The sequence below is a fragment of the Argentina anserina genome, chromosome 4 (genome assembly GCF_933775445.1).
Source record: "Argentina anserina chromosome 4, drPotAnse1.1, whole genome shotgun sequence".
NCBI lineage: Eukaryota > Viridiplantae > Streptophyta > Magnoliopsida > Rosales > Rosaceae > Argentina > Argentina anserina.
This window is the reverse complement of record NC_065875.1, coordinates 23,207,155-23,327,739: the sequence shown is the minus strand read 5'-3', so window position 1 is coordinate 23,327,739 and position 120,585 is coordinate 23,207,155. Positions and strand designations below refer to the sequence as shown.

At 37.2% G+C, this 120,585-nt stretch overlaps 10 protein-coding genes, 2 long non-coding RNA genes, 1 other non-coding gene and 2 pseudogenes across 17 annotated transcripts; 9 read left to right on the top strand and 6 right to left on the bottom strand.

The window, feature by feature from the left end:
• The first annotated feature begins 8,858 nt into the window (after positions 1-8,858).
• LOC126790440 (tRNA(adenine(34)) deaminase, chloroplastic) lies at positions 8,859-14,246 on the top strand. Its single transcript, XM_050516673.1, has 4 exons — positions 8,859-12,849; positions 12,931-13,018; positions 13,501-13,628; positions 13,740-14,246. Exons 1-4 carry the CDS (start codon positions 8,978-8,980, stop codon positions 14,014-14,016), a joined length of 4,365 nt encoding a protein of 1,454 aa, XP_050372630.1. The 5' UTR covers positions 8,859-8,977; the 3' UTR covers positions 14,017-14,246.
• A 211-nt stretch (positions 14,247-14,457) lies between these two features.
• On the top strand, positions 14,458-15,671 carry LOC126790454 (lysine-rich arabinogalactan protein 19). The gene is made up of 2 exons (XM_050516690.1): positions 14,458-15,355; positions 15,523-15,671. The coding sequence occupies exons 1-2, from the start codon at positions 14,699-14,701 to the stop codon at positions 15,616-15,618; spliced, it is 753 nt and encodes a 250-aa protein (XP_050372647.1). The 5' UTR covers positions 14,458-14,698; the 3' UTR covers positions 15,619-15,671.
• Positions 15,672-15,794: 123 nt separating this feature from the next.
• LOC126790456 (uncharacterized protein C24H6.02c) lies at positions 15,795-16,748 on the bottom strand. 2 transcript variants are annotated; one of them, XM_050516693.1, is made up of 4 exons: positions 16,573-16,748; positions 16,338-16,467; positions 16,029-16,157; positions 15,795-15,937 (listed from the first exon to the last, which is right to left on the bottom strand). In XM_050516693.1, the coding sequence occupies exons 1-4, from the start codon at positions 16,743-16,745 to the stop codon at positions 15,830-15,832; spliced, it is 540 nt and encodes a 179-aa protein (XP_050372650.1). In that variant the 5' UTR covers positions 16,746-16,748; the 3' UTR covers positions 15,795-15,829. The 2 variants fall into 2 exon arrangements, with proteins under 2 accessions (XP_050372650.1, XP_050372651.1); XM_050516694.1 differs by having other exon boundaries at positions 16,606-16,748.
• A 567-nt stretch (positions 16,749-17,315) lies between these two features.
• LOC126790444 (phosphate transporter PHO1 homolog 1) lies at positions 17,316-22,677 on the bottom strand. Its single transcript, XM_050516679.1, has 14 exons — positions 22,090-22,677; positions 21,693-21,996; positions 21,001-21,412; positions 20,832-20,880; positions 20,668-20,739; positions 20,215-20,344; positions 19,547-19,667; positions 19,209-19,458; positions 19,019-19,123; positions 18,841-18,885; positions 18,601-18,753; positions 18,216-18,494; positions 17,710-17,846; positions 17,316-17,574 (listed from the first exon to the last, which is right to left on the bottom strand). Exons 1-14 carry the CDS (start codon positions 22,417-22,419, stop codon positions 17,484-17,486), a joined length of 2,478 nt encoding a protein of 825 aa, XP_050372636.1. The 5' UTR covers positions 22,420-22,677; the 3' UTR covers positions 17,316-17,483.
• Positions 22,678-29,996: 7,319 nt separating this feature from the next.
• On the bottom strand, positions 29,997-31,741 carry LOC126790464 (uncharacterized). 3 transcript variants are annotated; one of them, XR_007671730.1, is made up of 5 exons: positions 31,116-31,741; positions 30,853-30,941; positions 30,590-30,682; positions 30,415-30,499; positions 29,997-30,221 (listed from the first exon to the last, which is right to left on the bottom strand). It is a non-coding gene; the product is annotated as an uncharacterized LOC126790464 (long non-coding RNA). The 3 variants fall into 3 exon arrangements; XR_007671731.1 differs by having other exon boundaries at positions 30,447-30,499; XR_007671729.1 differs by having other exon boundaries at positions 29,997-30,499.
• An 8,252-nt stretch (positions 31,742-39,993) lies between these two features.
• LOC126790448 (probable isoprenylcysteine alpha-carbonyl methylesterase ICMEL2) lies at positions 39,994-44,986 on the top strand. Its single transcript, XM_050516684.1, has 11 exons — positions 39,994-40,600; positions 41,471-41,547; positions 41,757-41,826; positions 41,922-42,002; positions 42,257-42,331; positions 43,295-43,396; positions 43,482-43,622; positions 43,729-43,794; positions 43,879-44,022; positions 44,231-44,321; positions 44,648-44,986. Exons 1-11 carry the CDS (start codon positions 40,044-40,046, stop codon positions 44,786-44,788), a joined length of 1,545 nt encoding a protein of 514 aa, XP_050372641.1. The 5' UTR covers positions 39,994-40,043; the 3' UTR covers positions 44,789-44,986.
• Positions 44,987-47,144: 2,158 nt separating this feature from the next.
• On the bottom strand, positions 47,145-48,246 carry LOC126790463 (uncharacterized). The gene is made up of 2 exons (XR_007671728.1): positions 47,455-48,246; positions 47,145-47,351 (listed from the first exon to the last, which is right to left on the bottom strand). It is a non-coding gene; the product is annotated as an uncharacterized LOC126790463 (long non-coding RNA).
• A 3,362-nt stretch (positions 48,247-51,608) lies between these two features.
• LOC126790446 (ABC transporter G family member 21) lies at positions 51,609-55,299 on the bottom strand. The gene is made up of 5 exons (XM_050516681.1): positions 54,930-55,299; positions 53,985-54,786; positions 53,044-53,244; positions 52,766-52,947; positions 51,609-52,660 (listed from the first exon to the last, which is right to left on the bottom strand). Exons 1-5 carry the CDS (start codon positions 55,176-55,178, stop codon positions 52,010-52,012), a joined length of 2,085 nt encoding a protein of 694 aa, XP_050372638.1. The 5' UTR covers positions 55,179-55,299; the 3' UTR covers positions 51,609-52,009.
• Positions 55,300-66,174: 10,875 nt separating this feature from the next.
• LOC126790443 (phosphoenolpyruvate carboxylase 4) lies at positions 66,175-74,028 on the bottom strand. 2 transcript variants are annotated; one of them, XM_050516677.1, is made up of 20 exons: positions 73,661-74,028; positions 73,397-73,560; positions 73,067-73,202; positions 72,721-72,798; positions 72,559-72,627; positions 72,324-72,402; positions 72,142-72,218; positions 71,922-72,017; positions 71,286-71,427; positions 71,032-71,154; positions 70,441-70,517; positions 70,113-70,307; positions 69,760-69,885; positions 69,565-69,666; positions 69,318-69,464; positions 68,515-68,613; positions 68,286-68,374; positions 67,772-67,898; positions 67,502-67,708; positions 66,175-67,217 (listed from the first exon to the last, which is right to left on the bottom strand). In XM_050516677.1, the coding sequence occupies exons 1-20, from the start codon at positions 73,814-73,816 to the stop codon at positions 66,393-66,395; spliced, it is 3,114 nt and encodes a 1,037-aa protein (XP_050372634.1). In that variant the 5' UTR covers positions 73,817-74,028; the 3' UTR covers positions 66,175-66,392. The 2 variants fall into 2 exon arrangements, with proteins under 2 accessions (XP_050372634.1, XP_050372635.1); XM_050516678.1 differs by having other exon boundaries at positions 73,067-73,181.
• A 5,796-nt stretch (positions 74,029-79,824) lies between these two features.
• Positions 79,825-80,544, top strand: LOC126790460 (geranyl diphosphate phosphohydrolase-like). The gene is made up of 2 exons (XM_050516698.1): positions 79,825-80,006; positions 80,090-80,544. The coding sequence occupies exons 1-2, from the start codon at positions 79,862-79,864 to the stop codon at positions 80,398-80,400; spliced, it is 456 nt and encodes a 151-aa protein (XP_050372655.1). The 5' UTR covers positions 79,825-79,861; the 3' UTR covers positions 80,401-80,544.
• Positions 80,545-86,831: 6,287 nt separating this feature from the next.
• LOC126790459 (geranyl diphosphate phosphohydrolase) lies at positions 86,832-87,589 on the top strand. Its single transcript, XM_050516697.1, has 2 exons — positions 86,832-87,023; positions 87,217-87,589. Exons 1-2 carry the CDS (start codon positions 86,864-86,866, stop codon positions 87,522-87,524), a joined length of 468 nt encoding a protein of 155 aa, XP_050372654.1. The 5' UTR covers positions 86,832-86,863; the 3' UTR covers positions 87,525-87,589.
• A 2,471-nt stretch (positions 87,590-90,060) lies between these two features.
• On the top strand, positions 90,061-91,204 carry LOC126790461 (geranyl diphosphate phosphohydrolase-like; annotated as a pseudogene).
• A 2,895-nt stretch (positions 91,205-94,099) lies between these two features.
• On the top strand, positions 94,100-94,201 carry LOC126793037 (small nucleolar RNA Z103). Its single transcript, XR_007672020.1, has one exon. It is a non-coding gene; the product is annotated as a small nucleolar RNA Z103 (small nucleolar RNA).
• Positions 94,202-97,209: 3,008 nt separating this feature from the next.
• On the top strand, positions 97,210-99,064 carry LOC126792422 (geranyl diphosphate phosphohydrolase-like; annotated as a pseudogene).
• Positions 99,065-100,941: 1,877 nt separating this feature from the next.
• On the top strand, positions 100,942-102,145 carry LOC126790451 (protein MIZU-KUSSEI 1). Its single transcript, XM_050516687.1, has one exon. It carries the CDS (start codon positions 101,012-101,014, stop codon positions 101,813-101,815), a length of 804 nt encoding a protein of 267 aa, XP_050372644.1. The 5' UTR covers positions 100,942-101,011; the 3' UTR covers positions 101,816-102,145.
• Positions 102,146-120,585: the final 18,440 nt, after the last annotated feature.

Here is a 120,585-nt window from a genome sequence, read left to right as displayed (position 1 = left end):
TAGAAGTTTGATTTCATTGGTTGAAAAACAAAATAGAAAGAGAGGAGTTTAAGTTGTAGTTTGAGACAAAAATGAAACGTGGCGATTATATGGGGCATAAGGGACGGGTCAAACACTCTGTACAGAGCGACAGGAACCAATGGTCTCTTCCCATTTCACATGCAAGAACTATGCTTGTCTGTTCATTTGTTGCTTCATGATTTTACTGGCCTTTTTTTTTGCTCTTTTAGTTTCTGTAATGTTTATCTAGCTTATTCAAATTAAAGAACTCTTTATTCACTTTTTATAAAGCACATTTGTCTGAGTTAGTGATGTGATTTGATTTTTACTTAGTATGAAACTTTTAGTTTTACTAATTTTGTCTACCTTGGAAGGAATATATATCTAGTGCAATTGATACTGTGCTTTTGTTTGGAAAATGAATTGTGTGAAAAATTTAACGATTTAATTGGCTAGTATAGGTAGTTAAATTGTTGTGAAACAAAAAAGTAGTTGGATTCCTTCTACGCGTTTAAACGTGCAAATTTGTAATTAGAAACTTGTAGGGTGGATACAAATTAAACCGAGATAGAGAACCATAGTTAACATCATCTATCAAATGTAGAAATTTATGAATCGGAATTTTTTTTCTTTTTTGGCAATGTTTAGAACAGTATCTCTATATGTAGGAGAGTTTAGAGTTTTCCAACTTGATAGAGAAATCTATCATTAATCACGAGATAAAAAATACATTGAACTAGGATGTACATATTTAACATGCCATCAACTTGTCGTTACAATGATATCTCATTCATCTTCATGCATGCAGAGAAAGACCATATTTATGTTCACCTTTTTTTTTTGGACGAATAGATGATATATGTGTGTGTGTGTGTGTGTATATATACGTGTATTTCAGGAGGAGTTAATTAAATGATATGAGCACATGTACAATTACTAGAATATGAAGGAGGTAAGTGGCAAAGAAGCCGCCGAGCCCGTGAAAGAAACAAAGACGGAGATAGAGACCGTTTGGCCAGTATTGACGAGCATCACGTACATAATGTATCTCTGCCTACGTACTAGAACAAATTGCCGTCAGGTTATCACAGGTCACCATTCACCAACAGCTTTGTGGATTTACAGAATGTTTTTGCCGTACTTAAGATCGATAAGCTAGCTCTGCCGGCGATGGCTTTCACTAGTACTCGATCACTTCAGTTTCTTCGCCAGTCACTGCATGCATGCATGCCAGTTCATCAGTCATTAGAAACTGTAGCTGCCTGCATGTATGCCTTAACTATCGCAGTGTTCACTGGAACTCTCATTTTTATTAATATCGGTCGTCCATCCATGTTATAGCTAATTAGCTTATATATAAATGATTCATGTTAATTAATTGATTAATGTTTCGAGCTCAACTGGTGATGAAAGGAAATTAACTAACTGCAGATAGAGCTGAATATATCAATAATCTTAGCTAAATGTCATTCACCTGGTGCCTAATCGTTGCTTCGTTTTCATTTAGCAACATATATACCACGAAAGATCTGAGGTAGACATTTCCGATATGAAAGCAACATCAGTGTCAGTGCATATAACAAGAAAACCATGTGTGTATTGTTGGCATGGGTACATGAAAAAGAGCTAGCTTGTTCCATAAAACAGCAATAATGCATGAAAGATAAGACAGGTTGCTCCATACCTATTTAAAATGGTGACAACTGAAATCTTGGCTCCCCTAGAACTCAAAACCAAAACCTAGCTAATGCAGGAGTTAGTGTCATTAGGGTAGGTGTGATGAAGGAACTTAAGTCCTTAAGCTAGCTATACCATTTATTGGTGGACGCTCTAGTAACACTAAATTTTAACCTACAGCCAATATAACCAGTACGTTTACCACCATCCTCTAGCTATATATTCTCTACCCGACGTTAGGAAACTCAACTGCCAAACTAATAAATATAATTCAGGCACCACACTAGAGTACGTCTAATAAGGTCAATTTTTCCGGTAACTTTCAGTTTCATATGATAGATACTCTGTTTCAATCTCAAGTAGCATATATAGTTAGGTTCTAGCTCTTTCATTATATATAGTTTGACATTGAGCAAACTTATAACCCAAAAGATTAAAAATTAAATGATTGACTTCCAGAAGGAAGAATATCCATAGCTAGTTAGGTGTTAATCAAATGAATTAGTACGCTATATGCGTACCTTCATATTCAATAATTTGGACACGCTCACAGTAGGATACAAGACCAAAAGGTACGTGTTCGTTGTTAATCCGAGAAGATACATATATCCATCTATTTATCTGGCCCTCATGCATAGGATATTAACAAGATTAAACGTACTGGTGTCTGGTGGCGACCGTAGCCTGCGATCCCTATCCTGATGTTGATATGATTAATTCGATATTCGATATGTGCAGGAAACTTATTAAACTACCCAAAATTATAATCATGATACATGATAGATGCGTACAAGAAGTTGCATTATCTATATACTGAAATGGTCAGCTTCTAACAGCTATTTGTCTGAACTCTCCGAACCTTACAGAGGAATGTTATTTTAAGATCCAGATCACCCCTTTTGACTAACCAGACAAATAGCCACGATGGATATATGAAATGTGAAGGAAAAGTATATACAATTTTTAGGGTTTGTATCATTGCTTACATGACCTTGAGAAACATCTTCCGCAATTTTGTTAAGTTTCTATGAAAATCATCATTACCAGGAGTTCGTATCAAGTTTGTCTTGGTATTTTCTTTTGTTTATTATTTTGTCAACGGTATAGTAATCTACGTACGTATACAGTTTCTTTTTTGCAAATGAAAGCAGAGACCAAAGACTGGATTGTAATTCATATAATCAACCAGTTTTCCAATTAGTACCAACTCACGAGTTTGGCTGCTAATGACACCTTTTTGGCACGACGGGCAACAAGAAAGCCATCGCCTTCTGCTACAGACCGAGCCAAATTAAGTTATGGAAAATGAGAAAACCCTGGAAATAAATGTATATTCGTCGTGCAACGACAAACGCATACTACTCGATCTCTTTGATTCATCGAGTTCTATATTCCAAAGAATACCCGCGCACTCAACTAACCTTGTAGGCCTACAGTTTTATCACCCTATAGTATCGATCTGAAGTTTATCGATGATACAAGAAAATGAGAGCGAGATGAAGTACGTACGTACGTAACAACGTCGTTTAGAATGCTAATTATTATGAATCACCTTTTTCTCTCAAAAGTAAAATGTTCCTCATATTGAAGTTAATGTAAAGACTAAATACGTATACTGGCAATATACTAACAATGCTCATACGGGAGGTATTATTGTCTGAAACAAATTAACAAATGTAATACTATTCCGCACTTCCGCATACTCACATATATATACTACTATATAAATCCAACACTCTTTAAAAATCACAAAAAAGTATTATGTCTAAAATATTCTTTTTATCAAACACAATTACACAAAATGATTATGTGTTATAAAAAGCAAAACGAATATAACAACAAATAAAGTGTTGTTTTCATCTTTACACAATAACTCATGTGATAAATTAACATGTGTATCACATATGTACGAGTCTAGTATTGGTAAAATGAAAAGAGCTATACTGCACGTAATCGTGTATATATATATGTAACATGTATATATATAACGTATATATATATATATATATATATATATGTACATACATTAGTACATGTGCATGTTTGACAATTGAACATTGATTGATCTTCATGATCAGCACCAAACTTTATATTGTTCACAAATTCTTGACGTGGTAAAAGTGCTCAGAACTATATATATGTCCCAATGTCCCATATATAATGCTCTATACTGGTCCATCCAAGTTTAATTTACAAAATTAAGAAGCTTCTTCCGCAATTTTGTTAAGTTTCTATGAAAATCATCATTACTAGGAGTTCGTATCAAGTTTGTCTTGGTATTTTCTTTTGTTTATTGTTTTGTTAACGGTATAATTAATCTACGTACGTATACAGTTTCTTTTTTGCAAATGAAAGCAGAGACCAAAGACTGGATTGTAATTCATATAAGAGTTTCTTCATATAATCAACCAGTTTACCAATTAGTACCAACTCACGAGTTTGGCTGCTAATGCCCTAGTGGTGGCGAATAGATTAGCTTCATAATCATATGTAACGTGTAGAAGCTGGAGTTGAATAATTCAACCTACTCCTCAGTTATTAATCCATTTTATGGGCAATATTGTTGAGTGATGAGGTCCGCCATGGAGGACAGGAGGAAGCTAGGGCCACGTGTCCCTCGTGGCCGGGTTGGATCAGTTGGCAACTATTTCTGTTTATGTAAACCTGTCCGCAAGAACAAGCTAAGCTAATACTGATTAACACATGTGATCTGGGCATGTGTTAGATGAGTAGTTGCACTAGTAATCAAGAAATTAGATAAGCTGCCGGTGCCATATTTGATATTTCTGCAGTTTGTTTTATTGAGTTGATTCTGCAGAAGAGATTGATTGATGGAATTGCATGGGAGGAGCGGAGAAGGCTAGGCTATATGATGAACCAGGGTTTTGGTTTCAGATCGTGCTAATGGGTGGTAAGTTGTGATATTTTTGAAGGAACCGTCATTGGGACGCAAGCTAGCTATATATGCTCCATATTGCATATTTCACGGCACAACGAGACTTTTAGAATATGTGGTTTGGTGTGACAATGACATGGAAGAGACTGATGGAGAACTTACGATCAATGAGTCATGGGCTCCACAATTAGTAACCAGTTTTTTCAAATGTTGCTACTAATCAAATCCATATTTAGATGTTATTGTTATGTATAGCTAATGCAATGCATTTGACTTTTACATTTATATCCGCAGAGGACTATTCCTCAAGAGGTTATTAAGGAGTAAGCCCCTCGCTATAATTTCCACAGTGAGAGCATGGAGGGATATTCGAATGAAAAGTTAGGGTCTTAAAAGGTAATTATGAGATGAGTAGTCCCTTCTATAAGTATGTAAATAACGAGTAATCCTCTCAAACGATAACCTAATGGAGATTAAGAGCTTGAAGAGATATCAAAATGAAGAGTAATTAAAGGCATCGATGGACATCTGCGTGGGGGACATTACAAAAAAACTTAGCAAAAGTGTCACATTCCGGAAGAGAAAATGACGGTATTAGAGTTAAAAAAAATTGGATTAACAAGCGAACAAACTAACATAATCCGTTTGAACACTCGCTAACTTGAAAACTTGTACAAATTTTTTACTAAACAACAAACTGAGTTTTACAAATATAACTTAAAAATAGAAACTCAAATTGCGACTTTGGAAACACACGTGAAATAATTATGCGAGCTTTACAATTTGAAACAACGGAATGTGATCAAAGAGTCACCGGCCCAAAACAAATACAACTATGACAACCCAAAATATACAACAAAGGTGACATGGTTTATAATACAACCTCAGAACTTATATTTAAATAAGAATAAGATACAAGAGAGAGCTAATAGAATAAAAATGACTTCAAACGGCCCAAAGGATGTGTACTCCTAAACTTCACATTTCTTAAACTCTTGCTGGCTTTTAACCTGCACATAAACTATAGTAGGGGTGAGCTTCGTCCTCACTCACCCAGTAGGGGTCAGCCCACCAATGTGGTTTGAAAGTGAGGTATGCTAACTTTTATGAAAACTTAAATAGTTTTAGATGTGAGCTCGAGCTATAAAGCTTTTTATTACAAAAGGGATCAGTTATCTTTTAGGGAAATCAATGCGAACATATATGATGACCATCAATAATATCCAGTCAGTGGTGACCAATCCTAACGACTTGTAGCAGAACTATCAAGTCGAGACCAACTGACTTTGTTACAATAACAAAGGAGTGAGAGTGTCCATTTAATGAAATGCCCTAAATAATACTGTAAGGTATGGATCCAATAATAAACAGGGCATTGCCCTTCCGGAGATTTACGGTTTTCGACACCGAGGGGTTACCGGATTACCAGGCCCCATACACTCAGGTATACTCACTCACAAAGTATTCGTCTATCCTCGGGTTTTAGCATTTCTAAAACAATAATGCATTTCATTCAACATTTTAATAAATCAATCGAGGCATCGACAATGAATTTAAGGGCACGAAGTACACAAAGGGGGTTAGCTCACCCTACCTAGATTGAAGTGCATAATCCACGTTGTTCATCCAAGTCCAAAGTAATGTTTCTATTGTTGCTCCAGCTTTGTACGATCTCAATGTATCAACTTTGAATCCATTTATCAAAGAGTCAATACTAATTTACGAGTGACTCGATTCAGTATTCCTAGTTTGACCAAGGAAGTCAAAAGGTTGACTTTATGTTGACCAAGTATTCCTGGATTGACCAGGAATTGACCATGTTGACCAATTATTGACTAAATCTCGGAAAACCCGAAAATAGTCTAACTTTTAAATGTTGAGTGATAAAAAGCATGCTTTAATGATATTAAAGTTACTTAGAATCGAATCGACGACTTTATTATTTACCAACACATTTCTAAGTTATTCGGTTCTCGAGTTCCGAACCGGACGAAAATCAGAACTAACATTATTTGTAACTAAGCGTTATGTTAATCGTCGTCATTTTAAGTAAATCAGGTTTTCACTAAGTTACTATAGGTAAAAGTAAACCCGTAAAAATCACTTGGTAAATAGTAAAGAGGTAACTTAAGATAAACTGTCAAACGGTCAAACAATAACTTCTTGTCACAGGCAATTTAGTAATTTCACCTTACGGTAAAACAGTAAAAAGGTTAAACTGTAATAGTAAAAATTCATCTTTTTATCCTAGTCTACTTCGACTCTGTTTCCAGCCTCCAAAACTGACTCCGATCAAGCCTAAACTAACATACAAATCATTTCCAATCTTCCCAACAATACAACAAAGCACAGAAGTATAGGAATTTAAGAAATTAGGGTATAATTGCTACATCCACAAGTTCAAAACGCAGAGCCGAGGTTGCTGCTGCACTCCTCACCACGTCCTGCCATTTACAAAGGTCTTTGGGTCTCCCCCAAGCTTGCCTCGTCGTTCAGACAGAGAGAAAACTCTCCGGAGATGATGGTTTGCGTCGGAGGGAAACAGAGTAAGAGGAAAGTTCAGATTCAGAACTTAAATCAAGGAATTGATGATAGAACTAAGTTGGAGATTGAAAACAGAAATTGATAATTACCTTAGTAGAGAAATTGAGTCTCTGTAGTCCCAAACATCGCCACAAAGAGGCGGATTTCCACAGTGGTGCGGCGGAGAGGAAACCCAGAAAAAGGGAAGATAAATCAGCTTCTGATTTGAAGAAATTGAAAACGAATTCAATCTAGAATTAAAAGGAGATAATTAGCTCATCAAATCGTGGCCAAGAAGCTTGTTGAAGCTACTTGATCTCGCCGGAAACCATAGAAGGCTCGGCTACTGTTCGAACTTCAATCTAATTGGAAATTGAACAGTATAGATGATCGATGAACATCATCAGGTAGGGGAAGAAGAGGACGACTTGATGGTGGTGGTGCATGTCGCCGGAGTTATGTGGCAACGGTGGCACAAGGTCGAGAAGGTGGCGGTGGTGTTCGGTTCAGTGAGGGAACATAGAGGGAGAGTGTTGGAGAGAGAGAGAGAGAGAGAGAGAGAGAGAGAGGGAAAATGATCTTGGGCTCGGGCTTTGGATCAAATAATTGGGCTTCTTTAAAGCCTAAAACTAAAAGTCCAAACTGAAGAATTTATTTTTCAGAAAATCATTTAAAAGAAAATTAAATTTTAGAAAATTGTAAAACCAAAACTGAGCGTTAAAAAATATTCCGAAGATATTTCCGAACTCGTGGCGACGTGTAGTTTAATATCGACATATTAAATTATGTTTTCGACATTTAAGATAAATATCGATTAATTAATCCTAATGTGTCACTAATCGAGATTAGAAATCTCGAATATTACAAAATGCGCATTAAAGCCACATTTAAATATGCATGTACACGAAGTATTGCGGTGACCTAGATCGACCTACCTATGGACCAAATACATTAAACACAAAGTCATTGAGGATAAAATCTGCACTACACGTCCATCGATCTCCACCGACCATTGGAAGAAGAAAATTGGTATTATAAACGTTTGAAAAAGAAAAATTTGATAAACAAGCATACATAGTTGAATAAATAGATTGACAAAAAAAAAGATTGATTAAACTGTTTGTAAGAAGAAGTTGACCAGGATGAAAAGCTAGCGAACTCCCTAATCAATCGTCACTTGCCTATTATATGCTTTTCTTGGACCATACATTATGCATACATTTATGCATGAGTTTAGTCAAAGCAGCAAGTCCAAAGTTGCTTTCATAACAATGTTAAATCATCTGAATGTTTTATTTGTTTATCATATATTATATTTAATGATTGATGGTTATTTGAAGTCTACACAGTTATAGATATAGGGAGCTAAAATTTACGCTTATTTTTACAATTCACGCTCCATGTTTCTTTTTGAAGTAACTTAAACTTGTAGCTGTTCAAATTCTTGGATTCTTCAATAGCAATCTTCTTAGACCTAGGTTTTGTCTCTTTATAAAATTTTTGACCAAATGATAAAAATAGTGTGGATTACAAATTTAGGAGTGTAAATTATAGCTCCCTCCCTAGATACATAGATTTTCCCTACATTGTTTATGGACGATTGAGTTGGGTTTGGCTGTAATTTAAAAGCCCAACCCCTAATCCACATCGAAGCCCAAAATGACAAAACTCGGGTGGAGTTGAAGCTCCTCCTAACTCGACCCGACCGTTCTTAGCTGTTAGCTTTTGTTCTTTCCTATTTCTCAGTTTAACCAATCTGATCTACACAAAGACCCAATCTTTCTTCACTCCAAAGCTTCACTGCCACTACCTCTGCAACACCCGCTTCTCGATTTCAGAGGTAAAAAGTCTCTTCTTTTATGTCTCTCGGTCATTATTACTATGCAGAACGCATATGTTAGCTCAACTATTTACTCTTTCAGAACCAAAGCTTCAATCTTTAATGACTACTCTTACTTGTTGAATGAGAGATTTGATAGAAACCCAATTCACTCATTGATAATATCAACACCAACACCGTGTTGTTGTGATTGTTGTGCATTTTTGACTCCAAGAGTGCCCATAAACCCATGTTACTTATATGGATTGAGGCAGTCGTCTCTGCTTCAATGGTCAGGTTCTAGAAGGTTGTTATTTGGTGGGAGGGACCGGGTTTGTTACCGGGTTCAGGAATGTGAACCGGGTCCGGGTTGTTGTGAGGTGTCTTGGGGAGTAAGGAGTGGTTATAGAAGGGATGGGAGGAGAGGGAAGGGGAAATGTGGTTGTGTGGTAGAGGAGGAAGGGGAGAGTGAAGCTTGCGATTCGGAGGGGCTTAGTGATGTTGATGCTGTGTTGAGTTTGTTGAGTGAGGAAGTGGGGGAGGAGTGTTTCGGAACGGGGAGGAATAGGTTTAAGAGAGTGGAAGTTGAGGGGAGGAGTAGGAGGAGGGGAAATGTGGGTTTGTCGAAGAGGGTGGAAGAGGAGAGTAGGAGGATTTTGAGTGGTAGTAAGAGAAATGTGAGTTTGTCGAGAGTGGAGGAAAAGAGTAGGAGGAGATTGGGGGCTGGGAAGAGAAATTTGAGTTTTGCGAAGAGAGTAGAAGAGGAGAGTAGGAGTTTGAGGGGTAGAGAGAAAGGTGAGAGTTCTGGTAAGGGAAGAGAAAATATTGAGAGTGTATCAAAGGGAGTGCAAGTAGATTTGGAAGAAAGTAACAGGAGTGAGTGTAGCAGTTGGGAGAAGAAAAGTAATGGTAGGTACTCATCTACAGAGAGTAATTCAAAGAAATGGTTGGAATCTACCAGAGTCGGGTTTAGTGAAAAGGATTACAGACACAGAGAACAAACAGGAATGCTTTTAAGAGCTGAAAATCATAGGGGAAGGAAAGAGGGTTCCAGTTGTTCATCTTATTACTCCTTGTCATCAGGAGATTTTGGAAATGAGGCAGACGCCAGGGATAAGCATGGCATTTTGGAGGAACCAGGTTCAAGTGTGTATGATCATTCACAATATGATAGAGGTAGATATGATGGAGAAATCAGTGAAGAGTTTAGGAATCGTATAGATGATGCTGAGGCTAGTAATGAAATATCAAAGCGGAGAATTAATATAGTTGAGGGGGGTGGTATGTGGGATTGGAGGAAGAAGTCAGAAAAAAAGCTTACAGACGTAGTGATTGAAGAAACAAATGCATCAAATAAATCCTCTGAAATGCATTCAAGAGTAATGAAGACCAATAAAAGTGATCTAGCAAAGGCCTCTGGGTCACAAAAGCAGTTTGATGATGAGAGGGAGAATTCCTATTGGACACCAGGAACAAAAGAACAGTATAGTCAAAGAGGAACGCGAGTTGTTATTGAGAACGAATCTAGAAGTAAATTTCAAGAAGGCAAAGATACACTAGAAGTCCATATAAAAGATGCTGAAACAACATCCCAGTCGCAAAGGAGACATAGTGACAGGGAACAAAACCTGGCTGTGGCTACGAACTTGGTACAGGAGGCAAGAGATGAGAATTACAAGACAACTAGCCATATCAGTCAAAGGGAAGATTTGAAACTCTCAAGAGTGCCACAAGTTCAAGTTGTTGATACTGAAAGGACCTCCAATAGGCGGAGACAGTCTGAGACAAGGACTAACCAGGAAGAAAACAAATATATGGGGCTGATTCCAGTTGTCCAGACAGAAGAGCAATGCCGCCATATAGGGCATCAAGTCGATCAAAATGCTACTTATATAGTTCAATCCAGAAAAGGCACCAATGATATTGCTGGAGTGTCATTGGTTCCTGCAAGTGATACGGCAACAAATACCAATTCGCAAAGAACCTTTGACAAGAGATCTACCAATCAAGAAAGTGGTAAGGTATTGGCAGCATCAGTTAAGGAAACAATACAGAGATATAAACAAGCTGATGAGAAACTCATGCGAGTTAAATCAAGAAAAGGGGCTGAAAGTTCATCAAAAGCATCAAGTATTGAGGAAAAAGACTCAGAAGAACATTTTAGTTTCCAAGCATCTTTGAGTACGGTTTTCCAAGCTAGAATGCAACAGGAGGATTTTGAGGGGCATAAAAAAAGTCCACAGGCACCATTGTTACCTCCCCCTTCTCAATTGATTGCTAGAGGGGCACGTTTTGGGTTGTTGAGGGAGACTGCAACTCAGGAAGGATCTCCAGAAACTTCAGAGGGTAATTCAGCTGTGAACTATGAATCTTGTGGTGGAAACAGTAACACTGAGACTCCAGCAGAGATTTTATACCTCAATAATCCTGAGGATGCTTTGGATTCAGCTCATCGGTCAGATGAATCATCTTCTCAGTTTGTTGATGAATTCTTTGATAAAATTCAATATGGAGTCTCAACTTCTGAAAACCAGACTGCAAAGAGAGTTTCTAGAGCAGAGTTGGTATATGGAAGTGAGAAGTATGGGCAAGTGACTCTGACTTCATCATGCAGCAGAAATGGAAGTGATGAGACCCAAGGGGAGACCACCGACCTCATTACTCCTCAAGATGCTTTGGGTTCAGCTCAGCGTTTTGAGAAATCAACTTCACAGTTTGTTGGGGAGTTCTCTGAGAAGGTAAGGCATGAAGCCTCAACTTCTGAAGAATATGGCTCAGAGACAGTTTCTGAAGCACAATGTATGCCTGGAGGTGAGAAAAATGGGCAAAGAACTTCAGATCAATGTGGGTCTGAACAGTCTCAGCCAAGGGGGAATGAGTCAAGGCGTTCATCTGGAGGTTCTGGAACCAAGGGGCCTTCAATTGAAATGTGGGATGTGACCGACACTGGCAACACATCAAGTCTTAAAAGCTCCGAGGAAGAAAAACCAGAGGCTACTAAAACTAGTGAAAAATCAGAGGCTACTTCAGCAAGTGAAAAATCAGAGGCTACTCTAGCAAGTGAAAAATTAGAGGCTGGGACAACAAGTGGGAATGTCGTTGCCAAGAGAACTGGCCGCTCCATATGGAATCTTGTTGCGGATTTAGTTAAGCTGAGGTGGAATTCTCATGCTGAGACCCATCCTTCTGCTGTAAGGTCAGGTGAAAAGATTTCATCAACTGAATCTGCAAGTAGTGAGGGATGGCTTTCTGGCCGTGAGACTGAGGAGAGCAGTGAAGTGAATGTGAAGCGGGAAAAAGGCATGCAGCCAGAGACCACCATCAATCAGCTACAACCAGTGATATCATTTTCTCAAAGTGAAGAAGTGTCTAACACTGGTAAGTCGAAGGACAAAGTCAGATATCTTGAAACAGGTATGACATCTTCTCCAAATAGAGAGGAAAGTAGGTTGACATCAAAATCCATTTCTTTGTCTTCTGGTGAGGAGACTTTGAGTCCAAAAGATTATCAAAAGAATTTTCGAGGTACTTCTTCTGGCATTCAAATAGTTGAATCATCACAACCACAAATCACTACTGGCATTAAGTCCCATCTTATCGAAGAAATTTCAAATGCTGGTTACACCATCTCTGGAAGTGGTTCAAAGGAGAACATGGACCAATTTGGTCGTCAGAAGTTGGGTGAAGAGTCTGACAATGTACTAAAGGGTGCAGAAATGAAACTAAGTAAGCTTAAAAGGAATAAGCAAGTCCTGAAAGACAAATTTGATGAATGGGAAGAAGCTCATACTCGTGAAAGTGAACAGAGAAAAAATGATGAATTTTTTATGAGAGAAGCACTGCTGGAAGCAAAGAAAGCTGCTGATACTTGGGAGGTTCCTGTTGGTGCTGTACTGGTGCAACAGGGGAGAGTCATTGCACGTGGATTTAACCTGTGAGTTTAATGACCTTATATGTTTGTTTTATAGTTGGCAAATACTATAGTTCTGGATATTTATACTATTCTGTTTATTAGAGTGGAAGAATTACGAGATTCAACAGCCCATGCTGAAATGATATGCATAAGGGAGGCTTCAAGTGTTCTTCGGACTTGGAGGCTTGCGGTAATTTCTCTTTAATATCCGTACTTATTTAAAGTTCACATTACAATATTGATAGTATCTAGGTATATAGTCCTTTTGAGTTTCAATTTTGGCCTTCTGTTCTTTGTTGTTTTGGTCAACTAATTACTTGTTCTGAATTATGAAAGTTTTGGTTTTTGCCCACTTTTTGAACAATTACTTCTTTCTTAGCCTGCATGATGTCATTTCAAAGTTCAAGAACACCCTTTTCCTTTCATTGAACTAGAAAAGTTCCATTTTTTTTGATAATTTGAAAACTCCTGAGCTGAGAGTAGTTTGTGAGGTGAATGGAAACTGAAATTTTGAATGAACCATTTGCCACAAATTTGGGTTAATTATGATGACATTTTAATAAACCATGAAAATGCCTGTGATGAAAGCGATTTGTCTACTTCTCAAGTTAATGCTTAATGATCAATGAATTAACTCTTGTTTCGACCTAAATCTTGTCTCCGAAATATTAGGATTGTACACTTTATGTAACACTTGAACCCTGCCCTATGTGTGCTGGAGCAATTTATCAAGCAAGAGTTGACACTGTTGTATGGGGAGCTCCTAATAAGCTTCTTGGAGCTGATGGCAGCTGGATAAGGTATGATAACATAATCTTTCATTTACCGAGGTTGCATTGAACTACTGTCATATTCTACATCTTGTTATACTCCATACCTTAAATTGACATACTTATCGTGTCACCTTTCAGGCTTTTTCCTGATGGTAGCCAAGGGAGTGAATCGGAACAGTCAAACAAGCCAGCTGCGCCAGTCCACCCATTCCACCCGAACATAACCATCCGACGAGGCGTGTTGGCATCAGAGTGCGCAGATATAATGCAGCAATTCTTCCAACTGAGAAGGAGAAAGAAGGAAAAGAGGCAATCGACTCCACCAGCTCCACCCTCGACCCGTGCTGTTTCTCACCATCCACGGAAGATACTTAACAAGCTGCACGACGTCTTCCACATAATGTTCTGTTTATGAGGAATGGTACAAAGCCCTGATTCCTTCTACAAGACATCTGTGTTAAAATATTGCTTCCGTAGAGATATTATGATTCAATGTTCTGTACATGTTATCAGCATTGACTAGTTAACCTTGTGGTAAGTAGTGAGTTGGTCCTTACTCCTTAAGTATCATAGTACCAACACTTCTTAAGATTCAATGAATTATATCTTCAGAGCCACCAGATGGTGGTTTCTTACTTTCATCAAGTGAAGGATCCTCAATTAAATGGTTCTTATGAATAAATGCCTCTAAAAGAAACTGTGCTTGACCGTGATAGGTACTTCTTACCAGAGTTAAGGTTTGCTGTTAAGATCAGCAAACAGCAGTAGGTAGGTATCATTGTTTTTTTTCTTTCTAATCGGATCTAGCTACTTGCACAAGTCTTTTTCTTTACATCTGTGATGTGATAAATTTGTGACAGTTGTGTGTGCAATTTAAGGGGCATAAGTTCAATCTCAGAATCTAGGGGTTCTGCCCATCTTCATTATTAACAACCTTACAGGCCACATGATTAGAAGGGAAGTACCTATCACACGAAAATTACATCTCTCCCTTCTGCTTCACCAAACCTTTATTTTACTTTCTAGCTTTCTGCATATTTCTCTTCAAAATCCATATATAAATTTGAATTCTTCTCAATACTACCCATCTGAATAATATGGCTTCCACTCTTTTGGTCGTGGTTCTAACCTGTCTCACCTTTCAACTAGTCCTCACCAATGCACAAGCACCAGCAGCTGCACCCACTACGGCCACAACACCGCCACCTTCTACCACACCTGTTGCCCCAGCTGCACAACCACCAACCTCTGTAACACCACCCCCTGTAACTCCAGCAGCAACCCCACCCACAACTCCACCAACATCACCAGCCCCTAAAGTCGCACCAGCCACAAGCCCAACAGTTCCACCCCCAAAAACTCCACCAACACAACCGCCAAAGATTTCACCAATCTCAACTCCAACTCAGCCACCACCACTCCCACCTCCAACATTACCACCACAGGTGCCCCCAACACCAGCACCAGCTAAGGGAGCACCAGTGCCCTCACCATCACAAGCACCACCAGTCCCAGCGCCAACACCATTAAAAGCATCACCAGCTCCTGCACCAGCTGTTGCAGAACCAGCTCCGGCACCTGTGGAAGTGCCATCACCTGCACCAGCTCCACATAAACACAAGAAAAGAAAGCACAAACACAGGAGGCATCATCATGCACCAGCACCAGCGCCAACCGTCCAAAGTCCTCCAGCCCCACCTATAGTGACAGATGCAGAGGATACAACACCAGCCCCATCACCAAGCTTGGATTTGGTATAAGATCTAAGTCATCTAACTAGCCTTTGTGTTAATATTTATCTTGCTGAATTATCTTGACCAAAGATCATAACATTTTCATGAATTGAGAACTCAAAATTATATATATACTGCTTGACAACAACAAAATCCATCAAGTGACCATTCTGCTTTTTGTCTCATAGAGTGGAGGAAATGCACTGCACCAGAAAGGAGCAAAGTCTGCTATATGGATTACAACTGGATTAGCTATGGCTATACTGCTAGCAATTACAAACTAATCTCTTAGATGATGAACTATGAATTCATTGGTGTTGCATGGAGACAATTATTTCATATGTAAATTTGAGATGTAGGAAACGAATAATGCAAGAGACGAACCAGCAACTTAGCATTTTTTGTATCGGCACATGTTCAATATATTGAGGGAGCTGAATTTTGGGTTTCAACAACATCAAGTAACTCGAATACCACAACGAATTCAAATGCACACTAAACTTCATCTGCATTTGAGTCCAAATCCATATCCCCTCTTAAGTCATACTCAACGACAAGGCCGAGATTATCAACTAACTTATGATACTTCAGGCACCCTGCACACTGATTAAAAGTAATGAAATTAGTCAGATACAACACTGGAAAAATAAACACACCACGCCAACTAATACATCAATCAGCTAAAAGAAATTACCTGCACATAAATAAGCCCCTTTTCATAGGCCAATCGGTTCACTAGTTTGCTTGTTCTTTCATTACACAAATCACATGTAAACTTCACAAGCAGGCTTCTTCTTGGGAGTTGTAAATCAATGGTGGCATCCTGTATACCAAACCAAACCAGAAACCAAGTACATTAAGAAAAAGTAAGCACTCAAGCAATAGTAAAAACAAGAACATTGCCACATTGGTTCCAAACTTTCGAAGACCAATTCAAGCCATTAAACCCCTAATCATCACCTATGACAATACATCTCATATGAACAACATATCAATATAATACCTTATTCAGATTGTTCTGTTCCAATTCCGCGTCTGTTTCAAAATCGCTGCCACCACTCATCAACCCAGAACCAGCCAAACCTTTGTGGGCAAGCTTTGGTGCTACAGCTCTCACATTAGAAATTCTTGAGCTGAAAACCAAATTACAAGTGTTATATGATTGACACACACACAAAAAAAAACCCAGTACTATCATAAAAATCAAAACTTGGAAGAAACCCAGATAAGGAAACAACCCAAAGTAAAGGTTCTGCCTTTGAGTTACAGACCTGCAAAGGCTGATGGGGTTTCTCTTGAGAGCAGAACAGGGTCTGAAAAAGTTGGGATATTGAAGGGTTTTGTTGGGTTTATGAGGGTTAGTTGTGGGAGGCGAGAAAAATGGAAGGGTAGCAGTTGATGTTGCCGCCATGAGTCTGTGAGACTGTAAATTTTGAAGAACAAATGTGAACCTATTTAGCTCTGGCCCGATTTTAATATATACCTAAACTACCCCCAAATGTGTTGCTATTGAATTTTACCTTAAAACTTTTCATCTCGTCTCTCTTCACATACGAGATATGAAGTGGTTGCTGGAATGCTGGGTTTTCTGGAACATGGCAATTGGGAATTTTCTCTTTTCCACAAGTCTTAATCAGGTAATTAACTCCGATGACAATCTAAAACTGGCTTCTCTAATTTTTCATGTTGATATTTCAGCTTTTATTGAACTTGATGGTTTCTTAGGTTTTGGTCATTTGATTACTTGGTGCAACACGAGGATTTCTTGGCACTTGTTCTGCTGTTTGGTGATGCCTCTCAGGGTGTTTGTTATGCTCAAAGGCTCAATGAGAAGGTGAGTATCATACAACAAAGCGTCAAAGCATCTGCTGTATTTTATCAATGAATTTGCACTTTAGGTCATTTCCTTTTCCATTTATTGATGAAGAGATTTGTAAATTTGTTGTATACTTGTATGAACAAATGTTCCCACAATCCATCGAACAAAAACGAGAGACGTTGATGATGTCTTGTTGCATCAATTTAAAAATGAGCTTTACAAGCTTAAGGTTCCTCTTCGGAAACATTTTGTTCTGAAAATGAAGTACACCAGTTCATGATACCCTAGAAACTGAATCCAATTCTATACGCAACTGTTGCCAATGGGGCATCAGTCTTCTTCATCCACTTCATGAAAAGGAAGTGGTACTGTTTTAACTGCTCTAAACTTCCCTGCATTATTTAGATGCTCATTCTCCAACCTGACCAATTGAAACAAATTGATCATTAGATCCAGCAATGAAAAAGATTACTACATTTTTGCTGCACATTTAAGACTGATACATATAAAAATCGTAGGGATATAGGGATCTGAATGAAGAGAAAACTTAGTTTACCTGTAAAAGTTCCATAATCCTCTTCTAATAACTTCTAGGGCTGCTAAAAATAGCCCTGTTACTCTGTAGTCCACATGTCCGAAACTTGAATGAAGAACAGTTTGCAACCAGGCAAGCCTGAGAACAAGGTTCAATCCCTGCACAACATACAAAATATTCTTCAGAATAGATTAGGAAGATGTCAAACTGATAAGATTCAAACTCTTGCATCTATGATGTCATCTGTGTGGTCATATTGTCATATCTGAACTAGACCGGAAATCCTCTTTGATAATGACATTACCTGGATTTATTTCTAGAATATGTTCATTGTCTACTTGCTTATCTCAGACAAGATGAACTTCATTATCCAATTTATGACTCGCTATGTTGATCATATGCAAGATGCTAAATTGGTTCCCCTAGTTTTCTTAATGACTGGTAAGGTACCAATTGTATGCCAATGGTCCATAGACTCCTAAAACTTTGATGAAATGAAATTAGAAAGAGAGGGCCATGACATATACCATTGAGAAGTAGTAAATGATCTTTCGTCGAAGCATTAGTTCATTCCTAAGCAAAGGATTCTTGGAATTCATTTGAAGCAAACCCCAATCCTTTACAAAGTCCCAATACAATTGGTACACTGTTGCAAAAGTTGACATGACCACAACCAGACATAGCCATCCAACACTCTTTTCCTTCTCATAAGCCACTTTAGTTCCTGCTGCTAGCATTGCAGACACATATTTGCCCAGATTGACCAGGTGGCTCGTCTCTCCCTCATCAAACCACCTCCTAGCACACTGCAATTGAGCCAAAATAAATAAAAAATCTTCATTACTTATTTATTATTCAATCAAAAAGATAATACAAAAGGACTAAAGGAGCAACATAGCCTAGCAGCATTACCTGCATTGCTCTCCAGTAATAGGGCAGGAAGGACACAGCATAAGCAAGATCACGGTAATGCGTGGCCCTCATGCAATAGCCATAGTCTTGAGTTTTGTAGCTTCCAGTAATGTAGTAGCATGCCACATACTCGAGGTTCCTAAGCATTGGAACCTATGAAAAGAAAGAAAGCTAATTTTATGATAAATCTGAACAATTTTAAAGACAATGTAAACTTCTTTAGTTAGTGCTCAGTAGTACCTGACTACAAAGTTGGTCTGCCATGAAGAAGTCTAGCATGACAACCTGTAGAGAGCAATCAGAAATCAATTAGAAACATGATTTGATTGCGTTTAAGTTGGCATACACACGGTCGATTAGCCCAGTCACAGAACCTAATTCAGTAAGATATCTAGTGGATCGATGCTGTATGCAGTACCTTGTACAGAGGTGACAAAATGATATTTCTTATCACACGAAGAAGACGACAACGGCTTGATTTGTAGATGATGTTGAAGGGGCACACAAGTAGTAGCAGAAACATCTGCATATCATAACAAAGTTACATACTCGATGAAACACTTGTTGAAATTTTCTAGACTTTCATATCATGAGTTTTAAGGAATTACCAGCAGTAGAAGACCGGGGATTGCTTGAACTTGGGTGTATGAATATCCTTTTGTTAGCAAAAACAAATGAAGAAACATGACCCCAACCACGACACTCATTGATGTGGTACATATCAAGAACACATCTCTGTACTTCAGCTCAATTGTTGGGGACAACTCAAAGATGAAGCTGTAATTTATACGAGCCTTTCTCCACGCAAATATGTTACAACCATATAGAAAGAAGTGTAGAAACAATAGGCTGAACATGCTGCAAAACATTTCTGTTTTGTTAGCTTCCTTGTTTTCATGTTCATCTTAAGATGCCAAAGAATTTAATTGCATGCAGAAATACTTGCCTGAGTATAGGGTAGGCAGTTTCCATGTAAATCGAATTTGGTTGCCTTCTGTACAACCCAGTAATATGAGCCATAATGACATATCCAGCAAACAGTGCAATGAAACACCCAGTGAACAGACCTGTTCATCAGAAAAGAAGATTAGTCACTGGTAATGTGATCTAGGTATTGTTGTGAAGACTGTGAAGTTGCACTAAGTGACATAATAATCTACAATATTAAAGTAGGCGACTCGCTATTAATATCACAACCGCTGTCTTAGGAGATAAAATCAGCATTTAGAGTTGTGCAGGTGATTAAGTTATCAACAATATGTCAAACATTTAGAAGTGTCCATGCTGCTAGTCTGGTAAGTGGTAACAACTGAGGAAACAAGACATTGCTACCCTATAGGTGCTGATGGATCTTTTATGGTTCAACCTTTGTACGATAAAAAAATTGTCTGAAAGATTACAATAGGGTAGATTTGGATCCATGGGACCTGTGCTTTATTAGTCCACCCAGAAAAGGGAGACTAATCAGTGCCCTATAATTCAAGACTAAGTGAGTGGCGTAATGGGTCCATATGTTTCTTAAATCTTTTATATGGCCACAAACTGAGCAAATTTTTAAGTACTTCTCCCTTAATTATTGTGTTAAGATAATCCCACTGAGCATATTTAACTCACCAATGAAGAATGTTACAGAGTGTGATTCTTTTCGGTGATGTGGTTTAAGATATTTCATGGCCTTTCTCCGGTCTTCTTCAGCAAAGTGTTTGATGAACAGCTCCTCAACTTCATCTCCTAGATTCATAACCTGTCATTTCTAAAGTGATTAGCAAAAACTATACTGGCTCACAAAATTTGTTTACATGTCAGACAAGCATATATAAGTTCGATTTCTGTGTATGTTAAATTGTTAATGGCATCCATTGTGCAGTCATGAACTATGGAATCAATATCCACTTTACGTTGTCGGAAAATATTTTCTATCACATTAAATCTAAACATGGTAGCTGTGGCCAACATTACGTCTGAACATGAACCAATCATATATACAAATATAATGCAGAAATGTTCTTTTGCACAAGAGTTAGATATTTGCTTATTGGTGGTCTAGAATTCGATATGGTAAAGAACCTTATCTGAGCTGTTGAAATAGGAACTCTCAACAACTTTTAGATAGATTGGAAGAACTTGTTTTCCAGTCGCCTGAAAACAACCAAGAAAGAAAGTATGGTCTTATTACGTAAGAAAACCAAAATGCAATGCTTACAAAGATGTTAAAGCATACATTTACTTACCTTGTCAAACTTCTTTAAAATCTTTATAAAGGCAAGCATGTTCAAGTTCCTGAAAATCAATGGTATTGTAAACAACACGTAAGCTTCAAAATTCAAATACGTCACAACTTTAAATTTTTAAGGAAATTTTCCATAGAATTTGAGCTTCAATTAGGATGATTGATGATACCTGTAAGTTTTGAGATATCCCAAGCCTTTGTACAGCTCAACAAAAGCTCCTCTGATCATCTTATCTGCATGATGCAACTTAGTTTTGTTGATGTGCAGCTTGCTCATACCTTCTGCAGTGCATTTCTTTGAGGACTGATTAACTACATCTTCCCAAACTAAATAACTGATTGCTGAGAAGGTGCGCGACGGTGTAGTCAGTGGAATGTTAATCTTTAAGTTTTTCCCCTGGCAATTGAAAGAACGGCTTGAGACACTCCTCAGTTGTTTTCCAATATCCTCACTTTTCATTCTCATTGGTTTCACCAATTCGCCTGATGACGGGACTTCTGTGTAGGTTACTTCATTTTTCTCAAACTCATCTGTTTCTTGCAGCTGTTCAAGGTCTGTTCTGTCCTTCACAGAGTCCTCCTCTGTTTCCAAGAAAAATTACAAGACACCATCAAGTTTCAGTTCCATTAGTATAAAATGTAGGACTAGCTACTCTAAGAGTAACCCAAGCGTCAAACATGTTGTTAAGTACAGAACCGAAGGGAAGTAGGTAAATAACACAACGGAAGAAGCATATGTTCTAAAGAAAAAAATGTGCCACTTATGAATAACATCCTACAAAGCTTATATTTAACTATATTGAAGTGCATTTTCTTGCTCATTTTGATTGGAAATGGATACGAATTTAAGAATAAGTAATACCAGATGAGAAGGTGCAGGGGATAGAGGCTTCCTCCTTGGAGTCCTGAGCAGATGCTCCACCTTTGGCACGCTGCTGCTTGAAAGCGGTTTTGAGCTCAATGAGTATATCCATCTGCTTCTTCAAGGACACCCCTCTCTCCATGAACTCTTTCTCCTTTTTCTGGTAGAACTGATTCACCTTGTTCAGTTGAAGGTCCAAGCATGCAAAAAACTCTTTCGCGGCATCAGTATCAGCGAGTTGCTCAAACAGTTCAGTCTCGTACATGTCTCCCTTGCTTGATGATGAGGCAAGCTTCTTGTGAACCTGGTGAGTAAGAGTCAAGACCGCAGCATTAATTCATCATCGCATATTGTGTAATAGTAACAAGGAGATAAATCAAGAGAGATTGAGTAGTACGTGAATGAGTTCATGTTCTCTATGTTGATGGCCAAATAAAGAGAACTTCTTTATAGATGTGAAGATAGTGTTAGATAAAGAGCTGTTATGAGTAGGTGTATTGTTGTTGCTCTTAATATTAAGGAGATGGATTTTTTTGAGATCCTTCTTCAGTTGCCAGTAGTCTACGAATGCATCTTTCCATTCGGGGACTAGTTGTGCCTCGAACTGCTTAGAGAACTTCACCATCTTCTCTCTTTGCTTCTGAAGTTGATGAGCTGATGAGAGAAAAGAATGAAGAGGTTCTTCTTCTGTCACTTGTGAGTGTTCCATGGAAGCCCTCGATGACATTATATATGGTTGGGGTTGGGAAAAGAAGTGTCTGATTGATGTGCTCGTACTGATGCTCTTAGCACATTCTCAAATATCCCTGCACTTATACCATACTATTCCTCCTCCACTTGGAGAGGTATAATAGCCATGTTTTTGCCGGAGACTTTACCAAACTGCCGCCGGATATGCTGTGACTTCCCAGCCAGTTTGTGCTCATGAAGATTTTGAGAGTAGAAAATTGAAAGTGGTACCAAGCCAAACTCAAATTTATATGAAAACATGACCCTAATTTTGAGGAGGGCATAATTTGTCATTTAAGAGAATTAGCAAAGTGATTACCTCCTAATTTACCACAAATCCCTTTGTTTTACAACTAGTATGCATATGGATCAAAGGCCATGCAAAGGGAAATTTAAAAACTTGGCCAGTGCCCCATAAGTTAGTGAAGAGCTGCTTGATTATGTGCATGTCAAAAGTGAAGCTCATTGGCTAAAAATTGACAAGCACACATAGATCATCTCTAATTAGACCAGCCTAAATTCCACTAAGTGAAGATAAACTAAAATGTTTAAGTTATCTTTCTTTCACTAAGAAATCAATACTTTTGTATTATGCAATGTACATGGTAGAGATCATATAAATATATGATGCATTTTAGCCATGCAAGCTAGATCGATGATTACCAAGATATATCAGAACAGTAGATATAACATTCAATGTTAAGTAAACTTCCTCGTACATTAGGCCAAACTTCTTGCTCGATCTTCAAATGTATGACTTTTTCAATTTAAAGTTAGATGAAATGATAAATTGACCCAGGGCCAGTCCTGATAATTTTGGTGCCTATTTTGTAAACCGCGTACAATTAATGTTCATTTTTTAAATTCTATATTCTCATTTAGAAATCTTTTTTTTTTTTGCTAGAACGGGGATTGGAAAGAGACTCCAATCCCAATGTATTAAGAAAAGAAAATGGTTACAACCAAATTGACAGACTGATTAACTTAGAACACTAATTTTGAAGCTAATTTTAATTAAATAAAGTATATGACTTATGCATCGATTTTGGGTTGCGCATTAGCGTTTCTACTTGCATTTGTCAACTGCGTCGTACAAGACGTTAAAATGCATATCATAATAATCATATATACATAAAATATAAGGAGAAAACGATTTTTTTTAGAGACTCGTTAACTTGAATGAATTGACATTTGTGTGATGACAAATAATTAGAATGAATTGACTGGTTGAATAATTATTTCATGAGGAGACTGGTAAAATTTATTTGTTACGATTACACATATTGTTTAATTGATTCAGGAGCGCTATAACATAGATTTTTTTTAATTATGTGTGAAAAAATATGTGAAGAAAAAAATCAAACACACATAATATATATATAATTTGTGGATTGGATTGAAGTGTGAAAAAATTGTGTGGATTCCATAACTTTAAATTTGTGGACAACTCCCCTTACGAAAATGAATTAAATCTCATGTGTTAATAAACATTGAAAACATAGAAACTTGTGTGTGCCCTCATGAAGTTGATGCCCTGTGCGGTCGCCCTGCTCGCCTTAGGGCAGGGCCTGGCCTGATTAGATCATTATTGCCAGCCAACCTAAATATGGTTCATTAGACTATTCTAAATATGGTTTTGGATACACTATGAATTATGAAATGCATGTGCTAAGAATAGTAGTGTTCATGATCCATAAAGAAAAGCCAAAGAGAATAGTGAGATCCTATATATGCATATTGTATATATCAGCGAGGCTAATTGCGAGTAGTTCTAGTAGGGCAATAGTAGTGGTTGTAATGCAGAGGTTCCATAACTGATTAATATTATGTTCTATTCGTTTGTTCTAAATCCATGGGCAACTTGTCAACATGAATATCAGAGCTTCCACAAAATCAAAACAGAAAGAAGAAGAAAAAAAAATAACGAAGGAGAAGAAGAAGATCCTGCAACCCTGCCTACAGTTCCCGGCAGGGCCCTATCTAGTTATCATCTTTTTATCGTTTTTCTTCAAGGACATAGATAATGGATTGCACCTTCTAACACTATAAATTGTGGAAAATTGACAGCGTAAGATACCCTACCTCCCTACATATATTGTTTTCTCTTTCATCCGTCCTCACACTCTAACCCTCACTCTTGTTTCCTATTCATTTTGTTGCACAAATCCAATTAATATAGTTCGTTTTCAAAAACGAAATATATAATCTACGTGCATGTAAAAATGGTATTTATAATCATACGTGTTTGGCATATACTGAAGGTGAATAACATCACCCTTAACCTAGCTATTTGACCCAACAGTATCTGTATATCATATTATCATATATATACTATACATTACGTTCAACCATACACATAGGATTTTGTCAAAAAAGAAAAACCATACACATAAGATCTTCATACAAGATATCAGAACACATGGAATCAAGGGTCAAGTCAAGTACATGCAATTGTTAAAGCAGCTAAATAGACATTTTTAAATCTTCATTTACATGTTTAACCACAAAAATCTCTAGTCTTTAGGTTTATATATAAAGCCAATGAGAAGCTATGGAAATGGTGATCGATTCGGATGCCACATTTGAGTGCTCTCTCTCTCTCTCTCTCTCTCTCTCTCTCTCTCTCACATCCATTTCTTTTAATTCTTTACACTATCCCCTGTTTCTACTACGCATGATTAATCTATTTACCAATTTAGAAGTGAAATTTATAATAACTCCACATAGATGTAGCTATATATTTCCACCATTTCTCCTCGATTCGACGCGGACGACGCTGTTTCTTCTCGCTAGAGTGACACCACACCTTCTTAGACGTTGTTCCGATGAAAAAGAAGGCGAAAAAGATCGAGATCGGAGGTCTGTGTGCAGCAACCTCACTCAGAACTTCACCACCGATCATGGTGAACCTCAGATCCTGATCTATTTCGCCTTCTTTTTCATCAGAGCAATGTCTAGGAAGATGTGGTGTCACTCCAGCGAGAAGAAACGGCGTCGCCGGCATCAGATCGAGGAAAAACGGCGGAAATCCAAACGAAAAAACTGTTCGCACGTCCGCAGCCGAGAAACACTATATATATATATATATATAATGATGTATTTGAAGGAGATGAGAGTAATCAGAGTACGTTTAGAACTTGAGATCTCTTAGAACTTTGCTGTTTTTCAGGTACCCATTATAAATTTTCATATCTGAAATTATTGTACCAAGATCAGTCCATATCATGTCGTAGACGTACGTGGCTAGATAATATTATATATATATATATGCTTCTTCGAGAATGAGATGCGACTCTTCAATTACACACCCTCTCTATATCGCCAAATTCAACTATTTTCCCAACTCGATCATAATTCTGTGTGACAAGGAAAAATCGGATTTTAATAGTACTCGATCATATGAGTAAAATGATTCTAGGGCATACGATTCTTGGTTTGTACGTTCTCATTCAAACAATACCCTGAAAGTTTTGTCAAGTCAGAATTTCCACAATTTAATGCAATTTTTTCCATGTTGTCTCCTATAATATTATCCTTTTGCAAGGTTGGTGATTTCACGTGGCGCATATACCTCAATTAATTCGTACGTCATACATAATAATGGTTCTATCATCTGATATTTCTTTCGAGGAGGGCCATAATTATACTACATAAAACCATATCCACCATGAATTTTAATTTTGTGCTGGCTAGCATATTACGTATATGCTCAACTTTGCATCTACGTACACATAAGCGTTATCATCCTTTGGTACGTTTAGAAATGGAAGGCAATGGATTGATTCTCTTAACGTGTTATCAGAACCATGCACATGATTTTCGACCTACTCTAAATGGAGAAAGTTTTAGGGAAAGGAGGGGGATCATGAAAAGTCTGATGTTGAAGTGTCAAATAAAATCATATGCAGTGAATTATATATGTGTGTGTGTGTGTGTGTGTCAGTGTGTGTGTGTGTGTGAAAACGATAACTGCGAACTTGTATTCATAAATCGGTTAACTGTTTTTGTTCATATATGAAAGTGTTGAAATATATAGTAGACAAAATTATTTTGACAAGGAGATAGTTGAAACATTTACATATTTAACAGTGTTATAGAAACGTTTATTACTACCCAGTACACTCAAATATTAGATATATATAATATATGTTAAATCTCCACAAATTGTTATGCTACTCGATATTATATGGGATATTTGCTGGAATAATAAAAACAGTAACTAACAGTGCAAGACATGGAGAACCCTAAATGTTTCAGACAAAAAAGCATTAATTGTCTGGTACACATGCATGGAGGCCTAGTCGATCGATTGGTTATGAGTTGCTTCAATGTCAATGCTTGGAGATGATCGATCACTTGGATTATATTCTCATTGATGATGATCAGGATCAATGGATCATTATCTTCCAGAGTGTTGGAAAGGATGGTATATAATGGTCGAAAAGGCCGGTCAATTAATCAGATTCGGGCAACAGCAATCCAATGAATTAGTATCACTTATATATATGTCGCCCTAGTTTTTTTTTTTCGATCACCTGTGGCATGCGTAATCATATTTTGAAAACAGAAAATGCTGTGGTATATATGTTGGAATTTGGTGAAATGTCAAAACAAAATTGCGCGCGTTTTATCCCCAGAAGCAGCTTATACTTATATACCTAGTATAATTCGATCAGATGTATAGTAAAGTAAATAATGCAGATCAGTCAGTGGATTGCGCGCAGATTCTGAACGTACGTACTAGATAAGAGATGGCTCTTTAATAACGGAATATTTCTATATATGCTTCTTTTCAATTAATTAAGGAGATACATATGATGACTATACTATATCTAATTATCAATATTTGGTCCCAATAACACAATCTAGACCGATCGAGCACCCCAAAAACAGAAAAAGAAAAAGAATCTTCCGGCTGCCTCATGTGAACACCCAATTAATATGGTTTTTGAGTGGGTATGAATTAGTATAATTTGAAGCCATACGAGAGTGATATGACATAACTAATAAATAATCATATGGTTTACTAGATCATTATTCGAGATAAGACTCATAAGAGACATAGTGGACACAAAGGAAGACAGGCACTGGTGGAGATTGCATGCATTGCACTCAGGATATACTTCGTGCATATGTACTTTTATTTTCAAATATTTATGCATGTAGATAAATAATTTGTATATATTTAGCTAGCTAAGTGACTAGCTAGGGTCATGAATTTTCCATTCGGCATGGTTCAATCATACCTATTCTCTATTCTGAAGTCCTTTCGAATTCCCAATTCAAATACGATGTTACCCTCTGGATAGCCTGATTAGGCTCGTCGTAATATGCATATATAAAACAGAAACAAAACATTAGCATAATCCTCACACTGACCAGCCATATTTCTGACTCTGATCTCCATATGTCCGAGTAATTCTATTGAGAAGACATCGATCAAGAGTGTTCTTGACTATTTTAGATATATATGCTTAGTACGTACACGGTTCAACAAACAGAACACGATCGATAGCTGCTTTCTAATGTTCCGTCACAAAATGGTAGTTGCTTAATAATTAGCTTCGCAAATGCAGTTTAACTGGTAAATGTCAACTCATCTATAATATTAATAACTTAAACACATTTGTCAATCAAAAATAATATAAAAGACATAAAAATCCTCAGACTATATTTTATTTTTGATAAACTTTTAATATATGAATGTTGTATATGTAAATAACAAAATATAGAAAATAAATACAAAATATAATGAATAATTATCTACAACTCTGCATACTATCTTCACAAATAACTTCTAAACTGCTATTTTTACATGTGGATAACTTCTTCCTCTCCATACGCATATGTGCCAAGGCTAGTGGTAAATTAAAATAATAATTAAAGATAACAAACGATTGATGCAGATTTGTTTTTGACAATGATATCGTTGCCTTGATGAAGATGAGATTGAGATGTTAACGTATCAATCTACTCTCTTTTGTGCTCTCATTTCACTACTAATTAATTTCAGATAATTATGTCGACCTAATCTAGTAAGAATTTCAAATCAACAACTTAATTAGTTAATTATGTCCCAACGAGTTTGTATAATTAGACGAGTTAATTTGTTTCTTCGCACCTTATTTTATATAAAGGTTAAAAGATGAGAAAAAAGTTGGGATTTCTTGACAAAGGTGGCTAGCTACTAGATAGGAATGCCTTTAGGGCAACTAAATCACGACTGTGTTCGACTCAAAAGTTCATCGGCTTATTATTTGTTCATATCACGACAACAAGAAAAGGTCTTGCACTATACTAGAAAACAAAATGCATGCCCTAGGTTAAATTATTAGAGTCGTCTTCCGGTCTTCGTGACAAAAATTAACGTGTATAAAGAAAATCATCCATAAAATATCTTCATATTGCATCATTCAAATCAGCATGAGAAGTTATTAATCAGTTCATATATCTAGTTATTCTACCTTAGATTTCTCCATTGGACAGAAATGAAAAATATGCTAATCCAACGCTGGAAGAAGCCAGATTATATATACGACTGATCTAAGTAGCTCTTCAGCTGTACGTAGTTGCTTCAATATAAATCAATACGGATAATAATATGATATATTTAGGTGTACTCTAGCTTGAATTGTCAGAATTGATCTTCGAATACACCGTCAACAACATACCTGCTAGATAACTAGTACGTACATGTTCAACGCTAAAGTTAACAAAACAAAGGTAAAGTAACTAGAAAATTACACAGATCGATAGTAAGATGATGCAAATCTTTCCCCTCATAAAAGGTGGCAACAAATTATAGCCCTAAGGATAAAAAAACACTTGGGATAGCTTAACAAAGCATGCTATCCCTACCGATGTACGAATTCATTTTATAACACACACACACAAATTTCTGGAGGCTGGAGCTGTATTCAGATGTTTATCATCTTATATATCTATCCCAAGTGTTTTTTGATCCTTAGGGCTATATATATTCACACAGACGTACATACACGGCCCTCTTCTAGTGAGGAATCACTTAAAAAAAAAAAATAGGTCACTTAACCAACTTTTCAATTACATTTCAACATCTCTACAGTTCAATGTGTATATCACCATCTCCACGGTCAAATCTCCACCGTTTAATGTCTAATGTGTATATCACTTTTGTAAAATTTCAACAAAATTAGAGGTTTTTAAGGTATTTCAAACTGAGATTTAAACTTAAAAGTATGAATGATTCAAGTTTGATAGATTTGACCCGTCCACTATTTTCACTAAGTTTGATACCATAACGATCACCATTTTTGCTGAAATATTACAGAGATCACTACTAAAAAGGTCCCCAATGCACACTGATGCAAATTAGTATCTATTGGGAGCAAAGGATACTGATATCAGTGTGTAATGGCAATAGCACCTGTGAAGCCACTAAAAAACTATCAGTGCCCTCTATAAGAGGTGCTAATGGGCAAATTCACACTAATAAAACATCAGTGTGATAACTTCAACCAAGGCATATTCATGTCAGACTGATATCACACTGATATCAGTGGCTTTTGAACATACTGATATCAGTGGCAAACTCATTAAACTGGATTAAAAAAAAGGCAATTACTAGTATTAGTATTTGCACCCCTTCATTCACATTCAGTATCTAAACTTTATTCTACAATACACAACAAATTAAGCTACTGAAAGTTCCTATTACATCCATAAAAATACATGTGGAAATAAAACTGTGCCTTCCCAGATGCTATCCTTCTTTGATATGGACAAACTCTTTCAAAGCAAATAGCAACATATTCAGAATACCTGAAGTTCAATGAAGAAAAAGTTAAACTCTTTTTTCAAATTATCTAGCAACAGATAAGAATTACATATAATGAAACTGTAGAATATCTACATTACCACTGGGCCAAACGATTCTACAAAACCCATTCAATGGCAAAATAAGAAAATTATATAGAAGCATCTACTGCTAACTACAACATGGAACAGCCCATACCACTGCATCCATGACTCCTACTCTTTTCTTACATTTAAAGGACAAGGATCCTTCAGAATTTCCATTTTACCCAACTAGGAATCCCCTGCACCAGAAACATGAACCCGAAATAAACGAAAATAAGACAAATGCCACTTCATGTGACCAAAGGCAAGTCATTGGGTCAGCTAGTTACCAGTTGATTTACAGAAAGACTACGAGCTCGCACATATCCAGTGAGGAGAAGGGTACATGTTCCTAGATTCATATCATCTGCTACCATTTCAACCTACATACAATCAAGGAAATTTGTGATTACATAGGTGCTTGTTTGTAAATGATAGATCCAAATTCTAGCACCTTCTGAGCCATCAAGATTCTCATATTCCCCAGCCATCAGTATACACCATTAATATCAAACTTGAAAACTTCAATCAAATTAAATGATCAGATATCTACCTGAAAGAATTTGGCATTTCTTAGAGGAGAGGGGTTTGGAAGTGGGTTTGTAGAAGCAAGTTCTCCATTAGTAGTCATTTGACAATCTCCTGCACGCGCGAGAATAACAACCTCAATATCTCAGATCAAATTCACAACCCGTATTATTATAAATACGTATAAAAACACACAATCTCACATTTAACAACAAATCTAAAACTCAAGACAGAAAGTTTAAATGCCATGAACTCATATTTTAAAAACAGAGAAGAGAAGGGTCAAACCAAGAAGTCAAAGTAACATATCCCTGCTCTGCCCTCCCATTTCCCAACGACTGCTGCATCCAATCCGATGACGAATAGTCTGCCGAACGGCAAAATCGGCACCGCCATTCCATCAAAGCTATCCTTCGCTGAGATGCCGCCGTACCATTCGAAACACTGTTGGGATCGGTCTTCTACCGGTGGCGCAAAGCTACGATTCCCACCGCTCACCCACCAACCCTCTAGATCGGAGACAAAATCAAGTGAAAACCTTGGCATCTGAACTTGCCCGTGAGCCTCTCCGTTGAACTACCAACGCCAAGCCGAACACCGATCACCGTGGGGCTTCACACCATTTTCGTAGCAAACCCAGCTCCGATCTATCATCCTACAATGCCAATTCCTTCGATGTAGAAACCATCTAAAGTGGAGGAGGAAAAAACTGAAGATCTAATCTACGATTTGAAACTAAGGACCACAAATACATCCACAACAACACTAGAGCATTCCCGTCCGACCACGCAAATCGTACATCGGCTTGGCCGCGGGCCAATATCGACGACGCAGCGCAGTTGGACGAGAGGAGAAGAGCACTAGAGATAATTTGAGTTAGGCGCGTGGGGAGCGTTCTAGAAAAAAGAGGCGTGTCTGGGCAATTTGACACCACTAACACTATCTAAGGAATAAACAATCTTGTTTGAGTCTGAATATAGAGAGAGAAGAGGAAAGGGGGATTGTGTCTAAAGCGTTGGATCAACTTTTCATTGATCCGACGGCTAGAAGATATCAACAAAGCTAATAAAAGCATGTGTGTCGGTCCACAACATGCATAATTTACAAGTTTATAACCCTTAACACTGTTTTAGGGATTAAGATAGTATTATTTTTCATCTAGTGTGTGTCATACACACCGATCATCAGTGGCATGCAAAAAAAACCCACTGATAATTAATATCAGTGTAGAATGGTAGTATATTGGCACTGATGGCACATTGGTTGCAAGTCAAGGGGTGCTATTGGGGAGATTTGTAGTAGTGGATGATATACGTATTAGACCCTAAAAATTGAATGGTGGAAATATATAAATGCAATCGAAAAGTTAATTAATGAACTATCCATTTTTTAAACAAAAAAATGGATTCCTTATAGTGGAGGAGCCCTATATATATATATATATATATATATATATATATATATATATATATATATATATATATAGGAAATTTGGTTCATGGATGCTCCTCTAGTCACCATGATTTCGTCTCTTACAAAAACATGCAAGTACAAAATATTATTAACAAATAATATTAGTAATTATTAAGTCAAAATTATTAGAAAATAACACAATATGAATATTTATCTTTGATCAATGAGGCTTGTAATTAACACTTGGATGAATAAATATTTAAGGTTGAGACATGTAAACACTGTCCGTAAAAGTAGATTTCACCCCTCGGAAACAATGTCTCAGTTTAGTAGGTTTATGGGGTCTACCCTCCAGGATACAGCAAACCGTTGATTCTCGTAAGCGTACACTCACATACTCAGATCCTAGAATTACTTGGTTCTTCATTTGACATTACAGGAAAACAACTAAGAAAACTTTAACTATAGAGAATATAATGTGTTTATAGTGTGTATGTATATATTGAAATGAAAGAGATGTCAAGATTATATAGGAGTAGAAGTCTGAAAATTTGTAACACATAAAGATACAAGAAATGTTACAAATAAATAAATGCAATAACTCTTATATATATTATGAACATGAGAAATATATATATGAGTAATTTATTAGCTTGTAACACCAACTAAATGCTTTAAAAATAAAACGGATGTTCAATTTTAGAATTTAAGATTATTCAAAATAATATTATATTTTAAAATTCTACAAAAATTCCAATAATATATATATGCGCAGAAATTATACAAAGTGAAGTTGACTGTGCGTTGGCTGTGCATAGAAATTACATGATCGTAATGAGCCATAACAACTGTCTAATTATCGTAATAATTAACAGTTGTTAGGCTCATTACTAGAGGTGGCAAATGAGTTGGTCCGGTCTATTTTAAACGGGCCAAAACCGTGCTCGTGTTGTGTTCGGGCCGGGCCATTTGTTTAAATAATAATCTCGGCCCAAACCCATGTCGGGCCGAGCCCGGCCCATTAGCATTATATGACACAATTAAAATAAAAAATATTATGTCTTTTAAACATTTGTTTTATATAATTATTTAGAGTAGTAAAATAAATAAAATACTACAACACATTTCATAATCTTATTTTTAAAACGTTACGTATCTTAAAATAGTGACGTTTTATTCAGTATTTTGATAATATTTGAGAAATATTGTAATTAAAGTAATGAAATAATCAATATATTTTGATTTAAAAAGTATAATATTCAAGTTTAAATATTGATATAAATAATATAAAATTATGTGTTTAACGGGCCGACCCATGAATTAATCGTGCCGGGCTAAAAACGGGCTCGGGCCGTACCGGGCCCATGAGCCAAAATATCTCGGCACAGTTCATTACAATAACGAATTCGGGCCGGACCGGCCTGCTAACGGACTCAGACCGTACCCGGTTGATTTTTAACGTACCAGATCCGGACCGAACCGAACTCAGACTTTTAGGCTAATTTGCCCCCTCTAGTCATTACGATCATGTAATTTCTAGCTAGCTCGACCACAATTAGTTAATCATGCGACCTACATGGCTAGCTGCATGCATGTATATTAATTAATAACAACAGGAATATGTTAAATTGTTAATGTAGTTAATTATTTCGTTATGGACTCAATTCTATGTTCTCTATCACCACGGAGAGTGCATACAACTATTGTTTTTAAAATGGGATGTGCATCATTAGAGTCTTCTAGTCGATCTTACTTTAAAAACCTACCATACATATGCCTCACGTCCTCACCAATAATTACTCTCCCTTTGAGTATTGGTTGTTATAATATTGATTATGAAGTGTGTTGATCAAATGAGCCCAGATGCTATGCTTGATCACTTACTTTTGAATTCTTGTAAGGCAAAAAATTATATGATTTACGAATCCAACCATTGCAACTTGCGACACAGATAAGCTTCATTCTCCAATAGAGTATACTAATTATGGTTTGACCAGTTAGCTAATAGCTAGCTATCAGTACAATTACAGTTGATCTGATTGTTGTTATATGTTAAGACAACACATCACCAATCAGGCGTTGTATAACATTATCTATCAGTAGTACAATTTGTAATCGAAACGTGACATGTTGGTAGATCGCTAGATGCATCAATGCATCATATTAAACATCTCTCTCCAGTACACTGACGGAAGCTAGTAAAAGAAAATTCAACGAACTCAATTACAAGCTGCATAGAGCCTTTCGTGAACAATCTTCGATACTTTGACGACAAAGTGGACAGCGCGTAGATTCATTCAAACACATATGGAGACACATATGGTGGTATGTGTGTCCACATTTATCTAGCAGCGCACACTCGTCTCTTTCTTTGCAGTCCATCAAGCAAATGGAACACTCGTCGCTGCAGAACCCCATTTCTTCGTCCCTCTGGTAACTAAAAATCAGATAGCCTTTGGACCTCCTGGCACCGATTCTCACCAGAAAAAAGGTCGCATTTTTTTGTAGATGTTGCATCCCTGTGATCATCTTATTCCCTGAACAGTACAGTCTTACCATGAGTATTAAGTCGTATACCAAAAGGAACACAGGGAAACCGAACGCAATGCGGAGGATTGTAGTGATGGTTAGTGCCAATGGGATGATGATGATGATCAAACGGAATGGAAAGAAGAACAATGCTGTATGTTATCAAGACTAGTATATTGAGTATACAGATGGGAGTTCACGTTTAATCCTTGCGATGTTGAGGACTATTAGATTGAGATATATAAATATATATATATAAATATATATATATATATAATTTATTAACATCACAGCAGAAACTAGGTGAGCCATGACAGCGTACGTTGCTAGCCAGCTCCCAGCAAATTTCGAAATTATGGATTACTAGCCTTGTTATCCTTTGATTTATATTATAAGGACTCGTCTAGCTAGAGTAATCCCAGTGAGCCAAGAAGATCAAATATCGATCAAATTGGGAGTATAAGGGGGTTTTTTTTTCTTCTAATAATCCAGTTCCACTACAGAGAGGTAAAAGAATGTTTAATAAATCATCAATATGAAAATGGATTCTACCAACCAAACAGGTTTTGGGTCAAGTTCGATGAGATGAATAATTGAGTGCAATTTGCTATAAAACGTCTAATATCACTAATTCTATACTCACACCATTGTGAAGAATCCGAGCATATAACTCATCATTCAATTTAAACACTTAACAACATTTCTTTGTTCATCACTCTGATGTATCCTTTCAGCTTCCACAATTTTTTCAGGCGGAGACAACGTCAACAAGAATAAGATGACGATATGGAGCAATCATTCGTCAATCAGGTGGTCATAACGGAAGCACAACACGATGATGAATCAACTTGACCAAGTGGTTCACGTCGCAGTAAAAACCAAATAAGCTACGACAAAGGCTATCTAGGGGACGCAATCTCATGGAAGATTACTTCATCGAACGTCCAATCTTCGACGCTCAAGACTTTCGCCGGAGGTACAGGATGAGCAGAGACCGATTCAACATTATCATGACGGACCTCTACAACCACGACTTGTCTTGGCATCAAAGAGAAGACGCCACTGGTTTGCTAGGGCTACTTCCCCAACAAAAGATGACCGGGGCTCTACGAATTCTAGCGTACGGGTCAGCCGCATATCAATGTACTGAAATTACAAGGATGGGGAATCGACTACCCTGGAATGTATGAAGGAGTTTTGCAGCCAAGTGGTTCATCTCTATGGTCCAAGATACCTTCGCAGTCCAACACCGGAAGACCTCACGCGACTACTAGCTAAAGGCGAACGCCGAGGTTTTCCAGGTATGATTGGAAGCATCAACTGCATGCACTGATAGTGGAAGAACTGCCCAACTGCCTATCAAGGGACATACTCGAGGCGAAAGGGTCGCCCAACGGTTATCCTAGAAGCGGTGTACTCGTATGATACGTAGATATGGCACAGTTGTTTTGGGTGTCCTGGAGCTAAAAATGACATTAATGTGCTCCACCTATCGAATGTGTTCTCAGAGATCCTTGCCGGAAGATGCCCAACTGTCGTCTACAAAGTCCCAGACAGAGGTACACCACAACTTATTATATGGCTGACGGAATATATCCAAGGTACTCTACATTTGTCAAAACAATTTCCAATCCCCAGACGCCGCAAGATAAGCTCTTCGCAAATAAACAAGAGGCATACCGAAAAGATGTGGAGAGGGCATTTGACATCTTGCAATCTCGATGGGCAATTATACATCATAGTTTTACATTGCACCACAAATCGGTAATGACTATCATTATGTTAGCTTGCATTATATTGCATAACATGATTGTTGAGGAAGAGTACGTGGATGATGAGGATGATGAAGAAGAAGAAGACTTGCAAAACCCATCGAGGGCTTTCCAGGTTTATGATGGGTGGGTGAATGCATAAGGGAATCGAGTTCTTTTTTGAGCCAATTAGTAGAGACGGAGCTAATATACAACGGTGTTGCCGATCTCGAATCCGCTTACATCTATCAAGAGCTCGAGAGAGACTTGGTGAAACACATTTGGAGGGTGGAAACCGGTGAAATACTTTAAATATGTTTTATTGTGTGTTTTCATGATGCTTGTGTTTAATTATTAAACTTGTGTTTAATTTAAATATGTGATTTAATTTAATGTGTATTTTAATTTCAACTTAATAAATAAATTACATTTTATTTCTCAAAATTTAAATTACATAAAATGACGAGCCAAGTACAGATTTATTCTTAGTATAATACTATAACTACTATGGAAATAATACGCGACTTATGTGATAACAATCAGAATATGTTTCATCGATAGGTTGATCTTGACTAGCTTCTCATTCATTAAGGATTACTAGTTTCCTCTTGGTAAAGTACCTTTTTGAGATTGGGGTCATAGCCTCCAAATCCATTGTCATGATCCTTGTGTCATTATCTTATTTCTTCAATCGTAACTCTTCTTCCACCCTTACTTCTTTCCACTTTTGAATGTCTATGTACTCCGCGTAATAATTAAGCTCACTTTCATTATGGGCTAACCTCTTGGTATGCCATGATGCTTGGTCACTTGTAATGGTATGCAAAACCTCAACTCATTGCTCAATAGGAGTCTTACCTTGTTTCTTTTGGCGCCTAGCTTCCTTTGCCGCCTTGGTTCTCATTGGTCTAGGTGGACTCGATGTAGCTGTTGTGTTGCTTTGAGGTGTCTTATTCAATTGGTCGTCATCCAAATTGATGGTTGGAGATGATTTAGTTGCGGAAGGAGTACCATGGTAACTACTTGCATATGGAGATGGAGTAATAAGTAGCACCGCAACGAAAGATGAATGATCTTTAACTACTTCCAAACATTCAAAGTGTGTAAACTTTTTCTTCTTAGCATTATAATAACATGATTGAGTTTGTCGTTCCTGATGTGAAAAACTTATATTAGGTATATATTTAATTACATAATTTAAATAAATTAGATAAAATAATTAATGTAAACAAATTAGATATATTAAAACAAATAATGTAAACAATGCTACATATTTAAATAAATTAGATAAAACAAATAATGTAAAAAAATTAGATATATTAAAATAAATAATGTAAATAATGCTACATATTTAAACAAATTAGATATAAAATACATAATTTAATTCATATAATCAAATAAAAATTATAATATATGATAAAACAATGTAAACTTACTTCATCCATTAGCGAAGTGCCGCTAGCTATACGTTGCCGTGACGCCGCCAAACATTTGCCCCATTTTTACAAGAGTAGCTTGAACTTGTTGTAGTGAGAAGCGAGCGTGATTCGGGTCCTCGGCTCCTTCGGAGGTTTCTCACCCGGTGCTAGCACCCAATTTTGCATACAATCGGCATGAATTGTCTCCCACAATTTGTGCCTCTTTTGTTTATTACAGTCATATTCATCAATGCTATGACGGACAAAAGAGATGCACATTTGTAAATCTTTGAAAGGAAGCCAATGGGTGCCCATTATTTTGGAAAAAAATGCTAAACGAAATGAGAGAGGAGGTGGAGGAAGATGTGAAATTTGTTGTGCACAAATTAGTGTGAGTTGATCAAATATTGTAGTATTTATAGGCAAATTTTTGTGAGAGTTTTCAAATTTTTGAGATTTTTAACTATTTTTTGAGTTTATATCTGTTCTGATCAAATAGTAACCGTTGTCTATTAATTCTGACCGTTTGATCGAAATTTCTGATTCAAAATGGAATGCCCAAATCTATTAAACCGTTGACCCATTCGCCTAACAGAAAAAAAAAAAAGTAAAACGCGCCTGACGTCAACCACGTTTTGTGGAATTCGTTAGGGGGTCGAGCAATCGCCGTAGCAAACTTTGCTCGAGCGGAGAGGCAAGCAAACCTTCCCAGTTGACTGGGCGAGCAACTCTCGTCCGGTGCGAGATCGGAAATGGGTTTGCTCAAGCAAACCTCCCGGTCTCAATCGGTGCTCGAGCACTACCTCCTCCTTTGCTCGCCGGTGCGGGTGCGGGTGCGGGTGCTGGTGCTCTAATAGGATATTTGCTTCTCACCCCTATTAGGGTTTTCTTTGACTCAGCCAACGATAGTTGAATAGCATCCAGAAAGCCACACAAAGATCAAGGTAAAACAAAGGCTCGATCTACTAAACCGATTTGAACTATCCGCAACATATCCTTTCATCAATCAATTTCTACAACCCCATCCACCTTATTCCTAATCTGCTCTACAAGTTTAGAAGTATATATACAAGAGTTTTGAGATTGCGCCAATCAAGTCCTTACGGGGAACTCTTGTATATGATTCATCTTGGATTTACTAATTGAATTGGGTAATCCTCATCTACATCAGCGGAGTCTACAATTTACCCAAAAGTAATCGGATATTTTGTAAACTAAGATTCAGCGTTGGTTGGTGGAGATTGAAATGAGTGGACGAGCTCATATCTCGTTGACTAAAAGTACATCAATAGTAAGAGACAACTACAATAGAGATAGATATAATTAGAGGGCAATGGCGTTTTAGTAGGCCAAAAGAGGTCTACTTAGAGTTTTAGGGAGTTAAAAAGTAATATGGAGGTGAAATTAGCAATGGAGGTACACTTAGTCATTTTGGAAGTGCAAATAGAACCCCTATAAGAATGCAGCAATCTTCTTTCTTTTCTGCTAAAAAAAATGCAGCAATCATATATTGAGTGAACACCTAGGGAATATCTGGTTGTCCATGTTTATCTACCGAACCATCCCTTCCTTCAAAAGTTTTAGTTACAAATAGGTAACCCTCACTCTATAGTTGATAGTTATATCACAATTTTGTTGGATTTTACCGTTCAATTTAGAGTCGATGATTTTTTTTTTCACAATCTTGTTGGGTTTTACCGCTCAATCTATGTGAATGTTACGGCTCCACCAACGATCATATCATCATTAAAAAACGGCAAACTTAGAGTTAAAGATATCCCATTTTTCATCAATGGACGATAGCTTGCAAGTGAAACAAAACGATTTAAAAACGCTAGGATTCATCACAGGAGAGCTCTTTTTTTTTTTTTTGAAAATGATCATAGGAGAGCCATTAACAACAACCCATAAGACAAACAAAACTATAGAACGAGGTAGCAGACGACGACCAATTCCAACTCCAACATATTATACCACGCCCACGTGTCACACCATAACTGGCCCTGCACAACCCCCCACTTTCCTACACTGGTTTTGACAAAACACAGACCAATGCTTCCTTCTTGTTCTTGTTCTTGTTCTTGTTCCTCTTCATCTTGCTCTTGATGTTCCGAACCCCAATCTCCAGATTCTCCACCCTTTTCAGAAACCCAAATCCCCATAACCTCTTAATCACAAACCCAATTCCCATCATCACCAAAAAAGCTCGAATCTTTGGCGCCAAACAAAGCCTTAAAATGCCATCCCAGCAAATTCTACCAATCACATACCACCCTCCATCTTCAAACCCCTCCACAACTGAAAAGCTTCTTCTCAAATCTGAGGAGGACCCATCAGCAAGGCTCCTCCTTTTCTCACATTTCGAAGATGAAGAAAAGGCCGCGCCTTTGAGACCCCTTCTCCCCAAGTCCGCCAGTTACACCTTCAACACCACCACCACCACCACCAACGGCGCCACCGCCGCCGCACCAAACGGTTCTGCCAATAACAATCAGAAGCGGCGGCGGAGGACGGCCAGCGACAACTCGCTGTATTCATCATCGTCTGGCTCATCGTCGGAGGAGGGCGCCGATCGCCAGTCCATCGCCGGCGATGTGGAGCACGCTGCCGCCGAGACGTACTTGGTCACCCGGCTGAGCTTGAAGCTTTTGAGCTATCTTGGGTATATAAAGTTTCTTCCTTTTTTGGTTCTTGGTGTGTTTTTGGATTGTGTTTTGAATACCCAAAACCTTGTAATGTTTGGATGGTTTTTGAAGATGGATTGGAAATGATGCAGTTTATATATATATATACATACAGTCCATATCCAGCTGAAATTTCAGAGTGAAGTTCCAATTTTGGCACATTTTCCGGTCAAATTTTTTCACCATAAACGATTCAATATTTAGGTATGTTATTCAAAATCATCTCTAAAAAGTTTCATCCAATTTGACAATGGTTTGAGATTTCAAAATTGCGATTTACACGAACGGTTCACGTTTAACAGTTTTAATTCATTAATTGATTTAATCTAATTTCAATACCTTAACGATATCCGAATTATGTGAAATTTTGTAGAGATGATCTTGAATAACATACCTAAATATTGAATCGTTTATGGTGAAAAAATTTAACCGAAAAGTGTGCCAAAATTGGAACTTCACTCTGAAATTTCAGAATGAAGCTTCACTCTGGATAGGGACTATATATATATATAGTGTATGTCTGGATTGGAATCACTTAATTAAGGCCTTAGCTTACTTAATCATAGAGTTAGAATATTTAGAAGTGACATTGTTAAGTATTAGTGTTTTGAACTATTGTAACTCAATCTGTTATGGTGTTCTCCTAAGATGACTTTAAATGAGGAACAAATTGTAGGAACAAAATTGGTGAGACTTATGCAACTAGTTTTGAACCTGGGGCAATGGAAGATTTAAGTTAGCATTTTGATGTAACTATGAACTATTGTGTGGTCGATTTTGGATTTACTGCTTCTTTTATCGAACCTATCCTGATGTTAGATGCTTCCTGATTGTATGTTTTTATTCAGGGTAGGCTACAGATGGATTACAAGATTTATGGCCCTCGGTTGTTATTCGTTTTTACTTATGCCAGGTTTTATTCAAGGTTCGTAACAGTTGTATGAATCATCTCAATTTTTGCGTCATATATGCATAAGTTGTTATACATAATTACAGATATTCTAGTTGCTTTTCTGTTTAGACATTAAACATTGTTGACATGGTGATGGACTCATTTGCTCATGGCATTGTCAGTAAACATTACCATCCGGGGGTTATAGTTATAAAAAACTAGTGTGTCTGTTTCTTTTGCAGTTGGATATTACTATTTTTTCTCCAAGCAGGTCCGTAGAGGTATAGTTTACGGCGATCAACCAAGAAATAGGTAGAATGAGTTAACTGTCCATTTTTATATATAGAGCAATACTTATTTTATGATTCAACAGTTTCTGTAGTAATAGCTGAAATTTTGTTCTACAGGCTAGATCTGTATCTCCCAAAAAATTCTGATGGGCCAAAACCAGTCATTGCATTTATAACTGGTGGAGCCTGGATTATTGGGTGAGTGATTGATCCTTGTCTGTTTATTTTGGAAGAGTTCCTCAATGGTGCAGTTTGCATTTCTGTTGGTTTTGGACTGCAAAACTATTGAGATCACTATCTTTGGGACCATAAATCCAGTTCTTGAATTGTACATTTAACGTGATAGTTTTGCTCCTTTACTTTTGGTTTCACATATGACTTTTTCTTCGAGCAACTTGTGCCCTCTTTTCTTTTTCTTAGTACTTCTTTCGTTGCCATTTTTGTTGATGCAGTTACAAAGCATGGGGTTCTCTTTTAGGACAACAGTTAGCAGAACGAGACATCATAGTGGCATGCATAGATTACAGGTGATTTGTTTTAACCTCAAGCAAGTACATGCTACAAATCCTACAATAGTAGATACCATGTAGCTGAATGAATACTAGGAGATCCAATCTTTCTGAGTAATATGATCTTTGAATTATATTTTGAAAATTTTAACCAAAATTTAGTTCTTGCTGCTGTCAGACATATTCTCATGGTACTCTGCACATGTAATACTATTTCATGGTTCGTGACTCTAAAAGTGTGTAGCTTTTCACTTAATCTAGGACCAGATCCTTGTTTAATTTTTCCTCACCTTGAGAAAAATTTTGCAGATTAAATTTTCTGATCCTCCTATTATCCTATACTGAAGTTGAAATATTCTGTTGTTGTACATTTGTTGGCCGCTGAAACGCAATAAGCTAACTTAGACAATCATCCCTTGGCTGCCGTATATACTTGTAACCCTTTTTTATTTCCAAAAATGGTATTTTCTTCTATGGAGAAAAAGCCACTCGTCTTATCATCACTTCAGTTTCTCTCTTTTCTGAAATATGATGTTTGCGGAACCTGGCTTAGTATCATTTCCGTGATCATGTAGGGATACTGTCTGTAAAGTTCATTCTAGCAGTAGTTAGTCATTTGGGAGTTATTACTGCATTAGTCTAAAGGAAAAGCTTGTAGGCTGGAAGTATCCACAAAAATATGATGGACTGATCTCATCTAGAACTGCCTGGATGGTCAAAGCACCCCACTTTTCACTTTGTGTTATGCTTCTCCTTTTCAAGCATACAAGGTACTATTAAATCCTTTATATGGATTTGAGAATATAGTAAGCAGATGTGCTTTTATTATCATACATGCGGCATCCTACAAAAGAATCACAGTTTTAGTATTTGGTAACTGGAGGTTGTTGCTTTTAAAGCGGCATCGGTATTTTCAATTTATATATACTGCTTGAACTACCTGCCCGTCTGTAATCATTGCCTTGTTATGCTTTCATGTAGAAATTTTCCTCAGGGTACTATCAGCAGTATGGTACAGGATGCATCTCAAGGCATCTCATTTGTTTGTAATCATATTGCTGAATATGGAGGCGATCCTAATAGGTAATAGTATCATTTTATGCTTTATCTGTATAATTTTTCTAAAAATATATAGGTGATAACGTTGGTGTTGGTAATGTTATGCCAGGGTTTATGTGATGGGACAATCAGCTGGTGCACATATTGGTGCGTGCGCAATTGTTGACCAGGCAATCAAGGAGCTTGGTGAAGGAGAGAGTACTTCTTGGAGTGTCTCTCAGATAAATGCTTACTTTGGTCTTTCTGGAGGGTAATAATGTTATGCGGTTCTATCGTTCATTTAACTTTTGTAAATTGCATCTTTAGCTTCTCGTAGATGCTTTCACTTATGGATTCTCATTGCCATGCTCACACAGGTACAATTTGTTTACTTTAGTAGATCACTTCCACAGTCGAGGCCTATACCGTTCAATATTTTTAGGGTATGAACATTATCTTGCAATGCCACAATGTTTGCTAGAAGTGCACTCTGTTTGAATATTTAATGACTCCCAAATTTATTACAGCATAATGGAAGGGGAGCAATCATTGCAACGTTTCTCCCCTGAAGTCATGATTCAGGGTGCCAATGTTAGAAGTGCAGCTTCTCTTTTACCTCCTATTATCTTATTTCATGGAACTGCAGATTATTCCATACCATCAGATGCCAGGTATAAGTCGTGTCTAGATTTATATCTTTGATTAGCTATAGGTTATTCTTAACATAAATGGTGTGAATTCAGTGAAATAGCTCTTCAGAGATGGTTAATATAGCCTGATTTTTCAATCTAGCATAACTGAACATATGGTTCTCCACCAGATCTTATGAACGTATAATTTTAAGTCCACAGGCTTTGACAAACATGGTGTCTTGTGCAGTAAGAATTTTGCAGAAACTCTTCGCAGTCTTGGAGTGAAATCTGAATCAATTCTCTATGAAGGGAAAACCCACACAGATTTGTTTCTTCAGGTAAGAGAGCACTAATGATAGTCCTTTCTGATTTAGTTAAGTAGCATATCTCTTGCAGTAAACACAACCATAGCCATTTGTGCAGTTTAGAGCTAGGAAGTCGTTGACTTATGTACTGTATTTCTCGATTGTCGCACTTTGGCATCCGATCAGTAATCATTATATGGCAACGCCGTTTTTTCCATTGAATGGCTCCAATACTTGATCCTTAAAACTGTTTTCGTTTGCCTGTTCCATAATTTTCTCCAAAAAGATAAATGAGTTAAACAGAAAAAAAAAGAAAACAAAAATTGTGTTAAAATCTGTATGGTGTATGTGCTACTCAGGATCCGATGCGAGGTGGAAGAGATGCTATCATTCACGAAGGTGATTCAGATGCCCTTGCCAAAGATGCAGTGGCTCCACCAAGAAGGCGACTTGTGCCTGAGTTCATGTTGAAGTTGGCTCACAAAGTCAGCCCATTTTAATGATTTTTGTTGGTCATTTTATGTAATCTATTCTTTTTTGTACATATCATTAATGAAATGCAACTGTTTACCACGATTTCATGGGTAAATCTTCAGAACTCCCCTATTCTCATCAATCATCATATAGGTCAAAGTTCTTTGTTTCATCTGAACTGTTGAAAGCTTCTGAAAATCTTACGATTTATGGCTACAATTACTCCAGACGGGATACTAATGATAAATCTTCCTTTTATTTTTATTTTTAATTTTCTTTCCTTATCCCCCAGATTTGATCTATTTCTTTCATGTGAGTCATGTCATTAAAATTAAATCAACCATTCGGAATTTCGGATAACCTTTCACAGATGAGAAATTTCAGATGACCCATTTTCATTTTTTCCCTGGACTGACCGGTTGATGTGCCAAGGACTTCAAAGGCATGTTTGATCAGTTCCCTAACAAGGTCAAGCCAACCAATCATGAAACTGATGAAAGTCATTAACTGAGCTTAATATCTGCATAATTTTCTGAAGGATCATATTCAATGCTGGAGGGTGTGCATTTACAATGATTGTAGAGAAGTAGCAGATTTGCAGTTCCTGGTAGTAGCTGAAAAGGTATAATTTATTTCAATGGGATTGCTTACATGGATGACATAGAGTTCCCATGCTTGCACTCATCGATTACAAAGTACAATATCATGAGACAATAAGAAATGAAACATTTTTTTTCCCCTATATGCTTTTGTCTCTTCAGCATTTATCAGCACTAGCTTTCATCAGTTCTTGGATGCAGCTTTGCCACCTTTACCCTGTAAAATAATCGGTTACTAGTTTATTAATGGAAAAAAAATTACCAGCAGTCCCTAAGACACACCTATAGCTATGTACATCATAACTAATTTGTCTATGTAGATTATTCTGGCTGTACCTTCTTCTTGGGTGCAGGAGCTGGCTTGGCTGCAGCCTTCTTTGGTGCTGCTTTAGATGTTGGAATTTTGGCTGCACCATCCTTGGCGACAGCCGGTTCTTTCTTGGCCTGCCCAAACAGTTGAGTCCCAACTACTCTCTCAGCCTTCATTGATGCCATACTTGTAGAAACTTGGAAACTGTTAACAACGATATGAAATATATGCGTTGTCTACCTTGATTGCATTGACTACTTGTTTCTTCTGAGCCTCTTCTTTTTATAGGCTATAGCTTTCTCTGCTGTGAAATAAGAATTGGAATAATCGCGCTTGCAAGTTACTATAGATGATAGAGGATCGATGGTGGTGATTTCGGAGAATGGAATATGAAATATTGGCAGAGCTCTATGCACTTGAAGGTACAGGTTATAGCATCAGATGCTCATGCTTGATTACTGCTTTCTGGTATGGACCGAGACTGTTTGAGATCTTCTAGGCATATATTGTCATATGGTGATGGGCGTAAACGAAATTTTAAAGAACAAAAATAAGTGATCATGATTTCTTTTGGACTTAAGTGTATGATTCTTCTACTTTGGGGTCTTCTGAATTTCAGTCTTTATGGAAGTGGATGTGCTAGTGAATATATGATATTTAAAAGATTTAGTTCTATAGAACTTCAAATTACATTTGATTGGGATTGGAGATGTAATGCTATAATTTTGTTGCTTTAACCATACTTGATGAGCTAAACTGCTAAAGATTGAGAGACTAAAGCTTTCTGTAACTGAGTATAATATTAGTTGAATCCTTTCTGCTTATGAACACATTTGACAGGAGAAGGGTCTTCTTCTTTGAGAATCAAATTTACAGAATCTACATCCATAATTGTGGTCATGTCATCTCTTCTGGCTAAGTAAATAAGAAAACCAAAGGTCAGGTCTCATATAGGTCATGTTTTAAACTTTTAATTAGAATATATGAGCTGATGACATGATCATATTAAGCTGTAGCATTTAGATTAAAGAACAATAGGCACCACTGCACCAGGACAATCTTTCCCAAGGAGCTTGAGAATAAGAACTTTGAATATCCAAGTATATCCTCTGTAGGCTTTACAGAACACTCTATACAGACAAGCCCTTGACAGTTTCTGCTATAAATTTCCCTTTTATAAAACTCTGCTTAAACTTTATATCTTGGTAAATCATATAATAACTGGTTTTACTTCCCAATCCTGATCAAAGTTGATTCACGCTTCTTAAATTAAGTTTGTCTTGTGAAAATAAATATTTTTTGTGGTGGTGCTTTTCTGAAGCTATGGAATTTGCAGCATTTTAGTTAAACCATTTGCATAATGCTTTAGTTTGTCCTTGTCTTGTACCTTGAATGATCAAAATATGAGAATTGAGTCAACTAAGTTTGTAGTATTGATTCTGCATCTAGTTTAAACAGACAAGAAACAAGGACTTCTTTAGAACATAGATACTTTATTCAAAAGGGCAAACTACAAAGAGAAACATGGACATAAATCACAACCAAGTACAGTACTACTAGTTATGATTTTATTAGTTATGGAGGAGGACGATGTTTTAGCGTCTTCATGCACTCCACAGCTCGCTTCCTTCATCCTCGTTCTTCTTAGTTCTTGGCTGCAGATGGTTTGCTTCCAGTTGTCTAGCAAAACATTCACAAAACGAAATATATGTCAGCACATACTGCAAACTGAATTCAATATCTGTATAAGAACAAACTGAATTTCATTTATATGTAGGATTACCCTCTTCCTAGGCTCCTTAGGCTTAGTCTCAGCCTTCTTAGGGGCGGGTTTGGAGGCCGGGGCTTTGGGCGTGGTAGCACTGGCTTTTGGAGCTGCTGGCTCTTTCTTAAGTTGTAGAACAGGTTTCTCAGCCTTCAATGATGCCATTTCAGTTTTAAATTTTGTGATTACTTCCTTCCTATCTCTGGCCTCAAGTGTTTTCTCTAGTGCAATACAACTATTATATAGTGAAGCAGTTGGGGCTCATAAAATTGACCTGGAATCAGAATTCCTGTTTACAGTAGATATATAGAATGGATGGAGAGGGATGTGGTGGCCTGATGGGTACATGAGCTATGGGAATGGAATAATACAATGTAAATGGAGTGGTGGCCTCTTGACAGACGCTGGTGAATCTGATGCTCAGACAACATATATCTAAAATGACATCATTCGATGCGTATTCTAGTGACTGCAATTGCAGTTTGGACTAGGATTATGTTCAGCTTCCTCTAAAACCCTCACATTATTAGAGCTTTTCATCCTAATATCATTGGAACATTGGTAATGACTACGGATCGTCTGTACCAAAGCCAGGAGTGAAGGAATTTTCAGTCATATCTAAAATATAACAAGATTTTCAAACAAGAAAAACTGGACTAGCATTTATATGACTCAATTGGCAAAACCATGATGAAGTTCTATAGCTCTTACTCCTCTTAGGTTGCAATCACGACAGTTTCTGAGCCTTAGACAAGCCACTAGAGAGACATTGATTGGAATTATTATAAGGATATTGGCAAATATGGTGATGGGAGCCAGTACGATCTTAAGTAAGCCACAAATGCCAACTTTCAGACAATGGATTGAAGACACTACATGCTTTCATATGTAATTCTGAACAAAAATTTTACGTTGTAGTGACCCTTTCTGAATGATGTAAGGCCTCCGCCAGATGTTGATCTATATCATCTCCAAAAACATTGCTGAACAACTCATAAATTCAACATCCACCCGTCACAGGAAGAAAATGGTATCGCAAACTGCAGACATTCAAACAATTTATACAGATGAGAAACTAATAAAAGGATCATGCTTGTGCACAGATTTGAGTTCACATATACTGATTATTAGCTTTTCTGTATTAATATATTTAACAATTACTACGCTTAAAGTCCTGATGTGATGAAGTGCAGTATTGAGTATTGAGTCTATTGACATATTGACTTAACCAGAGTTATGATCCATCTGAAAATTATTTTTGAAATGGCATGGAATAGATCATAAGATCATTAAGATGTCAAGAAAAGAGGAAAATTTACCAGGAATTAATCTCTTTGTTGAAATTTTTACTCCATTTCTTCTCTGTCTTGTTTATGGATAGGGTTTCCAGAGATGGTGCCATCCAATTCAATGAGTCCCTCATGAAAGAATCTGTCACTGTCATTGGTAAGGAGTCAAAGAATCTGTTAAGGAATCTGTTATTGGGTTCCTTCTCCATTATTTTTACATCCAAATGCTTCAGACTAGGCAGTGGTGCACAACAGGTCTGCCTTGTATCTTCTGAAAAGAAGATATCCTACGACATTTCCGACAACAATTCAGAAGTAAGAAATATAGAACTATCACATACATTAGCTGAAAGCTAAAAGGACCTAAGCATTTTGCATACCCGTGAACCAAAAGCATAGATGGTTAATTTTCCAGAGCAGTCAAAATTTGCAAGGAAATCTCTGAGGGTAGTGTGATATGTGCGCCATCTTTTCCTCTTGTCAAGTATGATTGTAGCCTCGGATAAATTTGGAGCGAACATACGAAAGTTGATTCTCTTAGAACCAATGAACCGAAAATATTGGAGATTTGGAGTATCAACTTCAACATTCATTTCGTGATCACATCCACCCATTACAAAATGTCTCAGGTTGTCACTAAACACGTTGAGATCTCCTCCCCCTCTGATGCCACATTTATATAAGATCAAGTTCACAAGGAGTGGGAATTTTGAACTCAAGTTTTCAAACCATGCACCTACAAACCATGCCCGAAAAAAAGCTAGATTTGTAAGTGCTTCACAAGAAGAGAACTGGATGTTGCATAACAACGACCAGTCAGTTTGACCAAATCGAAACGATTCTAGATTTATAGCTTCAACTTGGAGTTGATCACCCGAGTTGAAAACTTCCAAGGATTTGAGGCTCGAACTTTAAACTATTATTCTTTCTCCGAAGCCTATACACTTCACTACTGATAAATTCTCTAGGGAAGGACACCCCATTATAAGGTGAAGGAATCCCAAGTCACCGAAACTTATAGAGATTAGGGACAAGGATTTCAAAGACGGAAGAGTTACAGCATCGTCATCCCTTATTTGAATTGAATCTAAACTTAAAACAGTTAAACATGCAGCATTAAGAACCTGATGTGATAAGAAGTAGCCTGATTTAGCTATATGCAACTCTTTAACATTTCTGTCAAGAGCAAACGTCAAACACTTATCGACGAGCGCTCCACAGTCTTTGCAGTAGTAACAGTACGCCATGCGAAGGCGAAATTTATGTAGGAACTTATCATCAAGCACATTGTCACAAACTCCATGAACTTTCTATGTAGCCGAGGGCTGGTATTGTGACCATTCACAACACTCGTCCTCGTCCAAATCTAATACAGGGACTAAGGGCCAAACACGTTCCCATTGCTTTGAAAGAATGCTGGCCCGGACTGCAAACTTAGTAGAAAGAGAATGAAGGTTTTGGCAGATTGCAATGTCCGGTAACTCACCTGTATTAGCCATCTTCTTTGGTTTACCACAAATCTTCTGCGACTTTGGAGAGAATTGAAGCGGACAAGGCAGTAGATATATAATGAGAATCAAAGAAGTCTCTACCTTGTTCGTTTAAACCAAAAGACCAATGTCCAAAGCCAAACGACTAAACTGAGGTCTGTAACATAGGAAGTGACATTAAACAAATGTTGACAAGGTGTGAATAATAATGCAGGCCAGTAAGCATATGCCTCTGCCGTCCATGTATACATCAACTATAACAGATTCAATATTACATTTTGTGTCACAGCAATTAATGTAACTGAGGCTGGAACTTAAACAACTGAAGTCTAGCTCAAAATGAATTTATATTCTCGAAGCATACAGAGTTCTGTAGGAACATACTATTCTCAAAGAATAATAATAGCCATGGTTGGACGTAGTAAGTTGAATTTCTTTCCCAAGGCTCCAATTCCGGGTTTAAGGCTAAATTCTTAGATAGACACATATACAGAAGGTTCTTGGATAATAGGCTGTACCTGAGGGCTGAGGATCAGGCAAAGGCCCTTGCAACAAGTTCTGTTAGTCTCGGCTTTCACTTTTCAGCAATGGTCTAAATATCGTTTTCGGCATCGTATCGGTCGAGAGGTAAAACGATATATCGGGGGATATATCGGTTTTATCGGATTTACTTATTTTCAATAAAATTTATAAAATTATACTTCAATATGTACCAAATAAACAAAAAAAACGGTACTAAGTAAACTAAAGAAAATAAATACTTGATTTAATGAAAATTAAAGTACACAAACGACATCTAATAATAAAAATAGGTATTTAAGAATGATTATTTAGACTTGAAATTCATCATATATATTTAAAATTTATATAAATTAAAAATATATATGAAAAAATGAAAAAAAAATATAAGTTTTCAAAAAAAAGAGGAAATAAATATTAAAAAATTAAACAAAAATTGAAAAAATAATAAAAATTTTAAAGTTTGACTGATATTTAACCGTTGACCATCATTTTTACGTTGACCGATAAATTTTGACCGATATACTCTTATCGTATCGGATTCGAAATATCGACGATATGGGCGATATATCGGGGATATTTCGAACAGAGCTTTTCAGCAATCTATTTATAAAATAGGGCTAGACCAACCCTTCTGTTGATTTATAGTAATTACTAATTAGGGTGTAATATAATCCTTTACTGTACTTCATATGATGTGGTTGCTTTCTTTCTTTTACAGTTTAGGGCAGCTTAATGAGGCAAGTTAAAAAATTTAAGGGCAGACCTCGATCCATGGATCCTGGTACTCTGCGGCACTTGAAGGCTTGTCAGTTGTCACAATTAATAAAGACTCGTACGAGTTTTGCTTCAAGTCTTACACAGAAGTACTATGAACACAAATCACCAGATACATACTTATGATTTTATACAAATCAAATAAACTAGCCTAGGGTCATTCAAATTACAGTTCTACACTTCTACCGTGCATTTTCTAGTGGAAGGTGTTGATAATCAGTAACTGAAGTACTGAACTGCAATTTCCCTTACAAACCTAGGTACAATTAATTATAATATCACATGAAATTTCATGTGAAAGGATTACAATGTAAGATTTCTCCAGCTAGCTATCAGCATTAATTAAAACTTCATTCACAATTTCTCAGTTTGAAACCTTGATTATTTGATAAAATTGGAGATTGGAATCATCATCTTACTCTGTAGCTTTTGGCAGCCGCAAAATGTCAGTTTCAATTCTGATCTATAAATCATCGTCATCGATCAAGAAGTAGCTAATCAGTGAGGTTGTCCCATCCTTAAACAAACATAAGCCAGAACCCTATATCCCACCAGCATTACACCCAGTGCAGCAACATCAGACCATAAACCATCAAGACCAACAAACTTAACAGCAGGATAGTCTATTACCCTGCAACGCACCCCCAAGTCACACTCGTAGACTTCCTTCATCGAGTACTGAACTCCCAGAAGAAGCTTATAACAGTAATGACTGAATGAAATATACTTCAACCAACCTATGAAACCTGGAATGTGCTGAATGTAGTATCCTCCTACTAGCAAAAATACTAACATGGTCACTGAAGCCAGAGTTGTACCCTGCTTCACATCCATTAGAATTGCACCTAGTGCCAATCCAAGGCCTTGTGAGACTAGCACATTGTAAAGAACTATGAAAAGGGTTAGTGCATATGTGACAAGCGAAGGCTTAAGACCCCCCATCCAATAAGCAACTGTCACAAACACAGTGGGGAGCACAAGCTCCATTGGCAAATCACCAACCGTTCTGGCAAAGTAATAGGAAGACAGACGGTACATGCCAGAGGAACGTTCCTTTCGTAGCATTGGTAGTTCCATAGGGAAGGCAAATATGGCATTGAATAGTGGGAAGAAGCCCCAGAATATAGAGAAGAAAAACAGAAGTCCAACCTGTTCATTTCAAGTAAAAACTTATCAGATTAATTGATTGTTACATTACATACTACTAATGTGAACTGTACCTGCTACTAATTGTAGGACGTAAAATTACTATACCTGATCTTGCAAATGTGAAGTGTCTGAGTGCCACCAACAAAGACCTGAGAGAATTGCAACTGACATGACTTGGAAAATCCTTAAACCCGAGAAAGATTCATGCTTTCTCTCTTTCAATCCCCTCTGAAGCAAAACTACGAATTGCTCCCACCAGCTGGTAGTCCATTCGTAATCTCGACTACCTACAAGCATGCACTGCTTATTATCAGTACACATTGTACAAAGTATGGTAATTTACAAATGAAGCTTAACTGGAATTTCAAATAAGACTAATTTACCTCTAGATGACGATATTTTTGAAGAAGAAGAAAGAACAGCAGAGTCCTTTTGATTTTGCTGAATCTCTGCCTTCAGTGCAGGGTATAGGTTCTTCTTATATGATGCTACCAGAAACTGCTTAGTACTGTTTTGTTCTTCGTGGTGATCTAATCTGCCATTATACTCTAGTTGATCATCTTCTTTAGCATCAGGTGCTATACCTGTTCGTCATTAACAGTTCAAACTAATTAATTAACAGTTTCTACTACCAACAAACTACTAAAGTAATTGATTAATAAGACGGTATTCCCTTTGCCCTTTCTGGTCCAGTGAAAGTTGAAATCCCTTTTTGGACCACTTACACCCAGCACTAACATTTTTATTATGAAATGGACTATTACCTAGTTAACGGCAACTCTGCGAGTAATTAGCCACAAAGAAAATATCTCAAACTTAAATATATTACATGGTCATGGTACTACTTGTGTCTGGGTGGCCAGTGAGGTTGACATGTTAAAAACTTGCGTCATCGATCATATCCTTAACTTTCTAAGTATATATGTGAAAAAAATAAGTGATACTGGTCTAACCATTATCAAAATCAGGCAATTAGCTTATTTGATCAAAAGGTTCCACGACAAATGCTCTTATATATCACTTCACTTTATATACAGATCAGTATTAATTTAAGCAATGATGCTCGATCATATTAGAAATTTAGATACTCTACCACATTCTGGGACTAGTCCTGTTTTAAAATGCACAAAGGGTTATTAATAATCATGTTCTTTATATAATGGGTCAAAGTGGGACTTATTATATTGTCAAGCACCTCGTGAATTTTAATAGTTATGTTCCATAATGGGTTAAGGTGCTGAGAATCCTTTAGTTCTAATGTAGGGAAAATTAAAGAAAAAGAAATGGAGGGGTAATGATGAAAGGAATTGAAGAAATTGCTCACCATTAGCAAGATCAAGCAAGAAATCAGCTGGGTTGATGTAATTGAACCCCACCTCATACCCAATGGACCCGAAATACTCCATGACCCGACCCGCATGCCCGCTATAAATCGGGTACCCGTCCGACAACACCACCACCTTATCAAACATTCTGTACAGCCTGCTAGAGGGCTGGTGAATGGTGGTGATCACCGTCCTCCCACCCCTAGCCAAGCGACGTAGCGTGGCAACTATACGCTGTGCCGTAGTTGAGTCGAGCCCCGATGTGGGTTCGTCCAGAAACAAGAGACTTGGGTTCACCAGCATCTCCTGCCCGATACTGACCCGTTTCCTCTCCCCACCCGAGACTCCACGTAACAAAGGGCCGCCAATAACATTATCACGGCACCGGGTCAACCCGAGCTCCACCATAACCGCCTCGGCTTGTTCTTTCTTCTCTTCCCTGCTCAGCTGCTTTGGAAGCCTCAAAAGGGCAGTGTACGTTAGGGTTTCGAGCACAGTGAGATGAGAATATAGAACGTCATCTTGCGTCACAAAGCCAGTGTTGTGCTTCATGGAGCTTGAGAAATGCTGGCCGTTGTAGGTCACTTTTCCGGAGATTTTTCCCGGCAAGCGGCCACCGAGTGCTGTCAAGAGAGTGGTTTTGCCACTGCCGGAGGGTCCAAGCATTGCGAGCAGCTCACCCGGTCGCACAATCCCACTCACCCCATTCAATAGATTTCGTGTTTGCTTTGGCTCATTATATGAACTGACGAAACTACCCTTTGTCGGCTCAAGCTTAATATTGTAAGTAACGTCTTCGAACTGCAAACATAAACCAAAAATATGAGTTTACAGTTAGCTGCAGCGTTATGAAAGCTCTGACAAAACACTAATCCACCGTAACCGACCTAGCTGATTACATAACATGTTAGGCTCTCTGGCGACAAAGAATGAAATTCGGTTACCTTGAGTGTCACGGGGCGCAGGGACTCGCGCAGGACGGAAGCTCTATGCGGGGTAGCCGGACGTGGTTGTTCCGGCATGTCATCCGGTGCCAGACGCGGGCTTGCGTTAGTAATTATTCCGGCAGACGGTTCGGCATGAACCCAGCCGTTCTGGTAATTATCAGACCGGCTTACATTAGAGAGCATGCTAGACTTGTTAGGGGGAGTAGTACTCTTTGTCATGGTGTTCTCCTGTTCCGGCGGTATCATTACTCTCAGAGCTATGAAATGTAGACGGCCGGAAAGATAAAGAGACGAGAAGAGAAGTGAATTAAGTAACAGAAAGGATGGGGATGAAGGGATCGAAAGAGATTGCTTAGAGATCGATCAATCACATGCAATGGAAGTCATGTGAGGACTCTTTATAAAGTGAGGGGGGAGGGCACACGAGAAATAGACCACTTGGGATTTTAAGTGGGTCATAAACTCATAATATATGGTGGGGGGCCTATATGGGTGGTGCCCTTGAAGCTTAAAGACTATTTTGCTCACTTTAGGGTTGCCACTTGGTTTTATGAAGGTGATGAATGCATACATGTGTAATATATTCATGAATAATAGTAGTGCGTGGGTACATACGTGTACGTCAACTCGGACGATAGGCATTTGTTAAGTTCGAGCTTCTGCCACAGCATACACAGCACAAATTAAGCTTTATACTACTATATACTGTGCGCCTTAGCTGCTCGCCATTTATGAATGACTATCTAATATTCCCGATCCCATGCAATTCTTGTAGACCATCTTTTTTATATTTTAGACAATAATTTCATCAATTTGACAAATATTCCGTGATAAACCTTTAATTTGGCAAAGGTGGTAATGAAAATGATTAGAGAGGGGGTGCATGAACATAGGCTAGGGTTTATCTTTAAAATATATACTTTCAGTGAAAAGACAGAACAGGAAAAACAGATCCTATTAGCACTCTAACTAGTAAATTCGTATCCCAATTATATTTTTCATATAAACTTGCACGATTTGACGTCAATGATGAATGAAATACAGTGATTCACATGTCATTAAGATGCATGGTATATATTTAGTGTATGCCCTAATTTCCTAGGTACCGCACAAATAATGTAAATGTATAGTTGACACATTGACTCATATATTCTATTATAACATTGATGAACTAGCTAGATAGCTTAGTTAATTGTTGTGTTTGAGAATTGAAGCTAAAGGAGATAATAATTCATATCCCACTCTCGTAGAGCTTTTCTGAAGATAGAATTGAAGCACCTGCAGATAGAAATTAGTGCTTCTTAGCTTTAGTTTGCTAAGCTTATTCCAAATTTCGAATACAAAACGTACCATGTGCCTTTAGAATTTGATATACTACGAGTATGGATCATGGATTATAAAAATATGATCATAGTCATCTCTAAATTTAGTACATTAATTTCATGTATGCTAGCTAGTGCAAATGAAGAGAGAAGAGAAATTAACTAGCTATATGCTCATGGGGTCAGACCGGAACACTAATATATATTTGATTAATATTAATGAAGTAAGACCGAGTAGCTAGCTAATGATGAAAAGCATAGCGTATGTCTATCGTCATCATCATCCACTTATGTATACAGTATACAATATATGCATAGAAATTTAATTCAAAGTCCAATCAGAGGGGCCATATTTTTCTTTCTAATATCTAATTTCATTCGCTTTAGGATTTTTTATGTAAGGTATATCAATTCAATCGACCTCGATCCTTTATTTGGTGGTATGCTGGGGAGAATTGAAAAAGAGGGAGAAGGGGTACTTATGGCTATGGTGGGTTCTTAGCTCGTGCCTTTTCTAGGTGTCAAATGCTTATTCACAATGAGAGATAGTGGCTGAGACCCTGTCGTCTTTCCTATAAAAGGAGGGCTTAATTCGGTCCCTCCCAAAGGTGGTGCATATGTCACCGTCGATCTAAAGGTACCCAAATTAAAGCTTCTTTTCTTTTTTTTCTTCTAAATTTTGTTAGATCGGAATCGCAAAGCAGTCACTCATTGGTTGGTGGCGTAGTTATGCTAATTACTCTCACTAATGACGTGTTGTATGCAAAAACAGCCAAGCATCTCTTTAATTGGTTGAATTTGGTCAGGAATATGTTGTAAAATTGAAATTCCATGAAGATATGAGCATGGAATAGGACTCAAATTTAAGCATTGAGAAAATTTGCTTCAGTAATCCAAGATTGTGATATATGGCATTCACCATATATATTATGTCAAGTATACACAAATTACTATTTTTAGTTGTTAAATAGATGATATGGCCGTGTAGTTAACATAATCGTGAGACCCTTTGTCAAAAAAAAAATCGTGAGACCTACTATTGAAGCCGTATATCTTAATGATATATATGATTTGAAGAGTTGAAGCTAACAATGATTTTCCTTTTATGACCAACAATGATTTTCCTTTTATGACCAACAATGATTTTCCTTTTATGTTATATATGCTTTGAAGAGTTGAAGCTAAAACCTGGAACCCAACTTATATAGGTCGAAATAGTAATGTTACTTTGTTTGTGTCGTAGTTTCTCGTTTCATTCATATCTAATTTTCATCTGCTGCAATTAATTTTTAGGCACTCCACCAATTTCTAGTTTTCTACATTACAATACCGGTCAGTTAGCTAGGCTCCCTCAAATTCTCAAAAAATTCCATAGAGAAAGGACTTGACTGAAGAGAAATAGACCTTGAAAAGAATAAGCATGTTTTTTTTTAATAATAGAATAAGCATGTTTAGTGTTTAATTTACAACACTTTCTCGTTTAACTGTATAGGTACAGTAAATTTGATTCGGAGAGTACGTTATGTTCCATTCTTATCATGCAACGAAGCTCTGTAAGTGTGCCAGGTGTTATGCTTTGTTCACTTTGAACTTTAAACGTCGGAAGGTCCCTCTTCGAGATCAAGACGCACTCTTTTTTCCAGTTTTTCCACAGTGCCATATATATAAGGAGTGGATCATAATCGGATAATCCATACATCTTTTAAGTTCAATTTTACACGTTGCGGTTGCCTGACGTTGTTTCTGGCTAGTGTCTTTTCCATAATCTTCCCTTAATCTTTCTTTAGCTTAACTAATATTTCTTTCCAATAGATTGATGTGAGTGCTCGTTTAATTACATCTAAATCTGACAAAGGACAGATTTCTGCTTAAGTTAAATACAATTAAGAAAAAGCTGTGAATTTAAGTAATCTGAGATATGCGAATTGAGGGCAGGCTGCACAGCAATCCTCTAACTTATTGCTCGAAATGACCTCACTGATGAAGTCAATATTGTTCACTCTCCATTTGGGAACCAACAAAGACTTTGTCAAAAGCTTGCATACATACATTACATTTGAAGGATGGAAAAGTCTATTGCTATATTTCGAACACAAGTTTGGTGACAAAGCACATCCATCCTGGATCGAGTTTATAGCTGCACTTTGGAAAATCCGTAGGGTCCCCTATAAATTTACTCTATGGTGTCTGGATTTAGGAAATCCGTATTATAATCTATAAAGGAGCTGCGGGTTGGGCATAGCAATTATAATGCAAAGAAATGAGAGAAAAAAAGAATAACCAAGAGACATTTATTAATTATGTATATACTGTGATCATCTTCAGTAGCATAAGTTTTATTCTTAGTATACAATTGTGAAGATTTTCATCAATATTGTGGAGGAAGATGCTGGCTATTATACTAGCTAATAGTTAATTAGTTAATTAAAAAAAGCTTTACATTAGTACTTAAAATGAGTCGCTCGACTTGAATATACTTCTTATGCTAGGAGCAAGACAAAGAACAAGAGTCGTTCGTGGACTCGATCTATTGTGGAAGTAGTTACATATTACTAGAGAGGATTAATTAGAGAGTTGAGCATGAAGTTTAAGTAGATAATAAGCGCAAAGATTATTTTCTAGGTGATGGAAGTTTCTCTCAAACTCTGGAATCATGTCATCTAACAAATGCATATGTAATTTGGTTTGGGGACTAGGAGAGTGATCGATCAACGATCAAGGATACATATATTCGGGTAGGAACTAATAAGGTGGTTTATATATAGAGAGAAAAACATGCAAGCTGAATATTTTGAGTCTTCGATTGAAAACAAATTCAATTACGCGCATGCACACAATACGTCGTATACTGATGCATTGTGCCAATCACTACAATAAATTATCTGACTTCCAATTAATAAGGATAAAAATAAGCCTGTATATGATCACTGAAAGTGACCAACGATAATTATCAGATTGAGTGATGGACAACCATGGTTCTAAAAATCCCCGCCTATGCCCGATTAATCCCCACCTAGGTACTAGGCGGTGTCTCATCGTTCCGATTATGACTAGTCCTCAAAACTAGGCGCTAGGCTGAAAATCAGCTGATTAATCCGTCTAATCAACCAACTAGTCCGCCTAATTGACATCTAGGCGGTCGGCCGATTATGCAATGTCTTTAATGTTTATTTTTTCTAACTTCAAAGATCTAAGAACTCATTGACTCATTGTTGTTAAGCATTTTATTCATATTTGAGTAAAAAAATTCAAAAATACTCCTTTTGAACATTATAATTCACTCTAATAATTTCCAGTGTATATAATTATATGTAATAAATATTTTAAAAGATAAAACCACCTAGTCGACGGCTTTCTGCCTGATTAGCGCCTAACGGTTTTTAGAACTTTGTGGACAACACTCGTACTCATTTCTCAATGGATGTGAATTGATTCGTATTAATTGTCCCAGATATTCACCTATATATAAACATATAATAATTAACGTACTTACTCATCAGTTCTTTGTAATTTGAATCAATTGTTCATCATCTAATTAAATTAATACAATAGATTCAACTGGAATATTTTTCTTAACCTTTTTATACAATTAGATAAATTAAACGGAATGTACAATTGATTGATTGATTGTTTTTTTTTCTCTTAGCACAACCTTTAATTAAGAGGATGCTTGACTTAAAAGAATCATATATAGACGACTCTGATTATGAGTTTACTCATGTCCAAAGAAAAACGAAATGCACTATGAGATCGCATTATATGATGGAAAATAAATCATCGAGTTTGCATGAGCTAGCTCGTATAAACTAGTTCAGATAAGAAATAATTATATTCGTTGATGAACCCGCTTATATATCCATATATAGGTGCGCAGCTGTGTCTCACGCACTCGCCATTGAATCAAATTAAACTAATTGATCAGTAGTTGAATAAACTGAATCCTGAGCACGTACATATTCAGATAAGAGCCAGCTAGCTAGCAAATCGATCGTCTTGTCCATCTCAAGTGCTTTAGGAACACATTTAATCATGGATAAAGAAGCTTCGCTTGCAGAATGAATAGCGTTAGTGGCCTTCCGCAGCAAGTGCATGAATGTTAGAAATGCTCTCCATCTTTTGGTGAACGTCGATCAAATTATTAGACGTCAGTGCTGCTATCTTAGCTCGTCTGCTACGCTAAAGTGAAGCATGCACCTATACATGTTGAGGATGAAGCTTACAATATCTCAGTGCCGCCTCAGCCAGCTTTGCATGTAGTAGTTGTAGTAGTAATCTATCCCCACGATCTCTAGATCTATTGGCTCTTAATCTGTTCATGCTAACTGAAAATTTGGAAGGCTTGTCCATCATTTCCGCTCAAATTGGTACGTACAAAGGTGTTGGTTTTCCTAGCTACCTAGGGTTATCGTCCTTATATTGGTCGATCTAAAAGTGAATGCCGTAAATAATTGTTCTCCATTCGAGTGATAGTGGGGTTTCAAATCAGTTTAATTACTTTTTTTTCTATATGCATGCATGTATGTCAAAATTTAGATTCCCTATTAGGATTCATCTTAAGTTATGAATCGGTGGCTTCGCGACTTTCATATTTCAAATTAGAATTATAGAACAATGTATTCTTCTTAAACAATGTATTCCTTATTAGGATTCATAACAGCCAAACTGGCTCTACATCATTTTAAACAATTTCAAACTAGCTCTACATCGACCATTTTCAATCGTGTGTTTATATGGAATGGCTGCAAAAATAGTTAAACGTAAAAATATGCATGCACGGAGTTTAGCTTGGGGGCATGATCAAGCGAGCAATGTCTCATTTCCCCTCCTTATATGTTCTCGGCGTATTCTGCACGGGTGCTGAATTTTCAAATCATACAAGTTCTCATTTTATCGTATAGCCTGACTTTGTTGTCACTATAAAGTAATATGTGGTTTTACATCAAAAAATAATGACTTATATGGAGTGACCCAATCTTTTATTAACCCGAAGTATGTCTCATGCATTTTTCCCATGTGGAATACTAGGATGTGTATATTCTCAACTGGTACGTTGTATTGATTAAGTTGCACGTGGTAATTTCGATTGATTTTTCTTATGTGAGCCTCAATCAGTAGCAGTTACTAGTGTTGGATACAAATTAGATCAGGAACGAGATCAATATCAATTACGGCGCGCTAAAGAATGAAAAATGGAATGATCGTTCCAAATTTTGTAGTGGAACGCGCACAAGTTTGCTATCCAACTAATAGTGCCAGTAAATACAATTATTTAAAGAGGGCTGAGAATGACTTCCATTATATTCTTTTCAATTCCGTATATATAATGAAGCCCGAACCGCCATGGCCGGCCTTGGGCAAGGCGAAACAGGCCTGCGTCTGGGGCCTCTAAAAATAAGGGTCTCCAGTTTTGAAAGGACAAAAATCGGCTCAAATCTCACATACAATGACCGGGTTATGTAGAGCTCGTCAATGGGAGGGGGGAGAATGGTGGTGGTGACAATCCCTGACTTGATCGGATTGTGGCGGCGCGGCCGGTCAAATGTCGCAGTCTCTAGGTTTCTCTGTTTTAAACAGAGAGAACAAAGAGAGTGACGCGTGAGGTAGAAAGAAGAAGAAATAAAAGAGAGAATGAAAAGAAAAAGAAATTGAGAGACAGGTGTGGGTGTGGGTGTGTGTGTGTGGGAGAGCCCAACATAGGCTCTCATTTTACTTTAAATTCAACAGTAAAGATCAAATGATGAAGATTAAGGGCTGAGATTTAAAAATGTAAAAAGTGTAATTTCTGAAAATGCGACTTAAGTAATCGTAAAGTTCGTAATTGCATATAAAATTAACCTAAGCATCGGAAAAATATTTCGCGAATAAATTCACGCTCGTGACGACAAATAGTTTAACATAAAAAAGATAAACAAAAAATTTGATATCTTGGAAAAATGTCGGTTAATGTGACACCAATGCCGAAAAAAAAATTACAGGGGCTCACACTCTACCCCCTTAAAAAAATTTTGTCCTCGAAATTAATTGAGTGTCAGAAGAGGTGTGGATATGCTTCCAGCATAAGTGGCCTCATTACGGCTATGTCGTCTCCACTGCACATTCAGCACGGACACCTCGCGATTCCATGGTTTTAAATATGGGCTAAAAAAGACAAATTTAGAGAACTACATCTTAGAGACCTCCAATTCTTTTCCGCCTTGAGGTATTTTTGACACATAACCGGCCTTGCCGAACCCTCGATCACTATCTTGAATGTTAGTAAAGGCTCCACTAGCAAGCTAGTCAATACTTTATGGCTAGCTCGAACCCTCGATCACTATCTTGTTAATTTACTGCAGCCATGCACTTCATGCAAGCGATCGAAAATATATTATCGATATTCAAATCAAGTCCAAACTGGCCGGCGCATATAAATCATCAATTATATCCTAAGTTCAATCAGTTTCTCATACTACATTTTCAAGGTTGACCAATACGATTTCCGACACTTAGAAGCTAACTTCTCTAGTTTGGCCGAAAGGGCATGCATGCATGCTTTAAACGAGTTGAGTATAATGGTATTAGTTAGCACAACACATGTCATTAGCCCGATTTGTTGGTATTTGACCAGTTTAAGGATATCAATATTTTGCAATTGATGTTGGCCTTAAGTCTACGTTAATATTGTTTAAAATTTTAGCTTTTTAAAAACAACCAAATGAACTTTGCCATTCCTACTACAAAACTAAACACGTACTTATCCTAGTTATACTATTTTTTGTAATCTAAAGCTTGATACAGATTACATGTTGAGGGGGAACAAATCTGCTTCTGATCCAGTTACCTCTTATATATTCTTAATTTACGTACAAATATTTTATACTTAAAAACACTATGATAAAACTGCCACTACTCGATCTGCTAATTGAAATAGGGTAATTGATTAAAAGGAGGTACTAGAGGATAAATGTAGTTTCTTAATTAATTAACTATAAAGCACCTAATGGATGCCAATTTGACTATATAATTAATATTAATGAAATTGCTTGTTTGATGATCAGATGATTACGTGTTTACAGTGCGACTTGAATTGGGTAATTTAACATGTCTAGTGCTGTTATTGTTATTTGATTTTAATTTACTTATTCTTCTTGGAACAAGGAGGTGTACAATTCATCAGGTGGTTTATGCTTGCATGTCGCCTGAGGCCATCTCTTATCGTAATCGTAATAAGTATTTTGATTTAGATGTGCTTAAATTGGGTTATCAATGACATCCAGGGTTTCTAGGGTTTGGGTCGACGACAAATGAACGTTGCGGTTTATATAACCTGAAATTCTAACCGGGGTATATTGGGAGTTGGGACTACGCACAAATTTAGAGCTTATAAACATCAATGAAACTTTCCTCAAAATGATGGTTATAATGAGCAAATTAGTATACTGTTAAGATAATTAAATAATAACAAGTAACACATCTAGAATTACACGTACCCATTTGCATTTGGTGGCCGGCCGTCCAAACAAATATCACTGTCTGTCTGGAATCTAAGATTAAACAAAAACACTCAAATATAATGGGAGAAAAGTGATATTCAAGGTTGACACGGATGTCACTTGCAAGGAAAAAATATGAGATCAATTACTAATACTCTCAGAGTAGCTAGGGAATACAGAATCTGCTATAAACAATCCTCGTAACGGATCAGGCCAGCAGCCCTAAAATTTTCACTATATTTACTTCCAACAAATGTAAAGCATACGTAGTAAAATATGAATATATATATATATATATGTGTGTGTGTGAGAATTATTTTTTCTGATAATTCAATATGGAACTTTATATAACAATAAATCAAAACATGCATAACTACAAGAATCACTGTCATTTCTGATACATCAACTTGCGTTAGGGAATCGAAGCATTATATGGACCTCTCAAGATCGCACTATAGGAGTAGTTGTTCAACAGGTCGTTGGCATATAGCATTCACTAAGCGGCAGCAGACAGAACATTTTATTTTTACTTCAATCAATTAATCCAGTCTTAACTTTAGGAGATATAATATATATGGCGTACGTCTCCATGATCGATCAAATTGGCAATGTGGTGGTAGTAGTGGAAAAGGGCTTCATTACTACTGCATTGTCAAAAAAAGAGGGTCAATGCATATCAATCATTGTCAATAGTGGTTTGGAGCCATAATTTTCAAAACATGGAGTTAATATGTATGAAGTGAACGGATTTGATTGCATGTATTATGGCACTCGCATGGGGTTCGTTAGCAAGCCATTACGAGCCGGCCTAGATATGTAGGGGACATTATTTATGCTTAATCTTGGTAGCATTTTTCTGTATGTGCCTTTGAAAACGGTACAATTTCATTTCAAATATGGACAAGCACAGTGAACTACATTATATAAGTTTTATCATACCGAAAATGTCATTCTACGCGGACTGCGATCATTGTCTACATGGCAATATATAAATAATTCTTGCTGATATTTCGTCCTCAAAAATCTAACTAGTATACAACAAAAAAATCTCAAAATCACTCCTTAATTAATCGACTGAATTGTTTTTTTTTAAGGCAGAACACCTATGTTTTTTTTTCTTAGAATCACTATGAATTCAATATTTGATATGAGTTCCGATTCTTGAAGAATGAAGCATGATGTAACAAATATCGATCGTTAGGACGTAAATTTACGTCACCATTGGGGTTTTGAAAACTTAAAATAATCCATCAGTCGTATCATGATCACGGCCTGTAATTATTCTCGCAAAATGATTACATTGATATGAGCTATCAAACTATGGACCTAGATAGAGGTGTCACCTCAAAGTTTTGGACCTTACTTAGCTTAGCTAGCCAGTTTAATCGATCTAGTACGGTGTGATTAGCTAACCCAACTGTAAGGAGCTGAATAATTTGACACAACATTCTCATGACTCGATCACTTTACTGATTATGTTCCTCCGTAGACATGACTGGATCGTAATAGAAAGCTATATGTTCAAATAAGAAACTGTTCTCCTATCATAGCTAGCTGGAGAGAACAGATTCCTCAAATTGTATATCATATTTTCAACGATATCGATGCCTGCATTCGATCTGATATGCGTTCATGTCGGTAGCATTTCAAGCAAATAGAACCTTGCTAGTTATGTCTACAAGTTAGGCGCGAACACCGCTCCAATTAAATTACGCAAAATTACGTCAATCATTCCTTTTTACGTACCAAGTCGAACGATCAGAACAAGTCTTGCATGATAACATATAATGGAGATAAGAATCAGAGGAAAGAAAAGGAAATGAAGTGAAATGAAACGACTAGTTCCCACCCAGAACAGGAATGGAAGACAGGAGAGAGCTTGCTGCGCGCTGGTGGTGCATGCAGTGCCGTACTACCACTAAGAGCCAGATAGCTAGCCTTGCATGAGATCACCTATTTATCTAGATATACATAAGACTAATTATTGGGTGCTGTAAACCACTATGAACTGAAGCACGACGCTTTACACTGAGATTGACTAGGGCATCACTTCCATCAGTTCACTTAAAACTGCATGGTGCCTTCTTTACAGAACATTTCGCATCTCTTCTACACTTAAAAGATGGCGGTCTGCAAGTAAAGAAGGGAAGGAGAGAAGAGGATCTTGTAGATTTTGGAAATCGGGTTCTAAATTTAGTGGAGAAGTACAACTAAATCTTACTTCCCACTAGCTAGATTTTAACTCGATTCACCTATTTTTACTGGCATATGTACATTACGTTCAGCTTTTCATATAAGCGTCCAATTCCATGTAAGGTCCGGTGATCTCATCTGAGTTTTTTTGGTCTGCGAAGTGTGTTGTTGTAATTTTAATGAACAATTCTAAGATAAACAAGAAACTCTAAAGATAAACAAGAGTTACAAGACTATACATGGCAAGATGTCTTTGTTAGCATAGACTACTCTGAACATTTACAGTTGCAATAGAGCAGTCGTTTTTGTACTCTGAACATTTACAGTTAATAATCTTGGAAGATGTCTCTTCCAATTTGCCCATGAATCCGGGCTGTGTTTGTTTATATATACCAGCTTGTATTTTTACTTAAAAAAAATACAAGACTACGAAAATTCAATGTGCAAATTGGAATGTTCCGGTAAACAAGCACTTAGCCTGTATTCCTCATCCCTGCAGCAATCCCATTGATTGTGATTAGCAATGTATCTCTGAGTTCTTTGTTATCATCATCACTTCTCAATCTCTTGAGTACCTCAACCTGCAACAAGTTCATGGGATTAAGATAGGGAAGCCTGCTCTCAATCAGCCTCCTCAAGATCCGATTATTGGCAGATAGTTTCTCATGTCCACTAACCACCAACACCAATTTTTCTGTCGCTAGGAGCTCCATTCTCAGTTCATCACCAAGATGGCGCCTGCTTTCTGAGACGAGGACTTCATCGTAATGTTTGGATATAGGAGTGTCTGCCTTCCCTAATATCATCTCAATGAGGTCAATGGTAGACTGGAAGAAAGGCCATTCTTTGTACATAGCTTGCAACTCTTCAGTGTGTCCCTTGTCACAAACCCCCCTTAAACCTGCCCCAACTCCAAGCCATGCTGGAAGAACAAATCTGGTTTGAGTCCATGCAAACACCCATGGAATTGCCCGAAGATGTCCAATTCCTGTAGAGGTCTTTCTTCTTGTGGGGCGGCTCCCTATGTTGAGGTAGCCAAGCTCACCCTGTGGTGTGGCCTCCTGGAAGTAGGTAAGGAATTCTGGATTTTCGTAGACTACATTTCTGTAATTCTGACAACTGATCTTGGATATCTCCTCCATGAGGTTACGCCACTTTTGTTCTCGAGGAGGTTGTGGAGGACGCAATGTTGCAAGCAGCACAGCTGTTGTATATATCTCTAGCTGTCTGACAGCAATCTGAGGCAGCCCAAATTTTGCCTGAATCATCTCTCCTTGCTCAGTAGTTCGTAGAGTACCCTGAAAGTATTTACAAGAGTTTAGGTTGCTAAGCACAAAACCTAGCTTTTTTTGTTTAACCATGAAATGTCAAGCTAAACAGATTGAGAAACTACAGAAAGAATGTCACTACAAAATTTAACTAAGACACAATTTAACAAGCATATCAGTAATGTCCTACTTCAAGACATGTGTAAACTATATGTGAACTCGTGAGCTGTCAACTTGCAAATTGGTAAATTCAAAACCACGAGGACAATCAAATTAGTTGGAGCAGGTTGATGAGCACAAAACAAAAAGATTACCATCACAGAGCCAGGCGGCTGGGATTGAATGGCAAGATATGTAGGGCCTCCTCCACGACCAATACTTCCCCCTCTCCCATGAAACAGGGTGACTTTGATATCGTACTCATTACATGCAGCTACGACATCCTCTTGAGCTTTGTAAAGTTCCCATGCAGCAGTAAAACGCCCTGCATCTTTCCCAGAATCAGAGTATCCGACCATCACCTGTTCAATATAACTTTGTAAGCTCCATAATATTCAACGGAATTCAAGAACTTCTGTAGCTACCTCTTGGTGCCCATTATGGTTCTTGATGACGTGGTCCCGGTACCAATCAACAGACAATAACTTCCTGATCACTGAGCCAGCTCCTCTCAAGTCCTTAACAGTTTCAAACAAAGGAACCACACGCAGCCTGTTCCAAGATGTATGAAATTTAGTCTGTAAAGTAATTGATCTATTCAGCCAACAAAAGTACATCATCCTATAGAGCAATGACTACATATGTATGAGGTGATTTCATAACCAGTAACAGAGATCTACCTGGAGAAGAAACCACCTTCGATTACCAATCCTATCTCTTTTCTACGCAATCACAAGGTGCCTAAGAACTACAGGCCTACAGCCTAATTTAATGTACACACAGACTAACAAAATGATAGTATACTACATCATTTTCGGTATAGCCAGAGAAATAATCCAATAAATTCAATGAAGTGCAAACGTTTGATGCCCTAGGAATGAATGTAAGTAAAGAAGTTCCATTTAATCCAGCAATACCAATATAAGATACTATACTTACGTTCCACCAGGACATGGCTTTCCTATCTCTCCACTAACAGCAAGTCGTGCATCTTTTTGCAGAAGCTCCACAGCAAGGACATCACTTGCCTGCCATTTACAACGTACAAGGCAGCATATATACCGATTGTAAAAAAAATTCATGTATTGAAACTTTGTGATTGAATAGTCAAGTTCCTTAGCCTTTAAATGCAAAGCTGGAAATCAATAATGAAAGTAGTATGGCATACGTTAGAAGCCATAGAAATCACATATGCTCCAAGTGAATCACTCCCTAGCTCAGCAGCCATGCGGAAGGTATCCAGTACTTCTCTAACATCAGAAGCAACCTGAAATGTCATGAGGAGATGCATGAGCCTCAGACATGAACTCGGCCTCGTAATCAACAGGAAGGCTCTCTAACATATTAATAATTCTCTCATTTCTGAGTTCCTTTTCCTGTTTCAATTACTTTTTCTTGCCCCTGTCAGCGACGACATAATTTAATATGAAAGCCCCTGTTTTGATTACTCATAACCTTAGCACTGACCTAATATCCATTTAGGAGTGAATTCCAAATTCACCAAGCTATGGATTATAAATTTGGGTTCAGCAGAACTACATTTCCAAAGTTCTACACCAAGTACTTCATAATTCTATTTTCAAATCTCTTCTCTTTGAATTTTTTAGGTACAAACATTTCTCGAACCACACCATCATAGTTTAAGACTTGGTCAATACTGAATAGTGGGAAAGTTACCAATTAAGTTGAACACAAGCTATGAAGTGATTCTGAGAGTATAAATAGTGTTGACCACAATCCTAACAGCTTAACTTGTAGGAATAGTCACAATTCCATCATCATGCTAGATACATTGTTTTGCTTATTAAAAGTTAATTTTATGTAGGCAAATAATGACTACCTGTAATTTCTTATATCTGTTGTAATGAAGAGACACATTACATATAGCAAATAATTCTAGTCAGTAACTTTCGGATAGAAGTAACTTGTTCTGAACTTTGGAGCATATTAATCCCAACACTATGACTTTACCTCCATGCTAAGGGGGATTAGCGGTCTTTTTCCTTTGAGCTCTCTTATTAGAAATTCCAGTTTCTTTTCTTCATCCCACTCACTGTATGTACCCATATCCAAATATTCGGTAATTGCATCAAGTGTTTCAGCATGTCTACCAGATTCCTGTCCCACATATTTGGTAATCTTCAGTTAAAATGTGTTTCAACATATAGCAAGCAACTTCTTCTGCAATAAAAAATAATAATAACAAAACAAAACACACCTGACGCAAGTCGAGCTTCATTAGTACCATCCCAAAGGTAGCAACTCTTCGGATCAGATCAGCAAGCCGACCATCAGCTAGGACCCCACATCCACATTCATGCTGCAAATAATGATGGTAATAACTTGTCATCTGAAATTGCAAAAATGCGTCTGCGCAGAGAGAGAGAGAGAGAGAGAGAGAGAGAGAGATTACCAAAGATTCATGGCATTTGATCAGTGGTTCTAAAAGTTGTTCTGATGTCTGATAAAAATCCAATGGATCAGAATCGCAAGGAAGATCCTCCAGAAGAAGCTCCAACCGTCTTTGTGTCTTTATAAGCTGTACCGGTGGCACATACACAGGCATAAGTAACTAACAAAAACAAATGACCTTGTAATCTATTCCTTTTAAAACAATCTTCTAAAAAAAGCAACACAGTCAGAATGGACAAGCAGTTCTAGAAAGAGGGTGGTATCCCAAAGCAGCATCATGAAAAAGTAATTAATAAAGCATAGCTATGTCTCCAGTAACAACAGACTTGACATATTCAAAGCAGATAAACATACCTTATCTTTTATATTACCGAGAACAATTCTATAAGGACCAATGCCAGATCTCTGAGTGGGCTTTGGCTCCAGAAGCTTTTGGAAACTAGACCTTCCAACCTGGGACTCAGCAAACATTTTCCTTTTGGCAATGAGACCAGCATTACGAAGAGAGTTCTGGGATGGAGACTTTGGCATTGAAGATTCTGGCTCATCCTACCAGATGAAATAGTATAAATATGACAACATATTGAGTTAATGCTAACTCTTGCAAAACTTGTATGTTAAACCACAGAATAATTCAAAATAGTGGTAGAAGCAAATCTCAGCATCCAGGAAAAACCGCTACCTGCTGACTTAGTTTCCCAGGCCGCCCAGTTCGAGGAAATTCACTTCTGGGGTAGTGAGATTGACCAACATTGCATTCTGCATGAAGAGGCAAGTTTTAAAGGATTCAGAAACCATGAGTAACATTGATCATAGAATACACCAGGTGCTGGTAAATAAAGACAACAGGAACACAATAATCAAAGAGAAAAGACAAATTGCTAAATGTAGATTATAGGTGGAAATAAAGCTCTAGCTCACTATATATTGTACAGGAAAAGTAAAAGTTTCTCTATGAGAATTGATTCCCTCTGTATCTGAAAAGGAAATAACTTCAAGAGCTCATATGATACACATTTCCTTTCTTGGAGCTGATATCAGGTTTGTTTGTAAAATACTTGACCAAGTTCTCATTTATTCGATTCGTATTTATGAAACAGATGGCACTCACGAAGCATATAAAATTAATAAAGTAACACAAGCTTTTGATTATAAATATTCATTTTTTTTCTTTTTTTTTCTATAATCTCTCTCTCTCTCTCTCTCTCTCTCTCTATATATATATATATATATATATAAGTAAGTAGATTTAAGAAGATAATCAGATATTCACCGGTGCAAGAGGGTTGATCAGCTCTAGCTGGAAGTTGCGTTGGAAGTGCGGCAGCTTGTTGCTTTACCTGATTTCTATTATAACAATGATGATTCCAACTTTGGTGAACGTCACACTCAGATTCTGATGAGACAATTTTAACAACGTTAACATAGCACATTGATAAACAATTGAAGCTATGGTTTCTATCGTCTCCACTTGATACTATGCAGCCAATACTAATGTCCAGTGAAAAGAACTGCAAATTGCCATACCTAGCTCTAGAATTTCGTGAGCCAATTTTGACAAGCTATCACTGCACTTATTCATGGATAGTTCAAAATTCAGGCTATCAACTTCTCGAATATAGAGATCAATAGTCATCCACCTAGATAAAAGTGAGACATCTTTCGTGACCTGCAGCAATAGAAAGAGACAAGTTGATATGGTTGGGCATAAGAGCTAGACAGTCTGACAGCATTTTAATTTGTATACAAACAATAAGTTTGGAATGTAATCATGATATCGTGGCAGCAAACTTGAATCCTTACAGTTGAAACCCCGTCTCTAATAATTAAATGAAGAGAACAATGGATATAAGAAGTGAGCAGTAAACTGATGGTTTAAAACTTTACAGAACTAACACATTCATGTCTTCCTGAAAGTTTACCAAGTAATTCTAAGCCACCAGGGCTTGCTTTATTATATACCCTCAAAACATAACTTACTTCCCAATGCAATATTAAAGTAAACTAATATATGAATAACAGAGATCTAATATAAGCCAAACTTGTGATTAGTCCATTCCTCAGGTCTTCTGTTGACATGAAGGGCCTCTCTAGATTTAATAGAGTAACTAATACCATCCGGAGAAGATTTACGAATAAAATATCAATAAGAACCACGAATACCTTTGCTGTCACATTGGGATTTCCATCTCTATCACCCCCCATCCAAGACCCAAACCTGATTGGTGTGCAAGTCAGTGGAAGTGGTTTTCCAGTGTGCTGATAAATAAATTAGAAAAAATAATAATGAGAAATTGTATAGAAGGACAGAGGGTAGCATATAAATATAAAGAATTAGAAACACAACAGTCCCACTGTCCCAGGAAAGAATTTGAAGACGAACTTTCTTTAGAGCATTGCTGACACAACGTAAATAACGAGGTACGGCTTTCCAAAGGGACTGCTCCACAATGTTCAAACCTGTGTTAAACACCATATACAAGTTTATTTTGTCTGCAAAGATGCAAAATTTCAAAGTGCCAGAGCATGTATGTATTAATTGACTCTAATGTTGAAGTGGTTTACCTGCCCTAGCTTCATCAACTGGTGTGGGTTTATGGCGCCTAAGCTCATCTGTCTGCCATATAGAAGTTATTTCTCGTACCTATAAAGCAAAAGTAAAATTTAAATCAGTAGTATTAGAGAATATACAAATCTATTAAGATGCAATCCCCCTTCACCCAACAAAATGGTTCTGGACATTTTTCTCAAAAAACAAACTGGTTCTTGGAAAAAGACAATAATGTTGGAAAAACCATACCAGATCTTCAATCACCATATCTCTGTCTTCGCTAGTAAGATCCTGTCGGTCTCTATAATCTAAAAGATGCTGCAAGTAATTTGATATTAAGTCCAAAGAAAATTTCCACATGTCTTTTACTCATAATGTTCACCATAAAAAAGAATTGCTAAAGCCACTCACAGAAACTCTAAGATGTTTGTATTGTAAGGTTCGGCGATTAATTTGTGTTGGATGTGCAGTGAGAACAATCTCGACCTCCTGCAGTAAGATGAATTATAAGTCGAGAAGACAGCTAAGTGAGCTGAGTAACTCAACAACAGCAGATATGCAGACATTGATCATACAGCAACCTAGTACCACAAGGCCACATCAATAAAGCAAGAACCTGAGCTCATTAATGTGATTTCCTTAATTACAGAGATCTAAACGATACTAGTGATATCTTATCCCCCACGAAAATCTCTCTAGGCATACAAATCAAGACGAAGAATAGAAAGCAAAGAAAAAAAGAAAGAAAGAAAAAAACCTGATTGCAAACAGTATGGTAAAGCTGGTCTGGAGATACACCACCCTGCCGAAGCTGATTAAAAATATCATCACAAGATTTTGTTAAAGTTGCCACCTTCTTCTGTCTTCGAACCCTGCACAGATCAACAATCTCCCTATATTCAATAAAATGCTTATAACAATCTCGAAGCTAAAATGTAGTCACAAACGTATAACACCAACCTCTTAAACTTCATATTTTCATTTCCAAGCAAATCATATATGAAATTCAACTTCTTCTTTTTTAAACAACATATTTAGTATAAAAATGGACATTATTTAGTGATCAAGAGCTTAATAGAGTGACTACCTGTGGTGAACTTCAGCAATGCCCATGAGATTGAGGTAATGGCTGAACGCACGAGCGAGGGTGAGCGCCTCGGCTAAGCTCATGTCCGACATCTCCGAGATTAGCTGCTTCTCCAGCTTCTCCGCCGTGTCATCTATCCCCGCCATTCTCATATTACAAGCACTCTGCAAGCGCCAAAACGCAGTCGTTTTTATCATCATTTAGTTCCTTGCAGAATTACAAACGAACTCGGGAAAATAATGCAAAATGCAAAAGCAGCGGAACCTGAGCGAGGATTCTGTTGCGATCGACTTTGTCCCTCATGTGAGCGCCGACTTCTCGCTGGAGAACCTCGAGGAGGAGATTGCCGAGCATTTTGCAGTCGTCTTCGTAGCTCTGGAACGAGATTTCCTGGGCGATGTCGTCCGTCGTGTCCGTCATTGTTGTTGCAAGAAGCAGAGAGAGAGAGAGAGAGAGAGAGAGAGAAAGCGAATAGTCTCTTACAGTAGGAAGGAAGGAGATGTTCGGGGGAGGGTGAATGTGAATGTGGGAGCTAGTTATAGAGAAGGGAAAGCCCAAGGGATAGTTCACAAGTGGTAGTCTCGCCGGGTATTGGGGGCAGCTATTTTGGTCGGAAACTTGTGTGACTCTCTGACCCCTCGGAGACCAGGTGACTCGGAGAACACTCGATTTCCTTTGTTTTTAAATGACAAGTTTAGTAAATTTATAATTATTTTGAATGCATTTTCGATTTTCTTTTTCTTTTTGTATTATCGTAGTGTCTCTGTCATTGTGATCATGTTAAAGTAACTTGGATCATGTAATTCAGATGATAATTTAAGAGTGCCTCACGCGGCGTTTAGAGCTCTTGTATTTGATATTATTAACTATGAATGTCTTCGGGATCCTTTATTTAATTTATTTATTTCCATAAAAAAATTCAGATGATAATTTTAATTTCTTGCTCTGAAATGATGAAGTTGTACACAACATGACATTTCTATCCAAAGAGATTGACGATGTTGCCCGGTCTAACGTTATTTATACACTAGATTGATTACGAGCAAAAATTAAGATGTTATAATACGCTTGTTATCGTGTCATCTTTTGCTAAAAGAATTGTCTTTATTGGATATTTCTTTCAATTAAAAAAGTTTATATTTCACTTGAATTAAGTGATTAATTATACGTTAACAACTATCGCAAATCTACTCATGATTCCGGGCACTAGTGAATAAGCACATCCTCCTACAAAAGGGAATTGAAATTGCAAGAGCATAGAACAAGTAACATTACTTTGGACCAACATGAATGAGTCTCAGATGAATGATATGCTTCGTGACTGTTGAGAAATTGTGACCATATGAAGAACATTGAGTTCTTATTGTAATCGTAGAACCATCATGTGAGACGATTTCAATGCTTTAATCATGACGTTATTGTTAATATATGCCTTGAATCATCCAATCTGTTCTGGCGGCTTATCTGTTTATCGGGTTATACTAGGTTATGGTTTCCTATTAGCACTAGTATATCGGGTTATACTAGGTTATGGTTTCCTATTAGGACTAGTATATCGGGTTTAGGGTTGTATATAAACAACCTATTGTGTGTTGTATACAAGCCGTTCTGTATTTTTCCTCAACATAATAAAACTGTTCTTCTTCTGTCCGTGGACGTAGCTAACACATCGTTAGTGAACCACGTAAATCTGTGTTCTTTCTTGCACTAGTTATAACAAATTGGTATCAGAGCCAGATTTATCTGGCCTGGTTGTGATTTCCGCCAAGAAATATGTCTGGTTTGAATGTGAAGATTGATAAATTCACAGGGAGGAACAGCTTCAGTTTATGGCAGATCAAGATGCGAGCCTTGTTAAAACAACAATGGATGTGGGCGCCGCTGGTTAAGAAGTCAGAGGATCAAGAAATCGCTGAGATGGCCAGTCTGGAGGAGAAGGCACACTCGACAATTATGTTGTGCCTTGCAGATGATATAATCACCGAAGTCGCAGAGGAGGAATCTGCGGCTGGTCTGTGGTTGAAGCTTGAGAGTCTATACATGACGAAGTCTTTAACCAACAAGTTGCTTCTAAAGCGACGTCTGTTCGGTCTGCGTATGGAAGAAGGTACATCTCTAAGAGATCACTTAGATCAGTTAAACACTGTTCTATTAGAGTTGCGTAATATCGATGTTAAAGTTGATGATGAGGATGCTGCTCTAATTCTGTTGGTATCTCTACCTTCGTCGTATGAGAATTTTGTGGATTTTTTTATTGGTGGGAGAGATACTCTGACTCTGGAGGATGTTAGATCATCTTTACATACTAGAGATATGCGCCATAAGGCGACCGGTACTAGTTCAGACAATCAGGCTGCAGGGTTGGTAGCCAGTGGAAGTTTGGGACAGAAAGGTTCGGGGAAGAAGAAATATAAGAATCCAGTTTCAAAGGGTTCAAAATCCAATGATGTCTATAACTACTGTAAAGAGAAGGGACATTGGAAAAACGAATGTCCAAAGAAGAAGAAGCAGTCTGAGAAAGCATCAGGTACTGCTGTTGTAGCAGAAGTTGACACCACTTCGGAAGAAGATCTGGCCTTGGTTGCAGATGCACACATACATCACAGGGATGTGTGGATTTTGGATACCGGGGCGTCTTATCATATATGTCCACGCAGAGAGTGGTTTTCAACCTATGAGCAGATAGATGGAGGCAATATTTCTATGGCAAACAGTTCTGCAAGTAAGGTGGTTGGAATTGGCTCAATAAAAATACGGACACATGATGGTAAATTCTGTACATTGAATGATGTTAGGCATGCTCCACACATGACGAAAAACCTGATTTCTTTGGGTCTTCTAGATAGCAAAGGTTTCAAGTACAAAGGCTCATGTGGAATTTTAAATGTCTACAAAGGTACCAATGTGGTTCTGAAAGGTGTCAAGCGAGGTACTTTATATATTCTGCAAGGTTCAACGCTGTCAGGCTCGGCTGCTGTTGCATCATCATAGGTTCACAAGGATGATATGACCAAGCTATGGCACATGAGGCTTGGTCATATGAGTGAAAGAGGGATGCAAATTCTGTCAAAGAATGATCTTCTTGGTGGCCACAAGGTCAAGGATTTTAGTTTCTGTGAACATTGTATCTTTGGGAAGCTACATCGCAGAAAATTTCCTAAAGCGATTCATAGAACTAAAGGCACGCTTGATTATATCCATTCTGATTGTTGGGGTCCCTCTCGCGTTGACTCTTTGGGAGGTCACAGATATTTTGTGTCTATGATTGATGACTACTCAAGAATGACTTCGGTGTTCATGATGAAGCATAAAAGTGACGCTTTCAAGAATTTCAAGCAGTGGAAGGCATTAGTTGAAAATCAAACAGGGAAGAAGATCAAGAGGCTGCGAACTGATAATGGTCTGGAATTCTGTTCTGCTGAATTTGATGATTTCTGCAAGACTGAAGGTATTGCAAGGCACCATACAGTCCGGAATACACCACAGCAAAATGGTGTAGCAGAACGTATGAATCAGACACTTCTGGAGAGAGCTAGGTGCATGCTCTCTAATGCTGGATTAGAAAGAAGGTTCTGGGCAGAAGCGGTGAATATTGCTTGTTATCTGATAAATCGTGGACCACACACAGGTATACATCTCAAAACACCTTATGAGATGTGGTCTGGTAAGTCTGCTGATTACTCCAATCTGAGGGGTTTTGGGTGCTCTGCTTACTATCATGTAAGTGAGGGTAAGTTAGAACCAAGAGCTAAAAAAGGAGTGTTTGTAGGCTATGGAGATGGGGTTAAAGGTTTCAGAATCTGGTCTCCATCTGAAATGAGGGTTATACTGAGTAGGAATGTAGTATTTGATGAAAATTCTATGTTTAACCCTACTATGAAGTCTGTGGTTGTATCAGAAAATTGTAGTGTTGAGAAACAGGTGGAGCAACAAGTCACTGAAGATGTGAGTGAACCACAACAAGAAGATCAGCACCTACATTCAGAATCAGAACAAATGGTTGCTAATCAGCATAGTTTGACTCATGAGCGATCTAGGAGACCAAACTTTGGGAAACCACCTACAAGGTATGGTTTTGAGGACATGGTGGCTTATGCACTACAGGTTGCTGAAGAGGTGGATCCTCATGAGCCGTCCACCTACAAGGAAGCAGTTACAAGTACAGAGTCAGCTCAATGGCTTGCTGCAATGGGAGATGAAATGGAATCACTTCAGAAAAATCAGACTTGGGAATTGACCAAACGACCTGATCAGGGGAGAAAGGTTATTACTTGCAAATGGATTTTCAAGAAAAAGGAAGGGTTGTCACCTGCTGAGGGCATCAAGTATAAAGCTCGAGTAGTTGCAAGAGGGTTCCATCAGAAAGAGGGAGTTGACTACAATGAAATTTTCTCACCTGTGGTCAGACATACTTCTATCAGGGTGCTACTAGCCATAGTTGCACATCAGAATCTGGAGCTTGAGCAACTAGATGTGAAGACAGCGTTCTTACATGGAGAATTGGAAGAAGAGATTTACATGACTCAGCCAGATGGTTTTCAAGTTCCCAGAAAGGAAGACTATGTTTGCAAGTTGAAGAAGTCCTTGTATGGACTAAAGCAGTCCCCTAGACAGTGGTACAAGAGGTTTGATAGTTATATGATAGAGATCGGCTACATCAGGAGTCCGTATGATTGTTGTGTCTACTACAACAAGTTAACAAATGGTTCCCTCATTTATCTGGTCCTGTATGTAGATGATATGCTGATAACTGCAAAAGACAAGTCTGATATTCAGAAGTTGAAGGGTCTCCTCAGTGCAGAGTTTGAGATGAAGGATTTGGGAGCAGCTCGAAAAATTTTGGGAATGGAGATTTACAGGGATAGAAGTCAGAAGAAGCTTTTCTTATCACAGAAAGGCTACATCCAGAAAATATTATCCAGGTTTGGTATGTCTACATCCAGATCTTTAGATACTCCAAGTGCTGCAAATATTCATCTGTCTACTGCGTTTGCACCTAAATCTGCTGAGGAGAAGGAATACATGTCTCGAGTTCCTTATGCTAGTGCAGTAGGAAGCTTGATGTATGCTATGGTTTGCACTAGGCCTGATCTTGCACATGCTGTTAGTGTTGTCAGCAGATTTATGGGTGATCCTGGAAAGGAGCATTGGCAGGCTGTGAAGAGAATTTTCCGGTATCTCAAAGGTACGTCTGATGTTGGTCTCATTTATGGAGGTGATACAAACTGTTTGGTAACAGGCTATTCAGATAGCGATTATGCTGGAGATGTTAACACTAGGAGATCTATGACTGGTTATGTCTTTACTCTTGGTGGCTCTGTGGTTAGCTGGAAAGCTACTTTGCAGCCTACAGTGACCTTGTCTACTACTGAAGCAGAGTACATGGCTCTGACAGCCGCTGCAAAGGAAGGCATATGGTTGAGGGGACTGGTCAGTAGTCTTGGTTTGCATCATGATCAGGCTATAGTATATTGCGATAGTTTGAGTGCAATATGTTTAGCTAAGGATCAAGTTCATCATGAGAGGACTAAGCACATTGATGTCAGGTATCATTTTCTGAGAGATGAGATCAGAATTAAGGTGAAGAAGGTGGGCACTGCTGACAATCCCGCTGATATGTTCACCAAGTCGGTTCCACACAGCAAGTTCCAACATTGTTTGGAATTGCTAAATGTTACAAGCTGTTAGTTGCCCTTTGGGGGCGACATATGAGGAAGAAAGAGTTTTCTGTACATCTGGCATCACTATGGTGCATCTGGTACATCTGTTATTTGTGAGAGGATTCAAGTCAAGGTGGAGATTTGTTAATATATGCCTTGAATCATCCAATCTGTTCTGGCGGCTTATCTGTTTATCGGGTTATACTAGGTTATGGTTTCCTATTAGGACTAGTATATCGGGTTATACTAGGTTATGGTTTCCTATTAGGACTAGTATATCGGGTTTAGGGTTGTATATAAACAACCTATTGTGTGTTGTATACAAGCCGTTCTGTATTTTTCCTCAACATAATAAAACTGTTCTTCTTCTGTCCGTGGACGTAGCTAACACATCGTTAGTGAACCACGTAAATCTGTGTTCTTTCTTGCACTAGTTATAACAGTTATAGAAGTATGGAAGCGAAATGTTACATTTTCTTGACGTAATTCACATAGGTGGAGCAACTTTATTTTTCGATGACAAACTTATTTACAAGTATTATTGACTTGGAATAATATTTAGTCAAAGACCGGACAATTCTTATCTCCACCTAGATGAGGTTCATTTTTCTATTGTTAATTTCATCTCATATTTGATTCTGGTAACCTAGCTGGCGGGTAAAGCAGAGAAGAATCTAAAGACAACAAAACGACACCACAAGTGGGTTTTGACCAAAACAGTCCTCCTCAGACGACTCCCCCTTCCCTATAAGTCTATAACGCTATAAGCCGCCGTCAGGGGTACGATCGTCCCGCTCAGACTAATATGGCAAGCGCAGCCGGGTCGTCTCGGGTGCCCAGAGTTGGTGTGGCGGTGTTTCTTCTCAGAGGCAAAACTGTGCTTCTAGGACGACGTCGTTCCTCTATCGGCGCCTCCACTTTTGCTCTCCCCGGCGGCCATCTCGAGTTCGGTAAAACCCTCAACGTAATTTATCACCCTTTTATTCCAGTCTTTCTGTTTTCTGTTTTCCGATTTCGGATTTGTTATGAACAGGTGAGAGCTTTGAGGAGTGTGCGGCGAGGGAAGTGAAGGAAGAGACTGGTTTGGAGGTCGACAAGATCGAGTACGTGACCTTGACGAACACCTTGTTCTTGGATGAACCCAAACCGGCGCATTACGTGACCATCTTCATGCGGGCGAGTATGAAAGATCCCGATCAAGTTCCCCAGACTGTTGAGCCTGACAAGTGCGACGGTTGGGGTTGGTACGAGTGGGACGACCTCCCCAAACCACTGTTTTGGCCTTTGGAGAAGATGGTGCAGAGTGGGTTAAGTCCTTTTCCGGATCCCAATTCCGGGCAGTAGAGAACTGTAATGTCTTTAGTGTTTCCTTCAAAGTTCCAAGGGGTCTGTTTCAATGTGATTGCCGAATAATGTCACAAATTCTGCAGCTTCTGAGTTTCTGTTGTTCTCTAAATCCAATTGAATTAAACTTGGGAAATATATTTAGTCTTTTGCGATTATACTTCCCATTAGGAAATTTGAACTTGAGACATGGTTGTGAAGTTTTATCATGTACAAATGTGATGGTTAACAGATTCTGGCTCAGGCTTCAAAGGGTATGTGACCCCAGCCTTGTGGCTCTGCATCAACCTGTTCAACTGGTTTAGTAAGACTCTGATCGATGAATCAAACGATACCAACCTGCAACATTTCATGGTGATATCAATATAGAAATTAAACTGCTAAATTGGGTGAACTTTAGTTAACTGTTGGAGATAAATTTCAGTCACCCCGAATTTTAAATAATAAAATTTAAATTTAAAAACGTGACAATTCAAATCAAATTAAAATAATTATATTTATAAGTTGTATAATACTTGAATTACAAGATAACTGCAATTGTTACAAAAAAAAATCTCAAATTACAACGTTATATCCTTGTCGATGCATCCCCAAACTCTCACGCAAACACGAACATCAACCTACATAAATACCCTACACCATAGATTGGTGCACCGGGTTGTAAACAACAAATCCAATGAGCTTTTTAAGCTCGTATGAGTAAACATAACTTAAGATATTAATGTTTATAAGATATAAGAAACGACATTTAAATTTCACACAAAACACTTGCAATAATGCATGATAAATAATAATTTTCTTGCATTAAAGCATAGTTCAAGAAATCATAAAAAAACAAAATAAAGAAAATGAGCAAAACCAACAACTCAACCAGAACTATAGAACATTTACTTGAAAACCAATATAATAACTATCACTTTATTATTTTTAAACACAATATCTTTTTCTCAAAAGGGAAGAACATGACAAATTCATGTCTTTAGAATTTAACAACTCAACAACCAACACAAACATAACACAGTTAAATTCTCTTTTAAAAGCATGCACTCATGAGACTCATATAACCCCAATAGGTTACCCTTCATGTCATGCATAGGCAGTCAAACTAGAGCTATAACTGATCGTAACTAATCACCCAGCCAAAGGCTTCGTTCCCGATTTAATTATCATCACCAGGTCTGAAGACGTTTTAACAAGACTCAATGTTAAAACAACACGTACAATATGCACTCATGAGACCCATATAACCCCAATAGGTTACCCTTCATGTCATGCATATGCAGTCAAACTAGAGCTATAACTGATCGTAACTAATCACCCAGCCAAAGGCTTCGTTCCCGATTTAATTATCATCACCAGGTCTGAAGACGTTTTAACAAGACTCAATGTTAAAACAACACGTACAATATAATCAATCCACCCATGATAATATTGTGCAAAACCAAGAGACTCTCACAACATCACAAAATGAAAAAGTCATACAATTAAACAAATTTACCGAAAATGTACATTTTCTTCACTTCTGGTCTCATCCGCCAATAAAAAACCAAATATGCAACAATAACATTAAAGAATATAATATAGCTACGTGTATATGTATATCATTATTACCATTAAATATACATGTACAAATAGACTATACTATATAAATATCAACAATTATAGTTTTATCTCACACTCAACATTAATCATAGTTCACAAGCACCAAACCCTTGAAATCATTTTAGTAAATTTCATTTTACTTACCCATGAACTATAGACTAAGGTCATGTAATTTTAAATTAAAAGTATTTTTAGAACAATTTATAAAAGTTGATGCCACATGAACTATGTTAATATTTTAATTAAATTGAAATAAGTGAGGTTTACTCGCCTTGAATTTCCTGCTACGTCTTCTCTTGTCGCAATAAAAAATGCACTAAACACCGCAACCCATTTCATACGAAGCATCACATACCTAATCATATCAAGGTCGCAATCTCATTAACACTTGAAGCACAATACTATGATTAAAGTTCTACTCCCCCAATTCAACTAAACTCAAAGTCAAGTCACCGCAACTAACTTAGTTTGAATACCCAATGGTCAAATTTACACAACCACCAAAATATTTGAAACTCCCTAACATGTGAATTAGCAACCAAAAACTACCGATTGCATAACAAATACTCAATATCGACGAGTCAATGATAAATGAAGTTAAAATTACTCATATGGCCTTACACATACTCACTAACACACGCTGACAGTCGTGTCTACGTGAATGCATAACACGTTGCCCATATATACACACGCTAAGCAACCCAAAACCACCAACATATCGCAAAGGCAAGTAAATATAGCAACTTCATACCTGCAAGCCGAATCCACTCGCCAAATCCATTTATAGGCGCCAGTAATAAGCTCACATCTCACCAAATTCAAATCTGGAGCTTCAACCTTGAATTGACTCAGAAAATTTGCAAGGATTAACAAAGGAAGAACTAAGATGCACGATCTAACCAAATTTTGAGTTTCACTATCATCAAATATGAGAAACTCGACAGCTTTACTGCCCTCACATTGATGCCTCAATTTGTAGTCTTTGATGAGGATTGGAGGTCGAAGACTGCTATAGGAATGACATGAAGATGAACGTGAAGCTGACTAAGTCATCCTCGCCACCGAGAGGTGCAGGAAAACGCCAACACACACAATATGCCACCTCTCACAAAAGCTTCGATTTGCAGCCACAATGGAAATGGAGATCTACAACCTTGAGTGGGCAGACCAAGGGAAGGAGGCGACGCCCTCTAACGTTGAGACTATCACCGGAACACGCCGAAATCAATCAAACCAGTTCCGGATTACAACCGCATCGCAACACCCTTCCCAACTTCAATTCTCTCTAACCAGCATGAAATGGTACAATCCACCCCCGCAAGGAAGCACGCAAGGAGGAGAGGGAACGATCTTGACCTGTGTCGGTGCCTAGAACCTCCGAAAAAAGCCGGGTTAAATTATGAGGTGTTGCCACCAAAAGGGTACGTCAAATCTCACATACGAGCATGAAGTGGCGCAAACCGCCACCACAGGGAAGCTTAGAGGAAGGAGGCGAGTCAGTTTGGACCAATCGCGAGATCAGGTGATACCGGACAGCGCCGGAAAAGCCGGGTCGAATCGGCCAAGTCTAAGTTGGGTCAAGAGAAAAATTTTGATTCAGAAGAAGGCGCGTGAGGATGACTAAAGAGGAAGAAAAGGTGTGCGCGTAAAAACTAAAAATCATAAAGGAAAATTACTTATTTATACATAAAATTCTCAGAATCTCAAAACTTCTGTTGATTACAACTTTTTCATATGATCTCCATACTATGTGTGCCGCATGTCTACGAACTCGTATCAACGAGCTCTACGACTCTCAAGAAGAACGTTTTCTAAGAAACCTAAAAAGTAAAAAGTCAACTCCTTGACCTCTCATTATAACGTTTCCAAGTAATTAATTCGCTTGAACCCTTTTTATTTCCACACTCGTACTATAAAACTAGACTACCACCAAATTAATAAAATTCAGAACGTATTTATAATTCAATGATAATTTCCAGGATAGTACAAGTGAACTGTTAGAGTATCTCCAACAACTCATTTTAAAATTCTCTATTATAAAATATGAAAACACTAAATCTCTAAAAAGAAAAGGTCTCAACTCATTCTTAAAATTCTCTATTATAGATAATAAAAACACTAAATATCTTAAAAGAAAATGTCTCAACCCAACAGCTCATGTATTGTATTGTATAAAATTAAATACAAATATGTATAATTAAATGAAGATCAAATTAAATCGCATAATGTAATAATTTGTACCAAGACGAGAGAATGAGAGATAAATCATTATTCATCTTTTTTAGGTTATTTTTTTAGGATTGAGAGTGATTTTTTTTTAAGAAATAAAGTTTAGATATTGTTTTCAAAATTTTATAAATTTATAAAATTCTATAAATTTAGATATTTTGTTTATTTCTCTTCTCACTTTCTCTATTATATAAGATGATTTACGTGGTCGGTTCAAGCTAACAATTGATATTTTCCTCTATAATAAATATTATTTATGTTTTAGAGAAGCTGTTAGATATTCTTATGTACTGCAACTGCTATCACCCATCGTCAAATTTTACATGTTGCAAGAAACATGCTACAGCTAATAATTGATGAATCAATACAGAAACGTGCATTGCATCATATTGAAGTGTGACGAGTATATGGATAATACAAACAGATACTAATGTATCTTTACTCGATTAACTAATGTACCTTGTAATGAGAAACATAGACCACAAATATTACTAAAAAACCTAAAGAATGTTAGTTTAGACGACTTTAAAGCAACCAGTCGGAGTCAACCCCAAAGTCCTTAGCCCACCACTAGTTCCGGATCGAGACCGCTTGTTTGTAGCCCCAGGTCCAAATACTCCAACTAGGCCCAAAAGTAATTCCTCCCAGACAGACGGTAGTGACAAGACGCAATTTTTAGAAGATCTTTGAGATCATTTAAACAATAAATTAAGGAAGTACTTCTAGAAGTTCCATTCTTCGAATATAATATGGGAAATAAAATATTTTAAACACAAATAGTATAATATAGTGACGGATTCTCTTGTTAACTGAGATTCATGGTATACTCACTATAGTTAATATAGCCCCGTTTCTTTGGTCAGCATTTGAGCATCATAGTGCTTGACGGCACCCGTCCGATCTAACTATTTGGTCGGGTCGGACGTCAATTCAACTGCTAATCAGGTAATTAAGACTCATAATAAATAAGTTCATCGTACTTTAAATATCAAATTAAAGTATTTTATATCAAAATACTTATTTTGAGGATATGCAGTTAGCCGTGCATGCATTGTCTATTTGTCTTAGCTACTAATGGTGAAATTTATTTTGCCCAACCATCAAATCATTGCAAAATTAGTGTCTTTCATGCGTCCTCTCCAATAATTCCAATGCGCCGCCGGGGACCAAGCATATTGACAAAATTGTCATGATATGATCCGAGTTTCCAATATATATATAATTGTAATTCATAACCACTTAAAATTTTACATGTAGTCAGGGAGTGCAGAAAACAGTTGTGTAGTAGTTTCGCCAACGAGAAAATATATTGATCGATCAATGATTAAGTCATTCAGGTCGTCCATATTATCTCACCACCATTAAATATGTAACGTATTGATCTTATATATGATGGTATAGTATCCAAGAGTAGCTTAAAACTACTATTACGTACATTACAAGGTCGTCGGTAGAAAGAGGTAATTAGCAAGATCTACCGGCCGTATCGTGATTATGTAAGCACTACAAGATCTGGGGTGGATCTGTTCAGTGAGCAACATAGGCTACAGCCCATATAGAATTCTTGATAGTATTTTAAAACATTGGTTCTACATATATGATGGTGTTCGAGTCCCAACAATCCCCTTTTTATTTAAGATTTTTCTTTCCACCTTCTCTCTCTCTCTCTCTCGGGTTTAATGGCCATAATTATAGTTATTGATGATTTGATAGAACTATCATGTTTTGTTTTTTTATCGATATCCCCTCTCATGCATTATGACCTGTTATAAAATAAAAAAATTTACTTCGCCAAAAAAACATACACATAAATTAGCCTATTCTGTTTTTAGATCCTGAATCCGACTCTATACATGACATGTCTGAGGTAGAAAATATATAAAAACTTAAGGTATACCATGTCATGATTGTGTAATCACTGCGTAATATGTACGTACATGCGAATGCAGTAGAGAAGCCATCATCTTTTTTAAAAGTAATCTTCATTTCACCATGCATGTAATTAACCAATTAGGACGAAATCTTATAGCTCCGGTTTATTTATTTATTTTATTATCGGAACAATGAGAAAGGGTCGTATACGACCACACAGTAGGCCTAAGAAACTGCATGGCAGAAAAAAGTAATGGATAAAATATTAGATCAATAAATAACTGGTAAACTGTATTAGATCAATAAAATATTTAAATGAAAACGATCATTCAAGGATTCAAATGATTGGAACTTATGCAAATCAATTGTTGAAAACTTAATAAACAAATCTCGATTTTTTTAGGTGGTGAACAATATGAAGATAATCTAGTGCACGTTACAGGCAGCAATTGAATAATAGCGCATACAATTTGAAGTTTTAAACCGAAACGACATCGCAAGAGTGGATCAGCCAATTTTGAATAAATTCCTGCTGACCGCGCGCGCGCTCTGAGGTTTCATCTGTCAACAAGAATCATAAATTTCTGGATAGACAAATGAATTGGGAGAGAAAATGATCGACGTGACGGTTTCGGGCTAGGGCAATTCTAATTTTCTATTTAAGAAGGTGATGAGGGTCTTTCCAGTACCACAAACTAGCTTGAACAAATATTTGTTTCCTTAAACAGAAAAGGCGTGCATATATACATAGATCGAGAGCATGGAAAACGATACTGTAGCAGTGGCAACTGCGGCGTCTGCATCGATAAAAGTGGCGGTGGTAGTGTGCCTGTTGAGAGGTGATAAGGTGCTCATAGGAAAGCGCCGCTCCTCTCTCGGCGACTCCACCTTTTCCCTACCCAGTGGCCACCTTGAGTTCGGTACGTAGTTTAATATATATCTCCCAGCATATATATCTCATTCTTTTGAGATGTCAGCCTGCAGTACTGCAATCATGCACAACTGCACAAGAGTAACAAATTAACTAAGATTGTATCTAGCTTATTTTTATATAGTTAAACTGAGAGGCGAGAGCTTGCTAACCGATTTGATTTGTGATATATTGTTGAACAGGTGAGAGCTTTGAGGAGTGTGCAGCAAGGGAACTGAAGGAAGAGACTGGTTTAGACATATGCAGCATAGAGTTGCTAACAGTCACCAACAACTTATTCCTGGACGAAGCCAAGCCATCGCAGTACGTGGCGGTTTTCATGAGGGCAGTGCTGGCAGATCCTAGTCAAGAGCCCCAGAATATTGAGCCAGAGTTCTGTGATGGTTGGGGGTGGTATGAATGGGACAATCTTCCAAAGCCACTGTTCTGGCCTTTTGAGAGAGTGGTGCAGAATGGATTTAACCCTTTTCCAAGATTAAACAGCTGCTAGTTATATTCTGCCGATTCATCAGCACCAGCATGCTAGCTGCTTTCCTCGATCTTTAAGATTATCCAGCTATATACAATAATACAGTATTTGTGGTTTGTTTGGATTATATATGTAACTTCACTCAGCAATTTATCCAGCGTAATTGTCTACTCATGCCTCATGCTTCTTTGCCGACCTACTTCAAGAAATAGTTTATTTCATTGGTTAAGTAATACAAGTGAAAATTAATTCGAAAATAATTCAGAATTAATTACTACTAATGGTTTCATCCAAACATGCATGAAAAAAAAAAGTGAACTGGACCAACAATTAATAAACTTATTTATTACATGAAAATATGTCTCCAAGAATAAAATCCTCATTCTTGCTTGATCCTAATATGAGCCAAATCAAACAAAATTGTACAAATACACGAGTCAATTACATTATGGTCCATGAAACATTATAATCATATGACATTTGCTCATTACAATAATAAGTTACTATTTTATATGAAGAGATATGAAATTTATGTATATTATGATTTAAGGAGCAAAAGAAACTTTCTGTAGAAATTTCTAAGGTGCATAGACATCACTGCTTAGATTGATACGAAAGGTATGGTAGACTCAATCCATGCATGCATGAGCATACTACCCATTTCAGTCTCAAATTAAATTAGTTCACCACAGACGCCACCTTATGTCCTTATCGGACCAGATTAGTTCATGTATCCCACTGAAGTCCACCGACGACACATGGAGTCCTATCATCAACAAGTCATGCAACAATTAAATATAAGAGATAAAAAAGTGGAGAGAATTAAGAGATGAAATCCTTGCTGTGGGAAGAAGAAAAGAAGATAGAATAAATAAATGTGAAGATTAATTAAGTGAAAAGAAGAGAGATTGAGCCATGCATATGCAACCTAAAAGCTAGAAGATGATCATTAAAAAAATAAAACATAACATGATTTAGGGAATAAAACATGACATGATTTAAGGAATAAAGCATGACATGATTTAAGTGATTAAAACATGACATTATAATAGGAAGAAAGAGTCAACATCAAAGTTCAAACCGTGCAAGCCTACCCTCTCTCTTTTCCTCTATATATACATAGCTTCACCTTTAAAATAATATCACTTCTGCTTTGCATTTAAGAGCCAAAACTCTAGCAAAATATTACCTCAAACATTCTCCACCAAAAACAGCAAGCCGTTCTCCTCCATATACCAATTCCATTTCCACCGAAATCACCATTGAAAACACACTTCCAAGGTTCATACAACGTGTGATTCTCGCAACTCTTCTTCATGAGTTTGTTCGTTTTTTATTTTTTACAATACTTTGTCTATGAAGATTGTAGTATGATGTTTGTGTGAGATTATTGTTTTGTATTTAGATTCGAAATTTTCAGATTGTTTTATTAGATTTTTGGATCTTTGCCAAATTGACGGTTTAGTATAATTATTGAGTTTGTATTTCTATTGTTGTGTTCTAATCATTTTTCTCATACTTTTAGATAATTTTCAGATATGTGCATATGAATTTAGTACTTGGATGCAGTCCGTAAGATTGTGTTTGAGTGCTAGATTCATCAACCATATTGACACAAATCGAGTCATGCCCTAAATAAGTTCGGTTTGTGTTGATTAAAAGTGGTAAAAATTCTGGAAATTTGCATGTGAAACCATGGTAGGTGACGCCATACATGAAACATGTATCAAACAAAGATTTGATGCTTAAATGTAATCTTGTTTGATTTATACTCTAAGTGTTATTGAATTCGATTGCATGCAAATTTAGATTAGGCCCTAAGTCATTCTAAATGTTAATTGAAATCTTGCATAATTAGATGATCCCCCTAAGGCTCTAATTGTATTGGTGTCTAAAAAGTATGTAATTGGTCGAATTAGAATGCATGATAGGTTCGAACTTGTAATTATGTAATGTAATGGTAAATTTAGTTTAAGTTTGTTAAAGAGAAGTCAATCATATAAATAATAATTTAGGTTTTATTTTAGTAGTTAATAATCAATCTCAAACCCCCTATTATTTGTTAAAGCTACAATTTTAGAGTTCTCTTCAATTCCCCGGAAAGAACGACTCTTACTTATTCTATACTAACATTAATGTTTTATAAGATTTATTATAGACGTTTTAATTAACGATCTATCATGCGTTAATTTGAATTAAATGACATTACAAGTGTGGACCGGCATATAACATCTGGTCAGAGACATCACAAGTGTGGACCGGCAAGTTTGGACTTTGGAATGAAAGTCGATCAGGCTGCGAGGGCCGACAGTTTCTCCTGTGTTTAACATACAGGAAGAATTATATATATGTATAAATCGAACTTCTAGATAGAAAAAATGGTTTTTCGATGATGTAGATAGAGAAGTTAGTTGGGAGTGAGATTGACGTGAGGAAATTCTAATTATATATTTAAGAAGCAGGAATGGTGATGGTATATCCAGTAGTACAAACTAGCTTGATCTAATATTTTTTCTTTTAGTAAAAACGTCCATATATATATATATATATTCGAAGCATGGGAAATGAGACAGTAGCAGTGGCTGGAAATCTGCGGCGTCTGAGTCGATAAAAGTGGCGGTGGTGGTGTGCCTGTTGAGAGGCCAGAAAGTGCTTTTAGGAAAGCGCCGTTCTTATCTCGGTGATTCCACCTTTCCCTCCCCAGTGGCCACCTTGAGTTTGGTACGTAGACCGTAGTTTACCTTCTCCAGCTTGTTCGGCTCTTCGGCCAAATGAAGATAAATTCTGTAGCTTCTGCCCTCCCACAAAGCATGATAACGACTCTGAATATCGACAGATCATCCCCCGCCGACTCAAGAAGAAAAATTGCACCATGCGCTTTGGAATACTTTTGCTCCGTAGCGGCCGGCAAGTAGCCAACAACTATGTCTAATGAATATTGAGGAAGAGATCCTTTGCATAATTAAGCAAAGAAGTCAAAGTCTTCTTGATACTACAAGATGTGGTCAATTCCTATTACTGCTCGCTCCTTGATACTTCTTCCCTCCTTTATTCATAAAAGAAATTTGGTTTCTTAATTAATTAATCCATCGAATTATTTGAATGAAAGTCAACAAGGTGTTATTGGGACGGCGCCGCTCCTCTGTCGGTGATTCTTATTTTTCCCTCCCTGGTGGCCACCTTGAGTTCGGTAACTGATTAACTTTTTGTTTCCCTTCAGTAATCTGTTCTCATGGCTAGTGATGATATCCACATATATCTACGTCATGCGGGTTTAACAATCAAATTATGAAGAAACGATTTTTCGTATAGAGATGAATCTGATTACTTGTGCGTAGTGAGTGATTTTTTGTGACCGTTTCCATTTCTTACTATGTTTTTCTCGTGTCTCATCTCTTATTTGTGCAGGTGAGAGCTTTGAGGAGTGTGCAATAAGAGAATTGAAGGAAGAAACTGGCTTATACATTGATAAGTTAGAGTTTTTGGAAGTTACCAACAACCTGTTCTCTGACAAAGGCAAACCGTACCAGTGCGTGGTGATTACTATGCGAGCAGTCTTAGCAGACCATCAACATCCCCAGAATGTTGAGCCAGACTTCTGTGATGGTTGGGGATGGTACGAGTGGGACAACCTCCCCAAGCTACTCTTTTCACCCTTGGAAAAACAAGTTCAAGCTGGATTTAATCCTTTCCCTAGTTAGTCCTCGATCAGCTATATATATGCATGCAGTACGTACACCTTGTTAAAATTAGAAACCACTTAATCCTTGTAATGTAATCATAATGCTAAAACTTATTGTGCTTTTAGGATTGTGTAACGTACGCGCGTGGAGATATGTATTGCCCGTATGATACCACATATATATTTCATGTGCTAAATCCTGGCCTCTTGTAATACACTGCGCGCTTGACTATCTGCATCATCATTTATCAAGTACATCGATCTCTTCCTACATTAATTTAACGTGCATTTTCCCAGGTTGATCTCAAAGGAATCGAATCCATCGATATGGTGTATAATTCAAATCTGACCGGTCATTCTTGGTAATCCATATATATAAATTCGTCGATCAAACTTATTATCTCATACCGTTCCATCCTAAACGGCTGAACCGATCTAGATCTGTGATCAAACCCCGTGCATTTCTCACTGGTTAATTAACTTCAAGAGCTTTATCATTAACCCGTTTTTGAATCCCGTCGAGTATGATCAAACGTAATATGACGTAACTGAACCTTGATGCCGTTGTTAACGGTCTGTGTGACTCACTACAACAATAACACCCTTTTCCGACCACGGATTTCCGACTAATGTCTTTTTTGGTCGGTAATAATGGTATTTCCGACCAAATACACTTATCCGTCGGAAATACAATTTTTGGTCGAATTTTATTTTCGACGAGCTGCCAATCCGTCGGAAATTTGGTCAGAAATAAATAAATACTACCAAGTTTATGTTTGGTCGGAAAGTTGTCGGAAAAAAGATTGTCATTTTGGATGATATTTTGTTTAGTCGGAAAGTCGCCAGAAAACAAACATTTTTGAATAGTTCCTATTTGGTCATATAGTTGTCGAAAAACTATGTAGTTATTTTTATGTGAATAATTTTTTTTTAATTTATCGAAAGAGAGTCACATGGCATAGTATAATAACTTTAAAATGTTTTACTTAGATAAGCAAATAAAGTGCAAAATAGAGAACTAGAATACCATAATATTTGTTGATGCAAATTGGGGAGTGCCTAGTAATTGGAGAATGTGTTTTATTAGGTGATTGGCTGCAAAACTTGTTTAAAACAAAAATTCGTAGTTACTTTCAATAAGATTTGCTTGTCTTAGAAAATCGTCGAATATTTAAGTATAGCCGATAACACATTTACATTCAATTATATCGTAGTCCAAAGAGGGCATCTTCATTGTCTAGTGTTCCTGTTAGTACATTCCTTTTAGTGATCAATGAAATGTTATTGTTCTTGGTGAATATAAATATATTTACACACTTATAAAGCTCATTCTCCATAACTGATTTTTTTACCAATATAACCCTCATATATTAAAATAGTTTCAAGTACAATTAATCAATATCAAGGTTATAAAAATCTCCTACAGGTCTGCCTAGTTCCCACCTAGGCGCTAGGCAATACTGCACTAATATTCATTATTTCAATATTTTCGCTATTTCTTAACAATACAATACCTTATATATATATATATATATATTTGTGTGTAATAAAATAAAAATTTAAAAAATAATTAATCCTCGTAGTACACCGACGCGACTAGTCCTCTAGGTTTTAGTCCTTTCTGCTGGATTAGCGACTAGTTTTATCTAAAATCTTGAGCAATGTTAACAAAATAAAATAAAATAAATGAAATAAAACACAATAAAAAAAAGTCTCTCACCTCACCTTGTTACTGTAAGTTTTCTCTTCGTATGTAACGTGTTGATTATGCTAGTGTTGTTTAATTAAATTATAAATACTTATTAAATTGCATCAGAAAAAAAAAACAAAAAAAAGTCCTACAAGTAACTTCAGGAAGAATATCAAACAAAAGTGAAAAAGTCACATCCCCACATTGTAAGTTTGAAAGGAAAAAAAACTGTCTCTAAATCCCACTACTTACACAGTTACACGGTCTCTTCTTTTCCTCTCTCTGGCTCTTCCACCACTAAAGAAATGGTTAACTTATTCTTTTCCTCTCCTTCTCTCTTCCGCTCTCTTCTTCAAACCGTTCGATCAATAAGCAGAATCAGGACCGACGCACGCCGGAGCACTACCGGACCTGCGTTGACCTTGCAACAGCAGATCAAACGTAGCCACCAACCAACTATGGACTCAACTCAGATTACTTCCCGATCTCTAGCAACAATGGCTAATCCTAAAACGCCTGGCCAAATCGATTTGCATGTGTTTGCTAGGGTTTGTTGCAAGGTCGATCGAGGCATCGATCGACGAATGGACGAAAGGGAACTGGATTGGAGGGATTGTGGATAGGCAAACCACATTGCCCAGCTTGTGTAGTTTCGTAGAGATCGACAAATAATTTTTCAGTCTCTACTCTCAACTACAGGAAAGAAAGGTGATGGGTTTTTGATGACAGCCAGCAAGGTCCAAAAAAACCAGATGATCATCGTGAATATTCGTCTTCTTTGGGTGTTGCAGACACATTTTCTGAGAGTATGCATGAGATGTAGAGCGTAGGCTTTTGCTGATTGAGTGTATGCATGGGATTAAGCCCTTTGAAAACTGTAAGTGGCAAGTTCATGACTCTATCCTTGGATTCTGTAACTACGTACATTCGTAAGTCGACTAGTAGACACTATATAACAGTTGAATTATTACCAGTTTGATCTGGTTTTTTTTTCTAGAAGGTAATCAATGTTGTTTAGGACTTTGTTAGTGTGTTTCTGATAAATCAAATCTTGGTAGTTGAAAACTTGGTGGAGTTAATTATTAGCTAGTTAAGACCGATAGGTTTCATATCGCACTGAAGGTGATTACATGATTCTAAATACAGCAGTGTCTTAACAAAAAAAAAACGATCAATCAATATGTTCTCTTCAAAATTGTTATTACATATGAAATTACAATTTATATGGAAGTGATGACTATTTCCCCAGATGATCGAAGCTGAAATAATTGAGCTATTGCATCTCTGTTTTAGAGAGAGATACCAAGCCAGGTGTTTCTGATCCATTTATTATTGTTCTGCTTTTTTTTCTTGTTAAAGTCGATGGTTATTTTAGAATTTCATGCATTGTCTACACATTGTTGCAGCAATAGCCAGGGATCGTCAACAAACTTTAGCTATTCGTTGGATCCATGAAGCTGCTTTCAAACGATGTATAAGAGCTTAGAGAAATGTTCGTATGATGAGATATTGAATGCTTAACGAAAGAGAGGAATTGCACGTAAGAAAAGAGAGCATCTCTTGTGATATCTTATCAAGTTCATGGTAATTGGACACCAAACAGTTCATATTTCACAAGTAGGTGGTAGGAGATGCATCATATTGAGAAACAGGCGGATCTTGTTATAGTCTAGATGTTTGGTTTTGTGTATTCCCCAGATTTATGATTGCTCCATGTTTTAAATTTAAGAAATAAGAGCAAAAAATATATGCTCTTTTATGTCCCTGTGACCAAGTATACTACTATGTCATCGTTTTATTAATAATATTTCATGGTACCATTAAGGTTTCTCTAAATAGAAAACCAAAAAACCATAAAAAATTGTAGTATTGGTCTTCTAAACTTTAGTAACTACAGAAATTTCCGACGAAACACCAGTAAATAATCAGTGCAAAAAAATAATCCGATAAAACACGGGGTCGGAACTAAATGGTTAGAAATGAATATTCCAACAATGATATGGTCGGAAAAAATTAGTCAAAAATTATATTATTCTTGACCATTTTCCGACGAGGGTTTTTTGGTCGGAAATAGTGACAGTTCCGATGGAGTTTCCGATAGTAACTTTGGTTGTAAATGACTATTATTTCTGACCAAAATGGTCGGAAAAAAACATTTGTGACCGGGGTAGTACCGACCAAGCACGATCATATTTATTTGGTCGGAAAGAGTATTAACGACTAAATGAGGGGTTTTTTCGACCATTTCCACGGTCGGAAATCATGTTTTTTGTTGTAGTGACTGTACATCATGCATCGTGCTACGATCGATCTATACTCATATAGTAATTAAATTACCTAGGTGACGATTAGTGAAAATTTGTTTCAGATTACCCATTAGATCTCATGTTGTTGCAGCTTTTATCATGCCTCGTGGTAGCTGTTTCTATTGTTCAAAGGTAAAATTACTTTGAGATTGGACTTTGATTATTTGTCTTTAACCAGTATTGATTGATTTTGTAATTAATGACTAATTAGGAATTTGAATACTACAATTTTCTTTTTCGAGAAACTTTGTTTCACTTCATTAATTTTTCTTAGTGACTCTCTCTCTCTCTCTCTCTCTCTCTCTCTCTCTCTCTCTCTCTCTCTCTCTCTCTCTCTCTCTCTCTCTCTCTCTCTCTCTCTCTCTCTCTCTCAATTGGATCTAGGTTTTGGTTTGAATTGGATATGGATCCTCTCCTGATCTTTCACCTAAACTACCTGAGCTATTGTAGGATGATGACACGTGGAATACTTGATCTAATGGTGTACAACAATTGAAATGTTTCTCTTCAATAGTCCGCTCTTTTTACAGCTTTCCTCTCTAGCCTACAGTTTTCCTCAGTTCCTCCTCCTCAATTTTTTTTACCAGAAGACATTTCTTCAAAAGAAATCTCTTGATTCTTCTTTTTTGCCTTTTCCTTCATCAGGCTTCACTAGTTCACTATCACAGTTCGCAACCTAGAATCGCAGAGACGATTCATGACTTGTTCTGGTTACTAGATCAAATTCTAATATATGAAGATGGCAAATGAGATTGAGAGAGATTAGTTGGATTGATCGGAATTCGATTATTGTATTCTGATGTTGTGGTAATAGTTTGATCCCCAACGTGACAAATCAGGTTAATTTGGTTGTTCTTTCCTGCTATCATTCAATTTTTGAATTAAGACCAACAATATTGATGGGTGTGGATGATTTAGTCAATCTAAGAAAATTAATGGAACACCCGACCCTAAATTATGAGCCTTAAATCTTAATCCCAACTCCCAAATCGAACATGACATATTGCTGATCCTTTATATATTAAATCTTCAAGCCTTTTTTAGAGCAAATTCAATAGTGAGAAAGGAGAAGATTGGACAGGAAGTGAAGTCATCAAAGCAGAACAAAGCATTTCAGATATCATCGAAGTGGCCTATCTGACATTCTTCTTCTCTGGTACTGTTCATTTCAGATATCATCAGTGGCCTATATGATTTTTCCACGTGTCATCATATCTCCATAGGTCAAGTAAGTCGGAGAAGCATGGGGTGAATTCCCCTGTTTTTATCTTTTTACCGTGGTTATTTTCTGTTTTTACCACTGTATGAAATTACCAAAATACCCTAAAAGTTTTATTGTTACACTTAACTTTGTTATTTTTACTGTTTGACTTTACTATTTTACGGATTCAACTAAAGTTAAGTTTTTACTTTTACTAAATGATTTCAACAGTTTTACTTTTGAACTAAAATAACTTAGTGAAAATCCAACTTATTCAAACGACGACAATTCATGTAACGTTTAGTTACAACTAATGTTAATTCTGATCCCGTCTGATTCGAGAATCGAAAACTCGTGTAATTTAGAAAAGTGTCAATAAAATATTTAATGTTATCATTACGATTTGGGTAGTTTAGGTCTAAAACATACTTATTATCGTCCAATAGCTAGAATTGGAATATTTTCGAGTTTTAATTCTCATAAATTAGTCAACTCGGTCAACTCAATGAACTTCTGGTCAAACCAATAATGATTTGGTCAACAAAACGTCAACATTTGACTTTCCTGGTCAAACTAGAAAAATGATCCAGTCAACTTATCTTCGATATTCGGATTGAAATTGACTCATTATATGATTTATAAATTCAGACTTGATGCTATGAGATCAAACAAAGGAGGATGAGCTGCAACAATAGTTACTTTATGAGTTGGATAACGGATGAGATTTTGCACGTCATTTAGGTAGGGGAGCTAACCCTCCTATGTTGATTTTGGGCCAATTATAAATGCATAGTCTAGTTCTCAGTTAATTATTTATTATGCATTAAATGTTGTTATTGGGACGGCGCCGCTCCTCTGTCGGTGATTCTTATTTTTCCCTCCCTGTTGGCCACCTTGAGTTCGGTAACTGATTAACTTTTTGTTTCCCTTCAGTAATCTGTTCTCATGGCTAGTGATGGTATCCACATATATCTAGGTCATGCAGGTTCAACAATCAAATTATGATGAAACGATTTTTCGTATAGAGATGATTGTGATTACTTGTGCGTAGTGAGTGATTTTTTGTGACCGTTTCCATGCCGTACTAGGTTTTTCTCGGTTCTCATAACTAATTATTTGTGCAGGTGAGAGCTTTGAGGAGTGTGCAATAAGAGAACTGAATTGATTAACAATCTATTTGTTACTATAATTAGTTTGGCTTCCTCAACTATAAACGATTAGTTAGTGACTGTTACTCTGTTTTTTTTTAATAGAAAACAATAGTTCCATTAAAACATAAGACACTTACAATATAAAAGACCTCACACCAAAGTAAATTATAGAACAAGCATCAAACAAATGATATATACATTCATCCTAGATAAGCAGAAATAAACCAAAAACTACCAATTACAAACCGAACATTCCATGAAATCATATAGAAGATACTACCATCACCTAAGAACCTCAATTGGTGTGCAACAAATAATATCTAGAGTTAAACATAATGATTTATACATAATAGAATTAAGTTTGAGCCAAAGAAATTTAAACAATTCTCTAGAGGGGATTTGTACCCCTAGTGACTGTTACTCTGTTAGCAATTCTCTCTTGTAAAATATTAAAGTAGACTCAAAAGTCAAAACACAGCACATTTACAAAGTAAATTTTACAATAAAATATCTTTAACCTTCATATGAATGATAGCATGATACTGAAAATTTGAAAAATGTCAGTCGACAGAAGATGGGCCTCTGATAAGAGCAAATTCTAGAAAATCAAACTGGCCCAAATTAATGCTGAAGATGAGCTGGGCTAAACAGTGATGAAATTCATTTTGATATTCTTTTCACTGATGATAATAAAGTTAATAACTTAGTACTGTTTCTAGCATTCTAGCTAGATGTACTGGATAGAATTAAAAGTTTTAATTACAGAGAACTTAGGCATGCATGATGAGCCTCTAATTTTCACGTATTGTTGCGCAGTGTTTTATGTTTCTTGGCTATCCAAATTATACTGTTGATCGATGTTACAACGTCACTATATTTATAGTGGATTATAATTAGTAAACATATACGTATGAATAGTTGCATTTAAAAATCTGTTACCGTATCATTTCATGTTGTTGCATGTGGATCATAGTTAGTTGATCCGTGATATGTGGTTGGTGCAGAACCTCTAATAATAAATTGGCCTCCCAACTATTTCTGTATGTGTTGGTGAACTCAGAATTCAATTGCAAACTACAAATTCAAACAGTTTTGACAATAAATTTTTTACACTAAAATTTAGTTAGAAAATCAAGTTTTTTAGTCATTTAAAGTGGGTTGTAGCTCATACTAGACCGTGTGTAGCTATGTCCTTAAATAAATAATAGGGTGATCCACACCAGATGAGGATGAGGAGGATATATATATAAGCAGCAGTTGAGTGACCATGAGAAGAAACTGGCTTAGACATTGATAAGTTAAGAGTTTTTATCAGTTACCAATAACCTGTTCTCTGACAAAGGCAAACCATACCGGCCAGTACGTGGTGATTACAATGCGAGAAGTCTTAGCAGATCATCAACATCCCCAGAATATTGAGCCAGACTTCTGTGATGGCTGGGGATGGTACGAGTGGGACAACCTCCCCAAGCCACTCTTTTCACCCTTGGAAAAACAAGTTCAAGCTGGATTTAATCCTTTCCCTAGTTAGTCGTAGATCAGCTATATATATTCATGCAGTACGTACACCTTGATAATATAATCATGATTCCGAAACTTATTGTGTTTTTAAGACTGTGGTCGTACGTGTGTGGAGATATGTATTGACAGTATGATAAATCCTGGCCTCTTGTAAAGTTGTAATATACTGCGCGCTTGACTATCTGCATTATCATTTATCAAGTACATCTTTTTCTTCCTTCATTAATTTAACATGCACTTGCCTAGGTTGATCTCAATGGAATCGAATCCATCGATATGGTATATAATTCTAATCTGACCGGTCAATCTTGACAATCTATATATATATATATATATATATATATATATATATATATATATCTTCGTCGATTAAACTTATTATTTCATACCGTTCCATCCTAAACCGATCTGTGATCAAACCCCATGCATTTCTCACTGGTCAATTAACATCAAGAGCTTAATTTATCATTAACCCGTTTTTGAATCCCGTCGAGTATGATCACACGTAATATGACGTAACTGAACCTTGACGCCGTTGTTGACGGTCTGTGCGACTGTGCATCATGCATCATGCCATGGTCTATACTCTATATATACTTTTTATTTTGTAATACTCTATATATACTTATATAGTAAATTACTGCCAACGTTATTTTAGTTAAAAGTCGTCCGTAGGAACTTGAAGTCTTGTGGTAAGTTGAATCTGCTGATTATCTTGCTTTACGACACTTATAAAGTAGGTAATATGTAATAATTACTATCATAGGATTTGTAGCCTTGTAGGTATATATGTGAGACAACATTCGAAATAGTTAAGCTTCTTCTTCCCTAGGGATTTGCCAGATTCTTAGTATTCAAACTTATGTGGGTGATGATGAACTCTAGCCAAGTAGCTAGCATATTCTCTTCTGTGTAAGATGGTTTATTGGCTCAATGGTATTAGCCATCGTGATTAGATCCCCAATAGCCGTAATTTGTAGGCTCCGAAATGGTCAAGTATTCATTCATTTCGAATTCTGTCAAAATAATTAAACAATTAGAAAGTAAGAATGGATAATGTAAGGATACGATGAGAACTAGCTTTTCAATAGTGAGCAAACGAGATGATCAGTAAGTTTACTTCCCCTAATAGTGTACGAAATAGGGAAAAAAAAAACAGAGTATAATAATTTGAACTCCAACACTGCAAAGAAAAACTAGTGACACTAGCCTGTCCATCATAGGATTCATAGCGCCAAGTATTTAGTCCAATAATTCCTCTTAAATCATTAAACAAAATGGGGATGCAAGAACATTATGGTGGCTAATGGGGGGCTCCTGGGTTTAAGTGCAATGTTGCTAGTAGAAGGGGCATGATTGGACCAGGGCAGTGAACCTTGTAGGACGGAGAACGGTCCTCGTAGCTAGGCTGACTGAACTCAGTACGGTCGGTGCGGGTTTTCCCTGTCCGTGAAACTGTCTCCGATGCAACCCAGTCAAGCCTCTCATACACATCCCTTATTTTCTGCACAACACCCCCCCCCCAGTTCTGATCGATAAGGAAATGACACAAGGCTTTGTCCCCTCTCCTTCCATTTTTACACCAAAACCTCTTTCGCTTTTCTATTTCCATGATTCCCCAGATTCATTTTTCACCTATAGTTTGTCTCTAGCTTCTTGTTAGTTATAGTTAGGTGGTGGCTGCTCACCTTCTTTTTTTTAGTATGTCGGGACTCTCTTTCTCTTGGCCATTCTATAATGCCCCCATGGCAAAATTGTCAAAAAGAGTTCCCAGTTTTCGACTAAAGAACACATTATAAGATATTAATCGCTGCAATATATATAGAACCTAACATAAACCAAGTCTCATTCATCTTTAAGTTCTCTCCATTATCACTCCATAGTCACACCAAGTTCAACCACATTTCTCTGGGTTTTCTTCTTCTTGTTGTACTTTTGCTCTGTGTTGATTTCCCAAATGAGGACGATCATGGCAGCCAAGACCCCTCATGACTCTTCCTTCTCATTTTCCAGAAGGTTTTTCTGGAAAAAGAAGGTGGATGACGATGAAGACGACGACCATGAAGTCTTCAACTTCAGCTCCTACTCACATTTCTCCGAGGAAGAGAGAGAAGAGGAGCTAGCCGGAAACATCCACATGTCAACAGCAACCGATCAGATTGGATCAGTCCTACCTGAAGTGCCACGCAAGAAACACTCACTGGTCTCAGTCTCCAAGCTCCGGTCAGCTCTTACACTATTCGGCAAGAGCCGTTCCGGCTCTCGCTCCGGTTTAATGGGTACTCTTTTCGGGTATCGCCGGGGGCATGTTCACTTGGCGTTTCAAGAGGATCCCAAGCTGAACCCTACTTTTCTCATCGAGCTGGCTACGCCAACTAGTGTTCTGGTTCGAGAAATGGCTTCGGGATTGGTCAGGATAGCGTTGGAGTGTGAAAAGAAGACTGAGCATAAGAAGAAGGGGCTGAAGTTGCTGAAGGAGCCGCTGTGGAGGACTTACTGCAATGGAAAGAAGTGTGGTTTCGCTATGAGGCGAGATTGTGGTCCGGAGGAGTGGAAGGTGCTGAAAGCTCTGGAACCAATTTCAATGGGGGCAGGGGTTTTACCTGGGAATGAAGACGGAGCTGGATCTGAAGGTGAGCTCATGTACATGAGAGCCAAGTTTGAGCGAGTTGTGGGGTCTAAGGACTCAGAGGCGTTCTACATGATGAACCCTGATGGTTCCGGTGGCCCTGAGCTTAGTGTTTATTTGCTTAGAGTCTAGTTTAGCTATGAAGAGCAACAACATCATCCACTCTACATGTTAAGTCTTGGAACACTGAAAATTTGGAGGTTCAGATTGTCCTTAATTGTGTCCCTCTTTTTTGTTCATTTTGGAGCTAATGATTATGGAGTTTGGGACTTATAATAATCATACTTCAAATTTCGGATTGTGGAGGGTTAGACATGGAATTTTATTTAGGTAGGCAGTTTATGTATAGGTATCTTCATCATTTTCTAGCTGAAATGTGGAGAATGTTGGATGCTTGTTGTGAGAATGAAGTTCACGGTCTTTAGCATTTGAAATGTTTTCTCTCCCGATCCCAAATGTACAACAATTTTCATGTTTATGTCCGATCGGAACATTAAGAATTCAACCATTGCAAATTGGCTGTTTGCTACTTGCTAACTAGCTAGCACGGACATGTCCCTCAACTATTGTATCGCGTGATAAGATTCGAACTTCCAAGACACCAAACAACTCTTCAACCATTCTAACATATTTAATTTTTGTTATATTTATGCACACTTTAATATATATATATATATATAAAGAGAAAAACTCGTGATAAAAATAAAAATATTTGTGGTGAGATTCGAACCTTGGTTATCCAAGGTACTTATAAAGTCATTAGTCATTCTAACAAGTTATGTTTTCATCATTTTAATGCACATTTTGACATATATATACATCTAAATATTTTTAAATTTATAAATTAATTTGTTAATAAATAAATATATTAAAAATAATATTTAATTAACATATCCAAAAATATTTCTATATATCGTGTTTATATATCAAATTGTATATGGGTCTGTGTCCGTGCTATTTAGCTTAGTACTCATGCACTCAACTTTGAGCATTTGTGTATGCAGGTGTATGTGAAGGTAAAGTCACATTCATACCTTTAGTTTCCAAAAAGCCAAAGGTCAGATCATAATGCTTCTGTTTTCACTTCGACGTACTTTGAAAATCTTATACTGCAAGGAAAGTAAACTCTTGGTATATAATTACTTGATTAAATTGTAAAAGCTTTCTGTGAAAGATCATGGGAATTATGACAAGTGGCTTACGTGTGTTATATTAAATCCCACTTATCAGTCTAATATTCATGTAGATAAACTACTTGCTAACCCTTATTTTTTCTTTGTGGATAATTATGGGTAGTAGTTAGGTTAACAATTCTCTCTCTCTCTCTCTCTCTAACACGGGAGACTCGCGAGTCGCGATCGAGGAGAAAATGAGAATGTGTATTTAGGGTTGTTGGTTACAACAGAAGCAAACAAATCCATTGGGATTCCCTCCCACAGTCCAAATGATCAGGGCATGCTGTTTGGTTTCAACTTTCAACTTCATTATTTTCAAAAGATTCTGCCCCTAACTTGTCTCGTATTGAAAAATGTTACCTCTCTGATCACCATGTCTGTAAAGTGAAGTTGTTGTCACGCCAGCTAAACTGCAAGCCAGTGCTCACATCCTTCACCGGAGAGTTCACGAATCAACCCACAGCTCACTTCTTTCACCGGAGTTTATGAATCATGGAACAAAGTAAACTTACTTATAGCATCTCATAGACTCACGTATAGTCATTTTCAGGCATGTGTAAAACTTAAAAGGAGGCATTTGCATTTCAACTGAGGGTGATTAATTTGTAGTATTCACGTTTAAACTTTGGACAGCTAAGCCTTTTGTTCATTATATGGGAAAACCGTCAATAATGACTACTCTGATTAGGGGCAGAGCTATGTACGGGCCTGAATTGGCCATGGCATTCTCCAATTTTTTGATTTCATATGTAGTCATGTTTTCAATTAGTGAAAATTGAGTTTTGTATTCATGTACTATATATCTTCACACTGCACACGTTTATCCTTCATATATTGACCCCTCTCCTGTATAATCTCGAATTCCAGGCACTGGCTCTAACTATACCGGTTAATTATAATACTAAATGAAGATTTGAAGAATGCTAATTTGTGAATTCAAAAACTAAACAAAGAAGGACACTATCACACTAATTTGTAATGAGAAGTTGAGAGCTTCTTACTATTTCATTCCATAATCAAGTGGAAATGGTATCAGGTTTCCTTTTCAGACGACAATCCCCACAAAAAGCAACCAAATGAGCAACACATTAGAAAAGAACAATTCTTTCTTGGTATTTAACGTTTGTTCTTACATGCAAAGCATGCAGAGTGTTTCTTAATTTCTATGAGTTTGTCAACCCTATAATGCTTTATATAGATAGATCATGTTGGATTTTGTGGTTTTTTCAAAATTATTTGTTGTCTCGTTTCTTGGTGTAGTCTCTGGCTCCTTTCAAATTTAGCGACTGAGATTAGTGAGATATATATGATATACGAGTCACATGCTACACCTAAACCAGTAGTTTAATATTATATCAGATTCGGTGGGTTTGATCGATAAAGAAATTAACTTGTTCTAAGTGTCTAGTTTCTGTAATTACAACAACTGATCAATTTTGGTGATCACTACTCATCCCCTCAATCGTTCCAATTATGATTAGGGTACTTATCTTTCCATTTTAATCCATCTCTTCAAACTTTTGATGAATACATAATAAGAATATGGAGTGTCATTCCATTTAACTAACTAAAAAAAAATACAAAACATGAGAAACATCAATGGTGGACAAATTTTCTCATTATCTTCCCTACTACTAAAATCATACTCACATATATAACGCCACTGAAGTAGCAAGCTGACCAGAACAAGGAGTAATTATTCTGTGTACCCAGTCAATCATATTACGTCATAGTATAATTAACATGCACGCGGTGAAAATGACAAAAGTTTATTTACATATAAGATTAAATCAGAAACAATCACAGTAAAAAATGAACCAATAATATTAAGAGACGTCACGTGAAATATGTGTCGGGTATATATAATAATTTCTCCAGACACTAAAATCCTCCTCGAGCGAGGATAGACTTATTAAACAATGAATTTTACAGTCCCACTGAACTATTTGTTATAGATTCAGTTGGGCCACCACGCCAACAAGAAATGATCAAATTTGACGGGCTTGGCCCAGCTCCTTCCTTTCGTGCAGGCTTAATCCAGTGGGCAATGAATCAAGCTCATCTTGTTTACTACTAACCCGAGAAAAGCCCCTTCTTTTTCCTGAAGAAATACCATTTTGCAGGGAACCAGAATAATGAGAATATGAAAGAGCGTGCTTGTCATCACCAAAGAATGAAACTAAACGTGGATTACTATATATAATGACCAAGTCGGGTTTAATTTTCTGGGAAATTGCAGATGGCGATGGCTTATTTACTTTGCTTGTTCCGGATTTTGATATAATAGCCATCTGTACGACTGTACCCTAATCATTTACAGGGTAACATACCCACACCGGCCTGTGTACTGCAAAACTCAATAGCAGCTGGCTCCTCCTGTACTCCCCCATTGAATCAGAGACTGTGTCAAGCTCTCATGTATCGAATATATATTTAGACCACCGACTCCTTCCTTCTCTTCTGCTATGAACTCTCATCCCATCTCGCCCATAAATATAAATATATAGTTTATATTACCAGCAGATTGAATTACTGCAATTATTTTGACTAAGCATGCACAGCACACACACGACTTATTCAAGTTATTCTCTTTCAGATTTCGATTCATGTCTACATGACTTTTCCTCTTCAACACGTGGAGTCATGGACTCGTGGCGTGTACCTATAGTTGAAAGTTCAATGTCATTCTCGAGTTGAAACAAAGTCGTTGCTCCAACAGTAAGAAAATTTAAAAGACTAGGACTAATTAAAGTATTAAACCACAATTTGCAATTTTGCATAGAAGAGAGACTGGTATGAATCGGGTCTTTCCAAATGTAGACTTTCCATTTTTCCTGAGTTTCCTAACTCGCATGCTTAGCAGCCTTAGCTTGAGATGACAGAGATATAATTCATAAACAAGAACAGAGCTAAAAATATAATGTATACGTGAGTTTGAGGTTAAAAGTCGTGGAATGATGTTGCAGTTGCTATAAAAGAACCAAGAAAATTGCAAATTTTCCATTACTATTTAAACCAGAAGGCCATGATCTTTTGCTGTCCGTCATGTTCTCAAAGTCAAAAGGGTGTTGCTTCATTGTGCTAAAAAAAATCTGCATAATTCTTAAATTCTATATATAAAGGGAAACATGAGTTCTTGTACTACTGCCTCTGTTTTCCACAATCCAACATGCATGAAACATTCTACTATTTTTTAATGGTTAAGTTGCGTATGAACCAATAATGTCAAAGGGAGAAAATACAAACCTTTTGCCTTTTATCATGTCAACTCTAACCAAGCTAGCAACCTCGTGGCTTTGATTCAGATGCAAGAAAGCGAAACCAAAACCATAACCGTACAAACAATCCGACGTACGTGAGGAGGGGAACTGGTTGCAGAAATCGCAATGGGAGACTACTGACATGTGAGTTTCGCCTCCATTAAACAAAAGTGTTAGCTAAAAATGTATTGAAATGGTCAATGACAATTGTTTGCTGGAATTTAGCTTCCAGATTTGAAGTTCCTGATATTTGGTTTACGCGTCCAAGTTCGAGAACTTCACACATTTCCATGTTCCATTTTGCCAATCACAAGTTAGGGAGCTATACTATTGAGTTTTTTTCACCAACAGTCTCTCAATTCTGGTGTACCTACCAATGTGATACCTCAACTCTTAATCGTACCAATGTAATACCCACACTCTAGTATTGCTATCATTAAAGTACTTCCGTCAGTTTTTTTCAACTTCTCCGTCATCTTGGTGACGTGGCAAGTACGTGAGGCCCACAAAGAGGGTTAAAAGACAAAATTAACCCCATCTGAGAGGAGCAATGTTTTTCCCGCCCTTTACCTTGAGAAAGACACAAAAAATTTCAATTTTGGCGCCAATTTTCCCTCTCTACTCCTTAATTTGTGTCTCTTATCTAAACTAAAGAACTACCGCCAACCAGTCGACCACAATCTGATAAAACCTAGATCAATCTCATTTTCTATTTTTACCCTAGCACTTGTTAAACTAACAGAATAAATATAGAAATTTATATGGAACATCTCATTTCCACAATCTCATAAGAATATAAAAACGCATAACTTAACGAAATTCAAATACATGTTTAAGTACCATTAGTTGCCACCTTTTATGTTGATCTGCCATGATTTTTGCTTGTAAGAACTAATGGTACTTAAACATGTATTTGAATTTCGTTAAGTTATGCGTTTCTATATTCTTATGAGATTGTGGAAATGAGATGTTCCATATAAATTTCTATATTTATTCTGTTAGTCTAACAAGTGTTAGGATAAAAATAGAAAATGAGATTGATCTAGGTTTTATCAGATTCTGGTCGACTGGTTGGCGGTAGTTCTTTAGTTTAGATAAGAGACACAAATTAAGGAGTAGGGAGGGAAAATTGGCGCCAAAATTGAAATTGTTGGGTGTCTTTCTCAAGGTAAAGGGCGGGAAAAACATTGCTCCTCTCAGATGAGGTTAATTTTGTCTTTTAACCCTCTTTGTGGGCCTCACGTACTTGCCACGTCACCAAGATGACGGAGAAGTTGAAAAAAACTGACGGAAGTACTTTAATGATAGCAATACTAGAGTTTGGGTATCACATTGGTACGATTAAGAGTTGAGGTTTCACATTGGTAGGTACACCAGAATTGAGGGACTGTTGGTGAAAAAAACTCTATAGTTGTAATAACCCGAATTTTTAGAAACTAAATGTCGAGTATTTTCAAAGTGTTAAACTTGTGAAATTAATTCAAGACGACAATTGGAGGTTTGCGACATTTCGAAACGAAAACGGAAACGTTCTCGGATCGTTTAATTAGAAAACGTAACGTTACCGCAACGTATAGATCGACTTTTATTCCGTCACTCGGTTGTAAAAACTTCCTTCACGAAAATCGTAGAGCTCATCGATACGAATTCGTGGACATGTCATGTGTTCGAATCGGACGTCGGACGCAAAAGTTATTAACATCGAAAGTTCGTTTCAGATTTTGGAAATAGTATAAAAGGAATGAGAGGAGATTATAAATCAGAAAATCAGATTTTTCTAAAAAATCAGCTCGGGTACTGTTCACCCGACCCAAAAACCTTCTCCGGCCGATTTCTCCACCATCCGACGTCGCCTCGTGTCGTGCCACCTATCAAACTGACGGGCTCGACGAGCTCCATCTTTTGGGCTACGCCTTGCACTCCGGCGACAACCACACGCGATGTAGCAACCGCCGGAAGTTACTGCTGTGGCGGCGCCGCCTCCTCCGGCCACCATTGCTCGATATTCTTCGGGGGTTTTGCTTGTCTCAGTCCCAGCAACATTCCCACAAAAGGAATCGAGCCAAATCGAAGTGTAAGTACCCGAATCAAAATTTCAATTTCTAGGGTTTGTGAATTGTGCCGATATCATGTTCTTCGTTGTTTGGACTGTTTAGACTCGGATTTAGACCTTGGTGTAAACTAGGAAGTTGTTGGAAATGTTGTTTAGGTTGTGGTGGTGAAATTTGGTGATGATTGGTGGCGGTCGGGGAACAGTAACGCCGAATGAATAGTAACTCCGTATGAATAGTGATCTGTAACAGTAACTGTGAATATTGATCTGTAACAGTAAATGTGAACAGTGTCATGGTAAAACAGTAACTTTGAACAGTGTTTTGGTAAAACAGCAACTATGACAGTGGTTTAGTAAAAACAGTGATTAGTAAACATGAACAGTGTTCCGTGAACAATGTTTTATGAACAACATTTAGCTGTGCTGAACTCGTCACCTGATATTTTAAGTATCATTTTCTAAGCATTTATCGTGCTATTAGGTGACTGACGAAACGAGTGAGGAAATTACTTTCAGGGTCGTAGAAGTTGCACGCAGGAAAGAAGGTGAGTAAAATCTCATTTATTTACGAATCTACCCTTGCGGTGATTCCAAGATTTTTGCAAGAGTTTTTAATATTGAATTACGACACGTATACAATATAGTGGATTACGTATATATCGTATAAATGGTAATAAGTACATATATATATAGTTTGCTATATTATATACTGTTATGAATTCATTGGAATTGGTCATTTCGAATGACGAGAATTAAATGTTGAGCATGTGATGTGATTTTTGTACAATATGAGGTGTGATTATTGTACGTGGTTTTAACATGAGTTTGTTAAAATGTTTTGTTTTCGGACGAGTTTTGTCTTCGGACGAGTTTTTGTCTTCGGACGTGTTTATGAAATATGACATGTATACGATATAATAGATTATATATATATATATTGTATAAATGGTAAATATGTACATATATATATATATAGTTTGCTATATAATATACTGTTATGATTTTATCGTGATTTATGTCATTTCGATGACGAGATTTAAATATCGAGCATGTGATTTTGATTTGTACAATATGATGTGAGATTATTGTACGTGATTTTAACATTGAGTTTGTTAAAATGTTGATTTGTCTTCGGACATGATTTTTGGTACAATATGATGTGAGATTATTGTACGTGATTTTAACATTGAGATTGTTAAAATGTTGATTTGTCTTCGGACATGATTTTTGGTACAATATGATGTGAGATTATTGTACGTGATTTTTAACATTGAGATTGTTAAAATGTTGATTTGTCTTCGGACGTGATTGGTATAATATGATGTGAGATTATTGTACGTGTTTGGCAAGTCGGAACTTAGCCTTTGGCCGGGCGAAAGTTACGATACAGTTAGAGCTCTAGTCTGTCTGCCTTAGTACTGCATGTGAGGTAACGGGTGGTTATCTGCTCATGGGTACTCAGATTGTTTTGGATGTTGGGTAGCGGGTGGCTATCCAACGTCGGCAGTGTATTACGAGAGGGGTAACAGATGTGTACCAGCGTTCTTGGTACCCGTAATATAAATGCATTTGGGTAACCAGAAGAGTTACTTAATTTCTCATGAGCGTTTTATTTCATATTTCTTTGGGACAACCAGATGGGCCGTCCATTGACTCATGAGTGCATTTATATTTGTTTGATTTGTGGATTTTCGTATATATATTAATATGCGAGTTATATTTTCATTTTACTCATACGAGCTATAAAGCTTACCGGGTTTGTGTTTACAATCCCGGTGCACCAATTCGATGGTGTAGTGGATAACTCCGCAGGTGTGGATTAGCGGGAATTGACGGACCGCTCAGAGGACTTGAAGTTATTCATCTCCAGCTTGTGTGAGGATTTTGTGTGACTATCTTGTGAGTTTGTTGTGAGGATTACGCAATTCCATTTGTTATAATATTGAATTATAATTTGGGTTGTAATAATCGGTTTAACTGAGTTGTATTTTGAACTCAGAGATGATCCGCTGTGGCATTTTAAATGATTTCGATTCGTTGAAATTGTTTGGTGTTTAACGACTTTGAAATTTTGAGTTTTTAAGCTTGAAATTTTAAGGTCGTTACAATAGTATTATATATTACTCGTGTCACAGCTAACTACATCTTGATCCAATCCAAGATACTAAACCACAACTTAACCACCATTTGGAGGACAGCATAACCATTCGATAACATCCAACAAGTACTGCAAATCTCGATCATGAATAAAGAAGCGAATTAGAACTTGAAATCCCATCCAAAGAGTAAGGGCACAAACTAATATTACACACTAATTTGCAACATTCTTTCCAACCGTTCAATTCTAAACCTTGATATATGAAAGCATATCTTGCTCTACATCAAGGTCAATCTTCAACAGTTCAATTTTGCATTCCGTACACTATCTGATTAGTTTAGTGAAATGCTTCCTTGTATTCAAAGGAACGTAGTCCTGTAATTGATTTATTTAGTACCTAACTATCTGATCATGGACCTCATGATCAAGGTGGCAAATATGCTCTGCTCTATAATAGTATTTCACTTAACATTAACTAATATACATATACTAATTTTAATTGTTTCGAAAATGAGTTCCTTAAATCAGGGTAGATTTGGTTTTACTCGGTAAACCTAACAAATTTAAATGGAAAATTTGACAACTTGAGGTGGTTTTCTTTGGGAACAAATTTATCAAAATTTGAGAGAAATTTAAGATGAGAAAAGACCCCTGAGCTAATATTGTATTCCTCATCATGCATTATATCTCATCAGATGGTCTCTTTCAATAGCTCCATCAAGTTCTTATATAATTAAAACCGTGACCAATTATTAGAAAAAGAAAACAGATCAAATTCATAAACCATGTCTGAAGAAACCCAAGTGCTTCATTCAATGGTGGAAGGCTCAAATCTAGTGGGCTAATTCAGCCAAACTCTACTCTAAACTAAAAGCCAAATTGTGCACCAGATTTTGGGCAACCATTAACAGAGGCCATTCTTGATCTCAAATTATCATGCAAAGTCAAAACAAGAAAATCTAGATATGGGGAAAGTGAGCTTGCAATTTGATCCGGCTTTGATGAAAACATGGATTGTAAAATGCAAAATCATATCAAAATGAGATACAGAGGAAAGGATTGTTAAGTTGATCATCATATCGGCATTTTTTCAGCATTGATTTGAAAAGGTAAGCCAACTCTATCTATATATTGAATTGAATAGAACGTGTCAACAAGAAATGAAGGTTGTTTCTTTCTATACAGTATAACTGGAATTCTCACAATTCACAAACGTCAAAAAGAAAGAAGAAAAGAATGATAATCTATATATTTTCATCTCCTTCATGATCTGATCCTGCCTATTGAGGTTTCATGATCACATCGGATTCGAAAAGACTTTGCAACCCTTTACACAAGATCGATAATGGAGTCGAGAAAAGAAGTCTACGAAACAGAGCAAAAAAAGTAGAAGAAGCAGCACTACCAAATAATCAAGACCCGTTGAATGTGATTGCTTAGTTCTTAGGCGTAGAGTTCACGAAAGAGTTGTGCCTCTTGGAAGGACCAGAAGGAGGGATTGGAGACCCTTTGGGGAAGAAGCTGAATATCTCCCCTCGAAATCGAAAACTAGTCTTGTGTTTCTTCAGATTGAGCTCTTTCGTTCGCTCCATGTTCATGTAAACTCTCTGATCACGATCCACCAACATCTTTCCTTGCCTTGTAGCCGCGGACGAACCAATTAACATAAGAACTAGGAACAGAATGGAAAGGTATTTCGATCTCGAACAGGAAGAAGAAGAAGAAGCCATTGGAGGCACAGCAGGGCAGAGTGTGCGTGTGTATCTGAATGTGGTTGTTAGAGAAATATGATGCAGGGTTTAAGGAGTTGGAGGCAATGAGTTTTGAGGCTTTTAATTTATTTTTACTGAGATTGTGTTGGGTTTTATATAAGCATTTGCATGGGGAAAATAGGAAAATGTTAGGCACTTGGGTTTGTAAAAGACTGGGAAAAGAGAGAGAGCTTATCAATGAAGTAAAGAGCACGCTAATGGAATTTCTAGTTTTAAAATTTCTGAATGTCAACCCTTTTGAAAAATTATATAAACTTCGGCACAAAAAATGAATATATTAGGAGCCGGCTCCAAGACTTGGCCTTTCTTGCCATCTTCACCTTCCCCATTTTTTTCATTTTCTTAATTTCGAGTCAAATTCTTTGAAGAACTATTATTTTCCTGGAAAATATATATACATCAGCTACTTCTCTGCGTGTGGAAAACGCCATCACATTAGTGACCCTTTTCTTTGAAACCAAAGATGAAATTGTCCGCACTCGCTTCGACCGCGATTTGGATTTGCCTGTTTGATGTTATCAATTCTCAAACTTTTAACAAGATTTTCTGGTAGTGCTTAAAAGTTTCAATCCAATATTAATTTCTTCTGGTTTTTGGGACAGGAAGTAATCTTGTCGCGCACGCAGCAAAGTGTGTAGGAGGACTTCAGAGACGGCAAGCATTAGAACTCTCTCAATTCTTTATACAAAAGGATGATCTGTGACATCTTCTTAAAAGAAAAAGAAAAGGAATAAGACATCAAATTAATTAGAGTTTCATGCTAATTAATCACATTTCTTGAACTATATGGTGCATGGTTTTGGAATCATTAAAATGATTATCATGCAACAATAATGGTGTTGTGTATATATGGATGTAAACCCTAAGCATCATTCATTCAATGTCATTAAGCTTTTGATGAGGATGAGGGACGATCTTTTGCGTGGAAGGTCTGATAAGAAATCGAGCTCACAATTGGGGTCCCTTATTTCTTCTTTTCTTTTAGCATGATATTGATGGACACCTGTTTTTGGTATACAATCTCATAATTTCAACTCTATATAAAAACCACCAATTAGAGAGTTAAGTAGACTTTCTCACTATCTGTTCAATCTTGCATGCATGTATTAATGTATATATTTTCCAGTCAATCAGATTTCAGTAAATGGTTATACACCCAAATTGACCGCAACTGGTAGTTTCCATGGAAATAATAGAGCATAATCCTATACAAACTAGAGCAATGATACAGGGCCTCAAAGGCCTTAATTCTATATGTCATTGTCACATACACATCACATTTTCAAACAAAATTCTGTCATGTTATTAATTAGTAAAAGACAATCATATCCTTCAATTAGTTTCTTACATATCCAATCATTAGATTTTATGAGACTTAATTAAGATTTAACTTTAAATTTCCAAAAGGTCCAATAAACGGCTTTTTACCTTTTTTTAATCTGAGATTTATGATTGTTACCATATTAAAATAGTAAATTCATTAAATGCGATTTATTAATAGAGTTTAAGATTATTTTTGTATGAGATTTTAATTTCTTTCCAATTTTATTGAGATAATTTTACCTTTTTGACTTTCTAATATATTGATTCATTTACTTTTATGGTCATACTTAGCCAGTATACATATCATTTTCTCTTCTTCTTCTTTTTTAAGAAAAATATTCTCTAATATATAAACTCTTTTTTGGACGAATTATTTGACTACTTATATAATATATATATATATATATCCTTTCAAATATATATATATATATATATATATAAAAGTAATTCACATTTTTGAAAAAAATATATGATTTAAATATGATTTCAAAAACATTATATTTTTATGTTTAATTTTGAGTGAGATGAAAAAGTAAAATTAATTAATTAATTAATATGTATTTTATTTAAAAAACTGAAATAATCTAAAGCCATTAGATTTGTAAAGGATATGATTGTCTTTTTTCCAAAAAAAATGACATAAATGTGACATGTCTATGTGACAATATATGACACATAAGATCAAGGTATTTAAGGCCAAAATATTTGAGGTCAACAATCATTTTCCCACATACTATAAGTATATATATAGTATATAACCGAGAAGCTTTAAACGTAGTCTAAATCAAAATGGAATTCTGTATATATACTTCTTATGATCTATGTCTTGGTTGTGTTTAAACGTGAAATGATATCGTTGGTAGTATATAAATTTAGGCATTTCTAAATAAGGGTTTACAATTTGATATGATGTCTTAATCAAACTAAACTCAGAAGGAAGCTTTGTGAGGTGAGTATGTGGCAAATGCCAACTGGGTTTGCTATGCAAAGCAAGATGAAATATTTAATCATAGCATGAATATTCAAACGTCAATGCGATGCGCATGTCATTGTATAAATCTAAGTTGCTAGCTATAGCTGACTTAGCTAGAACCAATATTAGCCACCATATTGGATTCTCGTTTAGATTTGTTTAATCCAAACCAAAGAAAATTGAGACAAATGGATATAGGGATGGAAAGATATTCTAAATGGCAATGCCTGACCTGTTGAGACCGACATGCGAAGCAGGTGCTCTAAGCTAATGTAATTGCAGGCCAAAACCGGAGATTATGGCTGAGTTGGTGTTCTTGTTGTTTGACGATTTAGAATTCTTGATTGTGAAATATGGCGTAAAATTTGGAACAGAATTCGTTGAAACAAAATGATAGTTATAGTATTCAAGGTCGTAAGTATGGAAATGTAGGTAGAAGCTTAGAATTCGGGACCAGTTGTAGCAGATATGAGATATATGGTTGAAACTTGAAATGGGGCTTAGGGTGTGAAACATACATTGGTTTGATACGGCTATCCTATGTGACATAATGTCACACCATTTTCAGCACGAATTGGTTGTGCTTATAGTGACTGGCTATTTGTCACGACTCCGAAATTTCAAGTATGAAACTCAAATTTCGAAGCCATGAAAAACTTTAAAATAATCTCAATAAATCAAAATCATTTTAATGTCACAGCGGATCATTACTGAGTTCATAGTACAACTCAGTTAAATTGATTATTACAAACCAAATTTATAATTCTAACATTATATCAAATGGAAATGTAAAAATCCTCTCAATCCTCACCACAAGATAAAATAAAACCACTTCAAGTCTTCAGAGTTGTCTGTCGATTCCGCTAATCCACATCTGCGGAATTATCCCCTACACCATCGAATAGGTGCACCGGGATTGTAAACACAAACCCGATAAGCTTTGCAGCTCGTATGAGTAAAAACAACAATATAACTCGCATATGAATGCATAAGAGAATACATAAAACATCAATCATAAATGCACTCATGAGTCATTAGACTGCCCATTTGGTTGTCTAATAATATGAAAATATATGTGCTCATGAGAAATCGGGCAACCCCTCTGTTTACCCAAATACATTTATAATACGGGTACTCATGAGCGCTGGTACACTTCTGTTACCCCTCATGTTAGTATGCCGCTCAACATTCGGCAACCACTTGCTACCCAATATCCAAAATATGGGTACTCATAAGCGTTGGTACACCTCTGTTACCCCTCATGTTAGTACTCCGTCAGACAGACTAGAGCTCTAACTGTATCATAATTGTCGCCCGGCCAAGGCTAGGTCCCGACATGCCAACACATCCGAAGACAGATCCACATACCACAAAACGTTTTAACATAACTCAAGTTAAAACCACGTACAAACAATCATCGCATGATATTGTACAAATCAAAGTGACATGCTCAAATAAATAAATATCAACGCTATAATGAACTTATTCGCAATCGGAAATTATGACAGTATACAATATATCAAACCATATATATGTACCTATTTACCAATTATACACATACACAATCCACTATATCATATACATATCATAGTTCATTCTTCTTAATTTAGCGTAATTACGAATCTCCGCAAGGGTAGATTCGTTATTGTGAGATTTTACTCACCTTATATTTCTGAGCGTAATTTCCACAATTCCAAACTCAAATCTTTTACTTGTTGTGTCGATTACCTAGAATAGATAAGAAGTGAATTTAGGAGCGTTATGTAAAACCTTGAATGCCGAAACAGTAATAATGTTTTACTGTTAAGCAATTTATGGTTTTTATGAAATTACTGTTCACATAATTACTATTCACATATTCATGCATGAGTACATACTATTTACGTATTTCTGTACGAGTACATACTATTTACGTATTCATGTACACCCATATACTATTCAATCGTAAATATTGTCTCAGTAAATAATAATTACTGATTTACCTTTCAAAAATTACTTTTACAATTATTTACGTAAAATAATTTTACATTTACTGTATGTAAAATAATTTCATCAAAAATTATTGTTTGAAAATCACTGTTCACGCGCTGCCCACAGTGACAGCGCGTGGGGCCCACGCGCCGACTCTAAAACTGGTGCCTACCTCACCTACCATAGCCCAAATCCTTTATTTCCTCCTCCTCTTTCCTTCCACGGCCTCATGCCGCCTCTTGGCCACCTCACCTCCCATCACCCGCCGCTTAAGGCGGCGGTACTCCCTCCACCTCCTCCTCCTCCGATCCTCCACCAAATCCAACAAAATCAATCACACAATCACAATAAGCCAACCCTTACCTCAATCGTGTCTCGAAACCATTGGAACGTCGCCGGAGGAGCTAGAACCAGGCGGTGGTGAAGTTTGAGCCGAGGGTGAGGCGGCAACGCGATCCGAGCTTCGATTGCTCTGCAGGTGGTGCCAGGGATGAGGAGCGGCGATGGCGAGCTGGTCCCCGTGCCCTAGCCTCGCCGGCGAAGACGCTTGGGACGGCAGAATCGTTGCAGAGATCGCCTCTTGACGACGAAGCTTCTCGATGGCGAGGGGAAGAGCGTCAAGATCAGAGAAGGAAGAGGTCGTGCTTGCGCGGGTCGGGCTGGGCACAGGCCCGGCCCGGGCAATTTTTTTCAGGGCCCGGGCCCGGCCCGGTTGTAGTGTGACGGGCCGGGTTTTTTTCTAAAAAAACCAGGGCCCGGGTAAAACCTGGCCCGGGTAAAACCCGGACCGGTAATATCCGGGCCGAGCCCGCCCGGTTTTCCGGGCCTAACTCTGTTTTTGGCTAGTTGGCGGCGAATCGGCAGTGCGAGGCGACGACAATGGGAATTATGGGATTGAAATTAGTTAAGTTTAAGGTTATTTGGTTATGTTCCAGTGTCATTGTATCTATTCTATAAGTTTAGGATCACTTACGAAAACCAATTACATAATAACACCTAATGTCCCGGGTTTCCGGGTTTTTTTTGTTTAAAGATTTGAAGGCCCGGGACCGGCCCGGACATAACAAAGCCCGGCCCGTTTACCACATGACAACATATGAGCCCGGCAAAAAACCCGGCCCGCCCGGACGGGCCCGGCGGTCCGGTCCGGGTTTATTTTCTTTTTCGGGCTTTTTGCCCAGCCCTACGCACGGGTCTAAGGACCGGCGGTGAGTGTCACGCCGCTCAGAGACAGGAGATCAGCGGCGAAGAATTTTCGAGAGGGAGAGGGAGGAAGATCGGGGAGAGAGAGAGAGAGAGAGAGAGAAAAGAGAGAGAAAGGGAGAGGGAGGCAGGTGAGAGAAAGGGTTTCCGAAAATGGAAACCCTAATTCTCAAAATCTCATTTTTATACCCACTTCCAAAATCAGAAACTAACTTCCATCGTTAATAACTTTCACGTACGACGTCCGATTAGAACGCGTGATGCGTCCACGAACTTGTATCGACGAGCTCTACAACTTTCCTGAATGAAGTTTTCACAAACGAGCGACGGAGTAAAAGTCGATTCTCGCGTCGCGGAAACGTAACGTTTTCCTAATTAAAGTTTCCGATAACGGTTCCGTTTTTCGACTAACAATGTCGCGAAGCGAACAAATGTGGTTTATTAAATTTTACAAACTCTATTAAATTCTAAGAACTCAATTTATTTGACTCCGAAAAATCGGGTCATTCCACTATTACAGTTCGAAACCAGCCCTGTCAATGTGCTACAGGGCTCAACTAATAAATATAAAGAGTCAACTTCATTGTCTGTATTGTGCTGATCTTTGTTTTAATTTGATGTGATCTTGTTTGGTAATCAAAAGTTAGTTCTGCACTTCTGCTAACTCATTGTAGACAAATTGAAGGGAACTGGTGTGAACTACTAACCTAAAATGAGGTAAAACTATATACGTAAGATAGAACGATTCCATAAGCCAAGTTATTACTTAGTAGTTAGTAGTATTAGGTTCGCGACCAGATAGTACTTGGGGCAAATAAAGCCAGTATTGGGCAGATAATTATCTTTTCTCGCTAAGTTTAGGCCAATTTAGTGACAGATGTAGATCATTTTTAAATTTGCCAAAACTTCTATATTTATTTACTTTTGGTTTATATACAACCGCACCGTATTTCATTGTGTACTTCTTGTTATTTTGAGCTAAATATCATTAGGAACTGGTATTAAATTGTGAAAATGCAGCTACCTACCAAAAGAACCACCTACTAATGTACATAGGCTGATTTTTTCAGTGTTTAACTGTATATAGCAATATAGTTGGCAGATTAATTAGTTCAAGTGTAAACTCAGTTTCCATCTCATGGTGTAGTTTTTGCCGGTCAATTTAGCTGCAGAGCTGAAATCGACATGCATGTTTTTCAAAACATGGGCAGCTGAGAGCATCATCACCACCAGAAGGGAATATTGGGATATCAATGAATGTGATTTATTTCAAACAAGAACGCCCAGAAAAGAAAAACATTGCATGAATTATTATGTTTTACTTAGAACTACCTCCATTATCTAGGATCCACTAGCAAATGACATCCCATAATAGAATTTGATTAGATAATCTTGTTAAAGAGGTGTGCATGGTGATTCAGCTTTAAATCAAATCTGTCTAGCCTTTAATCGAAGTACATAGCATGGTGGCTTAGTGGCTATGTATTTCTTAGGCTTGAGAAGCTCTTTAGATCTAGTTTGTGTTTGGCATTGGGTTTTTGTAATGTAACGACCCTAAAATTTCGAGCTTAAAAACTCAAAATTTTAAAATCGTTAAACACAAAATAATCTCAATGAATTCGAAATCATTTTAATGTCACAGCGGATCACCTCTGAGTTTAAAACATAACTCAGTCAAGCCGATTATTACAAACCAAATGATAATTCAACATATAACAAATGGAATTGTATAATCCTCACAACAACCTCACAAATAAAATCACACCAAATCTCACACACAATCCACGATGGAACCTCACCACGACTGGATGCGATCGACTTCGAGTCTTCAGAGACGTCACTCAATCACCACTACTCAGCACCTGCGGAAGTATCCCCTACACCATTGAAATTGGTGCACCGGGATTGCAACACAAACCCGGTAAGCTTTACAGCTCGTATGAGTAAAATATTAAAATAACTCTCGTCACATAAAAGACACAACTCCACATCAACACAGTATAGAGAAAATCATGAGAAAACGAGCAACCCATCTGGTTACTCTAATACTTTCACAAAATGGTAACTAATGAGCGCTGGTACACATCTGTTACCCCTCACTTAGTATACCGCTGATGTTGGGTAACCACCCGCCACCCAACATCCACAACAAGCTGAGTACCCATGAGCAGATAACCACCCGTTACCTTCATGCAGTACTATGGCAGACAGACTAGAGCTCTAACTGTATCGTAACTTTCGCCCGGCCAAAGGCTAGGTTCCGACTTGCCTCACATGTACAATAATCTCACATCATATTGTACCACACATCACGTCCGAAGACAAATCACAATATTTCACATTTTCCGTGATAAAATCATGTACAATAATCACTCATCATATTGTACGTTTTAAAACTTTCACAATATCACCCCAATAAAATCATAACAGTATAGTATATAGCGAACTATATATATTCGTATTTATTTACCATTTATACTATATACATCGTTCTCTATATCCTATACATGTCATATTTTCTGTCACCGAATCGACTATTTTCAATGAATTAATAACAGTATGTAATTTAACGAACTATATATATATATGTACTTATTACCATTATACTGTATATATGTAGTCCACTAAATTATATACATGTTGTAATTCATTTAATAAACACACTTGCAAAAATATTGAATCACCACGAGGGTAGATTCGTAATTCAGTGAGATTTTACTCACCCTATTGACTTGAGCGTAATTTCCACAATTCCCGATGCTAATTTCCTTCCCTCGCTTATAGATCACCTTGAAAAGATAAGAAAGGAAATTTAGGATCGTTTCGTTAAACCTTTAAATGCCAAAACAGTAATAAACGGTTACTGTTCAGCAATTTTGGTTTATACGAAGTTACTGTTCACTATTCACTATTCACGGTTACTGTACAATACTCAATTACTACGTATTTCTGTACGTATAAGTACTATATACGTATTTCTGTACGTATAAGTACTATATACGTATTTCTGTACGTATAAATACTATATACGTATTTCTGTACGTATAAATATTATATACGTATTTCTGTACGTA

Bases quoted from the DNA above. Each gene is read 5' to 3' on its own strand.
- LOC126790440 (XM_050516673.1), top strand. From the start codon at position 8,978: ATGCAGAACGCATATGTTAGCTCAACTATTTACTCTTTCAGAACCAAA. The intron at 12,850-12,930 runs GTGAGTTTAATG...TCTGTTTATTAG, and splicing joins ATTGCACGTGGATTTAACCT to AGTGGAAGAATTACGAGATT. The intron at 13,629-13,739 runs GTATGATAACAT...GTCACCTTTCAG, and splicing joins GCTGATGGCAGCTGGATAAG to GCTTTTTCCTGATGGTAGCC.
- LOC126790454 (XM_050516690.1), top strand. From the start codon at position 14,699: ATGGCTTCCACTCTTTTGGTCGTGGTTCTAACCTGTCTCACCTTTCAA. The intron at 15,356-15,522 runs GTATAAGATCTA...TTTGTCTCATAG, and splicing joins CATCACCAAGCTTGGATTTG to AGTGGAGGAAATGCACTGCA.
- LOC126790456 (XM_050516693.1), bottom strand. From the start codon at position 16,745: ATGGCGGCAACATCAACTGCTACCCTTCCATTTTTCTCGCCTCCCACA. The intron at 16,158-16,337 runs GTATTATATTGA...TTTGGTATACAG, and splicing joins AACAGAACAATCTGAATAAG to GATGCCACCATTGATTTACA. The intron at 15,938-16,028 runs GTAATTTCTTTT...ACTTTTAATCAG, and splicing joins AGGGGCTTATTTATGTGCAG to TGTGCAGGGTGCCTGAAGTA.
- LOC126790444 (XM_050516679.1), bottom strand. From the start codon at position 22,419: ATGTCATCGAGGGCTTCCATGGAACACTCACAAGTGACAGAAGAAGAA. The intron at 21,997-22,089 runs GTACTACTCAAT...CTTACTCACCAG, and splicing joins GAGAACATGAACTCATTCAC to GTTCACAAGAAGCTTGCCTC. The intron at 19,668-20,214 runs GTGAGTTAAATA...TCTGATGAACAG, and splicing joins CTCTGTAACATTCTTCATTG to GTCTGTTCACTGGGTGTTTC.
- LOC126790448 (XM_050516684.1), top strand. From the start codon at position 40,044: ATGTTCCGAACCCCAATCTCCAGATTCTCCACCCTTTTCAGAAACCCA. The intron at 41,548-41,756 runs GTTCGTAACAGT...TTTCTTTTGCAG, and splicing joins TATGCCAGGTTTTATTCAAG to TTGGATATTACTATTTTTTC. The intron at 44,023-44,230 runs GTATAAGTCGTG...TGTCTTGTGCAG, and splicing joins TCCATACCATCAGATGCCAG to TAAGAATTTTGCAGAAACTC.
- LOC126790446 (XM_050516681.1), bottom strand. From the start codon at position 55,178: ATGATACCGCCGGAACAGGAGAACACCATGACAAAGAGTACTACTCCC. The intron at 54,787-54,929 runs GTAACCGAATTT...TTATGTTTGCAG, and splicing joins TGCGCCCCGTGACACTCAAG to TTCGAAGACGTTACTTACAA. The intron at 53,245-53,984 runs GTGAGCAATTTC...AATGACGAACAG, and splicing joins CTTGCTTGATCTTGCTAATG to GTATAGCACCTGATGCTAAA.
- LOC126790443 (XM_050516677.1), bottom strand. From the start codon at position 73,816: ATGACGGACACGACGGACGACATCGCCCAGGAAATCTCGTTCCAGAGC. The intron at 72,219-72,323 runs GTAAACCACTTC...TGTTTAACACAG, and splicing joins AGTTGATGAAGCTAGGGCAG to GTTTGAACATTGTGGAGCAG. The intron at 72,018-72,141 runs GTTCGTCTTCAA...TTTATTTATCAG, and splicing joins TCAGCAATGCTCTAAAGAAA to CACACTGGAAAACCACTTCC.
- LOC126790460 (XM_050516698.1), top strand. From the start codon at position 79,862: ATGGCAAGCGCAGCCGGGTCGTCTCGGGTGCCCAGAGTTGGTGTGGCG. The intron at 80,007-80,089 runs GTAAAACCCTCA...TGTTATGAACAG, and splicing joins CGGCGGCCATCTCGAGTTCG to GTGAGAGCTTTGAGGAGTGT.
- LOC126790459 (XM_050516697.1), top strand. From the start codon at position 86,864: ATGGAAAACGATACTGTAGCAGTGGCAACTGCGGCGTCTGCATCGATA. The intron at 87,024-87,216 runs GTACGTAGTTTA...ATTGTTGAACAG, and splicing joins CAGTGGCCACCTTGAGTTCG to GTGAGAGCTTTGAGGAGTGT.
- LOC126790451 (XM_050516687.1), top strand. From the start codon at position 101,012: ATGAGGACGATCATGGCAGCCAAGACCCCTCATGACTCTTCCTTCTCA.